The following is a 144,179-nucleotide window of genomic DNA, read 5'->3' as shown; positions in this document are numbered from 1 at the left end:
GAGACACCTCAGGTTCTAAGAATTTGAGTGCAGAGAGCAAGGGGAGTTCAACTTCCTAGGGCCTGTGTCCATGGAGGAGTTGTTGGCGAAAATTCATCCCAGTATGCACTTTCTATTTGTGTCACCTATAGAGGCTGGTCTAAAGAGGTTGAGTTCCACATATCACTGTCCCATCTGGGTCACCAATCATGTGGAATTTTTAAAATTGTCTAACCTACAATAAAATAAACTGAGGCAGAGCTTTGAACCAATGGAACTTTATTAAAGGGTCCATTATCTCTTCTAATGAAGTGGACCTCAGATTTTTCTTATAATCTGAGATGCCCCTGGCTCCCCAGACCTAGCTGCTGTTTTTATAGGGTTTGATGCTCAAGTATGCAAAAGAGGCTTGGTAAAATACAGAATCTCATTGATTGATAGACCTTGCTTTTGAGCAGATATTGACAGACTTATCTTATCCTTTCAGGAGATCCTGATGAGCACACCCTGGGCTTGTAGAAAGGCAAGGGTAAGACTGGTAACTAGGGCTACTTGTTCAAGTGCTCATGGTCATTTTCTCATATTGGACAATAGAGGGATGACGAGGGATGACAAGGGATGGAGGGGCAACAAAAATAACTGTGGTACTCTCTATATCATTGAGTCACCTCTGCCATGCTGGGCTTGGTTATCATACCAAGGAAAAACAAGGGTGGAAGGCCTCTAGTTAGCTTTCTATGATTAAAACAAGTGAGCTTACAATCTACAGTTCACAGCTCTGGGGCCTAATATACAGAACTTATAATCACTACCCCTATGGAATCATATCAAACTGACTAATACTGATTGGAATAGAGGAGAGGTCCAAATGAATCATTTCTCACAGGAAAGAGATGGATCTGAATATATTATCAGAATAGATAATGAAGCCCATAGAGCTGATGTGGACCGGTGCTAAGAGAAAAGAAGAGGGCCAGGTCAGAACCTTGGAGAGCAATTAGGGTTGGGGGTAGAACACTGTGTGAATCCATTTAAGAAAGGAGAGGAGTGGTCAGACAGGAAAATAAAGAGAGAACAATGTTACAAAAAGCTAGAGGGAAGAGAGTGTTAAAGATAAAGTGGTTTTTTTTTTTTTGACTACATCAAGAGAAAAAGGAGATTCAAAGAAAGGATAGAAGCTTTGCTTGTGGTGGATGGAACAATGATAAGACAACCAAAGGAAGGCAGAACTGCTTAATTCTAATTTCCTTTCACTTTTCCCAGTGTAAGGGTGGTGGTCAAAACTACCTCACTCACCCCATTTTACTTTGGATTCCTTTACTTGTTGAGTCATATGATCATGTCTGACCCTTCTTGAACCCTGTGGTGAGGTTTTCTTGGCAAAGATACTGGAGTGGTTTGCCACTTCCTTCTCCAGTTGTCTCCATTTTACAGTTGAGTAAACCGATGCAGAGGCTAAGTGATTTGACAGGAGTCAAACAGCTAGTAAGTATCTGAGGCTGGAGGTTTTCTAGACTTCAGGTCCAGCACTCAATCCACTGTCCCACCTAGCTGCTGGATACCTTGACTAGATGAGAACATATCTCAACCAATTGATTATAGGTCCTAAGACTAAGTATAAAAAGTCTTAGAAAGCCATTTGATAAAGTGAAGTGATGGTAGATAAGAGATCTGTTCCCATTGGCTGGGAGATTGTTATACCCTCTGGGTCCTGGATAAAAGTGTTAATTTAGAAAAGGGATTTCCCAGAAATTGGAGCAAATGTGGTTTTCCATTACATCCCTTTAACCACAGAAGGACCTTGTTAGCTTAGAGGGGTTTGGAGGATATGAGGCCAACTGTCTTCCTTTTAGTGTTATATCAGTTTCCTAAGATAAGGAGGTGGCAATGTCTGTGTTGGTAGCCAATGATAGATGGGCAGAGATTCATCTTGAAAAAAAGAAAAGAACTTCCAGCACTGAGGAGTTGTGAGCTACCCTTTGGTTACACATGCCTCTTAAACTTGTATCCACTTTCCTCTGGACTCTGTATGTTATTGTGGGAGAGTGTGCCACAGATACTGGGGTGGGGGGAATGTTTGGTATCATATTTAGTAATGTCCTTCGAAGCTACTTAAGGCCAACTGACTAAATTGTTGCTCCCCTGATAATCTCGGTGGGGTGATGGTGGTGGTAAAGGAGATGGGGGAAGTGAACCAGTGGCACCTTAAGTTGAAGGTATTAGAACAAGTGATTCTTAACCTGGGATCTATGAACTTGTTTTAAAAATACTTCAAAAATGGAATTTAATACAGTCTTCTTTATAATTTATGCATTTTATTTTCTGCATTAAAAGCATTCTGAGGAGTCCCTGACATAAAACCCTAACCCCAATTCCTCACTGTTGCTTGTCTTTAGCCCTCCAAGAGGACCATGACATCAGGAAGGTAATGCCATGACTTCAAGGTTGGCAAAACACTTTACAAATATAAACTCATTTCCTCTTCCCAACAACCCTGGGCATTAGGTGCTATTATGATCCCCATTTAATGGTTGAGGAAACTAAAGGAAACCAAGGCTTAGTGACTTGTTTGCCCAGGATCATACAGCTAGTAAGTATTTGAAGTAAGATTTGAATTTGGTTCTTCTTGTATCCTTGGAGAGTTGGTTTTTAGAAATGGAGGTGATGGGGCGTGGGTTATCAAATATTCCATTACAGAATTAGAGTCACATTTATTTTTTTTTTTGGTGGTCAGCTCTTCTTCTTTGTGTTGCTTCTTTTAAATTCTTTTCAAGCCTTATTTTTTCATTTCTTAAGAACTGAAAAATATATTAGCTCCACTTATTTGGACCCCACAGATATTTTCCAACCAACACCCAAGCAACCACCCCACCTCCAAAGTGTACCATTGGAAAACCCAGGGGCTGGGCTGGATCTTTGACTTATGGAGCCAGGACAGAAAATTGACTGTTGCCTCATCAGTCTGTCTGTCAGGCAGTCAGTCAAAAAGCACTTCCTAGGTTCCAGGCACAACATTCTTTGGATTACTTTATGCATATTGTTTTGGTCATTGCCCAATGATGACTAGTCCTCTGAATCCTGTCTTCTGGATGGGTGGCTTAAACCCCTTACATGGGAAGATGAAGATGGAGCAGGAACTTGGAGAATGATCACCTGCTGAGGGCAGCAGAGGCCAGGACATCTTTTCTGTCACTGTGCAGAATAGCCCATGGCTCAGTTTCTTCCCTCCACCACTTAGGGAGCAGGTCAGGGTGAAGACCCTGGCCTGGGCCTCCCAGGGTCTCCATTCATTGAGGGCCCATGGAGGAATGTTCATAGGGTTAGAGACATAGATCTGGAATGGACCCTGGAGGTGTTAGTGTTCAACCTCCTCTTGAGGAAATTGAGGTTCAGAGAGGGGAAGTGATTTTCTTAAGATCACACAGTGTAGTAAATGATGGGTCCAGGCTTTGCACCTGTCTTCCTGACTCTAAGTTTGGAGTTGTATCCATCATACCACGCTGCTTCTCTGTTCAGAGGCTTCAATGGGTCTCTTGCCACCTCCTGTCCTGCTCCCAGCAAGCCACTTGCCCTGATTCTGGATCTGCTAGGGGTTGTCCAAAGCTCTGGGACTGGGGCCTCATTTGTTCTTCTTGCCCCGGGGAACCAGAGTCTAAGTCACAGCACTCATTAAATATAGGTTTTAATGAGAAATATATATATAAAGCACTTTGGAAATCTTAAAGTGCTATAGAAATGCTAGCTCTCAGGACCTAGACACAAAGGGGAGGAGGGAAGGGCAACAGTATTTATTAAGCATCTACTGTATACCAGGCATTTTGCTAAGTACTTTACAAACATTATCTCTTTTGATCAGAGCTTGGTAGATGTCCAGAGAAAAGTCACTGAAGATCTGCTGGAGAAATTTGTTGTTCAGTTGTTTGTTTCAGTCATGGATGACTTTCTGCGACTTCATTTGGGGTTTCCTTGGCAAAGATACTGGAGTGGTTTGCCATTTCTTCAGCTCATTTTACAGATGAGGAACCTGAGGCACATAGGGTAAAGTGACTTGTCCAGGGTCACATGTTTTGTTAAGTGTCTGAGACCAGATTTGAACTCAGGAAGGTGAGTCTTCCTGATTCCAAGCTCAGTGTTCCACCCACTGTACCACCTAGTTGCCCTGCCTGCTGGAGAAAAGCTTTCAGTAGGTCTCAGGGGAAGAGGGTTAGTGACTTTTTGCCCCACTGGGATTCATGGCTGACTCATTGTTCTGGGAGGAATGGCCCTCAGGAATGAGGTTGCAAAAACTGATTACCTGAAGGCAGTTGTTTCCTCTAGCATAAGATGGATTATAGATTTAAGGTTAAAAAGAAATTTATAGGTCTCAGAGTCCACCCTCTCCCCCCTCATTTTATAGATGAAGGAACTGAGTCCTAGAGAGGGGCAGCATTTTAGAGGCTTACTTTTAGGTAGAGTCAGAGCTGTACTCCTTGGGAGTCCTGTGTCCTTTCCATCATATCAATGCAGTCATGTAGCTCATGCTACTCACTTTCCCAAGAAACATTTTTTTTTCTTGGCATCAGAATTTCAGAGTTGGCAAGGGTCTCAGGGGCATTTAGTCTAATGCACGCCCATAAATGAATTCTATCTGCAACATCTGAAAATCAGTGAACGGAGAATCCTACTTATTTAGTGCCTACACTGTGTCAGGCATTGTGCTAAGAGCTGGAGATATAAAGCCAGGCATAAAGAGTTTCCTCCTTTACTCTAGTCTGCTAAATAACTGTGACCCCTCTCACCAAGGTCACAAGGTACTCTTGATCTCCTTTCTTCTGCCAGACTGTGTCTGCAAACACCCCCTTTCTCCCTAATCCTTAATATTTTCCTGTATATTGGCTTCTTTTTCTACCTACTTATAAACATGTCCAAATTTCTCTCTTTCTTAGAAAACTTTCACTTGTAATCAGACTACTTGAAACTATGATAAAAAAAATCTTGATACAATAATACAAGAAAAAATTAAAGAAAATTGTCCTGAAGCATTAGAACAAGGGAGGAAAGTAGAAACAGAAAAAATCCATCTATCACCACTTGAAAGAGATACTATGAGGAAAACTCATAGGAATATTATAGTCAATGTCTGAAACCCCCAGCTCAAGGATAAAACATTAAGAACAATAAGAAAAAAATTTAAATATACTGGTGCCACAGTTAGAATCACACAAGGCCTAGCAGCACAGACACTAAAAGACTGCAGATCTTTGAACACTATATATCAAAGAATAAAAGAACTGGGGCTCCAACTGAAAATATCATGCCCAGCAAAGTTAAGCATAATCCTGAATGATAAAAAAAAAAGGACATTTCAACTGTCAGACTTTCAGGACTTTGTAAAAAAAAAAAAAAACAAACCCCACCTGAATAAAATAGAAGACTTGCTATACAAGAGCCAAGAGAAACATAAGGAACCAAAGAGTCACCACAAAGGATTCAATAAGGACAGACTGTTTACCTTTTATCTATGTAAAATGTCAAATGTATGTCTAAGATTGTTATTAGTAATTGGGTAGTTTGTAAGAAAAATTGGGATAGACCTGACTGTGATATGACTTTAAAAACTAAAACCATTTAAGAATAGCTAAATAGAGTAATTGTTTTATACAAATGATGTGGCACAGAGGAATTAGATGGAGGAAGAGGGTTGATTGTTCTGGAAGCCTACAGTCATCGGGAATGGGTTAAGAGGGAACAAAACACACACACACACACACACACACACACACACACATATGAATATAAATGTCTTCTAAATTCAGAAGAAATAAAATGGAAAGGGAATAGGGATGGGGTAGAGGATAAGGCAGGGATCTCTAGCGGGGAAGTGAGGGAATAGGTCAAAGGAGGTTATAGAAGGGTGTTTAGATTTATGGCAATGGGTGAAGGATCTTTGGAGGGGGGAGTAAGTCAAGTAATAGGAGGGCAAGGTAGCAGATAGAAGTAAAGTAGAGTAGTCAGGAGGGATAGAAATAGATATGCACAAATATAAAAACAAAGATCAGGAGTAGAATTTGTTAGGGAAAGTATATGTTTTTATATATGTGCATGTATGTATGTATGTGGTTGTATATATCTATGTACAACTATATCCACACTTAATTGTAGCCTTTGGGGGGGAAGGGAAGGAAGGGAGAAAACAGAACAAAGTAAAAAGTGTACAGCAGTGAACAAAAGAAAACTTACAAGAAAGCAAAGAAAAGATGGACAGCTCTTAACACAATGTGTAGTATTTATCATATGGACTTTCTTGACATTAAAATTTATTGTTATGTATTTTGAATCTTCTCTTATAAATTATATTGCCAAGGTAATATTCACAGCACTGGTGGTGACCGTGAATATGCCAGTATAGTTCTCAATCATAATATATAAAAGACTCTCCATATAGAAGGCAGAAGAAAAACAATTATTTAAACACCAGAAAGCCAAATTCCAGAACCAGAAAACAAAATCTGTCATGGTGGCCAAGAAGTTAATAAACATGATCACAGCAGGGGTCAAAGCCATTCTTAAGCCTCCCCTCCCTCAGCCAGGGCTTCTCGTTATCAACTGTCACAATGTATCAGTCTCAAGCCTCCCCTCCCTCAGCCAGGGCTTCTCATTATCAACTGTCACAATGTATCAGTCTCAAGCCTCCCCTCCCCCAGCCAGGGCCTTCTCACCATCAACTGTCACAATGTATCAGTCTCAAGCCTCCCCTCCCCCAGCCAGGGCCTTCTCACCATCAACTGTCACAATGTATCAGTCTCAAGCCTCCCCTCCCTCAGCCAGGGCCTTCTCACTATCAACTGTCACAATGTATCAGTCTCAAGCCTCCCCTCCCCCAGCCAGGGCCTTCTCACCATCAACTGTCACAATGTATCAGTCTCAAGCCTCCCCTCCCCCAGCCAGGGCCTTCTCACTATCAACTGTCACAATGTATCAGTCTCAAGCCTCCCCTCCCCCAGCCAGGGCTTCTCATTATCAACTGTCACAAAGTGTCAGTTGACCTGCGTTCTTTCCCCTCCAACCTGACCCACTCACTCACTTCCTCCCAGTTCTGCTCCACCCTTCCTGTTCTGCCTCTTCAGCAAGCTCCTCCCACCACATGTGACCCAGGCTTCCAAGTGGTCCAAGCAGATCATATGGGCCTATTAATTAATGAGAAAGATCTTTCCATTTAAATTACTGTTACATAAAAATCATGTGCTATGCACATGATGTTTTTTCCTTTTATTACTTTGTATTTAAGTTTCAATATTTGAGTTTATGATATATTTCTTTTTCATTTCTCTATTCTCTATTTGAGTTCTGGTGTTTGAGTCTAAAATAAAAAAAAAAACCAAACAAATCAAAAAAACCAAACCTTCACTTGTCCTTGCCATCCCCTCAAGCTATCATCCTCCACACCTCCTCCCATTTATGGCCAAATTCCTAGGAAAATGTCTATTTTTTTGCTTTCATTTATCTCCCCCACATCTCAATGCCTTACAATGGCTTCTGGTCACACTGCTCAGATGAACCTCCTCTTTCCAAAAGGACCAAAGATCTTTTTGTTGATAATTCTAATGGCTGTTTCTCAGTCCTCATCCTTCTTGACTTCTCTGTAACCTTTGACACTGTTGATCACTTTCTCGCTGACATTTGTAGTTTCTTAAAGCACAGTAATACATCCCATGTGAATGGGACAATTTGCTTGTTGCTACTGTTTAATCATTTCAGTTTTCTCTGACTCTTCATGACCTAATTTTATATACATATATATATGTTTATACACATATATATGTATATAAAATAAACTAAATTATAAATATATTTATATAATATAATATATTATAAATATATACATTTGCAAAGATACCAGAGTGTTTTGCTGTTTCCTTATCAGGCTCATTTTACAGATGAAGAGGCAAACAGAGTGAAGTGGTTTACTTAGAGCTACACAGCAAGTAGGTGTCTGAGACTGGATTTGAACTCAGGAAGATGAGTCTTCTTGACTCCAGTCTGGGCACTCTGTGTACTATGGAGCCACATAGCCACCCCTGACAACTTGCTTAGCTTCCGTCAATTGATGGGCATCACTTTGATTCCATTTCTTTGCTATCTGGGTATCCTACTTAATTTCCTTTTTGGCAAGGAGGGTCTGCTTGTCCTGCATGCTTAGCTCCACATATGGTTATGTCTCTTTGTCTTATAGTTTTACCTGCACAAGGTTCGAAAAACCTCTGTTTTTTTTGGCCGATTCTTTCTTTCTTTCTTTCTTTCTTTCTTTCTTTCTTTCTTTCTTTCTTTCTTTCTTTCTTTCTTTCTTTCTTTCTTTCTTTCTTTCTTTCTTTCTTTCTTTCTTTCTTCCTTCCTTCCTTCCTTCCTTCCTTCCTTCCTTCCTTCCTTCCTTCCTTCCTTCCTTCCTTCCTTTCTTTCTTTCTTTCTTTCTTTCACATTCATTTTAACAAAATTTTGGGTTCCAAATTTTCTCCCCTTTTGTCCCCTCCCCACCCCCCAAACACCCAGCATTCTAATTGCCTCTATGACCAATCTGCTCTCTCTTCTATCATCCCTCTCTGCCCTTGTCTCCATCTTCTCTTTTGTCCTGTAGGGCCAGATAACTTTCTATACCCCTTTACCTGTATTTCTTATTTCCTAGTGGCAAGAACATTACTTGACAGTTGTTCCTAACACTTTGAGTTGCAACTTCTTTACCTCCCTCCCTCCCTACCCCTTCCCTTTGGAAGGCAAGCAATTCAATATAGGCCAAATCTGTGTAGCTTTGCAAATGACTTCCATAATAGTTGTGTTGTATAAGACTAACTGTATTTCCCTCCATCCTATCCTGTCCCCCATTACTTCTATTCTCTTTTGATCCTGTCCCTCCCAATGAGTGTCGACCTCAAATTGCTCCCTCCTCCCCATGCCCTCCCTTCCATCATCCCCCCCACCCTGCTTATCCCTTTATCCCCCACTTTCCTGTATTGTAAGATAGGTTTTCATACCAAAATGAGTGTGCATTTTATTCTTTCCTTTAGTGGAATGTGATGAGAGTAAACTTCATGTTTTTCTCTCACCTCCCCTCTTTATCCCTCCACTAATAAGTCTTTTGCTTGCCTCTTTTATGAGATAACTTGCCCTATTCCATTTCTCCCTTTCTCCTCCCAATATATTTCTCTCTCACTGCTTGATTTCATTTTTTTAAGATATGATCCCATCCTCTTCAATTCACTCTGTGCACTCTGTCTCTATGTGTGTGTGTGTGTGTGTGTGTGTGCATGTGTGTGTGTAATCCCACCCAGCACCCAGATACTGAAAAGTTTCAAGAGTTACAAATGTTGTCTTTCCATGTAGGAATGTAAACAGTTCAACTTCTATAAGTCCCTTATGACTTCTCTTTGCTGTTTACCTTTTCATGCTTCTCTTCATTCTTGTGTTTGAAAGTCAAATTTTCTTTTCAGCTCTGGTCTTTTCATCAAGAATGCTTGAAAGTCCTCTATTTCATTGAAAGACCAATTTTTTCCCTGAAGTATTATACTCAGTTTTGCTGGGTAGGTGATTCTTGGTTTTAGTCCTAGTTCCTTTGACTTCTGGAATATCCTATTCCATGCCCTTCGATCCCTTAATGTAAAAGCTGCTAGATCTTGTGTTATCATGATTGTATTTCCACAATACTTGAATTGTTTCTTTCTAGCTGCTTGCAATATTTTCTCCTTGATCTGGGAACTCTGGAATTTGGCCACAATGTTCCTAGGAATTTCTCTTTTTGGATCTCTTTCAGGCAGTGTTCTGTGGATTCCTTGAATATTTATTTTGCCCTCTGGTTCTAGAATCTCAGGGCAGTTTCCTTGATAATTTCATGAAAGATGATGTCTAGGCTCTTTTTTTGATCATGGCTTTCAGGTAGTCCCATAATTTTTAAATTGTTTCTCCTGGATCTATTTTCCAGGTCAGTTGTTTTTCCAATGAGATATTTCACATTATCTTCCATTTTTTCATTCTTTTGGTTTTGTTTTGTGATTTCTTGGTTTCTCATAAAGTCATTAGCCTCCATCTGTTCCATTCTAATTTTGAAAGAACTATTTTCTTCAGTGAGCTTTTGAATCTCCTTTTCCATTTGGCTAATTCTGCTTTTGAAAGCATTCTTCTCCTCATTGGCTTTTTGAACCTCTTTTGCCAATTGAGTTAACCTATTTTTCAAGGTGTTATTTTCTTCAGCATTTTTTTGGGTCTCCTTTTGCAGGGTGCTGACCTGCTGTTCATGCTTTGACTGCATGTCTCTCATTTCTCTTCCCAGCTTTTCCTCCACCTCTCTAACTTGATTTTCAAAATTCTTTTTGAGCTCTTCCATGGCCTGAGCCCATTGAGTGGGCTGGGATACAGAAGCCTTGACTTCTGGGTCTTTGCCTGATGGTAAGCATTGTTCTTCCTCATCAAAAAGGAAGGGAGGAAATGCCTGTTCACCAAGAAAGTAACCTTCTGTAGTCTTATTTCTTTTCCCTTTTCTGGGCATTTTCCCAGCCAGTGACTTGACTTCTGAATATTCTCCTCACACCCACCTCGCCTCCTGATCCTCCCATCCAGAGCTTGGGGTCTGAGATTGAAATGCTCTTTCCCAGCCTCAGGGCTTTTGGCGGGGGCAGGGCTGCTATTCAGTGTGAGAATTAAGTTCAGCTGCTCAGGTGGGGGCAGGCCGCCTCTCAGGCTCAGTTCCCTCAGGGGGTTTATGCACAGACCTTCAACAGTGGATCCAGGCTCCTGCCTGCTTGGGGAGCCCTGGTTTGCCGCTGCCTCAGCTTCTGTCTCCCGAGGGGGCCTGAGTTATGGGGGCACCCCACTCCCCTCTTGACCCGCCAAAGAGACCCTCTCACCAACCCCCGTCACCTGTGGGTGGAGGGACCTGTGTGGCCGCTGGAGATCCCGTCCCTGAAGCCTGCTTGGATCTGCTCCTCTAGGTGCTGTGGCCGGGGCAGGGCTGGGCTGGGCTCCACGTCCACAGTGTGATGGACCTTTTGTGAGAGGTTTGCAGGTCCCTCTGGAACAGACATCTCCTTTGCTCCACTGTTCTGTGGCCTCTACTGCTCCAGAATTCGCTGTGAGTTACTTTATACAGATGTTCTATGGGTTGTGGGTTCGGAGCTATGTGTATGTGCATCTTTCTACTCTGCCATCTTGGCTCCGCCCCCCTGGCCCATTCTTTCTTTGTACAAAGTCTCTCTATTCTCCAGCCATGTCTCTACTCCTACCTGGTACCCTCTTGCCCTTTTCTGGAACCCCTTCCCATTCTGGGCTAAAACTTTCCAGGATCCTGGCTTATTGATGCTTTCCTACTTGTGAACTCATGAGTGGGAAGCTAATCTGAACAGGTCCCTTCTCTCCCTATAAAACACCTGAGATCCCCTGATTCCTGCCATGGTCTCCTAAAATGCCATGGCCTCAAGCTGAGTGATGTAGGAATGGTTCTAAAGTACAGGTCCCAAATCCTTCTTCCTGTCATGGTCTGAAGACCACTATGCCCAGAGTGCCATGGTTCCAAATAAACTGAAGCCCTTTAGGTCCAAGTCTGTTCAAGTCACTCTCATTGATTAAGTACATTCAAACTCCCACAATTGCCACTGTAGGTAAGGGCTCTGATTATAAGTAATTATAGTCATAAGTAATTATAAATCATTTTAAGAATATAGAGATAGGGGCTGGGTCTGTGAATTCATTGGTATAAGGAACCCTCAGATTAGGAAACTTTCTCTACTAATGTAGGTCAGCACTTTCTCTGCAACTTACAATCTTAGAAAAGTCTCTGGTGGGCACTGAGAGGGAAGTGAGAGAATTAGAATTCTAGTGGCTAGTGGTTAATTGGGTGATTTGAGTGAACCCCACTGACTCCATCTTGTGACTCAGTTCCGGATCTAGCTCAGCTCCCTTTCTACTCAATTATGGGTCTAGTCCATTCTCTGTCTTGTGAGAAAATTTGAGGAGGACTTTGTTGCATTATTTAAACCTAGCCCTGAATGACTGGGAAGCTGGATCACCTCTACTTACTGTTTAGAGACCCTTAAATAAGGGCCCCTATTATTCTGACCAGAAACCCAGTCAGATCCAAAGACTGAGGTCAAGAATTTTCTTACAGTTATACATCTCAAGCAACTTATACATTTTATCTGAAAATTGCCTTCGTGAGGGTTAATTACTTATTGTTTCTGTTGCAATTTAGATTCTGCCCACCCAAGGATGCCAAAAATTGTTGCAGTTTCATGTTGTGTTGTGGTGGAGCCATCTCAAAGAATTCACAGTCAGACCACCTCTAATGCAAGTATAGGCATTTATGGAGAATGAATCTTATGATTCTCATGAATTTCTTATGAATTGGGCTAAGTACCAAGAGGAACCAGCAACTTCAGAGAAAGCAAGATGGATTTTTATAGTGAAGAGATGCAATTACACCATAGAAATTATGAATATTAAAAAGGCAGGAAGGGCTTGTTAGGTAATAGGGTTAGGTAATAGGGGAAGTGTCCCAGGTACAATGGAACTGTGTATGTGATTACCCTCAATGCATACAGAAAAACCCATTTTGGGGGGGGGTATGTATATATGATAATGTTATTATAACAAGCCCCTCTATTTCATAAGTTCTTTACTATTACTGTGCAGGTGCCTACTTAGGGAAAATCTCTTCTATTGTTGTGAAGTCCACATCCTGCTTGAACATCTTGGTGGGGCTGCTTTCTGATTGACTGAGTATTGTACTTCCATCAGAGATTAGATGGATGTGGATGTGGTTGAGTGCATGGATAAACCTGCTGTTTCCATGGGAAACATGAGGAATACATCTGGGGGCAGTGGTTAGCTAGGATCAGTGACTGGGATCCCATTACATGGACATGTCTGCTGTTTCTGGGAGAAATATGAGTTCATGGACAAACTTGTTGTTCTAGTGAGCAGTGAGGCATATAGGAGGAAGTTAGGATATTGAGTCAGAGAAAAGGGTAATGGGCCTCTAAGGAAGTTAGAATATTGGGGCTGCGGGTAGCTTTATTAGGATTCAATCAGTTTCCATGTTACTTTGATGGAGTATAAACACTTGGGGCAAGGAGGATACCTCCTTTTTCTGATTTCAGGGACTTATATTTGTTTATTCTCCCCCTCCCAACTTGGAAAATCCTTGATCTTTCCTCCAATTAGAAATCAGATTGCCTAATTTTGCATTCTGGTTAGTTGTTTTCTTTTAATTAATTGGTCTTAGTTGATTGTTTTTAATGTATAAAAACCTGTCTCCCCCTGTACCTGAGGTCCAGCCCTAAGCTGAGGAGGTCTGGTCAGGATTTCTTATGCAATTGGCATTCATTGCTCAATAAATCAATATGCTCAAAAGCTTGAATCTTTGTTTTCTCAGTCATTACATCATTCACCTACCACAGTTTTTGTCTAAGTCAACCAGGTTAAGTCAGGACAACAGCTTCTAGGTTGTGGAAGACTACCCCCAGAGACTGGACTCATTTCTTCCAAATTCAGGTAAGGTTTAGGGTTTAGTTTTGGATTAAACTTCCTCCCCTGGATTGGGGTGGTTTAGTTTTAGATTATGTTTTCCCCCTGAATTGGGGTGGTTCAGGTTAGATTAATCCCCCCACCCCCCAGGAGAAGAGTGGTTTAGGATTAAATTTAAGTTTAGAAAACAGTATGAAATTGAATTGTGTGACATTTGACATAAATCTGTAAGAGATTCAGACGGTGATTTGTTTTGGTTCTAATTCAGCTTTTTCATTGTTGCAAACTGAAAAAATTAAAGCTGGCAAGTGTGTGTTTGTCTTATAATTTTGTTTACATCTTTGTTTCTTTGCCAACTGTAGGAAAATCTTTGTCTTGTATTGTGTTTAGTGTTGTTTGTACATTCTGCTCCCTTGAAAGATTTCTAAATAGGAAATGTAGCTTGCCAGGAAAAAAAATGCTAGAAAGATTCAGCCAAAGAATTTCTTATTCTGGGGAAGATTAATGAAGTTTCACACTTGGAACAGTTGTCCCAGTAATCAGAATTAACTTTCACTTTAGGCTTTCAGCAGGAGATTAGGTTAAAGAAAAGAAAGCAAGAAAAAATCTTGCAAGATACTTTTTTTTCCTGATCATTTCAGCTTTGCCCATGTTGGAAATGCAGAAATAAAGTTAGATAATCAAAAAAAGAAAAACTTTTTCATGGTTGTAGAACTGCTAACAGCATCTTAGTAGATTTTGAGATTAAAGAAATTAGAGATTAACTAGGAGTTTGGAGATAAATCATTTTAAGATTTTGGGGGAGAACTCTTGGGACTTTGGTTAATTCCAGGAACTCACTCTCTTCTCTCTGTCCTATCTGATAAAGAACCTAGCAGAGGCTTAACATATACTGAAATATCTTTGTGAGTTTTAGTGTACCACTCTGTAGAATTTGCTTTAAGAAAAATAATACTTAAATTCTGTGAAAGTTTTAGAGGATAAATAACATTTAAATCACTTTCTCCCTGAAGACTGATAGAGTTATTGTTTTAGTGTAATGAAGGAAGGCAGCTAGTTTGAAAGTAATCCCAGAGTGAAGAAAAAAAAATAGGTATATGGTTTGTAGTTTGCCTCTTATTAACCCTTCCTTGACCATGAAAAAAAGAAAAGGTTGTTTAAATTAAGGAGCAACTAAAAATGAGTAAAATTTAATTAAGGAATGTGGAAGGGATGACTTAAACTGAAGAGGGGTCCATGAGAAGGAAATTTATTGACTGCAATAAGCAAGTTATCTTATCTCTGCTATCTGATCTGTAAAGAGTAAGCTAAGAATGGTACCAACTTCCTAGGGTTATTGTGAGAATCACAATAATATAATAATTATTAAGTTCTTAACACAGTCATTAGCATATGGCAAGCACTATATACGTATTGATTATTGTTATTATTTTTAACTGAATATAATAACTCCATACTTAATAACCCTATGTGAGATTTTAGATGTGATTGCACAAAATGCCAAAGGTAATAAGATGAATGATTTTCTGTGTAAGACAAGTTGGAATGCATTCTGCTGAGTTGCAGTCATAAATTTAGTTTCATGTTTTAAACACATGATATTGTGTAAGTTATTGTATTGCTAAATTCTCTTATATTGTGAAATTTAGGAAGAAAACAACTTTAAAAAAGAATTGAGCTTTTAAAAGAATGTGATAAAATAGATATTTAAAAACTGAAATATTTAATGGGGTATATTTAGTTTTAAGACATAATAATCATGTTGAATATAATAGTGAGTTTTCATTTGAAAAATATTTCTTTGTGTATTTCTAGCTTTTAAATATTTCATTTCCCCTAATTTTATGTAAAAAACAATTTTATATTTTAGAAAAAATTTGAGTTCAAAATTCTCTCCCTGAGGCAGCAAGCATTTGATATAAATTGTACATATATAGTTGTGCAAGATATGTTTCCATTTTGGTTATGTCATAAAAGAAAACAGACAAAAAGCCATGAAAAAATAAAGTAAAAAAAAAAGTCTGCTTCAATATGCACTCAGACTCCATCAGTTCTTTCTCTGAAAGTGGAGAGCATTTTTTAAAAAAATTTATTTATTTATTTAACTTTTAACATTCATTTTCACAGAATTTTTGGGCTCCAAATTTTCTCCCCCCTTGTCCCCTCCCCCCACCCCAAAACACCGAGCATTCCAATTGCCCCCATCACCACTCCGCTCTCTCCTCCATCATTCCTCTCTGCCCTTGTCTCCATCCTCTCCTCTGTCCTGTTGGGCCAAATAACCCCTTTACCTGTATTTCTTATTTCCTAGTGGCAAGAGCAGTACTTGACAGTTATTCCTAAAACTTTGAGTTGCAACTTCTTTACCTTCCTCCCTCCCCACCCCCTCCCTTTGGAAGGCAAGCAATTCAATATAGGCCAAATCTGTGTAGTTTTGCAAACAACTTCCGTAATAGTCGTGTTGTATAAGACTAACTGTATTTCCCTCCATCCTATCCTGTCCCCCATTACTTCTATTCTCTTTTGATCCTGTCCCTCCCAATGAGTGTCGACCTCAAATTGCTCCCTCCTCCCCATGCCCTCCCTTCCATCATCCCCCCACCCTGTTTATCCCCTTATCCCCCACTTTCCTGTATTGTAAGATAGGTTTTCATACCAAAATGAGTGTGCATTTTATTCTTTCCTTTAGTGGAATGTGATGAGAGTAAACTTCATGTTTTTCTCTCACCTCCCCTCTTTATCCCTCCACTAATAAGTCTTTTGCTTGCCTCTTTTATGAGATAACTTGCCCTATTCCATTTCTCCCTTTCTCCTCCCAATATATTTCTCTCTCACTGCTTGATTTCATTTTTTTAAGATATGATCCCATCCTCTTCAATTCACTCTGTGCACTCTGTCTCTATGTGTGTGTGTGTGTGTGTGTGTGCATGTGTGTGTGTAATCCCACCCAGCACCCAGATACTGAAAAGTTTCAAGAGTTACAAATGTTGTCTTTCCATGTAGGAATGTAAACAGTTCAACTTCTATAAGTCCCTTATGACTTCTCTTTGCTGTTTACCTTTTCATGCTTCTCTTCATTCTTGTGTTTGAAAGTCAAATTTTCTTTTCAGCTCTGGTCTTTTCATCAAGAATGCTTGAAAGTCCTCTATTTCATTGAAAGACCAATTTTTTCCCTGAAGTATTATACTCAGTTTTGCTGGGTAGGTGATTCTTGGTTTTAGTCCTAGTTCCTTTGACTTCTGGAATATCCTATTCCATGCCCTTCGATCCCTTAATGTAAAAGCTGCTAGATCTTGTGTTATCATGATTGTATTTCCACAATACTTGAATTGTTTCTTTCTAGCTGCTTGCAATATTTTCTCCTTGATCTGGGAACTCTGGAATTTGGCCACAATGTTCCTAGGAATTTCTCTTTTTGGATCTCTTTCAGGCAGTGTTCTGTGGATTCCTTGAATATTTATTTTGCCCTCTGGTTCTAGAATCTCAGGGCAGTTTCCTTGATAATTTCATGAAAGATGATGTCTAGGCTCTTTTTTTGATCATGGCTTTCAGGTAGTCCCATAATTTTTAAATTGTCTCTCCTGGATCTATTTTCCAGGTCAGTTGTTTTTCCAATGAGATATTTCACATTATCTTCCATTTTTTCATTCTTTTGGTTTTGTTTTGTGATTTCTTGGTTTCTCATAAAGTCATTAGCCTCCATCTGTTCCATTCTAATTTTGAAAGAACTATTTTCTTCAGTGAGCTTTTGAACCTCCTTTTCCATTTGGCTAATTCTGCTTTTGAAAGCATTCTTCTCCTCATTGGCTTTTTGAACCTCCTTTGCCAATTGAGTTAGCCTATTTTTCAGGGTGTTATTTTCTTCAGCATTTTTTTGGGTCTCCTTTTGCAGGGTGCTGATCTGCTGTTCATACTTTGCTTGCAAGTCTTTTATTGCTCTTCCCAGTTTTTCCTCCACCTCTCTAACATAATTTTCAAAATTTTTTGAGCTCTTTTTGAGCTTTTCCCAGGTCTGATCCCATTGATTGGGCTGGGATACAGAAGTCCTGACTTCCGTGTCTTTCCTTGATGGTGAGCACCGCTCTTCCTCATCAGAAAGGAGAGGAGGAGAAACCTGCTCACCAAGAAAGTAACCCTCTATAGTCTTGGTTTTTTTCCCTTTTCTGGGTATTTTCCCAGCCAGTGACTTGACCTCTGAATATTCTCCTCACACCCACCTCACCTCCTGATCCTCCCAGCCAGCGCTCAGGGTCTGAGACTCAAATGCTGCTTCCCAGCCTCAGGGCTTTGGGCGAGGGCAGGGCTGCTATTCAGTGTGAGATCAAGTTCAGCTGCTCAGGTCGGGGCAGGGCCACCTCACGGGCTCAGTTCCCTCAGGGGGTTTATGCAGAGACCTTCAACAATGGATCCAGGCTCCTGCCTGCTTGGGGAGCCCTGGTCTGCTCCCACCTCCGCTGCTGCCTCCCAAGGGGGCCTGAGTCATGGGGGCTCCCCACTCCCCTCTTGACCCGCAGAAGAGACCCTCTCACTGACTCTTGTCACCTGTGGGTGGAGGGACCTGCGTGGCTGCTGGAGATTCTGTCCCTGAAGCCTGCTCGGACCTGCTCCTCTTGGCACTGGGCAGCCGTGGTAGGGCTGTGCTTGGCTCCCAGTCCACGGTGCAAAGAACCTTTTGTGAGAGGTTTTCAGGCTCTCTGGAACAGAAATCTTGTCTGCTCCGCTGTTATGTGGCTTCTCCTGCTCCCGAATTTATTGGCAGCTCTTTTCTACAGATATTTCATGGGCTGTGGGTTTGGAGCTAGCGTATTTGTGTGTTTCTACTCCGCCATCTTGGCTCCGCCCTACCGTGGAGAGCATTTTTTAGCAGAAGTTCTTGGAAACTGGACTGCAACTCTTTCTCACCTTTCCCCTCCTACTTACTGAAAGACTTTGTGTGTAGTAATGTCTACTAACCTTACACATTTGGATTAGATGAAGTTTGTTAACTAATAGCTTGTTAACCTTGCATTCCTGTCTGAATGTAGGTGACTGAAGCAGTTGTAGGGTACATATGAACTTTCTGATCTGTGGGCAGGTAAATCAGTCACTTCTGTCAGCGAGGGTAGAGCAATAGGCCAATAGTCCCCAAAGCAATATGGACTTGGTTTCCAGAGTATTCCCATTGTGATTTAGGGAGACCATATACATTGGAGTCTAGATGCATGATAAAGGGAGAGTCCTCCTGGTGTTTAAGACACATTTACAAGGATCAGGCAGTCTGTCCTCAGGATATACTGTTGGGAACAGAAGATTCTGCTGGGATATGGTTAAGCAAGTTTCAGGTTGGGGCTATTGGGGAAAGACCAAGTGTTGTCTGGTGGACTCTGCCCTTGGTGGGCTCTGGATTTTGGGGGCAATGAGGGGGTCTCAAGGATAATTCAATAGGTTCTGCCTAGCTCTTATGAGATAGTGTTTGTGAAGGGTGTGAGAGAATCTTCCTAAGAGGTGGGTCTGGAGGTCCTGGATCATGGAGAGAGGAACATCATTCATAAACAAGCCTTTTTTTCACATCTGAAAAACAAATAAAATGGCATACCACTCTACCACCTTGCTTGGCTGGGCAGCTAACCATAATAAAGTTACTTTAGATACACTATGAAAGGTCTGTATATCTCTGTGCAATTCTAGTCCACTTTGTGGTAGGATAAGGAAGCCATGACCACAGCATGAGATTGAAGGCTAATGGGATGGATATGGCTAGTCCTATTGTCAGAAGTATACCAGTTGAGCCATTCTTGGCATTGTGTAATGAAGATCTGATAGTAGTTGGAATGAGAGATGGGGAGCCTCACTTTACCCCACTCTCCTCTAACTAGTTAAGAGGGCCCCAATGAGTCATGTCAATCTGATTGATGGGGCAGCTTTATGGTGATCAACAGGGCAGGATTCCCTTTTAACAAATAGTGGTCCCCAAAAGTCATATTTTCTAGATTGAGGAGAGGACATTCTCTTTAAGAAATTACTAATAGCTAATAAAAGCACTTTACAATATGCCCCTCACAACAGCCCTGTGAGGTCAGTACTATTATTACCCTCATTTTACATATGAGGAAACTGAGGCTGGGAGAGATTATGTGATTTGCTTATGCTCACATAGCTGGTAAATATCTGAAGCAGGATATGAATTCAGGACTTCTTGATTCCAAGCCCACTGCTCTATCTACTATGACAAAAACTGACTCATTTCTTGGAAAACTTTGGGAACAGTGGTGTGAATGACACCTGCCTTTATTTTCAGATATGAAGGATATGGGAAGGGGAAAGAAGGTAAGATACTGCCTCTAATCCTCAGTGAGGGGAGTAAGAAGAAATTGAGGAGTAGGCAAGAAGGATCAGCATGGTGTGTTGAATTGAAAGGCAGTATGGTGTAGTGGAGAGGACTAGAGTCAGAAAGACCTGGGTTCAGATCCTACCTCAGTTATTTACTAACTGTGAGATCCTGAGCAAGTTGCTTCCTCTTTTTTAGTTTCAGGTTCCTCATCTATAAAATGAGGGAGTTGGACTAAGATTTTTCTAGTTCTATACCTAGGATCCTTAGGATGAAGATCTTGACTGGGATCATGTGACCTCACTAGGATAGAACCAGGGGGCAAGGCTTAATGATACAGAACACTTCTTGTCTCCTTTTTTTATTTTTGCAAATTTTCAAAATTTTAAAGTTAAATACAAAGTGAGAAAAGGAAAAAAAGCCTGTGCCATGTACACAGCAGACCATAAGAGATAAAATATAAAACAATAAATTTCCATTTCAAGAAAACCTACATGATAAATCCTATACATTGTTTGCAAAGCTTCCTATGTTTTCTTTGCTTCCTTGTTGGTTTTTTTTTTTGTTGTCTACTGTATTTTTACTTAACCTTTTCCCTTCTCTTCCCCCACCAACTTAAAGAAAGCTACAATTAAGCGTGGATATATATGTATATACATATACACAAATATACACTCATACACATATATGTGAGACCATACAATGCTTATTTCCACCTGTCATCTGTTTTTCTGAAGGTGGATAGCATCTTACTTCATAACCCCGAGTCTTTCCATGTTTTTCTAAATCTACTAGCTCATCAATTCCTACACCACAGCAATATTCCAACCTAATCACATCCTATCTGAGAGATTGTCCATGAAAGTCCCCCTGCCAACATTTTGCATTCCTCCTGTTCTTGACCACATAGATTTTATTTATACAACAATTTTAATTTAAAATAATCAGAATTTTTTTGTGCACATTAGCAATGCTTTCACCTTATTTTTACTTTACTGGCTAGATTTCTTTTTTTCCCCTTCCTTCCTTCCTTCCTTCCTTCCTTCCTTCCTTCCTTCCTTCCTTCCTTCCTTCCTTTCTTCCTCTCTCTTCCTTTCTTTTTTCTGTCACAAGACCTTAAATTCAATTCACTCTGAAGCTCATGTATCAGTACAGGATTCTTGTTCACTTACAGATTATAGTAAGTGGTTGCTGAGATTTTTTCTGACTCTGAAATTCTAGGATTTGCCTGTGGCATTTTACATTTTTGACTAGTCTTCCATTAAAAAATGATTCTTTTATGTTAGTTATTTCTATAAGTATCCCACCATTCCACTTCCCATAACTGAGCTCTTCTTTGTAAGAAAGAAAATATATTAAGCAAGGCCAGTCATGCAGGGACTGGAATTGGAGTATGCTTAAAAATTGGCAGCCATTGCCTCTCCCTTCTCAAATGAAATGTGGCTTTGGATCAGTTGCATTTCCACATGCATCTTATGGTATTGCTACTCAATAAGCAATGGCTTGTAACAATTTTTTTAAAAAAAAGAATACAAAAGGAAGTTTGATAAAACTAACCAATACATCAATTTCATGATATGTGTAATGTTCCACACCCATAGTTTCTCACCTTTCCAATTAAAGGAAGGAGGTACATTTTCTCATCACTTCTTTTGGGACAAGCTTGCTTATTATAACTACATAGAATTCAAAGTTTTTTTTTTTTTGCTATCATTCATTCCATTTACATTGCAGTCATATCGCTTATTACTTTCTGTATTCTAAACACTTTGCTTTGTGTCAATTCATAATGTCTTCTGACAGTTCTCTGAATTCTGAATATTTATGACTTACTAAGCAGAAATATTCCCTATATTCATGCCCTGCAACTTGTTTATCTGCTCCCAATCAATGGACATGTATTTTGTTTGGCAGTCCTTTGCTAACAAAAAAAGGTTTTGCTATGAATATTTTGGAATATATGAGACTTTCTCCACCTGCTTGGGGTATACTCCTAGCAGTGGGAGCTCTGGATCAGAGATACTTTTCTTCTTGACTTTTTTCTATAATTCTAAATTGTTTTCCATAGGTCTTGAACCCCTACTCTTTAATTTTGATTCTATTTAGATCTTTCTAAGTTAAATGTGTTTCTATTAAGTAGGTTTATCTTGGATTCTGTTTCCAAATATATTTGTCACTTACATTTTACTAGGGGAATTTAGCCCATTTGCATTTAGTGATAACATTTTTAGGATTTTTTTTTCCATTGGTCATTTTCTAAAAAGGGAGTATGTGCTTTCTTATTATTTTTAAAGTCCTTTCTATCAGTCCAAATGTAACATAACCATTTTAATCAAAGTTTCTCCACCTAATATTAATACCTTTGTTGGTTACTCCACATGGAGGTTCCCTCTTATTAAAGATAAGGACTTTCTTTTGGTATTGTCCTTTTCCCTCCTCTTTCCTCTTTAGTCTTTGTCTATTTCTCTGAAAGACACTCCTGAAACCCTGAGTGACTTGATTGGCACACCAGGCTTTGAGAGTTCTCCTAGGACAGTAGTGCGGTAGGGAAGGAGTTGATCAGGAGTCATGTAACCTTTTGTTTTTTTCAGCCCAGTGGATGAAATTATAAAAGGTAAGAAGCAAGAGAGTAAACAAGGTGGTATGGTCTTGATTGGTTGGTTATTGTCCTTCATTCTTGAAGAGGACCAAAATGACATCTCTATGCCAGAGTCAAGTTTCAGTGTGTGTGACTGTGACTTTTCAGACTAATATGAGCTTGGAATGCTCTGCCATAGGTTGGGCACAAATTGTCTGTGTGAATATTTAGGGTGGATACTCTAAATTTGCACATTCTGGGTTTTCTTTGAGCAATTCTGTTTTGCTCACAGAGCACAGCATCTTCCCTGATGTGGGCACGCCATGGTGAGTGGTCCTGTGTCAGTGTCTCCCATGTCACACAATCAATTCCAAAGTTCTTCAGCAAGACCTTCAGAGTGTCCTTCTATCACTTCTTCTAACCACAATGTGCATGCTTGCCTGTGTGAGTTCTCTATAAAACAGTCCTTTTGGCAAGCATACGTTTTGCATTCAAACAATGTGGCCAGACCATTGGAGTGTTTATGTTGGTGCTATAGTGGTGAGCATAGCTACCTTCCAAGCAGTTGTCCCAGGTTTGATTCCCAGCCAATGCAGCTTTATGGTCTTAATATAAAGTGCAAAGAAGCATGTTTACTTTGTTACCCTTTTAAGATATGAGTAATTTCTGCAGTTTAGTTTGATACAAGTGGAGGGCAGTGAGCCATTGGATGGTCAAAGAATTTGCCCAACCTTGGGAGGTCCTTTCAAAAGCAGTACACTTTGTCTAGTGAGTCAGTTGAGACAGGCGATATCTCTGAAGAGTATCAACTCTGAGAGCAGAGAAGAGAGCCAGCTATAGAAGAAGAAATGAGTCTTTGAGAAGGAATTGTTTTTCATTTCTTCAGAGGGTGGGAGAGTATTTCTCTCTCATCCTTCCACAAGTGGCTTGCATCTTGCAGTGAAGCAAACCTTCTGTTAGGAGATACTGCATCTAGTAGGGAATAGGCACAGGCCTTTGAGGTATGGTACCAGTGGAGCTTTGGCTAGCTCTGCTAGTAGAGATCCCACATCTAGAGGATCTTGTAGTGATGACACCACAAGAAAAAAAAGGATATCAGGGGCTTGTAATGCTGGAGGTGCTAGTTTCATTAGTTATGGGTGTTAGCTACCTGTACTCATATTTACTTGTTTACTTTATGTTTGTGTCCACTCTTCCCTTTAATTTTGTATACATTTTTGTAAGAGGATGTCCCCAGTTTAAGAGAATCTTTTGTAGCTACTTTTGCTATAATGCTGTCTCAAGAAGTGTCTTTGCTTTGAACTAATTTTGTCCACAGGCTGCCCACTAAAGTGCCTGGTCCCTCCTATGGCATTATATTAAGGCTTTTTCAGGTCATGTTATTTTTTGTTTTCAGTTGATTTTCTTTTTGCCTTTTAGAATATTGCATTCCAGTTCTTTCCCCTCTTTTTAGTAGTTGTAGTAGAGACTTATGTGAATCTGACTGTGATTCCTTTGTATTTGAACTTTTTCTTTCTGGTTGCTTGCAGTAATTTTTTTGTTTGTTTCTTTGACCTGGAAGTTTTGGGTTTTGACTATGACATTCCTGGGTATTTTATATTTGATAATTCCAGAGAAGACTGGCAGGTTTGTCCTATTTTCACCTGGCCTTCTGGTTCATATAGATCTGGGAAATTGAAGCTGAAGCTGCTTTATCTTTGACAAATAATTTCTGCTTGTAAAAGTTTGAGAGGGAGGAGTAGGGTGGGAGAGAGACAGAGAGAAATGTACAAACACATAGAGAATGATAGACAGAGACTGTTATAGGCAGCTTCTGTCTTCCTCTCCAACTCTCCCCCTTTTTTTCTTGCTCAGATCATCCTGTGATCAGTGGAGGTTGAGAAGACAGCAGGCATGGCTATACCCCAGGTACTGTTCTAATTTCTGGGTCTAGTTAGTACTTTCCAGATAACTTCATACATGGGATTGAAATGGACACTTTGGGACAGAGGGGTGAGGATGGAGATGAAGTGGTTGGAGATGTCAAATGGAACTGTGAGGGGATGGGCCTGTCAGGAGGAGGGGGTTCATGTCTCCTTCTATGTGGACCTTGATGAGGGTGAGAGGGGTGAGGAAGGGGAGTCAGTCTTACTAATGGACTTCCATAAAGGGCCTCTACCAGCCTCTGTCTCTTGCAGCAAGTTATCTGCAGTGCCAAGAGTCAACCTGGCACATGTGATGAAAGGTGAGAGGGGTGTCCCAGGCATATATGATACCTGACTTGATATGGGGGTGGTTTGGTAAAAAAGCACAGAAATCTTAGGGTCCGTGGGTGGCAGATTGAGAGCCAGGGTTAGAAGCTGAGATGAGGGGTTTCAGTCTGATGGTGGGAAGAGCTTCCTGGGGTGAATTCAACACTGGCCAGTCAACTCAGGGTGAAGGGGATGAGCCTAAGGAGCTGTCTATAACAAGCCTTTTATTCTGGGAAGTTCTGACATCAGGATCCATTTTGGAATCTCAGACAAAGAGAAGGCAGCAATGAAAAATCGAGGGAAGCATATCTCGAAAGCCCTGAAGAGCTTGGGCCTCAATGCCAGAAAGGTATGGAGCCATGGAGGTCCTGGTGTGGACAGAAGCCAGGAGCATCTGGATGCTCTGCAGAAGTTGCTCTGAAGTGGATACTTGGGACTTGCCTAACTCTTTATTGGACTCAATTCCAGTCTTTCCTTCCTTCCATTTCTTGCTTCATTGATTTCTGACCTACTGTCTTTCCAGGGTGTGGACCCTGGTGTCTTCTCTCCAGGTACCTTTATAGGTCCTCCTTTTCCCAAGAGTTAAGTCATTAACCCTTTCTCCCCTCCTTTCAATGCAGTTCCATAACCCTTTCTTCTCCCCCCCACCAGAATTACACCTAGAGTGTAATTTCCTCTATACCTTACCCAAATATGAAGGCTACCCACCATTCCTCTCCTCTGATGTAACATTTCCCTCTCTCACATCCCTTCCCAGGTGGGAACGCTGGTAAGATACTTTCACCTCTCTCTCTACTGTGCCTAGGTCCCTGTGGTTTCTGTGCTGGTCTCTGGTGGGGGCCTGAGAGCTGCCATAGCCTGCCAAGGTGTCCTTAGTGAACTGAGCCATGTGGGGCTCCTGGACATGGTCACATACATTGCAGGGGTGTCTGGCTCCACCTGGTAAGAACTTATCAGTGTGTGTCTGGGGAGGGAATCCACAGCTCCACTGGGCAAAAGGGGACCTGGGTTCACAGCCAGGCTCTATGTTCCACAAAATTCCACTCCACAAGTCCCCTGTTGTATCCTGATCACACTTGCTCCATAAGTAATTTTGAGCCTACCACCCAAATGATATTGAAAGAGTTCCTGTGAGGATAGAATGAATGACAAAGAATTTGGTGAAACTGTAAAGGGTTTGAGAGGAAGAATGGGCTGTGTAGATGACAAAGCTGAGTCATACTGTAAAGCACTTTGGAGACCAACCAACTGTGTAAATGGAGCATTGGGTTGAGAGTCAGTGAGTTTTCAGAGTGAAGGGCCATCCAGGCCTTTGTGAACTTCTAAGCACTTGGAAATCATGATAAAATGGAGGAAGGAAGCAAGAATTTCTTGGGCACCTATTGTGTGCCAGGCAGTGTGCTAAGCAATTTTACAAATACTATCTTATTGGATCCTCACAGCACCCCTGGGACGTGGGTACTATTATTCCTATTTCATAATTGAGGAAACTGAGGCAGGCAGAGGTGAAATCACTTCCCCAGAGTCCTATGACCATTCAGTATCTGAGGTCATATTTGGACTAGGGTCTTCTTGACTCTAGGGCTGGTGTTATGTGCACTAGATTGCCCCCTAGTGGCCTAATTGCTTTGTAACTGACCAGATCTTTCACTAGTTACACATAGAGATGCTTTTCCTTAGGTGCATGTCCTCCCTCTATAGCCAGAGTGATGGGTGGAAAGACCTGGAGAAGGCAGAAAATGAACTCAGGAGGCGGCTGAAGGAGGACTCCTGGGATTTATCTGTCTCTGAGGATAAGCTCTGTGAGGCTGCAGAGAGGGACGACTATTCCCTCACTGACTTCTGGTCCTATTCTGTTGTCTACTACCTTACAAAGGAAGTAAGCTCTACATCAGAACCTAGGGGAGCTGGGAGGAGGGTGAAGTTTCATCTGAGGGTAAAGGTGTTCCCATTCTGTCACCCTGTTTGGGTGGCTGCCCCAGCCCAGGCCTCCTGCTTACTAGTCAATCAGCTAGCATTTATTAAGCTCCTACTATGTACCAGATACTATGTAAAGTGCTAGGGCTCTCCTGGGTGATGCCATGTTAACTTATTGGTGGTGAGGCTGGACGGGTCCCTTCAAGCCTGACCTTCGTCAAAAGAGGTCAAATTTAGAGTCAGGAGACCTAGGTTCAAATCCTCTCTTCTGTTGATTCTCTGTGTGACCTTCGGCAGACACCTTTCTGTCCCTGGACCTCAATTTCCTTCACTGAAAAATGACAAGGTTGGAGTAACAATGATGGTCTACAGTCGTTCCAGCTGTAAACCCTCTGAATTGGTAACCTCTTGGCACCTCCTAGCTCCATGGGGGACACAACTCCCTGAATCCTTTTCCATTTCTCCATTTTGAATCTCTTCCTCTTAACTCTATTAGCTTCTAGATACCTGCCTGTCCTGTGCGAGTGAAGAGTCTGAGATGGGTACTGTGCCATATCCCATATTTGCCACCATCGACCATTACCTCAAGTTTGGTGGAAAGGAGAAGATTCTGAGTGAGCATGGCCCTGACATCTCCCCTGGAGGAGACTTAGGGTGGGGTGGCAAGATATTCGTCCAGAAGATCTATTTTGGGCAGTGATGTGAGGCAGTGTATGTCCAAGGTCACAACTCTGGGAAAGTCTCCATAGCCCATGGATCTTTTTGAGGAAAATTTTACTGAATCTTCACAGCATGTCAGAGTTGGAAGGGCTCTCAGTGACTGTCCAGTCCAACTTCTGCCAGAACAAGAATCCCCACTTCACCATTTCTACCAAATGGATACATTCTCCTGATTGACATGTAAAGCCCTTCACCACCTGGCTCCCTTGCTACTTCACCACTCTTCCACTTTTCTCCACATTCTCTACAGTACAGCAACACTAACCTATTTGCTGTTCCTTGAATAAAATGTTCCATCTTTCTACTCCTTGCTGCTACCAGTCCTTTGGCTTGGAACACTCTCTTTCATCTTTACAGCCTTCTTTCTCTGATTTCCTTCATTCAGCTCAATCCCTATGGAGAGCTTTCTCAGCACTCCTTAGCACAACAAAAACAGTACCTTTCCCTCTGAGATCACTTTCCATCTACTCTGTACCTATCTAATTATTTTCATATTGTTTCCACCAATGGGTACTTCATTAGGAAGAACTTACTATAGTCTTCATGAGAGGTAACAACAGCCTCCACTAGGGGGGTGGCTTTGTCAGTGGAGAGAAGCATGATACTAATGATGTCAAAGTAAAAATGAAAAGAATTCGTAGCATATTGATATGTGGGGTGAATTGGAATGAGGAATTGAGGATGGCAGTTTAAGGCTAAATGACTGGGAGGATGATAGTATATTTGACAGTAATAGGAAATTAAGTAAGATGGGAGGGCTTGGGGAGAGTGATAATGTGTTCTGTTTTAGAACTGTTGAGTTTGAGATACCTGTGGAATGTCCAGTTTGAGATTTCTACAAGTCAGTTGGTGTTACAGAACTCCAGCTCAGGGGAGAGATTATGGTTGGATGTAGGGATCTGCGAGTCAGCCATGTAGAGGTAATAGTTGTTCCCATGGGAGTTGATAAGATTACCAACCAAGATGGTATAGAGGTAAAAGAGAAGAGGGCTTGAAAAGAGCCTTGGGGAACATCCATGATGGACATGATCATTTTCCTGATGATCTAGCTAGGACTGGAGAAGAGTGGCTAGATGGGGAGGATGAGATGAATCAGTATCACAAAAATCTGTGGAGGAGAGATTGCCTAAGAGGTGATGGCAATCAACAGTGTCATAGGTCCCCATTGAGTAGTCTTTCTCAAATCTCAGACTCCTCAACTTCTTTAACCAATCCTCATGTGACATGGACTCAAATCTCTTTGCATCTTGGCTGCCATTCTCTGGATTCTGTAAAGATTATCACTGTAATTCCTATACTATGGACCTCAGAACTAAACACCAGCTTTCAGGTATTAACTGAAGCATGATACAGTGAGACTATCACTTTATTCCTGAAAGGTATACTCCTCAATGTCACTCCAGTAACATTAATTTTGGGAGTTGCAATATTACATGACAGATTCATATCGGGTTTGCTTCCACCTAAAACACTCTCATCCTTGTTAGACAAACTACTGTCCTACAAAGCATGCCTCCCACTCATCTTGCATTTGAGAACTTGCCTTTTGAATCTCTAGTATAGGATGTGGGATTTCTATTGAATTTCATCTTTTTAGATTTAGCCTAATACTTTAGTATTGTAGCCTGCTAAAAATGTCCGTGAATCTGACTTGGTTGTCTGTTTTGCCAACTGGCTATCCATCTCAGGTTTATGTTATCTGCAAATTAGATGAACAGGTCATCTATACCTTTATTCAAATAATTGATAGAAATGTCAAAATAGCACAGGGACTAGTACAGATCCCTGGCATAATTCCCTGGAGACCTCATTTTAAGATAACATTGAATTTACCCTTTGAATCTTTATCTTTCATACTTACCCTTTCATCTTTAGGTTCTCTGGCCAATCTCTGCTCATTCTGAGCTTTGACCCTATTCTTACAGACTGTTTCATGACCTTGTATTCATTTTCTGTTGCCTATCTCTGTTTCTATCTGATCTAAACAAATTTTTACAATAATAGGTACGTGAGTTCCTTGTGCATCAAGGGTGGTCTCTTCAGATAGTTTTTATTACTCCTCCTCATCAAAATTGTTTCCTCTTCTCTTCAGAATTTCACCCCTGAGTGTCTCTTGGGCTGCCATCCTCTGTAGTGTTTTAGTCTTTGCATCCTACCTATCTTTCCTCAGAACCTTCGGAGATCTGTTTTCCACAAATCTGGTGTTCTTGTCAGAGTGTGTCCACCTTGGCTCTCCTCTATCATAAACTCTAGAAAACAATGGCCACTTTTCAGCAAGGATCCCTTCATTTCTATGTCAAGAACTAGTTCCTCCTTGTTAGTGAGAATCATCTCCAGCATAGAACTTCCCGTTGTTGATTCCTCAACCTTTTGAAGGATGAAATGAGCCTAAAGTAAGTAAAGAGTTTGTGAACTCCTTTGCTTTTGGCGATAGAATTCCAGCAGTGATTTGTATAATCTATGTCCCCCATCATCACAGTTTCATTCCTTTGTGCCAGATTGGTGATCAATCTAGTCATTCCTATATTAATACATAGTCTAGAAATCCAAATTTCATTTTCAGATATCAACTTTGTTAGTTGTTCATTTCTCAGATCACCTTTTCTCTTTGGTACCTCTTTTCAGGAGACAAGGAGGAGAAAAATATGTGCCCCTGTATTCTTTCCCCCCCCCCCCCAGGACTTTGAAATCTTTGGTCATATCTTATTTATTTTTTTAAAATTTCTCCCATTATGTGTAAAATAATTTTTAACATTCATGTTTTGAAACTTTGAGTACCAAATTCTCTCCCTTCCTCCCTCTTAACCCCACATCATTGAGAAGGCAAGCAGTTCCATATAGGTTATATATGGGTAGTCATGCAAAACATATCCATAATAGTCATGTTGTGAAAGAAAACATAGTCAAAAAGAACTTCAAGAAAAATAAGGAAAGCAAATGAAAGTATGCTTCATATATATTCAGACACAATCATTCCTTCTTATGGTGATGGATAGGATTTTTTCATTCTAGGGCCTTCAGAATTGTCTTGGATTTTTTTTTATTGTGAGGATAGCTAAGTTATTCACAGCTGATCATCTTACAATATTGCTGTTACTTTGTACACAGTATATTTCACTTTGCATCAACCTATGCAAGTCATTCCAGATTTTTCTGAGAGCCTAGTGCTCACCATTTCTTATAGTACAATAGTATTCCATCATAATTACATGCTATAACTTGTTCAGCCACTCCCCAATAGATGGGCATTCCCTCAATTTCTAATTCTGCATCCTTAGAAAAGAGCAGCTATACATATTTTTGTACATCTATGTCCCTTTCTTTTTTGTTTTTTCTCTCTTTTGGGATACAGACCTAGTATTGGTATTGCTAGGCCAAAGGGTATGTATGATTTTATGACTGTAGTTTTTTAGATTTCACCTGGAAATAGTGTTTGTTCTTGGATTGCTGGAATTTGGTAGTGGTTATCCATTTTAACAAATCTTGGTCAGTTGTCTGTTATCCATCAGATATGTGCTCTAAGAAGACAACTGACTTCTCTATTTTCATGAGCTCAGCAAAGCTCTGATGGAGTAAGCCTCATTGGAGATGTATTGAATGCCTCTACTCCTTGGTATTACCCCTTAAATCATTACCGAGTGATCTCACCTGATAGACATTTCTTAATACTTCTCAGAAAACATATATCCACTTCCTCACCAAATGTATATTTAGCTCCATCTTCTTCTCAACTTTGCTTTCATGAATTCAGATGTGTAATGGCATCCCTTCCCTTCCTCATCTTTGGGACATTCTTCTATTCTCCATTTTTCTTACACAGGTCAAATTTGCTCTGTGATTCTTCACATTTTTCTTAAACTTTTGATTTTCACATTGAAGTCCTACTTCCACTTTTAAATGAATGACTTCATTTACTCTTCTAATGTGGAGCATGGAGATGAATTATTTGAACCTCTTTATCATGGCATCATGTTTCATTCTGGGTATCATGGAACATTGATGAGATGGAGAGTACCCAGAGGAGGGCAAGCAAGTTGGTAAAGGGTCTCAAATTCATCACATATATGGATGGCTGAGGACCTGGTAATGTTTAGCCTGAAGAAGTGAAGACTTGGCGGTTTATGACAGCTGTCTTCAGATATGTGGATTGTTGTCCTGTGGAAGGGGATTAGACCTGTTGTGCTTCATCTCAGATGGAAATGGGGAAATTTACGAAGAGGCTGATTTATCCTAGATGTCATGAAAAGTCCCCCATTATCTGAAGTGCTTAAAAGTAGTGTTGCCTCCCTCCTGTCATGGTGCCTTTCTTGGTGGCCTCCTTGCTGAGGAGGTACCTTCCTTAGTGGTCTCTCTTGGTGGCTTTCCTGTTGGGGTGGCATCTTCCATGGGGATGTCCATGTTGAGGTGGTACCTTCCTTCTCCTTAGAGCTATTCTAGGAGATGCTCAATAGCCACTTGCCATGTATGTGAGGGAATTAGGGTTAGTGTGAGTGGATCTTTGATTATATGGCTACTGAGCCATATAATCTAACTCTCACAATCGGTTTTGTTGTTATTCTTCTCTTCTGGGAAGGAGAGCAGCCTGAATTTTGAAATAGAAAATAGTCACTTAACTGGCACAAAGATAAACACCACATACTCATTGTAGATCATTACAAAAACTTTCCTGTTCTTCATGGTTGTTGAGATCCTCAGCCTCTTTTAAGACATTACATTTTGGTGTTTATAACTTGTCTCCAAAATACCTTATTAAGTGAATAATGAGGTAGTCCTGATTGACCAATCTTGTTTTCTCCCACTGAGCTGGGTCCAGTCTCCTTTCCTGATTAGGTCCAACTAGTTGGTGCCAGGTAGTCACTAGGAAGAGACTTGTATAGTGAATAGATCTCTCTGGGAGAAGTAGATGATAGGGAACATGTCTCAATGTGAATGTAGCTGGATATAAATCCCCAGGGTGGTGTGAGTCTATCTTTCAGGAAATTCCCAGTCCATGGTATGAATTTTTCTGGATGTGAATCTTATCCTTGTCCAGCCTAGAGGCCGAAGGGCTACCCGAGTCTTTCCTTACCTGTCGCAGGTCTTTGGCTGGCCAAACCGGATAAACGTGTGAGAGAAGAGACTTTCCAGAGTCGAACAAGGGTTAGGCTTTATTCAGGGTCTTCGTTACATGTGCAGGGTGAATTCTTCCTCAGGAGAGAGGAATCCTCCTCCTCCCAAGGAGGCAAAGATCTTACAGCAAGAGAATGGAAGCAGGAGAGGGGAGAGACCCTCTGCCCTCTAAAGGCCCTTCAGCGCAAAAAGTGCCTTCAGGCTTTCCTGACCCTACTTAAGCTCTCTCGCCACATAGTTTGCATGTGAATACCGGGCGTGCTCTCAGCCTTTAGCTAGTAAACAACAGGTGAGCTCAAACCCCGGGCCAATCTCAAGGATGGGATGCTCTCCCCAGCACATATCCCCATATCCCACGGAGAAGAGGCGGAGATGCACGAGATAGCCCGTGTCTCACTCCTCAATTCCCAGCTGTTCCCTGGGGGGCCTCATGAGAACTCTAAGGTTTAGAAGTCCTCACTTTTACCTGCCTGAGACTGTCCACATGGAACTGAGCTTACACCCCCAACATATCCTGTTGTGACTCTTACTCTCATGTAAAACCTGCTCACCAAAGCCACAGTTTTGTTTTCTTCCCAGATGCCTGGTTTGAATTCACTCCTGATTGGGCTGGCTACTCCACACTTGGCTCTTCAACTCCTGGTGCTTATGTCTCTACCACTCATTGTGGGAGCGAGTTTGAAGGAGGGAAGCTCATCAAACAAAAACCTGAAAGGGATTTCTCCTACCTGCGAGGTAAGGACTGAATCTATCCTCCAACAAGAGTCAGAGCCACAGGAGCCATGGGATTGTCCCTCATTCAATGTTACCCTCCCACCTTCTGGCATCCAGTTAGAGTCCTGATTCCCAGATGTTCCTCACTGTTGAAAAACCTCTTGAAAAGCCTCTGCAGAACTACGTGAGATTACTTCCTGTTGTGAACTCTAGTATGGAACCCTGTTACCTCCTCATGTAATTTGGGATGCCAGATGTGAGATACCCTTTACTTCAACATACCTACTGGTGTCTTGAGAATCTGGACTCTCTACTAATCTGAAGGAGCAGATGCAGGGACAATGGACAGAGGAATGTTCTTTTGGTACTTAGAGATACAAAAAGTCAAATGGGAACTCAGCCTGTAATTCCTTTCTGTGATATTCTCCTCCTCTTCTCTACAGGATTGTGTGGCAGTGCTCTGGCTGACATGAATACTAATCTCATAACCATCTGGGGTAGGTGTGAGAAACAGGTTTTCCTCAGGGTTCTGAGAAGGAGGGAAGGGGAACAAATTGGAATTTGGTACCAGGATGGGCCTTTTTCTTAAGCCCTAGTGAAAGAATCTCCATTCTCCTTGTAGATAACATCTGGAAATTTATCTTTGGTTCAGACACCCAGGAAAAAATGCCAATTACTGATCCTGAAGGTAAGGACCTGAACTTGGATCCTCTCATGTCTTGTGATGGGCTTGGCCTTGGGTATCAAGGATCAGTTTTTTTTTTTTGAGGGAATCAGGTTAAGTGACTTGCCCAGCATCACACAGATAGCAAGTGTCTTGAAGGCAGATTTGAACTCAGGTCTTTCTGAGTGCAGGTCTGGTGCTCTATCCACTGTGCCACCTAGTTGCCCCAAGGATCAGTTTTAAACAAGCCATATTGGGTGATTATGACCAAATAAATACACTCATCTTGCTTGAAACTTTCATGAGCTGGATTATGTGAACTGGGATCAGCACCTCTTAAATGATACCTGACAGCCCTACCTAGGTACTCAGTGGGAGCATTGCTCCCTATGTTCATTGTTTCCTGCCTTTGAGATTTGGCAGGTCAACTTGTGAACTGATCTTAGGGAAACCCAGGCAACTCCCCTTGGTTTGTGGAGAACAAGAGAGAAAAAGGCACCATTGAATACTAAACATGAAGCTTTTCCTAAATAATAAAGCAAAAAGAACCATAACATTTACTCAGTAATAGTCAAACACAGGAATAATGGAAAAGTTAGTGTACCCATGGACCTAGATCACCCTCCCACTAAAGCACACAGTGTCCCCAAGGGAAGAGAAACAGAAGACACACACTGAAGTCAAACAGTAAGTCACATAGAGAAACCCATGTGGGTGGGGCAACATATCACTCTGGAATTGTCTTCAGAATTGTTGATCTCTTCAGTATGTACCATGTATCACTTGACGAACTAAATCATTTTTTAGCTAGTTGTTCTCCTGTAGAGCAAAGCCACTTGGCTGCTCCTTTTGGGCTATCTTGGACTACTGAATCAGGGTCAAGTTCTTTTTAGCACATAGCTGCCTGTGATAAGGCATTCACAAAATGTTAGGTTCATTTACCAAAATATAACATGCTCTTTTGGGGAAAAGCAATTCCATTGATTCTGGAACCAGTGAAACTAATCAGGTCTGTTCTCTATGAGCTATGAGAAGCTTTCCTTTTTCAAACTACAAAGGGCCTATATTTTCACCCCTGAAATGTTTCCCATCTTACAAGTGGCACTAGCTGACAATGAGCCTCATAGCTTTTTCCTTAGATGGAGGATTCTGATGTACTCCAATCACCTTTCAGCACCTACAGAGCTCTTCTCTTCTAACAACTACTGACTTCAGCTGCCAAGCCCATCTGCCTGTCTTGCTCAGTCCCTATCAGTTTCTATATCTTATGTTATGTCAGGTGCTTCTCTCTGTGCCTTCTCTTCTCAGCCTCTGACTCCTTCTGTGCTTGGCTTCTCCTATCCTATTTTCTGTATCTTCTGATTTTCTCTATATAATTTATAATGCTTCAGATCAGGGCCTTTGAATAAATGGTGACACATTTCTATCCTATGATGTGAAACTAAAAAATTCCTGTAGTTCTTATTTAACTGTTCCCTGCATTCTAAACAGGTATTGTATGGAAGATTTCCGTTTAAATCTTCAAATTGTTTACATAATCATATGTATGATGAATTGACCATAACGCCCTGAAGTCTTCCCTCCAGGTCCTGTTGAAAAATTTCCATGACAGGCAGTTTTCTACCAACTCCAGAGTACATCTACATATCTCCTCAATTCTTTTTGGGAGGATTGAGTTACTTTTCAAGTTCAATTTGTCATTATCTTTTACATGAATACTCTTTTTCTGCTCCCTTAAGCAACTCAAAACATAACAAAGGGATCACACTCTACATATACAACACTTAGAGTAGTTCCTGGTTAAGACATTGAACTTGGGCTTATTGTTGGGGCACTACACTCTTGGAGAGCTAGAGATTCACAAGAATTTATGAGTCTTACCTAGTTGTTTCAAGACTCACAGTGACTGTGTCATTTAGGGGCCCATCATGCCTGAAATGTCTATGAACTGGATTATGTGGACAGGATTCAAAGGTTCTCAAATCATGCCTAATATCATGACACCTTGTGCTAGGTTGAAGCTGTACTCCTTAACTACGTTCCTCATTTCATCCCTTTAAGATTCAATGCATGAATTTGTGAATAGTTTTAAGATAATGCAGTCAGCCCCCTTTGGTGTACAGACAAGAAATACCAAGGCAAACACTGTTTGATGTTACTAGATAGGCTACCTCCTTTGCCTTTGAATTTGCACTGTCAGAAAACCATGCTGGTTTTTAGGATTATGACCCTGGGAATGGTGTTCTAGGCAACTCTCTAGAATTTTAAATTGCTGAGAAACTGACATTCTGCATTGGTGGAGGGAGTTTTCTTCTTCTGGGTATTGTCTTTATCAATAAAATTACATATTTAGTCCTTATCTTTATATTTATTCTGTATATCATTACATATGTGTTGGTGGTCTCTTTCAGGAGAATGTAAACTCTGTGACAATGAGAATTTCTTTAGTTTTTGTATTTATAACCCCAGTACCTGTCCAGCCTAACTGCCGTGGGCTGCCCGGGGTCATCTTACCTATCTCCAGGTCTTTGGTGGCCAGCTGGATAAATGTATCAAGAGAAGAGACTTCCAGAGTCTAACGGAGGTTGTAGGCTTTATTCTGGATACAAGCTACATACCAGCATGCAGGGCTAGTTCTTCCTGAGGAGAAAGGAACCACAACCCCCAGCATACAGGGCTCATGCTCCCTACAGGAGCCCCCTTCTCCTCCCGAGGAGCAAGGAAAAGAGAGGGACCCTCAGGCTTTCCTGTCCCCATTTAAGCTCTCCCCCTGCTAATTCGCTCGTGGACACCATGCGTGCTCTCAGCCCCTTAGCCAATTAACAACAGGTGTGCTTAGACCATGGACCAATCTCAAGGGTGGGATGCTCTCCCCAGGAAGTTTCCACTGAGAAGAGGTGGAAAAACAAGATAGCTCATGTTTCACTCCTCAATTTCCAGCTGTTCCCTGCCGGGCCTCGTGAGAGCTCTGCGGTTTAGAAGCCCTTACCTTTACCTGACCTGAGACTATTCACGTGAAAGCCGAGCTTATACCCCAACAAGTACCTAGCATATAACAGGCTCTTCATACAAGCTTGCTTGCTTGTATGGTTGATTTCAAATACATGGTGACAGCCATTCTTCCCTTCTGATATATTTCTTACTATTTGAGGAAAGCAAAGAGAATTGGGCTGTGACATAACATTTCACTCAGCAACCTTCACTATTAAAAATGTAATAACACCAACAATAATTATTACTTCTGAATTCATAGTACTTTAGGGTCTACAAATCACCATCCTCAATAGAACGTGGGAAAATAGATAATGCAAATGTCATCCCCCTCATTTTAGAGATGAAGAAACTGATGCAGATCAGAGAGGGAAGTGACATGACTTCTGTTACATAGTTAGGGAATGCCATAACTAGAATTCAATTTCAGTTCACTGTGTTTTTTTCCACAAAATTTGCTACTATCTAGGATGACTCTAAAGAAAATGTTGCTTGCAGGATCATCAATTTAGATGACCAAAGGATGTCATGGTTTTCATTTCTCTAAGGATCTTGGTGTTGGTACAGCTTCTGAGGATGGTTTAAGGGGTGGAATTATTGACTGCTCCAAGCACCTTCAATCTTGGACCAGTAGGCATCTACCTGTGAATAGAGAAAGTCTCTAGGCCTCCTACCTGAAGAGAAGGTTTTCCACTTTTCAGCCACCATTACTTGGCCCCTGAGGCCTTGCAGAGTCAGAAAGAAGGAATATTATTTATATTGTGACTTTTCTTATCAGGAGTTATGAAAGCCATCAAGGATCAACTATTCAACTTGATTTCCAGCTTTGTAATAAATGGACACTGTTCAGGAGACAGCCTGAAAAATCTTCAGTGCATAATGACAGGTAGGAAGGGATGGTGGTAGTTCCTGTAAGTCGTTCAGTACCATGGAGAGATCCTCTCCCTTGAGCAGAAACTCATAGGATCTGAAAACTATAATGACCCTTAGACTCAATTTGCGGAAAGCACACGTGGGATTTATTTTAGAACCAACGAGGAATTAGGGGCAGATTTGGGAGGCAAACCAGGGTCTTCTGATTTCAAATCTAGGCTTCTTGCTACTGCATGGTGAGGGCTTAATCCCATGTGTGGGGGTGTCCTTTACTTAGGTCTCATCTTTTATTAACCCTCAGGAAGCCTTTGATGTGATGAATAAGACAAGACATCAACTTTTGGGCAGCTCCTAGTTTAAAAGAGATGACAATTTTCACCTCTAAGAGTCTCTGGTGTGAGGTTTAGATACAATCCTGCCCTTGGGGGATCCCTTTAGTCTGAGGGAAGAGCCATACTTGTGCCACTGAGACAGTCCAGGCCTGACAATGTAGACTTTACTTCAGAGGACCCCCAGATTAAGGGAAGAGATTTGACCCCTGACTGAGATAGAAAACTCAGGTATGACATTATGGGCACAGAAGCAGAATAGGGAATAATTTTTCAGTTTTGTTTTCAAAACTCTTGAGAACTACCCAAACAGCCTCAGGTGATATGTCCTCCAAACATTTGATGAAATTTTCTGTGTGAAGATTGTTTGTGAGTCCCAAAGGGAGCTAGCCAAGGTATGACATAGCCAGTCAGGGCACATCAGGATGCATCTGACATCCAGAATGATGTTGTCACACTTTGCCTTCCACATTTCTTGTCCTGCCTTTTTCTAGACTAGTTGAATTCCTGGGCAAAAGGGTGTGCATATATGGAGCCCTCAGAAGGGGCAGAGAGTGATGCATTCTCTTTCCTTCCACAGGGAATAAACAGTTTTCTGATGCTGAAACTCTGACTGAACAGATGATGGGGCACTTGCATGAGGCCTCTCCACATCAACAGAGGCAGTTCATTTTGGACTTACTGGAAAAGACCTTCCAACCATATTTGGACAAAAAAAGTGAGTCCAATTTTAAAATTTTCCTGCAGCTGCATCTCAGGGATAACACCTGTCCTCTGTCTAATGTTAGATGACCAATGTATTCTCTGGAGGCAAGTGAGGACTGTAGGGAGTGAAATGCAATAATCCCAAATTCTACAGAGTATCATACCTCAAAGACCATTTGAGAATGCCTCTTCCAAATCCCTTTTCTTCATGATGATGAAAGCGAAGCTCAGAGAAGGGTAAACGTTGGTCCAAGGTACCATTCTTAAACTAGAATATCCTGGGAGCATAGGATTTAGAGCTATAAGGGATCTTAGAGTTGAGCTAGGCCAACCTCCTCATTTTATGGAGAAGATATTGAAATCTGGTGAATATAAATAGCTTGGACAACATCACATAGCTAGTAACTATCAGATCCAGTCCTCCAACTCAGTTTTCAGGGCTCTACTTTCTCTGCTTTTTCTACCCAGCTTATCTGGAGTTTTAGTCCTTGCTTTTCCCAACATTGGACTTCTTCATAGACATCGTTTATAGACATCTTCTGATACTGATTTCTCTTTCTCTAGGCAGCTCTTTCTCAAGTTTTGTCAAAAAGACCTGTCACTGTATCTTACACTGGAAGTGGGGAACAACAAATAACTTTCTGTATAAATATGGTAAGGACTTTTTTTTTTTTTTAGCATCACAGTATTTGATTAGGAAAGAACTGGAGTGGTCACCATTATCCAGTCTAGATCTGGGAAGCTGTATAGAATGTCTGGCAAGTGGTTGTCCCATTTCTGCTGAAAGATCTTCAGTGATAGGAATAACATCCTGAGATGGCCCATTCTGTTTTGGTGCAAATATTTTCTTGTCTGTGTCATATCAAAATGCATTTAGTAAGCATTTGTTCCATTCTAGTCACTGTGCTAAGCATTGGAGATACAAAGAAATGTAACCCTCCTTATTATTTACCTTCCAGGAGTTTGGAGTCTAATGGTGAAGACATGTAAACAATTATGTACAAAGAAGAGAGAGACAGGATAAATTAGGGGAAATCCAGAGAGGGAAGTCACTAATGTAAGGGGGACCAAGAAAGGTTTCTTTCAGAAAGTGTGACTTAGCTGGTACTTGAAGGAAATGAAGGAAACCAATAGGTGGAAGTAAGGAGGAACAGTGTTACAGGCATGAGGGACAAGCAATAAAAAAATGTCCAGAGTTAAGAGATGGAATGCCATGTTGGGAAGGTTTTCCTCATATCTAAGTGAAATTTACTGTTATAATGCTTTCCCTTCTCCACTGCTCCTAGTTCTGCTTTCTGGGGCTAGACAGAACAATTAAGACAATCTTTCCCATATCCAGCCTTCGCACATTTAAACACAAAGTATCTTCCTCTTCCCACCCTCCCCCTTTCTCACTCCATCAATGGTCATCAGTAGAGCCCCTTTGGCACGGGGGACCAGAAAAGAAGTCAGAAAGTAGAGAAAGAAAGCAGGGGTGGGAAGTGTGAAGGGGATTTTGAGGGGGCATCCATAGAACGATTTCTTATCAGTGAATGGAAGAGAATGTGTCTCTGGTTGATGGTGCGTGAGGCCACAGCTAGCCATAAGAATGGCTAGTAGACTCACCTCTCTGAGGTTTTGTTTCTTTCTGGCTATTGCTTATGTGATCCTGATTCAGGAATGGGTTGGACCAGCTCCAACTCTGAGATTCTGATTTTGTGAGTCTTTGGTCTTCCCCTTCCCCACCCCCACCCCAGGTGACAGTGGCGACAAGTTTCTTACAGACCAGAAAAATATGTATTTGATGGATGCTGGCTTGGCTATCAATTCTGCCTATCCCCTGGTCCTTCCCCCAGTTCGGAACACTGAGATCATCCTCTCCTTTGACTTCAGTGAAGGGGATCCATTTGAGGTAACAGGAAGGGCATTTTCCTCTTCCAAAGACCCTGGTCAGCAGCAATCAGGCAAAAAGGAACCTTTTTTTGGGATGTGAGACTTGGGTCCTAAACCCCAATTCATGGTATGACCTTCATTCAGTCCTATTCCCTCTCTTATTAGCCTCACTTTCCCTTTCCAGAAAGTGTACTTTTGGGAGGAGGGTTGAAAGTCTCTAGAGATCCTTCAGGTTCTGGAGCCTTCAGGTGGCAGCTACAGTGGGTCTGTATCTCCTCTCCTTAGACAATCAAGGCCACAGAAAAGTACTGCAAAGCCTGCTGTATCCCTTTCCCTCCAGTGGATGACTTTAAGCTTGACCAAGAAGCCAAGGCTCCCTCTGACTTCTACATCTTTGAAGGGGAGAATGCGCCTGTGGTCATGCACTTCCCACTTTTTAATAAAGTGAATTGTGGCAGTGAAGGTATGAATTTGGGCTGCAGAGCCACTGAGGTGCCTTGCACTGGGTTGGTGGAGGTGGGGTAAAGAGCATTGTGGTACTGGCTTCAAAGGGATTCCTGTCACCTGGATTGCTTTGGGGTTGCAAGCATGAGTTTTGGTGAAGTTTGCTTAACTCTTAAAAGAGAGATGTTACCCATCTCCTGGTAGCCTTAAGGTGTGATCCCTACTTCTTTGTAGTCTCCTTCACTGTCTGAAATGGCAGGTATTCTAAGATTTCAAGTTCCTGCTGTCTGAGTGGTTGTGGTGGTGAAGGGATTTGAGATTTATATAGATTCTCTTGGCAAAGTAGCTTGGCTGAAGGGATTGGACTGAGCTCTGTCTGGCCCAGGGGGTTTTTATCCTCTTGCAAACATGTGGCAATTATGAAGCATGTTCCCAGGGTTAGCATGGGGAAGTTTGCTTTGGCTTTTGGATTGTTTCTGATTCCATAACAGCCACAGGATGGCAATAGGATATTGCCAACCCAAGGTTGAGCAGAGTAAAGAGTTGTGGTGGGCCCCCCACACTTTCAGTTCTCAGTGGCAGTATGTTTTAGAAGCATTCACGCCTCTTTCATCACTTTCCTGATTTAACCAGGTTCTCCAAACTTTTCTGACATTGGCAGCTAGGTTTGCACCAGTGCCCATCTTAGAGATACTGGGCATCCTCCTTAAGGACCAGAAGAATTTAGTGTGAAATGGGTTCAAGGACACTCTTAGGATGTTAATGCTTCTGTCCTATTAGGTCCATATCTAAAAAGCAGCACCACAGTGCCTGGCCTAGTTTCTTTGAGTCCTGTTTGATCCTGGGTAAGGATGGGAAGAGCTAGTTCATAAACTGTCATTTCACACTATCCAAAGGATATAAGTCAAATCAAGTCAATGAGCGTTTATTAAGTGGGTACAATAATGAGGCCTGTGGTCAACTAGATGGGGGCAGCTCATTTCAGGGGAGGGAAGAAAATGGGGACTAAGTCAGGAAGGTTCTCTCCCAGTCTTGTTCACACTGGTTTCCCAAGATTGCCCATGGATCCCATTTAGCTATGCAGGTTGGAGTTAATATTCTGGCAAGCCCCTCAGTGCCCTGAGCAGCAGCCTGCACATCTCCTCCCCTTGTTTGGTGGTTTGATTTCTCAGAAATAACTGGCAGCATCAGTTCTGTTTTCTAATTTAGTGAACCTGCTACACTTTCAGTGCCTAATCCAGTATCCAACACTGTCATCCTATGAACTACAGTCTAGTGTTCTGTTCCCTCTACAGTGAGTTCTACTGCTTATAATCCTTGTAAGACATATCACAGGCTGTTTAAATATTCTGAAGTTGGTAACTGATTACAACATTATTAAATGCCCCACGACTTTGTAGTATTAACACAGTGTGTTACAATCTGTGGACTCTCTCCCCCTCTATGTTCAGTAAACTCTTGCTATACCTCTCCAAAACTTTCAGCTCTTTTTCTCTTATTACCTGCCCAGCTCAACCCCTTCTCCTTCCTAAATCTCACACCCCAGACTTGCATCACACTAAACCAAATATCATTGGGACAAATTTATAACAACAAAATTTCAAGCTTCCAAACATCCCAATTTTCATAGTTCAAGGATTTAGAACTGAGAGGGAACTCAGTTGCCATGTAGTTCTTATCTTACAAATGGGGAAACTGAGACTCTGAGAGTCTAAGTGACTCACTTAAAGATAATCAGATTGTAATTAGAAGAGACAGGGTCTGAACCCATACTTTATGACATTATGCATCCAGCACCCTTTCCACTATTGATTGCATGAATTTCTAATTTTCAATCATTATTCTGACTTGTTTTCAAATTGCCCATGATGTGTCACCTAGTAGGGCAATTCCAGTAGCCTTCTCCAAATTCGCATCAAGGATGATGATATTAAAGTTGAGAATTACTGGAAGCCTCCCAACTTCTCTGGTAGTGTTCATGTCAGAAGCATCATCTCTCGACTTTCACTTGCTGTCCCATGGACTCAGTCAACAGGAGGCTGACTCAGGCTTATCGATGTAGCAGCTGATATAACAATTACAGAAGTGGTGCTTTAATAATAATAGCTAGCACTTGTGTAGTACTTTAAGTTTGCAAAGCACTTTATATATGTAATCTCACTCAGTCTTCACCATAACACTGTGACATAGGGACTCTTATTATCCCAATTTTACAGATAAGGAAACTGAGTCAGATAGAGGTCAAGTAACTTGCCCAGGATCACACATCTAGTAAGTGTCTGAGGCAGGATTTGAACTCTGGTCTTCCTGACTCCAGTTATGACACTCTATCCACTGTGCCACCTTGTAAGTTAACAAGCATTTATTAAGTATCTACTCTATGCCAGGCACTGTGCTAAGCAGTTGGACTACAAAGAAAGAGAAAATACAGTTCTTGCTTTCAAGGAGCTCACAGTCTAGTGGGGGAGATATGTAAACAGCTATATACAAACAAGTTATAGAGAAGATAAATTGGAGATAATCAATAAAGGAAAGACCCTAGAATTAAGGTGAGTCAAGAAAAACTTCCTGTGGAAGTGGTTTTAGCTGAGACCTGAAGGAAACCAGGGAAACCAGGAGGCAGAGATGAGGAAGGAGAGAATTCCAGGAATGGGATTCATAGCCAGTGAAAATTGGGAGAGGAGTGTCCTGTGTGAGGGTCAGCAAAGAGGCTAATGTCACTGGAAGAATAGTGTGTGTGTGTGTGTGTGTGTGTGCGTGCGTGTGTGCATGCATGTGTGTTAAAGTGTAAGAAGACCAGAAAGGTGGGGAAGGTCATGAAGGGCTTTGAATGGCAGACAGAGGATTTTATCTTTGATCCTACAGGTGTTGGGGAGCCAGTGGAGTTTATTGAATGAGGTGAGATGAAGTGACAAGGTCAGAGCACTATTTCAGAAAAATCACTTTGGTGGCTAAATGGAAGATCAATTGGAGTGGGGAGGGACTTGAGGGAGGCAGAGCACCTGTGGGTTATTGCAGTAGTCCTCGTGCGATTTGATGTGGGCCTGATCCAAAGTGGTGGTAGTGTTAGAGGAGAGAAGGGAGCATATTTGAGAGATGTTACAAAGGTGAAATTGATAGACTTTGTCTACTACTGATTGGATACAGGGGATAAAGTGAAGAGTCAAGGATGACTCCGAGGTTGTGATTGGGAGGATGGTGGTTACAGTGGACAGTGACTGGATAGTGAGAAAGAAGCAGGAGTTTTGGAGAAAGGATAAGTTCAGTTTTGGACATGTTGAGTTAAAGATTTCTAATAAGCAGCTAGAGATGGAAGACTGGAGATCAGGAGAGTGGTTGGGACTGGATGAGTAGGTATGAAAATCATCAACGTAGAGATGACAATTAAATCCATGTTATTTCATCTATAAAGTGGTAGAATATTCAATGTCAACCATCAAGTAAAATAGTACAGAAGGAGAAAATGGGGCTCAGGATAGAGCCCTGTCAGACCCCAACAATTAGCAGTCATGACCTGGCTGAAGATCCAGCAAAGGATGCTGAGACTGAGCAGTCAGATAAGTAAGTACGAGGAGAGCCAGGAGAGAGTAGTATTCCCAAAGCCTGAAAACAAGAGAATAATTGATGTCATCAAAGACTACAGAGAGACCAACAAGTATAATTGAGAAAAGGCCATTAGATTAAGCAATGAAGAGATTGTTAGTAACTTTGAAGAGGGCTAAGCAATAAAAGGAAGAGAGAGGCAGGGGAGGAAAAGGGAAGGAGGGGACAAGGACTGGAAAAGTTTTGATGGTTCCTAAGATATATCTAGTTTCATGTCAGAAAGTAAGCAGTTTGGGGAGGTTCATGGAGGACAGGTCCTTTGAGGAATGGTTGAGGGAGTTAAGTATTTGTAAGTAAGAATACTCTGAAAGGCATCATCACTGTCCTTGAGTGTGTGTGAAGGATAGGAATTATTAAGGAACTATTTTCTTGTGTCACTGGGGGCCTTTGATTTGAGGCTTGATGATCTCTTCTTAAGGATATTAGAGGATAGAAATCTGTACAAGTACATGAAAAGAGAGTCCATCTGAAGTCCTTTCCTGCTCTGAGATTCTGTGACTGCCTGTTCTTAAAGCTGTTTTGATAACAAGACTCCAGAAGGAACTCTCTTCTAATGGCCAGGGCACAATCCAGAAAACCCTGTCTCTTTCTCTCTTAGAGGTCATTGAGCACAGACATAAGACATATTCAACATTCCACTTCAGAAACTATTCTGATACTGAGGTGAGTCAACTCCTGGAAGACTCGAAGGCAAATGTCAGAAACAACAAGGATCGTATCTTCATGAACATCTGTAAACTTGCAGAGGCAATCTCATAGGAAGCAGCCTCATGAACTTCTGCCCTCACAGAGTACACACATACTAAGACTGGTTTCCATTACATGGGAGCAGCTGCCATTCCTTTGGCTCTTTGGGAAAGACATTCACCTTCTCAGTTAAGTGCTTCAAGTGGCTGACTTGTTTTATGGCCTCAACATTTTGCCTTGTACCCTCATATTTCATGCATCTTACCCACATTGTACTTACCCTTTCCTAGGCCCAATAAAATATTGCTTTGGCTCCCAGCAGTCTCTTGTTCCATCCTTCTGCTTTACTCAGTACTATTTGCAGAAACTTAGTGTCGGTAGGAGGACTGCTGATCCCAGGGTCAGCTCACATGAGTTTTGAGTCTTGGTTCAGACACTGGATATATGACCCTAGGTCACTCAGGTGGTTTCTCTGAGTTTCTGTTATTTCATCTATAGAATGATAATATATTTAATGTCTAGGTCACATGTTTGTTAAATGAGGTTGGGAATATCATGTAATCAACAAGCACTTATTAAGTGCTTACTGTATGCTAGATACCAGACCAGGAACCAATATGACATTTGGCACAACACAAACTTAGTCATGAGGTAGAATAATGTAATAGGGGAAAACAAAAGATGTAGAAAAAGAATTATGTGAAACTTATTGGGAGATACCACTATTATCTGGAGCTTGGCAGAGAAGGCTTCATGTATGACATCGTTCCTTAAGATCAACATTCAAGGAATAGAGGGCTTTCAAGAAATAAGACTGGGGAGAGTTCATTCCAGGAATGTAGATATCATGGAGAGGGGAAAGGAAAGGAGGAGGACGAAGAAAGGGGAGTTGGAAGGAGGAGATAAGGCTATGAGAAAAATGAAAGTCCTGAGAAACAGTTTCAGAGTAATTAATAATCAATGTGTTAATTAGCATAATTGCTAATCAGTAAATTGATGGTAAGTGGCTTTTTTGGTTTGATGGGACCTCAATCCATTAAGGAAAATACCATGTCTTTCAAATTAACACAGTCCTTGAATTTTCCTATACATTTCAGTAGCCCAAATCATTGATACCTTTGACAAACCTGGCCCACTTAATTAGTTTAGTTGACAATCCTTTCACTGTGGCTCTAGGCCCACCCCAGATTAGTTACTATTCCTTTCACTATTGTATCTAGCCCACCCCAGACTTCTTACTTCTTAATCCCATCTAAGTCCTTTCACTGTCTCCTTTTGCATATAAATATCAGTCTCACCCCCATTAAGTTGCAGATTCACAAGGAATCTAGCCTACTCCTTTCATCTTTACAATAAAACTTGCCACTTTGACTGAAAGAAGGCTTGAGTGTTTGAATTCTTTCCATGTGGACTCCCCTGCATGCTTGCATTTCATGGTTCCCAGTGAGTGAGATGAGGAGATTGTGAAGACTTTTCATAATAAAAACTTGGGGAATATTGAACTTTCTAAATAAAATTTCTCTTCCATAAGGCCTCTGTCCTTGGATACCTGAGTTTCAGGTATCCAGGGCTTTGGACGGTCAGTTGGTTCCCTGACCCCCACTTACCAGCTACAAGCTTTCTTTGTGAAACTGCTGTGGGCTGTAGCCGAAACTTGGAAGTTACTCAAATCTCCCCATTGTTTGTTGCACTATTGCCACATCAGCAGTACCAGCTAGCTCCTGCTTTTCCCCCTCCCCTCTTTTCTAAAGCCACATCAGCAGTTAAGTTAGATATTAGATGAGGTAATTGTGTTGGGATAGGTGAAGATTTCCCGGGGTTTGTCTAGTACTTCGAGCTTAGATTGTGAGCCTACCTGTGTTAGGGTATAAAAATTGTGCTTCAGTTTCTGTAAGTTGCCTCCCTCCACCAGGTTCCCCAACCTGGTGGAAGGACATCCCTTTCTCGAGAATTGTAATAAATATTTTTCTTTCTGTTCTTAATGAGAAGCCTCTTCATTTATTTAAGATTTTGAGTAAGGGCCTTTTTATCCCAAATACCAGCACCCCAAACCACACCAGTTTCTCTTGGTAAACAGACACCTAGTGGAAATAGTGAATGACAATATACTTTTAGAAAAGGTGGTGCCTTGACAGGTGAAAAATCAACCTGAGTTGGTGAACAATTAATAAGGGGGTAGACTTTCAAATGAGAAGATGGGATGAAAGCCCTCAGTCCCTCCTGAGAATGTGACTTGATCATGAGATTCAGTCACCTCCAGCAATTTGGACAAGGAAATTCACCCAGAGCTGGATTCCCCTAAAGTCTAAATGGAAGGGATGGTTTGCCTTCAGGTGGATTTCACCTAGATTAGATTCTTTTTACACTCTAGACAAAAGTGAAGTCTTCTGATTGAGTAGGGTCATGCCTAAGTTTGAAGAGCATGTTCCATGAGAATTTGGGCAATCTTATCTGTCAGCAATGTCCTTCAGAGACTGACTGACCTACAGAGGCTGGTAAAACCTTAATCTGAATCAAACAGTCAATAATTAATTCCAGTATTTTATAAACTGTTTTTGAAAATAGAGGAAGAACAAATCTTACCAGACTCTTTCAATGAGACAATCATGGTCTTGATACTTAAACTAGGGAGAGAGAAAGTAGAGAAACAAAACTATAGACCACTATCTCTAATGGATATTAATGCAAAATTTTCGAACAAAATTTTAACAAAGGGAATATAACTACATATCTTACAGATTAGATACAATTACCAGGTTGGATTTACACCAGGAATGTGGATTTGGTCTACTATTAGGAAACTATAAATATCATAGACCATCTTAATAATAAAAACAATAAAATCACATGATTATTTAGGCATAGAAAATACTTTAAAAATACAATGCCCTTTTATATTAAGAACATTAAAAAACATGGCAATAAATCCACTCATATGCAAAGATTCACTAGTGGTGGCAATTGGTTGTTGTCCTTTGTACTGGAAGGTACAAAAATGATACAATTATGGTAGAGTCAAGTCATGCAGATTTATAACCTTGTCCTCTTTTTACATATTGGTGATAAGGGTCTCCAGATCTTCCTAAAATTTTTCTTTGACCTCATCATAGTTCATCATGGTGGGAGCATAGGCACTGATGATGGTGGCATAAAGTTTTTCTGCAAGTGGCAATCACATTTTCATGAGCCTGTCATTCACTCCTTTTGGTACACATACAAGCTTGTTGACTAGATTAGTTTTGATTGCAAAATCTACACCACTTTCAGGGTAATTTCTAAAAAATGTGTATCCAGCTTGAAATGGACAGATCGAGACAAGCACAGGCAAGAGTCAACTGAGAATTTGGGAACGTCTTTATTAGCTGGCGGCTGTCCACCAAGGAGGCAGCCCTGAACAAAGGTGTGTGTACCTTTTAAGCATCTTAGCACTTCCTGGTACAGCCTTGTGGTTCCAATAGCACACATTTTTCACAGAACAGTTTTGACAGGGGTTCCTAGGTACTGCTAGGCAAGGGGGCACAACAGAGAGGGGGGCCCAGGCAGCTGCTAGTCAAAGGGGTACAACAGAAAGTGTAGCCACTAACAGAAAGAGGCTACTAGGCCCAACCCTGCCTAGAAACTCAACAGACATTATCTCAACCCAGGGGCTCTGGGAGGGGAGGCAATAATGTCCACTTCACAGCTCCAACTTCATTAAGTGTAGTAAGTTGATCTCAACAATAAAGAAGCCTATTATATTCTTGGGGGTATGTATCTAAGATAATTTAGAGAATTTCCATTTATCAAAATGAATAACAAACATCCATTTTTGGTGATTCACATAGACAAAATTGACAGTAACAGAAGGAACCTAATAAATATTGTCAATTACGGGTTGCATTTTCCTCACTGTTGCCTATTAAGGAAAGGAATGCAGAAGAGAAAATTGAATTTGAGAAGTGGACAACTGAGTAAGAGTGGGGCATCTGAGATGGATTTCTGGATCACAGTTCATAATATAGGATTGACAGATTTCTGACTGATGGAGTACATCAAACCAAGGTTGATAAGAACGTATTGGCCAGATTGCAAATTAAATCAAAAGGCTTTAAACTAAAAAGAATGAGAGAGACTGCCTGTTTATATTCTCTCTGTTAGCTAACATGTGGAGTAACCTCAAAGAGGAAAGAAGAAAGGTAGCTGAGATACTCATTTCACAAAAGACTAAAGATGTGGCCTTATGTGCCTTTACACAGAAACCAGAGTTTAGAAAACAAACATGAGGAACTAGTAGGCCTAATTCCAGGAGGACGAATTTGACTTCAAACATAATGGAGGTGGTGGGAATAGACGTCTTCCTGGACCTTTGCTCAGAATGGCCATAATATTCAAAAGAAACAAGACAGGTAGAGTGGGGTAGCATTGCATATTAGGAAGGTACACTCATTTGAGGAAATCTAGGAACCAGAGGGTGAAGCATGATGCAGCGTATTTGGGAGAAGGTCAGAGGAGAGAAAGATAAAAGTGATTGTTATTGAAATATGCTACAGACCACCTATATGGAAAGAAAAACTAGATGATGACTTTGGGAAGCAGACTACAAGGCTGGAATAGAGGAATGGTGTAGTAGAGATGGGGTACATCAGTTATCCAAATATTTGCCTTGTATACTCTTCCTCCTTCTCTCTTTGTCTCTTCATCTGTTTCTCTCTCTCTCTCTGCCAACAGCAGAGTAGCTAATAACTTCTTCACTTGTCTTAGTGATGAATCTCTCCTTCAAAAGACAGCAAAGGGGAAATTTTCTTCTGGATCTGATTTTCACTATCTGGGAGGATTGGTTGTTGAGGGTAGAAGTGAACATTCCATCACAGTGTTTGTGAAAGGGGAGATGAAATCTGGGTGTGGTTTGATCTACACCCTTAATCTTATGAAAGCTGATTTCAATGAGTTCAAAGGAAAGGTAATTATGATCCTGTACAATAATGTGCCTCAGGGGAGATAAGCCCAAGAGAGATATGAGTTGCTCTAGAAATTCTCAAGAACCAAAGGGAATCAATTCTGCTGAGGAGAAAAAGTGGGATTTATCTGAAGAGACCAATGTATATGCAACAGCAAACTCAACAACCAATTTAGATAAAAAACAAACATGTACAGAAGATAGAAGTAAAGCCAGGTAGCCGAGTGTGAACACAGTATGCCACAAGTGTGGCACAGTCCTGTAAAACAGTGTCAGGAATACTAGGGCTTGGAATGAGTAAAGACTTTCAAGGGAAGTTAAGGGCAACAAAAAGTGTTTTTACAAAAGTTATATTTAAAGAAGCATCAAAGGAAGGATGGGATCTTTGGGTGGAATGGATTGGTCAATGACAACTCATAACAGACAAGGCAGAGATGGCTAATTCTACTTTGCTTTCTGTTAACTCTGCAAAGCAGAATGACATTCATTATAAATGATTGAATAAAGTGACTCACCGGGAATCATAAGTAAGGAGATCATAAGAGAGCATTTAGCCATCGTTGGTGAATTCTAATAACCTGGCCCAAATGAACTTTATCCTTGGGTCCTGAACCAAACAACTAGCAGATGTGGTTGCTAAACCAGTGTCTGACTGACATCTGAAACTTCAGTCATACATAAAGATGGTCTTTGATCTTGTCATCATTCACAAATGTACCTGCTACATGATAAAAGAATTCTAAAATCCCCTTATCTGACCACAGACTGGTGACATTTCAACTTTTTTTCCCCTCTTACCTTACAAAACCCTTCTCTTAGTCGACACTATGGCCTTCAATCACTTGACCCTTCAAATGCTTCCCAGGTCATCTGCCCTGCAATAGCTACTCTAGTGTTCTCCCCACTTTGACCTCTTGGTGACCCAATTCAACTCAACACTGTCCTCTTTTCTTGAATCTCTGGTGCTTACCATATTTCTGATAGTACCCAGTTAAGTCTCAACCTTGGATGATTCCTGTTATTTGCCACCTTTGCTCCTACACATGTGCTGCTGAATGAAGATGGAGAAAACCATACAACTGTTCTGACTGTGTTCACTACTGTTGGGATTGGAAGTTCAAATCCATGTGGACGGTCTCGGGCGGGTAAAAGTGGGACTTCTAAATCTTAGAGTCTTACGAGGCCCTCCATGAACAGCGGGGATTCGAGAAGGTCAGACTGAGCTAGCTCGGCTAGCTCGGGTATTTCCGCCTCTCCCTGGGAGATGCGTGATGGGTGGAGTCTCCCTGCCCTCGAGGTCGTCCCGGATCTGGGAACACTATTGTTACCTAACAGCACAGTATTCAGATGCAAACTATGCGGCTGAAGGTTAAGTAGCATTGAGGAAGCCTGAAAGCTCTCTTAGCACATGAGGAGCCAAGAGGACAGTAGGCTCCGCTTCTCTCTTTCCTCTCTCCCCTCCCCCTCTCTCCCCGCTTGTACTTCTACTTCCAATCCCTTAAGATCTTAGCCTCCTTAGGAAATCTCCCCCTCTTCCTCCTAAGGAAGACCCCCCTGCACTTGTAAGCGAAACCCTGAAATAAAGCTCAACCCTTATTTGACTCTGGAACGTCCTTTCTCTCATATGAGCATCCGGTTTTGGCCAACCGAAGACCTCGGAGGTGAGGTAAGAAGACTCGGGCAGCCCACACAGGCCTCTAGGCCTGGCAGTTGGCGCCCCAACAGGGACTGGGAGCGCAGATAATCCTGGGTGTTTTTGGGGAACACCCGGAAGGGGCTGTGAAAGAAGCGAGTCCCGAATCCTAGATTCGGAAGGAGAGAAAGAGTGAGAGAAGCTTCCCACACCCATGGGAAAAGGGCAGAGATGGGGAATCTATTGCCAGTAATAAAGCCAGAGGAACAGGAGGTCTGGGCTGAGAAACTTCACAGGGAAGGCAGGGAGGCGGGGGTCACAATAGAGTTAAACGACCTCCGAGAATTTTGTAAGGAAGGGCCGGAGAGGCCAGGGCGGGATTGGAAAGAGAGTGGAAGCGGAGAGAGGGGAGGGGAGGACCTTGGCGAGCAGAAAGTTAAGGAGTGTAGAGAAAAAATAGGTTCGGAGCTCCATCTAGCAGATGGGAAAGGCGAGGCAGGGGAGAATGTACCGTGTCTTCCCTCTGTGCCTCCTTATAGCACGCTCCATACTGGAGCGGATAGGACCTGCCTTAGCGGTCGCTCAGTACCCCGGCACTGGAAGCTCAAAGAAAGCCAAAGACCAGTGTGGGGAATAGGAGGGTGCCAAAATACCTTAGAGACAATGCACCCAGTAAAGTGGGAGGCAGAGGATCGCCAAGGGACCGTATGGCCGTTGGTGATTCCAGGACTTAGTTTTAACATCTGGGGCAGAGACATTATGAGCCACCTCGGGATGAGGTTATCAAATTTTTAGTAAGGGCCATTGCTGTTGTACTGGAGTCCCCACCCTTGAATTGGAAGTCAGACACCCCGATTTGGGTGGAGCAGTGGCCTCTGACTTCAGAAAAACTCCAGGCATTACAAATACTGGTTAAGGAGCAATCAGCACCCTGGAATGCTTCTGTGTTTGTTATAAAGAAAAAATCCGTAAAGTTCAGGTTCCTTACAGATGTTAATCAAGCATTTGTGAGCACCTGGCAGCAGCTATACCAAAACAAACAGCCACTATGCATTCTTATCAATTTTACCTTAAAGGCGATCCTCGCTAAACAAAGAAGGGGAAAAGGTCGCCTAATACAATCAGAGCTTGATACAGCTGTCTCAAAAGACTCACATAATACTCCAGCTATGAGACATTTTAAGATACTAATATGGGGTCGAGGGTATGTTTGTATCTCCGCAGGAAAAAGGAATGTGTGGATTCCCATTAGAAGGATCCGTAAGTGGGAACCGAGGTCGGAGGAGACGGAGACGCAGGAGGTGGAGACCCCGGAGAGCCCGGAGACCCCGGAGAAGGATCATACACCACCTGAGCCTGCTGCTGACAGCTTCCCATCTAGGCATCTCTTTCCACCGGCTGAAGGAGGACTTTGATATCACAAACCCAGGACATTGGAGGGGGGAAGAGGTGACCAATTTTCCACCTGTATAGATCCATTTGCAAGATTAAGGGGGGTGGTGATGTAAGGCACCAACACTAGCTGCTTCTCTTAGAATATGCTTTGGGATTAGTTGATTGCACTTCCCCAGTTGATTGCACTTCCCCTGTTGTAACTCAGCCATTTAGTTTCATCTTTGTTTTATTTGATGCCTCCCTTTGTCAGTTGTGCTAGCTGCAGATTTCTGTGTGAATGAAGTCTTGTTGTAGGGTACTCGTATGCTAAAGGCCTTCCTAATCCACTCAGCCTTCAGCCACTGTTTGCTCTAGAGCCAGGTGCTCTCCGCGCATAACAAAGAAGGGGAGATGTTGGGATTGGAAGTTCAAAATCCGTGTGGACGGTCTCGGGTGGGTAAAAGTGGGACTTCTAAATCTTAGAGTCTTACGAGGCCCTCCACGAACAGCGGGGATTCGAGAAGGTCAGACTGAGCTAGCTCGGCTAGCTCGGGTATTTCCGCCTCTCCCCGGGAGATACGTGATGGGTGGAGTCTCCCTGCCCTCGAGGTCATCCCGGATCTGGGAACACTATTGTTATCTAACAGCATGGTATTCAGATGCAAACTGTGCGGCTGAAGGTTAAGTAGGATTGAGGAAGCCTGCAAGCGCTCTTAGCACGTGAGGAGCCAAGAGGACAGTAGGCTCCGCTTCTCTCTTTCCTCTCTCCCCTCCCCCTCTCTCCCCGCTTGTACTTCTACTTCCAATCCCTTAAGATCTTAGCCTCCTTAGGAAATCTCCCCCTCTTCCTCCTAAGGAAGACCCCCCTGCACTTGTAAGCGAAACCCTGAAATAAAGCTCAACCCTTATTTGACTCTGGAACGTCCTTTCTCTCATATGAGCATCCGGTTTTGGCCAACCGAAGACCTCGGAGGTGAGGTAAGAAGACTCGGGTAGCCCACACAGGCCTCTAGGCCTGACACACTACAAATTTATTTGTTTTCAACCAAGCCATCATTGCTATTGGGCAGTTCTACTATACCTCCCTTACCAATATCTCACACAATGCAACAGCTCTTCCAAACCTTCCTTCCTTCCACCCTCTCAGCTGAGAACGTTGCCTTATACTTTTAAATTTTTCAAAAAGTGTATTTATATATTTCTAGCATTCTTTTCTTTTAAAATTTTGAATTCCAAATCCTCTCATCTTCCCCACTGTCAAGTGGACTGAACTGGGTTCTAACCTGTGGATGTCAGGAGCCAAAAAGAGCAGGCTAGAGAGGGGAGTCAGGAATCGAACAGAAGTTTGATTTCAAAGTGAAAGAAATGGTTTGCAAGGGAGGATGCATGTACCAGAGCCCTTTCCCTGGGAAGGTGGGGGGACTGGCTTTAATGTGCCTAAGCCTTGATTTTTATAACAACACTTATACATACATACATATGTGCATACATATATATATGTCATTATAAGTATATATATACATATACATACAAATATACTTATACACAATGATCTGTATCTCTGATAATGAGGGGTGACACAAGTTTGATTCATAGGATCAAGGAGAAAACAGAGGGAGGCCAAGAAGATAGAGGGCAAAAATGCCACCACACACTTGCCTTTGTTGGACACATACCAAAAAGGGAAGAGGAGAAAAAACTAGGACAGTAAATTCAGGCCTTGCCTGCAATCTTGGGACAGCTGTCTCATCTGGATGCCAGCTGCTTCTGGGCCCCTACTAGATGGATCTTGAGGGCCCTGGAGAGTTCTGTCATTCACTCAAGAGCAAGGCCTTTCTTCAGGTCATCCAGGAACCCACAGCCACAAGTCTGACAATTGTGGGAGTAGTCAGAAGGCTTTGATAGGTGCTCTTCGAAACAGTTATGTATGGCCAGTTTTCAGATAAGACCTATAGGTTGCTTGAGATGTACAATTGTGAGAAAACTCCTTGCATTAGTATTTGGATATGAGTTTCTGGTTAGCATGACATAGGCTCTTGGTTAAATGAAGATCTCTAAACTGAACACAGAGATGGTCCATTTTCCCAGCCACACAGGGCTAGGTTCAAACAGTGCAACCAAGTTTTCTCCTGATTCCCATAATTATATAAAGTCAGGTAGAGAACAAACTACCTAGAGAGCTCACGATAGACTAGTTCTGAGAAGGGAGATTTACATGACCCCAAGTAACCAAGAAAACTTAAACACAAACATCTTAAAACAAAATACCAAAGCTATACAATAGTCATCACCGATACTAATTAACATTAGGTCTCCTTGTGTCCTGGTGACCCATTCTCAATATCCATTTGGTCAACACATTTTGAGTCCCTGATGTCTCATGTACTTATGTGGTCCCTAGATACCTTTTCTTAGACAAGAAGCTTTATTCCCAGGACAGTCCTGAAGAAGGCTCTGCTTCTCTGGTTCCAAATCTAGAAGTTCTTAGATAATTCTGTGAGTAAGAAGACAATGCAATTTAGTAAATTTTGTTCTCCAATCCTAAAACTTCCGAGAATTTCAGTATATAAACCATTTACTATTTCTCTCCTTACCTAAATCCTGTACCTGACATAAGAATCTTATAAAAATTTGAGGGTCTAACGGTAATATGAACTTTCCTGCCTTTTAAAATAATTAGAGAGATAATTTAACATAATTTTACTTCTTTACCATTATCAATACAATTTATGTGTAAAAGCCCTAATCCAATTTTGAAAACTTATTACTAAAATCTATTTCAAACTTGAATTTATATCACAGATAAATCTGAAAACCAATAATACACATATGCATATAGTTCTTAGAGACAACAAATCCTGTTGCATTCTCAAAATTCTCTATTCCATTCATTTAGAAAACTTTTTACATTACATTTTTGGCTTATTACTTTGTCTAATCATTTTCCCCTTAGGAGGATATATCATTCTTATAATGTGACCACAAATACAGGTTAAAATTGTAAGATGTTCATATTTGCATCCTATTATAGTAACTCAGAAGTGTGGCAATATCAATCTATTAAGAAATTTGCTATAAAAGGAAAAAGTGGGACATGATTATCGTAATGGGGGGAATACTCCCTTAGTTCTGTTTGACTCCAGGCATGAATCATATCTGACAGCCAATCATGTAGTCACAGAGTGTTAAAAGCAAGACTCAAGATTAACTAGCTGGGGAAATTTCCAGAAAGGAAATAGAAAAATGGGCAAATACAGAGAGGAGGATCCTATCTAGGCTGTGCCAAGATTCCAAAGTTTTTCCCAGGCACAGACATCCACCCTTAGCAGTTCCCAGACTACAGTACATGCCATTTTCTGTTATTAACTACATGCTGATTCAGACAATTGTCCCTGTAATCAAAACTCAAGAAATAATAAATTATAGTCCCAGGAATTTTTACATTAAAGAGCATAATTTCACTAACCACAACCTAGGCTTGAATATCCTTCCTGATGTTTTCCTAACAATTAGCATTTCATTAATTCTTTCCTTATAAAGGAAAGCTACCCATATTCTGGGACTTCAGGAAGACAGCAAATACCTGAGAGTTGACTCATCACTGATATGTTGAAGCTACATCTTTAAAGCACCATATACGCTTTCATAACAACCAAGAATTTCAAGTGAAAATTTGCTGTTATCTTAAACCAATCTGTTTTATAACAAAATAGACCTCATTAACTGTTTAACAGTTTTCAAATATCTTCAGTTTTGTTCTCAGACTTCCTCAGTTTTCTCTCTGGAGATGGACAGCATTTCTTCATCATGAATTTTTTTGGAATTGTCTTGGATAATTATATTGATCTAAGTAGACAAGTCTTTCACAGCTGGTCATCATTAAAATATTGAGGTTACTGCCCACAGTGATCTCTCAAATTTTCTCACTTCACTTTGTATCATTTCATATCTGTATTTCCATATTTTTTTTCCGAGTCACCCCTTGTTATTTTTTTCACATTTCTAAAACCAGTTTTATTTAAAGAAGAGTTTAAATATATTGCATAACAGTTAAACTAGAAGAAAAAAAGAAACCCATATCAAACCAGTCTGTTATCTCACATGACATTGGGCAGCTGATGCTAGTAAACTGAAAACTCTGTAGTTACAACATGTACTGTTTTGCTACATTAATTCAAAATTTGTTCCCTTGTCAAAAGTTAAATTCAGGTAAAGTTAACCTCACCCTTTTCCCATGGCCATCATGGGGTATTACAATCCTAACTTCAATGGAACAAATTGACAAGAGTAAAAGGAGATTTCTCATATGTATTACCTCAGCTACATTCAGATTTGGAGACAGAAGCTTCCTAACTGCCCAGTCTCTTGCCCAGTCGGGGTCTTCCAGCAGCCTTCTCCAAATACACAACAGGTGGCCGGTATCTGTGAAATTAAGGTTGGTCTCATGTGGAAAGCATTATCTATTGACCATCAACTGTTGTTAGATGGACTCACTTCTGTAGGAGGCTGACTTAGATTTAAAAACACAGCTCCTGCTATAATCAGAATTCCAGAAATTGCCCTAGAGGAAAGGTAAGCAGAAAACCAAGCAGGTAAAAATGGACATTGTTATTATCTCATCCAGTTTCTATAATAATCCTATGATTTGGGCCCTACAATCTGCAGGTGAGGCAACTGAAGCCCAGAAGGCAAAGTAATCTGCTTAAGTTAATGCTAATAACAGCCTAGTTGGAAGAGACACCTATGAGGTAAGTATTACAGGTGAGGAAGCTGAGGCCCCAGGAGCCAAAGTATCTGCCTGGAGTTATATAGCTAACAGACATCACAGGCAGGGCCTGTACCTCCACCCCATCCCTCTTTAGTACAAGTCTGGTCTTTCTTTTACAAGTTTTTCTTTTTTAACTACATTCCCTCATTAGATTTCCCTTCAATCCCACCTGATATTTTATTTCCTCATTTTATTCCATCACAAGACACTTGGGAATCTAAGCCCACTCTGTTGGAAAACTAGGGAAGGCTAGTTGGCCAAATTCTCAAGACCAAAATCTCTTACTGAAATTCCTCTAGTTTTTTCCAGTTTTAGAGACTCAGTTTAAGAAGGCAGGGCTCTCTCCCGTAGCCAACCATTATTACCTGCAAATTTCAGGATGTCTTCAATTTTGATTTCACAGTTCTAACTTAAACTTTTCAGGTCAGCCTGTTCTGAGATGGGACAGAGCAGTAAATCAGGATACCACCACTAGTGAGAGAAAAAAAGGATGCTTTCTCAGGACTGCAGGTATTTCAGTGATTTGGAATCTCCATTCTGTTAATAATCTGTCATGGGGGCATCCAAAAAAACAGCCACCAAAGAGAAAATCATGGTCAAAATCTCCTATTATAAATTTCCCTAAGTCTAACAAATTCATGATCAAAAGCATCATACCTCACTTTCTTATTCCTTGTGTATATCCTGGTTTATAAATTTAATCTGCCCTTCAAAGGCACAATCTTGGACCAAGAAGTCACTTCTTCCCCACTCACCCCCCACTTTTTTATTGCTTGCTTGACTTGACCAGGCTTTTTGAAAAATCATCACTCAGCCCAAATCCAACTTGAAGGTCAACCAGGCTTTTCTGCTAAGTTTCTCACTGAAACTTTTCCTTCTCTTTTTTTCCTTCGGACTCCAATTATAGTAGGAGTCTATTTGCCCTTCTCAATGACACATACAAACAGACAATGAAAACAGTACAAGAAACACACATATGTCATGGTTCCCTTTTATACAAAGACATGGAGAACATTGGACCACTATGAGCTAACTCTTTACACGATGCCAGGTCTTTGACTTTCTCTGTTCTTTCCCCCATTTGTTGGGGAGACAGGACATGAGAAGAGTTGGGGTGCATAGTGACCCCCATCCAGAATATCTCTTTTCCATCCCCACTGGCCTGATCAAACAGGGGCCTCCTTTTCATCATTAGGTTAAGGCTTATTTGCCTCAATCTGTCACTGATATGATTATTTGCCCCACCCCTACTTTCCCATTTTCCTCAGTTTCAAAGTAGAAGTCTGACTACTGTCTCAAGTACTCACGTTTTCCTGTTCAAGTTGGATAAGAGTTTGCTTCCAACTTTTCAAGGAATAGGAGGCGGGGCATTCTGTCTGTCTGTCTGTCTATCTATCTATCTGTCTGTAGGTCTGTTTTTGCACTTGATAGTATTTTTTTCAGTTACCTGTAAAGATAGTTTTAAACATTCACTTCAGTAAGATTTTGAATTCCATGCTTTTCTCCCTCACTCCCTTCTCTACCTACTCCCCAAGCAATTTGATATAGGTTGTACTTGTACAATCATGTTAAGCATATTTCCACATATGTTGTGAAAGAAGAATGAGAAGAAAAGGGAAAAACTGCAAGAAAGAAAAAAGAAAAAAAGTGGAAATAGTGTGCTTCAATCTGCATTCAGACTCCATAGTTCTTTCTCTGGATGTGGATAGCATTTTCCATCATGAGTCTTTTGGAAGTCTTGGATCATTGTATTCCTGAGGAGAGCTAGGTCTATCATAGTAGATCATTGCATAATGTTACTGTTGCTGTGTGCAATTTTTCTTGGAGGTGGGGCATTCTTTCAGGTCTAGAGTACAAAGACAATTTGACCAAGTGATATGCCTTGGTGGCTTCCTGCCAGGGTACCATCCTGATCTTGTTTTAACCACCATGAGTTCACCTCATTCTCCTTCATGCTCTAAGGTATGAGGGCAAGAGGGCCTTCACCGCTCTAACTTGTTCCTTCTTTTTTACTTGCCAAGCCATTTGATAACCACAAGATAGACAAATGGAAAATTCCACTTTTTTTCAACAATTATCTTGATTTCAACAATTATCTATAGATTGCATTTCCATCCTCAAATCCTTGTCATATTGTCTAGGCTACGTGATATTTGGGCTCCAAGAAGCTATAAATACTCCTGCTTCGCATTTAATGCACAATAGATGGGAAAATCTCAAAACTAAAATTCTGAAGACCCAGATCATTCTAATGAGGAGAGCAAAAGGAATTGATTAAAGAGATTCATGTGTGTGCACAGGGAACTCTTCAGCCAATTTACACTTAAAAAAAACATATCCAGATGAAGGAAGCAAGGACAAGGACAGATAACAGAGGATAAAAGTATGGAATGACATGTAAGAAGAGTGTGAGGTGTGTTGAAGCCAATCAAGAGTTGAGATAGATGAGGCAACTTCAGAAAAACAGGAGGGGTTTTTCAAGGCTGGCTTATGGAAAAGAGAAAAATCAAGGAGGGAATTAGACCACAGCCTGGGAAGGACAGGATGATAACTGACAACAGTGAGAAGTCAGAGTTGCTCAATTCATTTTTACTGTTGTATTTTCTGCCAAGGAGAATGACCTTTGCACTGGAGAGGCTGGAACAAAAATGCATCACAGAGGTCTTCTCTCCAATGTAAGTAGCTAGAGAGTGCTCAGCAGCCACAGAGGAGCTCAGCTCACCTGGTTCAGGTGAACTCTGGCCTCAGGGTTCTAGCAGAGGGTATTGAAGAGCCCACTTCAATAACATTTGAAAGATCTCCATTCAATAAGGACTTGTTCAGCACCCAGTATGTACTAGACTCTGCTACTGCTGGAGATGCAGGTGCAAAGACTGAAGCAATCCCTACTCCCATGGAGCTTCCATTCCAATGGGGGAGACGAGAAGCAAATATAAAAATATATGCAGCCTCAATATGGGGTAAATTCGAATAGGCAGTTAAATGCTAGGTAGTTTGGAAGGGAGGACAGTAGCAACTTTCTGAGATCAAGCAGTTTGTGTCTGTTATAGGCCAGTAACTTTACTACAGGTGAATGACTTAAAGACAACAGTTGGGAAAAGAATCAAGTTTCTAAATCTGAGTTACTTCTCAAATTAGCCTAGGAAGGTCAAATGGAAGCAAGGAACAAGATGGAGTGGACACATAGACATTCAGCTTCTTCTTGGAGGAGTAGACATGGGGGAGAGAGTCACCATCTACTATTGCTTCTCTGTCAGCTTTGAATAGCAATACAGATTCAGTCCATCCTGTAGTTCTCACTCAGAACATCCCCATCATCTTTTCGCCCAGTTTATCGCTCTGCTTCTGCTGATCCAGGTACTAGTAAATCTAATGGCTTCACCTAAAGCCATGGTGATGACTCCTGATGTCTTACTCTTCTCACAAACCCATTCAAGTTCAGTTTTAGTGGCTAGTCTTAAGAATGTTGGATTAATTGCAAAGTTCTATGTCCCTATACCAGGTCTCTTAAGTCAATACTCTCTGTAGGCTGAATCAAAGCTGAGTTATGTTAGTGTTTATTGGAAACATGCTTATATATGCATATATTATGTTCCTGATATGATGAAGCTCCTTGAGGACAAGGGCTGTTTTCTATTTGTCTTGTATCCTTAGAGCCTAGTACAGTACTTAGCATATAGTAAATGCTTCATAAATGCTTGTTGATTGCTCAATTGACTAGGGAGATCATAGTCTGACTGTGAGATCACATGTGGTAGCACCGTGGCATAAGAAGGACATGAATCAGCTGGAGAGTGTTCTGAGGAGGGAAGTCAGGATGGGGAAGGGTCTCAAGTCCATGGCATATAAGGATCATGTGAAAGATATGGACATATTTTTTCATGGAAAAAGAAGACTGAAGTGGGCCAGGAGATCTGTCTTAGAGTATTTGAAGGACTGTCATATTGAAGAGTGATTAGATCTATTCTTCTTATGAACAGTGCTAGGTATGGAGAGTTAAATTCAGGTCTGAGATAAGGAAAACCTTCCTAACTATTAGAACTGACCAAGGTGGACCCTGTTTTCTCAGAAAATAATGTGCCTTCTCATTTTAGGTCTTTATTTCAAGACTGGATGATGAACCAGTCAATCTGTAAATGTTTATTAGGTACCTACTATGTATTCAACAGTGTGCTAAGGGCTGAGCACACAAAAAGAGACAAAAGACAATCACTGCCTCATAGAAGCTCCCAGTTCAGCAGGGGAGAAAACAGGCCAATGACTATGGACAAATAAGTGGATAAATAGAAATGAACAGAAGAAAAGCATTAGTTTTAAGAGGGATTTTATTTGGGAATTGAAGGAAGCTATCAGCCAAGAGGCAGATGATGAGGGAAAGCCTTTCTGGAATAGTGGCAGTTAAATAAAACTCCCAGAGCCAAGAAATGGAACGTCTTGTTCTTGGAACAGTCAGGTCAGTATCACTGGATTGAAGGGTATGGGGAATACTGTAAGGTATAGGAAGACTGGAAAACTGGAAGGCATTTGAATCCCAAACAGAACTTTATAATCAATCCTGGAGGCCATAAAGAGCCAGTGGAGTTTGAGTATTGGGGTAATGTGATTGCATCTGTGTATTAGGAAAATCACTGTAGTGGCTGAATGGAGGATAACTTGGAGTGAGGAGAGCCTGGGGGCAAGCAGACCCACTAGCAGACTATTGTAGTAGTCCAGGTGTGAGGTATTGATGATCTAGACCAGAGTGGTGGTAGTATCAGAGGAGACAAGGGAGGTATATTTGAGAGATTTTGCAAAGGTGAAAATGACAGTCCTTGGCAGCAGATTGGATATGTAAGGTGAGAGATAGTGAGAAGTTGAGGATGACTCCTAGGTTTCAAGGGGGACTGGGAGAATGGTGCTGTCCTTGGCAGTAATAGAGAAAGTAGGAGAGTGGACAGGATAAAGTGGAAGACAATGAGTTCCACTTTGGACATGTTGAGTTTGAGACACCTACTTAGTTTAAGATGTCTTACAGGTAGGTGGAGATGTGAGATTGGAGGTCAACAGAGACTGGGGAGAAAAGGTAGTTCTGGGAGCATCTGCTATGGTAATTAAATCCAATGGAGCTGATGAGCTCACCAGCCATAGGATAGAAGCCTGAGGGACACTTATAGTTAAAGGTCAGGATCTGGGAGAGGATCTAGCAAAGAAGAAGGAGCAGTGTGACAGGAGAAGAACCAAGAGAGAACAGTGTCTCCAAAACCTAGAATAAAGAGAATATTAAGAAGGAGAGGGTGATCAAAAGTGTCAAAGGCTGCAGAGAGGCCAAGGTGAGAAAACGATGAGAGAATGACCAAGTGTCAGATGTGTTGTAAACAGGATTCTTGCTCAGTTACGAGTAATAGTAGGTGGTTGCTGAGGTCTTTTCTCACTCTGAAATTCTAGGATTTGCCTGTAGCATTTTATATTTTTACCAGCCCTCCATTTAAGAAAATTGATCCCTTTATGTCAGTTATTTCCATAAATGTTCCACCATTCCACTTCCACATATGAGCCCTCCATGGTAACAAATAAAATGTTTTAAACAAAACCAGTCATACAGGCACTGGAACTGGAATGTACATAAAAATAAGCAGTCATTGTCTCTCCTCTCTCAATGAAAAGTGAAAATTATTTTTCCAATTCCTTTCAGGGCCAAGGGCAATCATTGTGAGCACTCAGTTTAGTCATTATTTTGGTATTCTTTTCATTCCCATTATTGTAATAATTGTATATATTCTTTTGGTTCCACTCCACTATGAATTAGGTTATAGAAGTCTTCTCATATTTTTCTGAATTCCTCACTTTGTCATTTTTTGATGAAATCTTATTCTATTTCATTGTGGCATATACCACAGTATAAATATCTAATTTCTTATTGTGAGTGTCTATATTTAACTGTTATTTACCCCTCTTTGTCTTTGGATCAGTTTTATTTGCAAGTATTTCTTATCCTACCTCTACTCATTAAACAATCCCTTGTAACACATTTTTTTTTTAAAGAGAAGAGGAAAAGGAAGTTTGATGAAGCTAATTAATACATCAACTGAGTTTGAAAGTGTATGTGATGTTCCACACCCACAGTTCCTCGTCTCCATTTAAAGGAGGGAGATGTGTTTTCTTGTCTCTTGTTTGGGTACAAGCTTGGTCATTATAACTACATAGAATTCTAGGGGTGTTTTTTGGTCACTATTCCTTCCATTTACATTGTAGTGACCTTGCATATTGCTTTCTGTATTCTAAATACTTTACTTTGCATCATTTCAACATATTTTCCTATGCTTTTATGAATTTTAATTTATGGTTTAATATGAATCTACAGTTTATTAAGCAGAAATATTCCCTACATGCATGTACTCTAACTTGTTTATCTGATCCCCAATCAACAGGAATCTATTTTGTTTCCAGTTTTTGCTAACAAGAAAAAGAGGTGTTTCTATGAATATTTTGTAATACAAGTGACTTTTCCAGCCTGCTTTGGGTGTACTTCTAGTGGTGGGAGCTCTGAATCAGAAACATATTTTAGTGACTTTTTCAATAATTCCAAATTGTTTTCCAGAAGTCTTAGACTTACAGTCTTTAATTTTGATTTTATTTAAAGCTTTCTAAATTAAATATGTTTCCATTAAATACATTTATCTTGGATTCTGTTTTCAAATGTATTTATCATTTTCCTCTATTTTGTTAGGGGAATTTAGGCCATTTGCCTTCAGTGATATCATTGTTAAGATTATTTGTTCCTTTAGTCATTTTTCCTAGATGGGAGTATGCATTTTCTTATTTCTTTTAAATCATTTCTATCAATCCAAATGTAACATAATCATTCTAATCAAAGTTTCTCCAGCTAATACTTATACCTTTGTTGGTTATTGTACATTGTGGTTCTCTTTTATCAAAGATAGGAACTTTTGCTAATCAGATCTGAAAGCTTTACTCACATTTGTGGTGTACTTTCAATAGGGAAATTAGATCTATGGGCAGGAAAATGACTCAGAAGTGAGCTTTAGGGAATAAAACTCATCTTAATATTGGAGACAACCAGAACCAAACATTCTTTTATGTGATGACTGATACCCAACTTATTTTAAGCCATCTTCTATATAATACAATTTGAAGACAATACAAGTTTTATAATATCTTTAAAGAAATTTGAATGGCATTTGACCCATTAGAGGAAGAGAAGAGAATAGAGGAAGGGATAAGCATTTATACAGTACCTACTATATGCCAGATGGTATGCTGAGTGATTTTCACTGATATTATCTCATTAGTATAACTTGAGTAGTGAGCAGGTGAGTTTCACCAAAAGGCTGCTCAAGTAACTTACAGACATTTCACAAATTACATACATCTCAGCTTACTAAAGACATCTCTGGGCTCTTTTGTTCTCTTCTTTGTGGCAACTATTCAACATCACTCCTCTGAGAAATAAGGATTGTTCTATATCCATGTCTTGACTTTTGTCCATTTCTCATTTTTCAGAGTCAACAATTTCTTTGTTTTATTGGATCTGTTGGAAAGGCAAATAGTATTTCATCTTTTTTTTTTTTAATTAATTTATTTGCTTTCAGTTTTCTACAATCATTTCCATAAGTCTTAGATTTTCTCTCCCTCCCTAACCCTCCCTCCCCGAGATCGCATGCAATCTTATATGGGTTCTATACATGCATTCTTATTAACCACATTTTCACATTAGTCATGTTGCATAGAAGAATTAAAATGAATGGGAGAAACCACAAGAAAAAACAAACCAAGACAAAACATAGCACAAGAGAAAATAATCTGCTTCATTTTGCATTCCAATTCCATAGTTCTTTCTCTGGATGTGAATGGCATTTTGCCTCAAGAGTCCTTTGGGGATGTTTTAGATCCTTGCATTGCTGTGAAGGGCTAGGTCTACCAGAAACAATTCTCACACACTATGGCTGTTACTGTGTACAATGTTCTCCTGGTTCTGCTGATTTCACTCAGCATCAGTTCATGTAACTCTTTCCAGGCCTCTCTGAAGTACTAGTGTTCATCATTTCTTATAGTACAATAGTATTCCATTACATTCATATGCCACAACTTGTTCAGCCATTCCCCAATTGATGGGCATCCCCTTGATTTCCATTTCTTGGCCATCACAAAGAGAGCTGCTATAAATATTTTTGTGCATGTGGGACCTTTTCCCATTTTTATGATCTCTTTGGGATATTGCTGGGTCAAAGGATATGCACATTTTTGTAGCCCTTTGGGTATAGTTCCAAATTGCTCTCTGGCATGGTTGGATTAGTGCACAACTCCACCAACAATGAATTAGTGTTCCAACTCTCCCACATCTTCTCCAACATTTATCATCTTCTTGTTTTTCATGTTAGCCAATCTGATAGGTGTGATGTGGTAGTGTCTAATCTTTGTTCTTGATTGTAATTGGGTTTGTCAGTGTGGGAAGTCTACTAAACCAATCATATATCAAGCAATCAATTCCACTGTAGAGGCTTGGTTCACTCAAATGCCCAATTCCAGATTATCTTGCTGATGTTATACAAGCCCCACAGGGAGTAACCAAATGTTTCTTCCACTAAACTAAAATATTTTCTGGTGCAGATGTTTTTTGCACTTAATGAAAAGACTTTGATTCAGTAGAAATATTCTTACCTGGTTAAGGTAATAAGGGATCATGGGTTGCTGTGACTGATTCATTGTTCCCCCTTCCCCACTCTTATAGATGTTAATTTTGTCTTTTGTTCTCACCAGTTTTTTTCTTATCTGTGAGATAGTTCCATTTTTATTTCCAGTGATGTTCAGCACTTCTCTTCCAACTGTCTTCTTGAAGGCAGTATTCATGATTTGCAATTATGAAACTTTTAATTCATATCATTCTCCACCAAAGTGTGTATGAATTCTCTTATTGCCAGGAGCTTTAAAATGATGATACTGAACCCAGTAATCTTATGCTTTCCAATTCTTACATTTGGCAGAGTTGTAGCTTAGTAATTTTCTGTCATGTCCAACTCTTTGTGACCCCATTTGAGGTTTTCTTGGCAAAGACATTGGAGCTTCCTTCTTCAGCTCATTTTATAGACATGCAACCAAAGCAAACAGGGTTAAGTGACTTGACCAGGGTCACATAGGAAGTGTCTGAGGCCAGATTTGAACTAAGGAAGATGAGTCTTCCTAAGACCAGACCCAGCACTCTATCCACTGTCTTTGTAAATGAGTTATTATACAGTAGATCAGCATGCTCACTGTGGAAGGAAAAGGAGAAAACCCACAAGTAAAACTTAAGTGTCCAAATGAGATTTATTAAGGAATAGTCTACGTAGTTTACTAAGGCCTCAGTAGAACTGGAGACATGAGGTAGGCATGATAAGGTCTCACCAGTCTGCATCCAGATTGGGGTGGAATAAATGGGACCTCTAAAGATGCCTGCTCAACTTATCACTTTTGTGTATGAAATGTCCCATACCTGACTTTTGTTAGGGATACTCTGTCAACTTTGGAGGGTTTGAGGGTAGTGAATGTTGGGGAAGCAAGGTATTATCTATTGCCTCTCTTTCCTGACCTACATTTTATGATTTTTGAGCATGCTAATGAGTTAATTGGACAAAGAAGGGAGGAGAAGCTTGGAAAGTCCAACTCATTCCGTGACTAATTTAGGGTGTGTCCTTCTTCAGATAAAATTTGACTCTTCTTCCACACCTTGAAGGATTTCTGATAAAGTCTCTTTTGCACAAGTTGTAATGAGACCATAAAAAGAATTAACATGTCAATCATGCCTGATGTTCTGATTTAATTCTTAACTCTCCCAAAGAAGCCTCTAGATTATAAAGTGAATTGGCTTACCTTCATAGACTCTCAGGATGCTATGATCATAGACTTTGGATTAGAAGTCATTTTGGAGGCTATTGCATAGATTTGCTTGATGAAGTAAATGATTCAGTGGAATGGAGTGACTGGACCAGTGTCATATAGTGAATATCTGGGGTTGTATTTGAATGCAAGTCTCCCAGATTGAAAATTTTGTGAACAAAGGACTCTTCTTGTTCTTGTTCTTCTTCTTCCTTCTTCTTCTTCATTTGTAACCGCATAGTTCAAAGTTTCTTTCCCACATTGCCTAATTCAGGAGGTTTGGAGGGGTGAAATTTCCACGTGAACAAACAACTCCCAGAATGTGGCTGAGCAGGAAGTAGGCACTCGGGATGTAAATATTTGTCTCTTTCAGATTTTGAGGAGCTGCATTTCCATAATATGTGGGGGAACAAACTCTTTCAGGTTTGGAGAGGCCAGGTTAATAGAGATGAAGATGATGTCCTCTGGGCTAACTTGGGCTTTTCTCCACCCACTAATTTATGCTTGCTTGGCAGGACAGACTTGGAGCTTAAAAACTGGGATACTTTAAACCTCAGAGTTATTTGGTAATCATGAAGCTAATAAGAACTACTTGGTTTATAGCCTACTCTGTTCAGAGATGAAAATTTAGGAAGTTTATTAGACAGTCACATTAGCTAGGTAGAGGTTTTTAAATTGAGGATAGAGGAGATCTGGCATTAAGTCAGAAAAGATTTCAAAAGAAAAGATGAAGCATTGGCCTAATGGAATGATTCCACATCATTCTAAGGAACTCAGGGCCCAGGGTTGCAAGTCTCCTCTCGGGAGGACTCTAAGGGAGCTGCTTTCCTAAGGTGTGCTTGCTTGCCTTTTTTAAAAATAAATTCTTGAGCTGGAGGCAGTGGGGAAGGCAGCATCTAGACCATTATTGGAATATTGCAATATAAGCCTGTCAGTAGTCCTGTATTTTCAGAAAGGTAAGGGTTCTCACAAAGGTAAGCTACTATGACCATACGTGTTCCCTATGTACCTCTCTGCTTGTGTCCTCAATGCCTGTGCCTTCTTTCTGTTGATTATCTCCACCTTATCCTGTCTGTGTCTTAGGTGAACATAGCTGTTTGTGTGTTTTGTTTCCCATTAGTCTGTGAAGGCAGGGACAGTCTTTTGCCTTTCTTTGTATCTCCAGTGCATGGTACATACTTAATAAATACTAGATGCCTATGTGCTCCCATTCTCTCTGCACTAACCCTTTATTTGGTTAATGGAGAGTACTCCAGGTTTACGTAGATGACATTTTTTTACTATGTCATTTCGTTAAATGTCTTTATTTTGAGGTAATTATCTCCTTTGGCTGACTATTAAATTTAAAAACGTGGGTGGGGCTTGTGAGCAGGCACTTTGATTGGATTGCAGAGTACCCAAAGGGGAGTAATGCATAATGACTATTAAGGGAGGTTGGATTCAGGTTGTGAATGAATTAAAAGAAAATTTAGTGATGCTTTCTGTTTCCTATATCACCATGATATTCCATGTATCTCTTCCTCTCCCTGAGAATCATCCCATACAACAAATATTTTTTTGGAAAAGTAAACGAAAGTCAGCACATCTGATAGATACATTAAAAAAGTCCAGAAAACTGTCATGTGTGACACTTGTGGATCTTCAACTTCCACAAAGGGCATATCTTCTCATACTCCATCTAGCCCTAAAATTTTTTCCAAGTAATGATTCCCACTCATTCTTCATTGTAAATATAGTGTGCTGTTCCTTCATTTACTATATATATAGAATTGGAAGGGAAGAGAGGAAGGGGACAGGGGTAGGTTGTCTAAGAAAGGATGTGTAACAGGCTAAAGGAAGGATCATCAGCCTTTCTCTCAAGGGCACTGAAAAAAGAGGTTCAGTTTTCCAGCACTGAAGTTGAGGGAGGGAGGTATCAAGTGCATTTCTGTGTTTTCCAATCCCTAGAAAGCATCTCATTATAAGGGTGAGGGGGCCCTCTAAATTCACACATGCTTGGCATGGCCATCTAAGGCATTGCTGTAGGAAAGGATGGAAAGAGATTAAACAGAGACAGAGACAAATACACAAACACAGACACAGAGAAAGAGAGACAGACCTTTGTAGGCAGCTCTTTTTCCTCTCTCTCCTTTCTTTTTTTCTGACATAGATATTACTGTGATCAGAGGAGGTTTCAAGGGTAACAGACATGGCCATACCTCAGGTACTGTCCTAATTTCTGGGTCTACTTTGAACTTTCCAGGGATTGAAGGGTCAACTTGGGGCAGAGGAGCGAGGATGGAGATGAAGTGGTTGAAGATGTCAAAGAGAACTCTGAGGGGACGGGCCTGTCAGGAGGAGGGGGTTCATGGCTCGTTCTATGTGGACATTGGTGAGGTTGAAGGAGGTGAGGGGGGGAGTCAGTTTTACTAATGGGCCTCTATCAAGGGCCCCTACCAGCCTCTGTCTTTTGCAGCAAGTTGCCTACAGTGCTGAGAGTTATCCTGGCCCACATGATGAAAGGTGAGAGGGGGGTCCCAGGCAGATATGATACCTGATTTGATATGGGGATGGTTTGGTAAAAAGCAGAGAAGTGTCAGGTGGGTCCATGGGTGGCAGATTGAGATCTAGGGTTAAAAGCTGATATGAGGCATTTCAGCCTGATGCTGGAAAGAAATTCCAGGGCAGAATTCAACACTGGCCAGTCAACTCAGGGTGAAGGGGTTGAGCTCAAGGATCTGTCTATAACAAGTGTCATTATTCTGGGCAGTTCTGACATCAGGATCCATTTTGAAATCTCAGAGGAAGAGAAGAAAGCAGTGAAAAATCGAGGGAAGCATGTCCTGAAAGCCCTGAAGAGCTTGGGCCTCAATGTCAAAAAGGTATGGGGCCATGGAGGCCTTTGTGTGGGTGGAAGCCAGGAGCATCTGGATGTTCTCTAGAAGTTTCCCTGAAGTAGATGCTTGGGACTTGCCTAACTCTCTACTGAACTCAGTTGAAGCCTTTTCTCTGATCCACTGTCTTTCCAGGGTGTGGACCCTGGTATTTTTCCTCCTGGTATCTTTATAGGGCCTCCTCTTTCCCAGAAGTAGGTCATTAACATTTCCCCCTCCTCCTTTCAATGGGAATTCCATTACCCTTTTTCCTCTTTTTTCCCCAGAGAGTGAATCTTCCTCCTCCTCCTCCCTCCTAGAGTGTAATTTCTTCTACATCTTACCCAAATGTGAAACCTACTACCATTCCTCTCCTCAGATGTAACATTTCCCTCTCTACCTTCCTTCTCAGGTATGAACCCTGCTAAGCTACTTTCACCTCTCTCTCTACTGTGCCTAGGTCCCTGTGGTTTCTGTGTTGGTCTCTGGTGGGGGCCTGAGGGCTGCCATAGCCTGCCAAGGTGTTCTTAGTGAGCTGAGCCATTTGGGGCTCCTGGACATGGTCACATACATTGCAGGGGTGTCTGGTTCCACCTGGTAAGAACCTGTCAGTGTGTGCTGTCTCTGGTGAGGGGGGTTGGAGAAGGAATCCACAGCTCCACTGGGAGGAAAGGGACCTGGGTTCACAGCCAGGCTCTCCAGACTCCACAAAATTCCACTCCACAAGTCCCTGCTGTCTCCTGATCACACTTGCTAAATACTGAGAGGGTTTCTGTGAGGACACAATGACAAGAACTTGGTGAAATTGTAAAGAGTTTGAGAGGAATAATTGGCTTTGTAGATGACAAAACAGAGTCATACTGTGAAGCACTTTGGAGACTAAGCAGCTGTGTAAATGGAGCATTGGGCTGATATCAGTGGGTTTTTAGAGTGAAGGGCCATCCAGGCCTTTGTGAACTTCTAAGCACTTGGAAACCATGATAGAAAGGAGGAAGGAAGCAAGCATTTCCTGAGCACCTATTGTGTACAGCCAGGCATTTTGCCAAGCAATTTTACAAATGCTATCTTCTTGGATCCTCACAGCAACCCTGGGAGGTAAGTACAATTATGCCCATTTTATAGCTGAGGAAACTGAGGCAGGTAGAGGCAAAGTCACTTGCTCAGAGTACCATGGTTATTCAGTGTCTGAGGTCATATTTGAACTGAGGTTTCTTGACTCCATGGCTGGTGTTATGTGCACTAGAGTGTCCCCTAGTGGCCTAATTGCTTTGTAACTGGCCAGATCTTTCACTAGTTACACATATAGATGTTTTTCTCATTCTTAGGTGCATGTCCTCCCTCTACAGCCAGAGTGATGGGTGGAAAGACCTGGAGAAGGCGGAAAATGAGCTCAGGAGGAGGCTGCAGGAGGACTCGTGGAATATCTCTATCGCCCTGGCTAGGCTCTGTGTGGCTGCAGAGAGAGATGACTATTCCCTCACTGACTTCTGGTCCTATTCTGTTGTTTACTACCTTACAAAGGAAGTAAGCTCTCCATCAGTATCCAGGGAATCTGGGAGCAGGGAGAAGTTTCATTTCAGGGTGAAGGTGTTTCTCATTCTATCCCCCTATCTGGGTGGCTGCCCTAGTCTGGGCCTCCTGCTTGTTGGTCAATCAATTAATTTATTGGCCACCTACTATATGCCAGATATTCTAAGTGCTAGAGAACTGTTGGGTGATATCATGTTAACTTATTGGTGGATGGGAAGGTCCCTTCTAGCCTGACCTTAGTCAGAAGAGGCCTAGATTTAGAGTCAGGAGAGCTGGGTTAAAATCTTTTCTTTTGGTGTTGATTCTCTGTGGGACTCTGGGAAAATATCTTCCTCTCTCTGTACCTTAGTTTCCTTATTTGAAAAATAAGGTTGGAATAGCAATGATGGTCGAGGGTCTTTCCTGCTGCAAACCTCTGAATTGGTTACCTCTTGGCACCTCCTAGCTCCATGGGGGCACAACTCTGTGAATCCTTTTCCATTTTTCCATTTTGAATCTCTTTCTTTTAACCCTATCAGCTTCTAGATACCTGTTTGTCCCATGTGAGACCTCAGTCTGAGATGGGGACTGTGCCATACCCCATATTTGCCACCATCGACGGTTACCTCAAGTCTGGTGAAAAGAAGACTCTGAGTGAGCATGACCCTGGTACCTCCCCTGGAGGAGGTTTAGGGTGGGGTGGCAAGCTATCTGTCCAGAAGATCTATTTTGGGCAGTGATGTGAGGCAGTGTATGTCCAAGGTCACAACCCTGGGAAGGTCTCCATAGCCCATGGAGCTGAGATCTTTTTGGGGAAAAGTTTGACAAATCTTCACAGAATTTCAAAGTGGAAAGGGATCTCAGTGACTATCCAGTCCAATCTGTACCAGAACAAGAATCCTCCATTTACCATTCCTACCCTGTGGGTACATTCCCATGATTAACATGGAAAGCCCTTCACCACCTGTCTCCCTTACTACTTTGCCAGTCTTCTCATACTTCTCTCCAAGTACTCTACAATCCAGCAAAACTTGTTCCTTGAACAAGATATTCCACCCTTCTACTCCTTTCTGATAGCTGTCGTTTGTGCTTGGAACACTTTCCTTTATCTTTACAGACTTGTTTCTCTGATTTCCTTCATTCAGCTCAATCCCCACTCTTTAATGGAGATCTTTCTCAGCCCTCCTTACCCCAACAAAGACAATACCTTTCCCTCTGAGATTACCTTCCATCTACTCTGTACTTATCTAATTATTTTCATATTGTTTTAACCAATGGGGCCATCATTAGGAGGACCTTTCTATGGTCTCCATGAAAGGTAACAAGAGCCTGAGTTAGGGTGGTCGCTTTGTCAGTGGAAAGAGGGGGACCTATACTAATGATATTGTGAAAATAGAAATGAAAAGAAATGAGGAACATTAGATATGTGAGGTGAATGATAATGAGGAATTGAGGATGGCAGTTAAGGCTGAATGACTGGAAGGATGATGGTGTATTGGACAGTAATACAAAGTATGTAAGATGGAAGGGTTTGGGGAAAGGGATAATAAGTTCTGTTTAAGTCCTGTTGAGTTAGCAATACCTACATAATGTCCAGTTTGAAATTTCTGTAAGTCAGTTGGTGATGCAGAACTCCAGCTCAGGAGAGAGATTATGGCTGAATGTAGTCTTGTAGTGGTCATAATTGGACCCATGGGAATTGATAAGATTAATGAGCAAGAGGTAAAAGAGAAGAGGGCTTAGGACAGAGCCTTGGGCACAACCCATGATGAACATGCCCATTTTTCCTGATGATCCAGCAAGTACTAGAGAGGAGTGGCTAAATAGGGAGCATGAGAGGAATCAGTATCACAAAAACCTGCAGAGGAGAGATTACCTAAGAGGTGATGGCAATCAACAGTGTCAAAGTTCAGCCTCCCCAACTTCTTTAACCAATTCTCAAATGACATGGACTCAAGTCTCTTTGCCATCTTGATTGCCCTTCTCTGTACTCTCTATAGATTATCACTTTAATTCCTAAACTAAGGGCCTCAGAACTAAACACCAACTTTCAGATGAGGTATGAACTGAGGCATGATACAGTGGGACTATCACTTTATTCCTGAATGTCCTGCTATATTACATGACACACTCATTGGGTTTGTTACCATCCAAAACACTCACATCTTTGTTAGACAAACTGCTATCCTACAAAGCATCATTCCTCCAGCTCATCAGCTTGAGAAGATGTCTTTTGAATCTCAAGTACAGGGTGTGGGGTCTCTATTGAATTTCACCTCACATGTAGCTCAATACTTTAATAGGTAGCCTGCTAAAAATTTCTGGGTTCCTGAGTTGGTTGTCTGTTGTGCTGACTGGCTATCCCCCCCAGATTTATCATATCTGCAAATCTGATGAGCAGTTCATCTGTGCCTTCATTCAAGTAATTGATAGAAATGTCAAAATACCACAGGGAGAAATACGGAACTGGGTGACTTCTCTGGGGACCTCATTTCAAGATAACATTGCACCATAAACTAACCTTTGAATCTGCTCATACACATAGTGCTAAATTCATCAACTATATTATTCCTTAGGGCACCTATTTCTGTCTTTTCCCCAAGAATACTTTGTGAAGTGATTTCATAAAGTCTAGGGAAATCTATTTACAACATTCCCATGATCTCCTGGTTTAATAACCCTGTTCAAAGGGATTGAGGTTAGTTTGGCATGACCCATTCTTGGTAAAGCTATCCCTCTTTGCCATCACTCCTTCCTTCTTTAGATCTATTAACCATAACTTTATTTTTATTGTTACCCTCCTCCTCCAACCATCTGTTTATTTATCCATCCTGACATTTTCCTCAGAACTCTGTGGCCTGTATGTAGTTCACAGCTTATTCTTTGCACTCCCCTTAAAAAACTGAGGTAACACTCCCCTTTCTCTAGTTCTGTGGTCCTTCTCTCATTCTCTGCAGTCCTTTAAGAGATCACTGATCTGATCATCAAATCCAGCAGTTCTTTCAGTGTTAAAAAATTTGGTTCAGCTGGGCCGGGGAACCAGAATTCATTAAGTGCAGAAAACTTTTCACTTTCTACCTCCTTACCTATGTTGCATATCAATACTTTGGTAGACGTTTTCATTTTCTCTTTCATAGTGCAAAAAATCTTTTTTCTTTGGGAGAGAAAATAGGAGGAAAATAAATGAGCATCTCTGCTTCCTTGCTCTTGTCAACTATCATTGTGCCATACACCCCTAGCCAGTAGCCCTGCCACTTCTTTGATTTTCCTTTTCCCCCAACATAGCTACCAGCTTCCTTTTTTTCATCTTTAGGTTCCCTTGCCAACCTCTGTTCATTCTGAGTTTTGACAGATGACACAATTCTTACAAGACTGTTCCATGACCTTGTATTCATCTTCTGTTGCACGTCTCTGCTTCTATCTACTGTAAATATATTTTACAAAACTAGGTACATTTGTGAGTTCCTTTTGCATCCATGGTGGTCTCTTCAGATGGTTTCTATTATTCCTCTTATCAAAACTATTTCCTTTTATCTTTAGAATTTCATCCCTGAGAATTCCCCTGGTCTCCTGTGCTGACTTCCCCTATAACATTTTAGTCTATATATTCTACCTATCTTTCCTTAGAACCTTTGGAAATCTGCTTTCCACAAATCAGGTGCACATGTGGGAGTATGTCTAGCTTGGCTCTCCTCTATCAGAAACTCTAGGAAAGAATGGTCACTTTTTTCAGCAAGGATCCCATCATTTCGATGTCAGCAGCTAGTTCTTCCTGGTAGTGAGAATCATCTCCAGCATAGAATTTCCCCTTGTAGGCTTCTTAATCTTTTGAAGGATGAAATGAACACTAATCTAAGTCAAGAGGTTATGAGCCCCTCTGCTTTTGGTAGAGGGGAATCTCCAGCAGTGATTTACATAATCAATGTTCTCCATCACCACAGTCCCTTACCTTTGTGACAGGTTGGTGATGTGTTCCTCTGTCTCCTCATCTATTTTTTCTTTCTGTTCAGGTGATAGGTAATATCCTGTGCCAACATTTCCTCTTTTTCTCTCTTCATTAAATTTTCTGTATCATACTGTTCTTTCTTCAGTTTTCTTGGGTTCTTTCAATGAACATATATTCTTAGTATATAATGTTGTTCCCCCCACTTTTAAAACAAATTAAAAAAATAAACATTATGTATAAACATTATATCCTTCTAGAACCATATTGCAGACAGGGATCTCATCTTGCCAAGTCTTAGCAACACCTGTGAGTTCAAATTTGCCTTCTTGCATAGCTATATGACTCTTGGCAAGTCACTTGATCTAATTTATTTATATCCAAATGCCCAAAGATAATTCACTCTTGACTTTTTTCTTGGATTTGTGCTTTCTTGGGACTTTTGGGTGTCTCAATCACTTTTCTTCATTATAGCTACACACTTGGGTACCTAGCTTGGAGCATTTATACACATATATATGTATGTATAGATAGATAGGTTTTTCATTCCCCCATCCTTTTCTGTTGAGAGCCTTTTTGATTTACAAGATACTGGAAAACACATCCTTTTAAGGATTTTTAGGTTTTGTTAAGTATATTTTATATATCTAGTAGCTGGTCATTCCTGTATTATTTTATGGTCCAGAAATCTAAATTTCATTCTCAGATATCAGTTTTGTCAGCTGTTCATTTCTCAGATCAGTTTTTCCTCATGGCATCTCTTTTCAATAGACAGGAGGGAGAAAAAATGTCCCATGTGACCCTGTGATCTTTAGTTTCCCTCCCCCCTCCAAGACTTTGCAATCTTTGGCTAAACTTTTAAAAATTTCATCTGGCAATAGTATTTGTATTTGTATTGCTGGAAGTTGGTAGTGATTATCCATTTTGACAAATCTTGGTAGGTTCTCTGTTATGCATCAGATACATGTTTTAAGAAGACAACTGACCTCTATTTTCATGAGCTCAACACACAGCTGATTGAGTATGTTTTAGTGGGGAGGTATTAAATGACTCTGCTCTTTGGCATTTCCTCTAATCATTACTATGTGATCTCACCTGATAGATATTGTGGACTTCCTTAATGTTTGTCAGAGAATATATAACTGCCTTCCCACCAAATGTATAGCTAGCTCCCTTCTCTTTTCAACTTTACTTTTGAAGTTTCAAATGTGTAATGGCAGCTCTTCCCTTTCTCATCTTTGTGACATTCTTCCACTCTCCAGCTTCCTTACACAGGTCACGTATGTTCCCATATTTCTTAAACTTTTGATTTTTACACTGAAGCCTCACTTCCATTTTTAAAAGAATAACTTAATTTCTCCTTATGATGTGAAGCATGGAGATGAATCTTTATCACTGCATCATATTTTGTTCTGTGTATACCATGGAACATTGATAAGATGAAGAGTACCCAGAGGAGAGCAGCTAGGTTGGTGAAGGGTCTCAAATTCATGACATGTAAGAATAGCTGAGAGACCTGGGAATGTTTAGCCTGGAGAAGTGAAGCCTTGGAGGTGCATGACAGCTGCCTTCAGATATGTGGATGGTTGCCCTGTGGAAGAGGGGTTAGATTTGTTTTGCTTCACCTCAGATAGCAATGGGTAGAATTTACAAAGAGGCTGATTTAGCCTTGAGGTCATGAAAACTTCCCCATCACTTTAACTGTTGAAAAGTAGAACTGCCTCCCTTCTGCTGTGACACCTTCCTTAGTGGTCTCTCTTGGTGGCCTCCCTGCTGAGGAGGCACCTTTCTTGCTGGTTTCCCTTGGTGGCACTCCTGTTGAGGTGGCATCTTCCTTGAGGATGTCCCTGCTAAGGTGGTGCCTTCCTTCTCCTTAGAGCTATTCCAGCAGATGCTCAGTGGCCACTAGGAAGCTATGTGAGGGAATTAGGGTTAGTGTGAGTGGATCTTGGATTATATGGCTGTTGAGAACTCTTCTAACTCTCACAGTTTGTCATGTTTCTCTCTCCTGGGAAGAAGAGTACTCTGCATTTTAAGTACAGAAAGCACTCATTTGATTGTGGCAGAAATATAAACATCACATACTCGTTTTAAGTCGTTACAAAAACTTCTCTGTTCTCCATGCTTTTTGAGATCCTCAGCCTCTTTTAAAATTTTTCTTTTTGGTGTTTCTAACTTGTCTCCTAAGTACTTATTAAGTGAACAATGGGACAGTCCTGACTTGACCAATCTGAGTTTTTTCTCGCTGTGTTTAGTGCTATCTTCTTTCCTGATTAGGTCCAACTAGTTGGTGCCAGGGAGTCACGAGGAAGAGACTCATTAGTAGCCTTCTGGGAAAATTAGATGATAAGGCACATGAAGTGAGAATGTATCTTAGTGTGAATGTAGCTGTATATAAAGCCTCAGGGTGGTGTGAGTCTATCCTTGTGGAAACCACAGACCATGGTGTGAATCTTACCCTACTGTGATGCCTACCCTCATGTAAATTCTGCTCACCAAAGACACAGTTTTGTTTTCTTCCCAGATGCCTGGTTTGAATTCACTCCTGATTGGGCTGGCTACTCCACACTTGGCTCTTCAACTCCTGGTGCTTATGTCTCTACCACTCATTGTGGGAGCGAGTTTGAAGGAGGGAAGCTCATCAAACAAAAACCTGAAAGGGATTTCTCCTACCTGCGAGGTAAGGACTGAATCTATCCTCCAACAACAGTCAGAGCCACAGGAGCCATGGGATTGTCCCTCGTTCAATGTTACCCTCCCACTGTTTGGCATCCAATTAGAGTCCTGGTTCCCAAAGGTTTTTCACCCTTGAAAAAGCCTCTTGAAACACCTCTGCGGAACTGTGTGAGATTACTTCCTGATGTGAACATCAGTATGAAACCTTGTTAACTCTTCATGTAATTTGGCATGCCACATGTGAGATACTCTTTACTTCAACATCCCTACTGGTGACTTGGGTATTTTTACTCTCTACTAATCTGAAGGGGCACAGACAGGGACAATGGACAGAGCAGTGAGAATCCAGCCTGTAATTCCTTTCTGTGATATTCTCCTCCTCTCTTCTTTACAGCGTTATGTGGCAGTGCTCTGGCTGACATGAATAGTATTCTTAAAAGCATCAAGGGTAGGTGAAAGAAGCAGCTTTTCATCAGAGTTCGTAGAAGGAGGGAAGGGGAACAAGGTGGGATTTGGGGACAGTATGGGCCTTTCTCTTAACCCCTAGTGAAGAAAAAATCTCCATTGTCCTTGCAGATTTCTTCTGGAAATTTACCCATGGTTCTAGCACCCAAGATAAAATGCCCATCACTGATCCTGAAGGTAAGGACCTTTGGATACTCTCATGCCTTGGGATGGTCTTGGTGTTGAGTATCAGGGATCAGTTTTTTTTTTTGAGGGAATAAGGGTTAAGTGACTTGCTCAGGGTCACACAGGTAGTAAATGTCTGAGGCCAGATTTTAACTCACGTGATCCTGAGTGCAGTGCTGGTGCTTGATCTTCTGTGACACCTAGCTGCCCCAAGGATCAATTTTAAATGAGTCATACTAAGTGATTATGAATACTCATCTTGCTTGGAACTTTCATGAACTGGATTATGTGGACTGAAGAGAGTGGCTCTTGAATGATCCCTGACAGCCCTATCCATGTATTCAGTGGGAGCCATGCTCCCTAACTATGTTCACTGTTTCATCTTTTTGAGAGTCAGCAGGTCAACTTGTGATTGATCTTAGGGAAACCCAGTTAAAAGCCTTAGGTTTACGGGGGACCAGAGAGAAAAAGGGACCACTGATTCTTAAACATGAAATAATTACTAAATAATAAGCAAAAGCAAAAGTAACCATAACATTTACTCAGTAGTCACAAAATACAGAAATAATGGAAAAGTTCCAGTTTACCCATGGACCTGGATCACACTCTCACTAATGCACACTGTGTCCCCAAGGGAGGGGAAACAGAGGACACTGTGTACTGACTTCAAGCAGTAAGTCAAGTAGAGAAACCCATGTGCCTGGGGCAACACATCACTCTGGAATTGTCTTCAGAATTTTTGATCTTTTCAGTATGCACCATGTGTCACTCAGTGAGCTAAATCATTTTTTTTTGACTAGTTGTTCTGTAGAGCCAAACAAATTGATGGTTCCTTTTTGGCTACTCAAGCAGTGTCATAACTGCCAGTGACAAGTCATCCACAAAGTGTTAGGCTCTTTTAACAAGATATAATATACTCTTTTGTGGAAATGCAGTTCCGTTGAGTCTGGAACCAGTGAAGCTAATGTGGTCTGTTCTCTATGATTGATGAAAAGTTGTCTCTTCTCAAGCTACAAAGGACAGTAAAGATTAACACAGGAACCCCTGAAAGGTTTCCCCTGTCATAAGTAGCCCTAGCTGACAATAAGCCTAACAACTCTTCCTATATCTCTAGGATTCTGATGTTCTCCAATCACCTTTCAGCACCTACCAAGCTCTTCTCCACTCTAACAGCTACTGACTTCTACTGCCAAACCCACTTGTCAGCCCTGCTCAGTCCCTATCAATTTCTATATCTTGTGTTATGTCTTGGTGCTTCTCTCTGTGCCTTCTCTTCTCAACCTCTGACTCCTCCTGTGCTCAGCTTCTCCTATATTATTTTCTGTATTTTCTGCTTTTCTCTATATAATTTATAATGCTTCAAATCAGAGTCTCCTCATAAATGGTGACAAATTTCTAGCTTATGATGTAAAACTAAAAAAATTCCACATTTCCAGCAAGAATGGCCCCCAGTAGTCTTCATATAATTGTTCCATGTATTATAAAAAGGTATTGGATTGATAATTTAATTAAATCAATAATTAGTCCATTATATTTTAATTATTAATTTTTATTAATTAACTAATTAGAGCTAATAATTGTTAATTAAATCCTTAAATTATTTATCTAATCACATGTAAATGGGCAGTTAGACCACAATGCCCTGAAGTCTTGTGTACCTCAATTGATCTGTCTTCCTTCAGACCCTGTTGACAAATTTATGTGAGAGGCAGTTTTCTCTCAACTCCACAGGACATCTGCATCTCTCCACAATCCTTTTCTGGGGTTGAATTTCTTTTCAGGGTCATTTTTCTCATTATCTTTCACATGACTACTTCTTCTGCTGTCTTAAGCAACCAGGAAGGTCACATAACAAAGGGATTGTACTTCATACATACAGCATTTAGAGTAGTTTCCTGTGAAAACATTGAACTTGGGCTTACTGTTGGGGCACTACCATACTGAGAGCTAAGGATTCACTAGAATTTATGAGTCTTGCCCAGTTGTCTCAAGACTTACAGTAAACATGCCATATAGGTGCCCATCTTCCCTGAAATGTTCATGAACTAGATTATGTGTACAGGATTCAATGGTTCTCAAATTATGCCTGACAGCATGACACCTTGTGCTCAGTGGTAGCCATACTCCTTCACTATGTTCCTTATTTCACTTCTTTGAAATTGAACACATCAATTTGTGAAATAGTTTTAGGACAACCTAGCCAACTGCCCTTGGTGTACAGACAAGAAATGCCAAGGCAAACATCATTTGCCATTACTAGATAGGCTAAACCCTTGCCTTTCCATTTGCATTGTCTGAAAACCATGCTGATCATGACCCCTGAGGTATGGTGTTCTAGACAACTCTCTAGGAATTTAAATTGCTGAGAAAATGACATTCTGCATTGGTTGAAGGAGTTTTCCTCTCCTGGGTGTCCTCTATATCAATAAAATTACACCGTTAGTCCTTATCCCTATATTTATTCTTTATATCATTATATATGTACTGTTGCTCTCCTCTGGGAGATTTAAGTTCCTTGACAGTAAGAATTTCTTTACAATATGTATTTATAACCCCAGTACCTAGCACATAGTAGGCTCTTAATTCATGCTTGCTAGCTTGTATGGTTGATTTCAAATACTTGATGACAGCCATCCTAACCATCCTTCCCTTCTGATGTATTTCTTACTATTTGAGGAAAGGAAAGAGAATTGGGTTGTGACACAGCATTTTCCTCAGCCATATTTATGATTTAAAAACAATAATAACAGTAAGAATTATTATTCCTGTATTCATAACACTTTAAGGTCTGCAAAGCACTCTCCCCAATAGAACTTGGGGAAATAGATCATGCAAATGTCATCCCCCTCATTTTAGAGATAAAGAAACTGAGACAAGTCAGAGAAGGAAGTAACTTGACTACTGTTGCACAAGTAGGAAATATCAGAGCAATAATTCAACTTCAGTTCATGGTGCTCCTTCCACTAAATTTACTGCTGTCCAGAAAGGGAGATTTAAGATAACTCTGAAGAAGAATTTGATTGTAGGATGATCAACATAGATGACCAAACAAATTCCTCCTCTTTAATGATTTTGGTGTTGGTACAGCTTCTGCAAATGATTTATAGGCTAGGGTTATTGATTCCTCCCAGGATCTTCAAGTTTGGACTCGTAGGCATCTACTTGTGAACAGATAAATTTCTCGAGGCCTCCTACCTGAAGAGAGGGTTATCCGCCTCTCAGCTACCTCTGCTCAGTCCTTGGGACCTGGGGGAGTCAGAAAGAAGGGATATTATTTATATTATGACTTTTCTTATCAGGAATTACTTTGAAAACCACTCTGGAAGAACTATTCAACTTGGTTTACATCTTCCTGACAGATGGAGATTGTCTGCCCATCTTGAAAAATCTACAGTGTATAATGACAGGTAGGAAGGGATGATGGTAGTTCCTGTAAGTTGTTCAGTACCTTGGAGAGAGCCCTTCCCTTGAGCAGAATCTCATAGGATGTCAAAACTAGAATGATCTTTAGACTAATTTTGCAGAAAAGGCATATGTGGGATTTATTTTAGATTCCACAAGGAGTTAGGGGAAGAGCTGGAAGGTGAACCTGAGTCTGCCTATTTCAAATCTAGGCTTCTTGCTACTGTACAATGAGGGCTTAATACCTTGTGTGTGTGTGTGTGTGTGTGTGTGTGTGTGTGCGCGCACGCGCATCTGCCCTTTACTTAGGTCTGTAATTTTTTATTAACTCTATGCTCAGGAAGCCCTTGATCTGATGAATAAGACAAGACATCAACTTTTTTTAGTTTAAAAGAAGAGACCATTTTCATCTCTGAGATCCTCCGTTGTGAGGTTTAGAGAATCCTGTAGTCTGAGGGAAGAGACATACCAGTGCCACTGAGAGAATCCTGGCCTGATAATGTAGACCTTACTTCAGAGAGTTCCAAATTTAAGGGAAGTGATTTGGTACCTGGCTGAGACAGAAAACTCAGCTCTGACTGCATCCCAGTGTAATGCTCTGGAGTGACACCTAGTCACTCTGTCTTACAACAGAGAGATGTGGTAGGGGAAGAGGGGAGTATGGGGAGGGGAAGAATTTCAGCAGGACTAAGGAGAGATGAGAGAGTGGCAATATAGGCACAGAAGCAGAAATAGGGAATAATTTTTCAGTTTTGTTCTCAAAACTCTTGAGGACTACCCAAAGAGTCTCATGTGCTATGTCTTCCAAAAACTTCTGACAAAAATTTCCTGGGTGGAGATCCTCTGTATGGGGCCTAGAATGAGCAGGCTAAGGTGTGGACATATCCAGTCAGGGCATATCACGATGCTTTTACACTTTGCTTTCCACACTTCTTGTCCTACCTTCCTCTATACTAGCTGAATTTCTGGGTAAAGAGTTATGACAGAGCCACTCAGTCAGCATATATAGAACCCTCAGAGGGGGTAGAGACTGATACTTCTTCCTTCTGGCCACAGGGAACAAACATTTTCCTGAGGCTGCAACTTTGACTAACCAGATGATTGAGTGCTTGCACCAGCCCTCTCGAGATCAACAGAGACAGCTCATTAAGGATTTACTGGAAAAGACCTTGAAGCAAGATTTGGTGGAAGAGAGTGAGTGAAATTTGAAAATTTCTCTGCAGCTGCAGTTGTACCATCTCAGGGGGATGTCTGGACTCTGTCTAATGTTAGATGGCCACCTGGAGGCAGGTGAGGACAATAGGGAGTGGGATGTAATCACTCAAAATTCAACAAAGTATGATTGCTCAAGGAGCATCTGAGAATGCTCTTCCAAATCCCTTTCCATCATGGTAATGAAACTGAGGCTCTGAGAGGGGCAAGGGGTGGCCCAAGATCCAGTTCTTAGACTAAAATGTCCCAAGATCATAGGATTTAGAGTTGTAAGGAATCTTAGAGTTGAACTACTCCAACGCCCTTCTTTTATGGAGAGAGATACTGAGGTCCAATGAATACAAATAACATTGTCAAGGTCACATAGCTAGTAAGCATCAGATCCAGGTCTCCAACTCAGGTCTCAGGGCTCCACTTTCTTTGATTTTCTGCACAACTTATCTGACTTTTTGGTTGTTGCTTTTCCCAACACTGAACTTCTTCATAGACATCTTTGATTCTCATTCTGATTTCTCTTCCTCTAGGCAGTGCCCCATCTTTCCTAAAATTTTCCCGGAAGACCATCGACTGTCTCTTATCATGGACATGGGGAACAACAAATAACTTTCTTTATAAGAATGGTAAATACTTCTTAGATCCCAGTATTTGAGTAGGCAAGGACTTGAGGGGTCACTGTTATCCAATGTAGATTTAACATCTCTGGCAAGTAGTTGTACCCTTTCTGCTTGAAGACCTTCAGTGATAGGGATAACATTCCAAGATGGCCCATTCTATGTTGGGACAGCTATCTTTGTTATGTGTGTCACATTAATATGCATTTATTAGGAATTTGTTATATGGAAAGCACTGTGCTAAACACTGGAGATACAACAAAAGGTAAAAAAAAAAAAACCTCCTGTCTTTACCTTCCAGGAGTTTGTAGTTTAATAGTGAAGACATGCAAACAATTATATACAAAGAAGAGAGAGACAGGAAAAATTGGGGGAAGTCAAGAGAGAGAAGTCACTAATATTAAGGGGGACCAGGAAAAGCTTCTCTCAGAAAGTGAAACAGCTGAGACTTGAAGGAAACAGAAGGCATCAGGTAGAGGTGGGGAGGAAGAGTGTTACAGGCATGGGAGACAATCAATAAAAATTCCCAGAGTCAAGAGATGGAGTGACATGTTGGGAAGTTTTTCCTCATATCTGGATGAAGTTTGCTGTCATACTGTTTTCTCCTTCTTCAGTGTTCCTAGTTCCGATTCCAGGGGCCAGAGAGAACAATTAAATCAGTCTTTCCCATACCCACCCTTCACATATTTGAAGACAGACTATCTCCCTCTACCCACCTCTCCCTTTCTCACCCCACCAATGGTTATCCATGAAGCCCTTTCAGGATGGGGGATCAGAAAAGAAGTCAGAAAGTATAGAAAGAAAGCAGGGGGGAAGTGTGAAGGGGATTTTGAGGGGGCATCCATAGAATGATTTCCTATCAGTGAATGGAAGAGAATGGTTGATGTTTCTGGTTGATGGTGGCTGAGGCCACAACTAGCCCTAAGGTTGAGTAGACTCACCTCTCTGAGGTTTTATTGCTTTCTTAGGCTATATAGATCATGTGATCTTGATTCAGAAATAGGTTGGGCCAGTTCCAGCTACGAGATCCTGTGATTCTGTAGGAGTCTTTGGTCTTTTTTCTCCCCAGGCAACACTGAGGACTCACTCCCTACAGACAAGAAAAATATGTATTTGATGGATGCTGCCTTGGCTATCAACTCTGCCTATCCTCTGGTCCTGCCTCCAGTGCGAAACACTGAGATTATCCTCTCCTTTGACTTCAGTGCAGGGGATCCATTTGAGGTGATGGGAAGGGCATTTTCTTCCCAAAGACTCTAGTTAGGAGCAATCAAACAATCTTGCTTGGTATATGAGACCTGAGTCGCAATCCCCAGCTCATGGTATGGTCTTCATCTAGTCCTTTTCTCTCTCTGATTAGCCTCACTTTCCCTCTCCAGAAAGTATAATTTTGGGAGGCTACTTGAAAGTCTCTAGAGACCCCTCAGGCTCTGGAGTGCACTGGTGGTAGCTACAATAGGTCTGTGTCCTCTCTTTTCAGACAATCAAGGCCACAGAAAAGTACTGCAAAGCCAACAATATCCCCTTCCCTCCTGTGAATGATGCTAAGATTGATCAAGAAGCCAAGACTCCCTCTGATTTCTACATCTTTGAAGGGGAGAAGGCACCTGTGGTCATGCACTTCCCACTTTTCAATAAAGTGAATTGTGGAAGTGAAGGTATGGGTTTGTGCTCTAGAGTCACTGAGGTGCCTTGCTCTGGGTTTGTGTAGGTGAGGCAAAGAGCATTGTGGTACCACTTTCAAAGGGTTTCCTGTTACCTGGAATGGTCACCATTGGGTTGCAAGCATGAGCTTTGGTGAAGGTTGCTTACCCAGGGAAAGAGAGATGTTACCAGTTTCCAGGTAGCCCTAAGGTGTGATCCCTATTTCTTTGTACTCCCCTCTACTTTAGTTCTGCCTGAAATGGGACAATGTAGCACTCAGGTATTTATCTTCTTCCAAACATGTGTTTGGAAACCAGGCATGTTCCCAGTGTTAGCATGGGGAAGCTTGCTTTGGCTTTTGGACTATACCTATCCCACAACAGCCTAGCCCTAACTGCTGAACAGAACACTGGAATCTCTAGAACTATACATGAAGTTTGGCTTTCTGAGACCTTTCAAAAGCTATTGTCAGTCATGGGCCAACCCTGTTGTCCTTGGTGTCTTAGCAATTCTGAGCCTAGTTGCTTCTAACATGGAGGGTGGACGATGAGGAGAAATGCTTTTTGTGCTTAGAGAAACAAAGGTAGAGGTAACACAAAGAGAATCAAGCCACAGGGTGGTAATGGGATATTGCCAACCAAAACTTGAGCACAGTAAAGAGTTGTGGTGGGGCCCCATAGCCACATTTTGAATTGTCAGGGGCAAGTATGTTTTAGAAACATTTATGACTCTTACATCTCTTTCCTGATTTAGCCAGGTTCTCCAACCTTTTCTGCCATTGCCATCTAGGTTTGCACCAGTGCCCATCTTAGAGATATTGGCCATCCTCTTTAAGGACCAGAAGAATTTAGTGTGAGATGCGGTAAAGGACACCCTGAGGATGCTAGTGCTTCTGTCCTATTAGGTCCATGTCTAAGAAGCAGCCCAGGTGTGCCTGGCCTAGTTTTGTTAAGTCCTATTTGATCTTGGATAAGCTTGAGAAGAACTAATTCATATGCTGTACTTTCACACTATCCAAAGGATATAAGTGAAATCAAGTCAAATATCTTTTATTAAGTGGGTACAATAATGAGGCTTGTGGTCAACTAGATTGGGTCTGCTCATTTCAGGGAGGGAAGAAAATGAGGACTAAGTCAGGAAGGTCCTGTTCCAGTCTTGTTCACGCTGGTTTCCCAGGTTTGCCCATGGATCCCATTTAGCTATGCAGGTTGGAGTTTATATTCTGACATGTCCCTCAGCACCCTCAGTGGCAGCCTGTATGTCTTTTCCCCTTGCTTGGTGGCTTGTTGATTTCTCAGAAATAACTGGCAGCATCAGTTCAATTTTCTAATTTAGTGAACCTGCTAAAGTTTCAGTGCCTAATCCAGTATCTAACAGTGTCACCAGCTAAAGGTCAGACTAACTGTAGTCCCAATGGACTGTTCCCTCCACAGTGAGTTCTACTTCTTTTAATCCTTGTAAGACATTTCATATCTATCTGTCTAAATGTTCTGAAGTTGGTAACTAATTACAATCTTTGTCAATACCACATGATTTTGCAGTATTAACACAAGGAGTTAGAATCTGAACTTTCTCCCCATTATATTCAGTAAACTCTTGCTATGTCTTTACAAAACTTTTAGTTGTTTTTCTCTTATTTACTGCCAAGCCCAACCCCATTCTCTCTCTTAAATGCCATGCCACAGACTTTCATCACACTAAACCAAACACCAATGGGACAAATTTATAACAACAAAATTTCAAGCTTCCAAACATCCCATTTTTCATAGTTCAAAGATTTAGAACTGAGAGGGACCTCAGTTCCCATGTAGTTCTTATCTTATAGATGGGGAAACTGAGACCCTGAGAATTTAAATGACTTTCTTAAGGACAACCAGATTGAAAGTAGGAGGGGCCAGGTCTGGACCTAGGTCCAGCACCTTTTCCCACTATGGATTGCATGAATTTGTTAATTTTTAATCAGAATTCTGACATGTTTTCCAATTACCCAAGATGTCTTGTCCACTAGGGCAATTCCAATAGCCTTCTCCAAATTCACACCAAGGAATTGACACCTATAATATTAAAGTTGAGAATTATGGGAAGCCTCTCCACTTCTCTGGTGGTGGTCTTGTTTCAGAGGCATCATCTCTTGACTTTGTTACTGTTCCATGGATTCAGTCAACAGGAAGCTGACTCAGGCTTATTAATGTAGCTGCTGATATAAAAATTACAGAAGTGGTGCTTTAATAACAATAGTCAGCAGTTATATAGTGTTTCAAAGTTTGCGAAGCACTAGTATATACATACATATATATACATATATATAAATTTTATTCAGTTTTCACAACAATACTGTGAAGTAGCAGTTCTTATTATTCCAATTTTGCTTCCAATGGAAGCAAATTTAGGTCAAGTATCTTGCCCAGGATCACACAGCTAGTAAGTGCCAGAGTCAGGATTTGAATTCAGGTCTTCCTGACTCCATGTAACACACTCTATCCACCATGCCACCTAGTAAGTTATCAAGCATTTATTAAGCATTCACTATATGCCAGGAATTGTGCTAAGTAGTTGAGATACTGAGAAAGGAAAAAAAACCAGTTCCTGCTTTCAAGGATCTCACAGTCTAGTGAGGGAGACAACAAGTAAACAGCTATATACAAACAAGATATTGTCAAGATCAATTGGAGTTAATCAATAGAGGGAAGCCACGAGAATTAAGGGGAATTAGGAAAAGCTTCCTGTAGATGTGATTTTAGCTGGGACTTGAGGCAAGCCAGAGAGACCAGAAGGCAGCGATGACGAAGGAGAAAATTCCAGGAATGGGATCATAGCCAGTGAAAATGCATGGAATAGGCAGATAGCGTGTCTTGTGGGAGGAATAGCAAAGAAGCCAGGTGAAGAGTGTGTGTGTGTGTGTGTGTGTGTGTGTGTGTGTGTGTGTGTGTGTAAGAAGACTGGAAAGGTGGGATGGTGAGGTTATGAATGGCTTTCAATTCAAGATAGAGGATTTTATGTCCAATTATATAGACACTAGGAAGCCACTGGAATTTATTCAGTGGGGTGGGATGGTGTGACAAGGTCAGAGTGTTGCTTTAGGAAAATAACTTTGGTGGCTGAATGGAGGATGAATTAACTTGGGGAGGGACTTGAGGGAGGTAGAATCACCTATGGACTATTGCTGTAGTCCTGGTGTGATTTGATGTGGGGCTGCACCTGAGTGGTGGTAGTGTTAGAGGACAGAAGGGCACATACTTGAGAGATGTTATAAACATAAAATTGATAGGCTTTGTCTACTGATTGGATATAGAGGATAAGAGAAGGGAAAGACTCAAGGCTGACTCCTAGGCTGTAATTGGAAGGATTGTGGTTACAAAGGAAAGTGACTGGAAAGTGAGTAAGAAGCAAGAGTTTAGGGGAAAGGATAAGTTCACTTTCGGACATCTTGAGTTCAATATGTCCAATAGACAGTTGGGTATAGAAGACTGGAGGTCAGGAGAGAGGTTAGGGCTGAATGAGTAGGTATGAGAATCATCAATATAGAGAAATGACAAAGTCATGGGAAATTAGCAAGTAAAATAGTACAGAAAGAGAAAACAAGAGAGTGAAAGACAGAACTCTCCAGGGCACTGACAATTAGCAGTCATGACCTGTCTGAAGATCCAGCAAAGGATACTGAGGATGAGCAGTCAGATGAGTAGGAGGAGAACTAGGAGAGGTTAGTATCACAAAACCTGAAGAGAAGAGAATATCAGGAGAAGAGGATGATTGATGGTACCAAAGGCTATGGAGAGATCAAGGACTATAATTGAGAAAAGGACATTAGATTAAGAAATTAATAGATTACTATTAACTTTGGATAGATCTAAGCAATAAAAGGGGGGGAAGGAGGAAGGGAGGGAGGGAGAGGGAGAGAGAGAGAATATATCAATGAATAAATGAGTGAAAGAGAGGGAGGGAGGCCTGGAAAAGTTGTAGTGGTTCCTAAAATATACCTAGTTCCATGTCAGAAGTGAAGCAGGATGAAGAGGTGTTTGGATTTCAGGTCCTTTGGGGAATGGTTGAAAGAGTTAAGTGTTTGTAATAAGATTTTGGGAGGTATCATTACTGTCATCAAGTGTGTGAATGGTTGGAAATATTTTTTTTAGTTTTATTTACTTTTAGGTTTTGACATTCATTTCCACAAAATTTTGAGTTCCAATTTTTCTCCCCATCTCTCCCCTCCCCCCACCCTGTAACACCTTGTATTCTGATTACCCCTTCCCTCAATGTGCCTTCCCTTCTATCATACCACACCCTTCCTTTATCCCCATCTTCTCTCTTTTCTTGAAGGGCTAGATAGATTTCTGTACCCTATTACCTGCATTTCTTATTTCCCAATTATATGCAATAGCAATTCTCAACATTCGTTTCTAATACTTTGAATTCCAACTTCTCTGCCTTCCTCCTTCCCCACCCATCCCCACTGAGAAGGCAAACAATTCAATGGAGGCCATATATGTGTTGTTTTGCAAAAGACTTTCATAATAATCATGTTGTGTAAGACTAACTATATTGCCCTCTATCCTACCCTGTCCCTCCCTTTTTTCTATTCTCTCATTTGACCTTGTCTCTTCCCAAAAGTGTTTACTTCTAATTACTCCCTTCTCCCATTTTCCCTCCCTCCTATCATTCCCCTCACCCCACTTGTCCTCTTCTCCCCTACTTTCCTGTAGTGTAAGATAGATTTTCATACCAAATTTAGTGAGCATGTTATTCCCTCCTTAAGCCATATGTGAAGGGAGTAAGTTTCACTTTCCCCCTCTCATCTCCTTTCTTTTCTCCTCCATTGAAAGAGATTTTTCTTATCTCTTTTATGAGTGATAGTCTGCCTTATTCTATTTCTCCCTTTCTTTTCCCAATATTTTCCTCTCTCACCCCTTAATTCTATTTTATTTTTTATGCATATCATCTCTTCTGATTCAACTCAACCTGTACTCACTCTCTCTCTCTCTCTTTCTGTGTGTGTGTGTGTGTGTGTGTGTGTGTATAATCCCTCCACCTACCCAAATACTGAGAAAAGTCTTAAGAGTTACAAATATTATCTTTCCATGTAGGAATGTAAACAGTTCAGCTTTAGAAATTCTTTTATGATTTCTCTTTCCTGTTTACCTTTTCATGCTTCTCTTGATTCTTGTGTTTGAAAATCAGATTTTTCTATTCAGTTCTCGTCTTTTCATCATGAATGCTTGGAAGTCCTCTATATCACTGAATGACCATTTTTTCCCCTTGAATTATTATACTCAGCTTTGCTGGGTAGGTGATTCTTGGTTTTAGTCCTAGTTCCTTTGACTTCTGGAATATCCTATTTCAAGCCCTTTGATCCCTTAATGTAGAAGCTGCCAGATCCTGTATTATCCTGATTGTATTTCCACAGTAGGGCTGAGGTTCAGATCAGCTGCTCAATTCCCCAAGGGGCTTTAGGCAGGAGTGGGGCCACCACTGAGGGCTGAGCTTCAGATCCCCTGCTCAATTCGCCCAGAGGCTTTAAGCTGAGCTGCCTGGACAATGGACCCAGGCTTCTGCTACTTCCCCCTTTGCTACTGCCTGGGGCCAGTGCCTGGGGGGACCCTGCTCCCCTCTTGCCCAGCTGGGAAAGCCCTCCCACACTGACCTTTGAAACTTTCTTTGTTTCTTGTGAGTTGAGGGATCTGGGACCCTTCCTGCTGGGGACAGAATCCCGGAGGCCTATTCGGTCCTGTTCCTCCCCATGCTGCACAGCCAGGGTTGGGCTCCACTCTGCTCAGCATCCCGTGGGATAGACCTTTCCTGTCGGCCTTCCAGGTTACCTTTGGCTGGAAATCTCTTTCACTCTGTCATTCTGTGACTTCTGCTGCTCTAGAATTTGTTGAGAGTCATTTTTTACAGGTATCTTGTGGACTATGGGGGAAGCACTTGAGTGTATATGTCTTTCTACTCCACCATCTTGGCTTCCAAGGGTTGGAAATATTAAGACATTCTTTTTCTTGTGTGACTGAAGGCCTTTGATTTGAGGTTGGATGATCACTTGTTAAAGATGTCAGAGGATAGAATTCTGTACAAGTATGTGAAAGGAGAGTCCCTCTGAGGAACTTTCCTGCTCGGAGATTCTGTGGTTGCTTGTTCTCAGAGTTGCTTTGATGACAAGACTCCAGAAGTAACTCTCTTCTAATGAGGAGGGCACAGTCCAGAAAGGACTGCTTGTTAATATCATGGTTTCTCTCTCTCAGAGGTCATTGAGAAGAGATGCAAGACCTATGAGACATTCCGCCTCACAAACTATTCTGATGAAGAGGTGTACCAACTCCTAAAAGATTCAAAAGCAAATGTCAGAAACAACAAGGGTCGTATCTTCATGAAGATCTGTGAACTGGCAAAGGGAACCTCATAGGAAGTAACCTCAGGAGCTTCTGCCCTCACAGAGTACACACATACCAAGACTGGCTTCTGTCACCTGGGAGAAGTTGCCATTCCTTTTGCCCTTTGGGAGAGGTAACCTTTCACCTGCACATTTAAGTGCTTCAAGTGATTGACTTTTGTTTTAGGACCCCAACATTTTGATTTGTATCCTCATGCTTCATGCAACTTATCCACATTCTATTTACCCTTTCCTGGGCCAAATGAAATATTACCTTGGTTCCCAGGAATCTCTTGTTCCATCTTCTTTAGATGGTGCTATTTATAGAAGCTTGGAGTTGGCAGGAGGAGTGCTTATCCTAGGGCCAGCTCATATGAGTTTGTGTCCTGGCTCAGACACTGGAAATAGGACCCTAGGTCACTCAGGCAGTTTCTCTGAGCTTCTTTATTTCATCTACAGAATGCAATGTCTAGGTCACATACTTAAGTGAGGTTGGGAATATCACATAATCAAGAGATACTTATTAAATGTTTACTATATGCTAGATACTGATATAGTATTAGGCATAACACAAACTACTTTGTCAGGAGGTGGAATAATATAATAGAGGATAAGCAAAGATGTAGATAAAGGGTTATGGGAAATTTTATGTGGAAATGCCACTCTTGTCTGGAGGATGGCAGACAAGGCTTCAGGTAGAACATTGTCACTTAAGATGGACCTTCAAGGAATGGAGGGCTTTCAAGAGATTATACTGGGGGGAGTTCATTCCAGGAAGGTAGATGTTATGAAGAAGAGGGAGGGAAGGAGGAGAACCAAGGAAGGGGAGTTGATAAGAGGAGATAAGGCTGTGAGACAAATGAAAAGCCTGAGAGACAGAATTTCTGAGTAATTAATCAATGTACTAATTAGCCTGTCTATTAATAAATTGATGGTTAGTAGTTTTTATGTGGTGATGGGACCTGGATTCCCTCTGAATTTTCCTATACATTTCAGTAGGCTAGATCACTGGTATCTCTGCTCAAATCATCTGGTGCACTTAATTAGCTTATCAACCACAGACTGCTTACCTCTCCTTAATCCCATCCAGGTCATTTCACTGTCCTTTTTTGTATGTAAGTACCAGTCTCCTCTTCCCCCCACCCCCCATTAAGTTTCAGATTTTCTGGGAATCTAGCCTGCTCCTATAGACCTTACAATAAACCTTGTCACCTTGACTGAAAGAAGGCTTGAATGCTTGAATTCTTTCCAGAGGGCCTCCCCTGTACCCTTACATTTTGTGTTTTCCAGGTTTCCAGAAAACCAAACTGCATCAGTTTCTCTTGGTAATCAGACAACTAGTGGGGATACTGAATGATTTACTACATTTTAAGAAAAGGTGGTACCTTGACAGGTGAAAAATCAAGCTGAATTTATGAACAATTAATGAGGGCGTAGACTTTCAAATGAGGAGGTGGACTGAAAGCCCTCAGTCCCTACTGCTGAGAATTTGACTTGATCATGAGATTCAGCCACATCCATTAATATGTTCAAAAGAATCCATCCCTAAATTCCAATACCCTAAATTCCAGTGTGTGTGTGGATAGTCTGCAGGGTCATTGGCTTGATGCTGTAGGGCTGGAATTCACCTAGATTAGGTTCTGCTTATACTCTAAAGAAAAGTGAGGTCTTCGAGTTTGGTGGGTCCCATCTAAAAATGAGGAGTATGTTCTCTGAGGATTTGGGCAATCTTATCTATCAGCAATAGCATTCAAGTACATTGACTGACCTACAGAGGCTGGTTCTTGAATGAGGAAATAAAGAAAAAAACCTTAATTTGAATTTAATAATTGGTTATTAAGATAATAGAAAATAGTTTCTCTCAGCTGGACATAAAAAAACCCCAAATCCCCAAAATTCCATGACCAGATGGATTTATAAGTGAATTCTATCAAACGATCACTAATTAATTCCAATATATTATAACTCTTTGTGAAAATAGAGAAAAAAGAGCTCTTTCCAAACCCTTTCTATGAGACAAACAGGGTCTTGATACTTAAACTAGGGAGAAAATGGAGAAAGGAAAGTATAGATCACAATCTCTAAAGGACATGATGCAAAATTATTGAGTATGATTTAGCAAAGAGGATAATAATTACATGTTCTTAAAATTTTTCTATTAATTTTTAGCTTTCAACAGTTACTTCCACAAGATTTTGAGTCCCATATTTTCTTCCCGTCAATCCATTCCCCCCACCCCAAGGCAGTGTGCATTCTGATTACCCTTTTCCAAAATCTGCCCTCCCTTCTATCACCCCCATTTTCTTATCCCTTCCCCTTCTACATTCCTGTAGGAGAAGATAGATTTCTATACCCCATTGCCTGCATCTCTTATTTTCCTGTTGCTTGTAAAAAGAATTTTTAACATTAGCTTTTAAAATTTTGAGTTTCACATCCTCTCTCTTTCTGCCTCCCCACCCAACCTCATTTAGAAGGCAAGTAATTCCATATAGGTTATACATGTGTCATCACACAAAACACTTCCATAACAGTTATGTAGTGAAAGACTAACTGTATTTCCCCCCATCCTATCCTGCCCCCTGCCTCCCACATATTCTATTCTCCTTTGACCCTGTTTCTCCTTAAATGTGTTTGCTTCTGATTACTTCCTCCTACCATTTGCCCTCCCTTCTATCATCCCCCCCACTCTTATCCCCTTCCCCCTACTTTCCATAACTACATATCTTTTTAAATTAAATTAATTTATTTTCATCTTTCAACAGTCACTTCTACAAGATTTTGAGTTCCAAATTTTCTTCCCATAAATCTACTCCTCCCACCCCAAGGTGGTGTGCATTCTGATTACCCATTCATTCTATTTTCTCCTTTGACCTATCCCTCCACAAAAGTGTTTACTTCTGATTACCCCTTCCCCCAATCTGCTGTCCCTTTCATTATCCCCCATCTCTTATCCCCTTCCCCCTGCTTTCTTGTAGGGTAAGATAGACTTCCATACCCAATTGAGTGTGTATGTTATTCCCTCCTGAAGTCAAATCTGATGAAAATAAGGCTCATTTATTCCCTCTCACCTTTCCCCTCTTCCCCTCCGTTTTAAAAGCTTTCTTGTCTCTTTTATGTGAGATAATTTACTACATTCTACCTCTCCCTTTCTCTTTCTCCCAGTACATTCCTCTCAACACTTAATTTTATTTTTTAGATATCAACCCTTCATAATCAGCTCACCCTGTGGCCTCTGATACAAACACACACATATACACATATATAAATATATATGTGCATATATGTACCCCCCCCAACATATTCCATTCAACTACCATAATACTGATAAAGGTCCAATGAGTTACAAATATCTTTCCATGTAGGAATGTAAACAGTTCAACTTTAATAAGTCCCTTATGGTTTCTCTTTCCTATTTACCTTTTCATTTTTCTCTTGATTCTTATATTTAAAAGTCAAATTTTCTTTTCAGCCCTGGTCTTTTCAACAAGAATGCTTGGAAGTCCTCTATTTCATTGAAATTCCATCCCCCCCCAACCCCCACAATATTATATTCAGTTTTGCTGGGTAAGCGATTCTTGGTTTTAATCCTACCTCCTTTGACCTCTGTAATATCATATTCTAAGCCCTCCAATCCCATAGTAAATAAGGTTCTAAATCTTCTGTTATCCTAATCATATTTCCACAATACATGAATTATCTTTTTCTGACTGCTTGTAATATTTTCCCTTGACCTGGAAACTCTGGAATTTGGCTATAATATTCCTAGGAATTTTCCTTTTGGGATCTCCTTCAGGAGGTGATTAGTGGATTCTTTCCATTTTTATTTTACTCCCTGGTTTTAGAATATCATGGCAGTTTTCCTTGATAATTTCTTGAAAGATGATGTCTAAGCTCTTTTTTTGATCATGGCTTTCAGGGAGTCCAATAATTTATAAATTATCTCTTCTAGATCTATTTTCCAGGTCAGTGGTTTTTCCAATGAGATATTGCACATTGTCTTTGATTTTATCATTTTTTGGTTTTGTTTTATAATTTCTTGATTTTTCATAAAATCATTAGCTTCCATCTGCTTCATTCTAAATTTTAAGGAATTATTTTCTTCAGTGAGCTTTTGGACCTCCCCTTCCATTTGGCCAACTCTGCTTTTTAAGGCATTCTTCTCCTCATTGACTTTTTGGACCTCTTTTGCCATTTGTGTTAGTCTATTTTTTTAAGGTTTTATTTTCTTCAGCATTTTTGGGTGTCCTTCAGCAAGATGTTGACTCATTTTTCATGATTTTCTTGCATCACTATCATTTCTCTTCTCAATTTTTCCTCCACTTCTTTTTCAAAATCCTTTCTGAGTTCTTCCATGACCTGAGACTAATTCATATTTTTATGGGAGGCTTTGGATGCAGGAGTTTTGGCTTTGTTTTCTTCTTCTGGTTGTATGTTTTGATTTTCCTTTTCACCAAGGACATAAGAAAATACCTATTTACAGATAAAGTAAGATTCTATAGTCTGATCCTCCCCCTGCTTATTTTCTCAGTCAATTACTTGACTTTTGAACTCTTGGTTAAGTACAGGGCTCCAGAAGCAGCAGTTGCTGCATCAGTGACCACTGTTGCCCTGGGGTTAAGGCTAGTGCTGGGGCTGGATCATGCTTCTCTCTCACCCAGGTGAGAGATCTTTACCATTGACCTTTGAAGCTGTCTTTGGCACTTGTGGGTTGAGAAGTCTGGAAATCACCATAACTGCTAGTGATTAAATCCCCTAAGGTCTGCTCCAGCCCAGTCTGTGCTGACATGGCCTGTGCAGGACAGTACTCTGCTGCAATAGACCCTTCTTGTCAACCTTTCAGATTGTCTTGGGCTAGAAATTTGCTTCAGTCTGTCATTTTGTGAATTCTGCTTCTCTAGAATTTGTTTAGAGTAATTTTTTACAGACTTTTTGAGGGTTTGGGGGGAAAGGTCAAGCAGGTGCCTGCTTCTACTCCACCATCTTGGCTCCATCCCCTATCTTTTTCTATAACTACATATTTCGAGAATTAGATACAACAACTAGGTTAGATTTATGCTGGGAATGTGGGATTGGTAAAATATTAGGAAACTATAAATAGATCATCTTAATAGTAAAAAATAAAATCATGCAATTATATAGGCACATGAAATACTTTTAAAAATACATTGTCCCTTTATATTAAGAACATTAAAAAGCATAGCAATAAATCCACGAAGATGCTTGGATCCACTGGTGGTGATGGCTAGTTGTTGTCCTTTGTACTTGAAGAGGACAAAAATGACATCATTATGTTACATTCAAGTTACAGTGTGTCCAGCTAATCAGACCAATATGAACTTGGAGTTCTAAGCTCTATCACTGATCAGGCACAAATAGTCAATGTGAGCATTTGGTGTGGATTCTCTAAAATTGCACATCGTGTGTTTCTTTTGAGCTACTTTAATTCTGCTTTATTTATGGAGCACAGTACCTTCTCTAATGAGGGCATGTCATGCTGAGTGGTCCTGTGATAGTATCTCCTGTGTCACACAATTTGATAGTTCTTAAGAGAGACCTTGAGAGTGTCCTTGTATTGCTTCTTCTGACCATCATGTGAGCCCTTGTCCTGTGTGAATTCTCCATGAAACAGTCTTTTGGGCAAGTGTATGTTTGGTATTCAATCAATGTGGCCAGCACTTTGGAGTCACACTCTCTGTAGCAGTTTGAATGTGTGGCAGTTTAGTTCAAGAAAGATGCCAGTGTCTGGCATCTTATCCTGCCAGGTGATCTTCAGAATCTTTTTAAGATAATTCCAATGGAAGAGTTTCCTTGCACAACACTGGTAGACTGTCCAGTTTTCACAGGCACACAGCACTGAGGTCAGCAGAACAACTCTGTAGACGTTTAGTTTGCTAGTCAGTCTAATACCTCTTATTTCCTACATTTTGCTTCAGAACCTTCCAAACACTGAGCTAGCTCTGACAATGTGTACACCAACCTCTTTATCAATGTGTACATCTCTGGAAAGTATACTGCCAAGGTAAGTGAACTTATCCACAGTATTCAAAACTTCTCTATTTGCTGTAATTTATGGTTCCACATATGAATGGCATGGTGTTGGCTGATGGAGCACCTGTGTTTCCTTAGTGTTAATTGTTAGGCCAAAATGAGCACAAGCAGCAGAGAATCAATTAGTACTTTGTTGCATCTCAGCATCAGAGGTTGCATTCAATCACAATCATTTGCGAATAGAAAATCATGCATCAACACTCCCTCCACTTTTGTCTTGGCTTACAGCCTTTTAAAGTTGAAGAATTTGCCATCAGTGTGGTAACTGACCTTGATGCCTCTTTAGTACTCATTGAAAGCTTTTGACAACATGACCAAAAACATCACAGTAAAAAGAATAGGAGCAAACATACAAGCCTTGTTTCACTGCATTGGTGATTGGAACAGAGCAAGAGCACCACCTATTGTCCAGAACCTGGGAAAGGATGAAATCATGAAATTGATGTATAATGCTGATGAACTTTTCTGGGCAACTAAATTTTGACATAATTTTCCAAAAGCCCTCAAAACTGACAGTATCAAAGGCCTTGTTCAGATCTACAAATGTTGTGTACAGACTTCTTTTCTGCTCCTGGCATTTCTCCTGAAGTTGTTGGGCAGCAAACACTATATCAACCATTCCTTGGCTCTCTCTGAAGCCACATTGGCTCTCAGGTAGATGACCATCTTCCAGGTGAAAGATCAACCCATTAAGGAGGATTCTGGCAAGAATCTTGCCAACAGTGACAGAGAGAGACTCCTCTGTGATTGTCATACACGTTGTACCTGAGTTGTTTTAATTTACATTTCTCTAAGCAATCGTGAGTTAGAGTATTTTTATATGACTATAGATACCTTTGATTCCTTCACCTGAAAACTGACTGTTCATAGCCTTTGACCATTTATAAGTCAGGGAATAAGTTACATTCTTAGGAATTTGACTCAGTTCTCTATATGTTTGAGAAATGAGATCTTTATCAGAGACACTGTAAAACTTGTTTCCTAGATTTCTGCTTTCCTGCTAATCATAGTTGTATTGATTTTGTTTGTGTAAAACCCTTTAAATTTAATATAATAAAAATTATCCATTTTTACATCTTGTAATGATTTCTATTTCTTGTTTCATCACAAATTCTTCATTTCCCTATTGATCTGGTGGGTAAACTGTTTCTTGCTCTCCTAATTTGCCTATAGTATGACCCTTTATGCCTACCTCATGTACCCATTTGACCTTATCTTCGAATATGGTGTAAGATGTTTGTCTATACTTAGTTTTTGCCACATTGTTTTTTAGTTTTTCCAGCAATTTGTCAAATAGTGAGTTCTTATCCCAGAAGCTGGTGGTGTCTTTGGGTTTATCAAACACTAGATTACCATGGTCATTTACAATTGTGTTTTGTGTACCTAATCTATTTTACTAATACACCACTCTGTTTCTTAGCCAGTACCAGGTAGTTTAGATGATTACCCCTTTATTTTATTTTTTACTGGCAGTTTTTCATTAATATTTTTCATTCTAAAGATTTGTACATTTACAGCATACATGACTTGACTGATGTAAGAATATATAAAACAGTAATTATAGATTTATAATATATTAATACTGCCCAAAAGAAATAAAAATATTTCAATGCACAAAGCTTGGTAAATAAAATTGTGCAGGGAAAACTGTTACATTACATAATATTTTTACATTTATTTTTGTTGTGTCCATCTTTTGTTTTCAAAGAGGACCATGACATCAGAGAAATGATGACATGACTTGCACTTGACTTTGTTTTGAATGAGTGAGGGCTGTGCAAGGTCATTGGCCTCACTTTCTCCTCCTGAGCCATCTGGATCCAGTGACCAGATATTCATCAGGATGACTGGAGATGGCCCAGGATGCCACTTTGACCAATATGGTATAGTGGAAAGAATTTTGAATTTGAAGTCAGAGGATCTGAGCTTAAATCCTGGCTCTACCAATTATGACCTATGTCAAGGGTGGAGAACCTTTGGCCTCGAGGCCACATGTGACTCTCTAGGTCCTCAAGTGTGGCCCAGCACTATTAATACTAATAATATACTAATAATATTTTTACATTTATTAATGTAAGAAAAGGCAACTGCTTTTAGAGAACACATATATAACACATCTGACAGCAATTTTATCCCTCAGTATGTTTCATGATATTAAAAAAAGGGTATTTGAAAAGAACATTAGATAGCACTCCCGTTTTACAAGACATTATAAAATAGGCTTCCTTGTGGGACTCAATAGTACTTCATAGGATGTTTCCTCTAGAGAGTTAAAAAAATTTTAATAACAAACTCTTGACTTCTATTGCTCATTATGACCACGAACCAAACCTGTAAACGTGCATGTAATGCTGTGATATATGTATAAACACCCCAGCTGAGCAAGAATCTTCTTCATAAAGAACAATGAAACCTGAATATTTCTGATTGCTAAACTTTGGAGGCTGAGGTCCCACCATTTCAACAGGTGAACTTTGAGCATGCCTGAAGAATTCAAGAAAACTATTCTGAAAAGGGAGTTAGGTACAAAATCTGTCATGGGTGGCAATTTATGTGAAATAGCACTATTAGAGACTTAAACGTTAAACATCTTCAGATGCAAAATTTTTTTTGAAATAATCCATACAAATTTCTTAATCCCACATATATGATTGAGGTATAAAACAAAAACCTGGCAAGAGAATGTAAGAATGAGAAGAGGGAAAAGGCTGAAGCTATACAATATGGATGTACACCTCCAAAATTGTCATGGGGTGCTATTGGGTCAAAAGTAAATTAGCCTTTCTGAAATGTCATTTATATTTGAATGTAGCTGAGCATGTAAATATGAAGAGAGTAGTTGGCAACAAAGATTTCCCTACAGCTGCATGCCTTACTGTGGGCATGGTATTACAGAAAGGATTGGGAGTAGTTTCTCTCCCTTTGTCTTTACCACTGTTGAAACCAACAGTTCTAAAAAGTATTTCTAAAGTATTTCTGGTACTCACTTCTTCAATACTGGTAGATGTCTTGAAACTACCCATCACTAGCAGGAGCCAAACAGCTCTGCCGGCTTTCAGTTCTGTAGATATAGATATGTGTGTTCACATGCATATATCTGAATAATTCTACTTCCTTTATTCATGTGTTTGTCCTTCGTTGCTGAAGAAGACCATGCCATCAGAGAAGTGATGACATGACTTGCACTTGATTTTGTTTTGAGTGAGGGAGGGTTGTGCAGGTCACCAGCCTCACTTTCTCCTCCTGAGTCATCTGGATCCAGTGACCAGATATTCCTCAGGATGACTGGAGATGACCCAGGAGGCACTGGGAGACCTTGGGCCTTTTAGGCCAAGGTCTTTAGAGGTAGTCACTTAGGATGAGGCAACACCCATTTGTTTAAGAAGTAGCCAGGGCATGGTCTCTTTAATGAGGCCATAGCAACAGCAACAGTTACTATTGATAATCACTCCAAAACTAGGAGGGTCCAGAAGAACCCTTAGGCAGGGGCCCGTTGGCATCCCAGCTTCAGAGTGCAATAGGTTTAAGGTTTTGGGAAAGGATAGGTCAGGGCAGGACAGGACAGGGGAAAGGGTAGGGTAGGGGAGAGGAGGGGAGGAGAGGAGCCAGTAAAACTCAAGTCAACTGGGAATCTTTTGGCCATCCAAATTTACCTTCTTTTGGAGAGAAGAGGCATAACAATCTTACACTGTAAGATGATGGAAGATTATAATCAGTATCACCTCCTACGATACTGAGAAAAAGGAAAAAACAAGTTACAGAAAGCATGGTAAGAGAAACCAATCATCCCAAGATTGGTTTAGAATGAAACTGGAGGAGAAAAACAAACAAGTTATGGAAAAGAAGTGCAAAAATTTCTAATACAACTACTTTCCATATCAGTAAAATGCAAATGCCAAATCTACATTCTGACATCATAATTTCTAATGTGACTATCTCTACTATCAATCTCACCTTTTCTCTATTCAGTTCTCTAAACTTTTAATCTTGGTTCCTTCCCTATTGCCTACAAAAAACACCCTAATTTCAACCATCCTTAAAAATCTGTCATTAAATTCTATTATCTTAAATGAGATCATCTTCCATCATCCTAAATTCCTTGAAAAATCATGATTATACTTAGTTCCACATCTTCCTTTGTTTTCTCCTTTTAGAAATTTTTTTACAATTCTAGTTCCTTAGATCTCCTTTGAAATTAGCCTACAGATGATCTTTTTGATCTATCAATTGAACTTCAAGGTGAGAATTATGAAGAAACCCTAGTATTGTCTTGCTTTCTGTAATTATTTAACAAACTTCCCTTCATCTTAAATCTATCCCTCTTCTACTTCTTCCATTAACTACTTCTTATTGAAACCTAACTTTTCTTTGATGGCATAACCTCGCTCTTCAGTCCTGGCTGTACCTTCCCATTGGTTCTTCCAGGTTTGTCCCTTTACTCTTTCATTCAGGAACCTTTCAGGAACCAGGTTCATACTATTAATATCTATCACCCAATCAAAATCTTGGTAACTGCTGTCTACAGACCCCCAGGTTACTCCCCTTCCTTTCTCAATGAATTCGATATCTAGCTTACAATTTTTTCTCTTCCCACTCTCCTACCCTCATTCTAGGGGACTTTATTGTACATACTGACTTTTCCTCAAATACCCTAACCACTCATTTCCTCTTCCTACTCACCTACCACCTCACCTCAGCCACTCTACAAAGGTGGTTGTACCCTTAATCTTAACTATCACCAATGTACCACCTTCACCTTCAAGAATTCTGAAATCCCTTTATTTAACCATAATCTGTTGTCTTTTTTTTACCTCTCTCTCTCCTTTTCTTACGTTACTCTACCTTTTGTCCTCATTTTAACTTCCAGTCCTTTGACCCTTCATTTCTGTTAGGCTATCTTCCCTGCAGTAGCCATTTCCTCCTCTTCTCCCTATCTTGACTCCTGGATGAACCAGTTCAGATCTATGCTGTCCTCCTCTCTTGAATCTATAAACCCCTTATCATTTCACTGATCCTTGTTTCAGCCTTGGATTACCTTCATCATTCATCACATCTATATATATGCTGCTGACAGCCTCCTCCAACAGATGGGCCCCATCTGTCAGCCCCACCCTTTGACCTGTTTTCTATCTTTCTCTTCTTCCTGGCTCATTTCCTCTGCCTTCAAACATGCTCATCCTGAAAAACAAAAACCCTTCCTTTTGGCTAAGAGTTGTCCTATTTCTCTTTTGCCCTTTGTAGTTAAATTCATCATAAAGACCATCTACAATAGGTGCCTTTACTTTCTATTTTTTCACTCTCTTATTAATCCCTTACAATTTGACTTCTGATCTTATCATTCCATGGAAACTGCTCTCTCCAAACTTACTAATGATCTTTTAGTTGCCAAATCCAGTGGCCCTTTCTTACTCTCAGTTCCCTCATCTGTAAAAAGGGGATAATAATAGTACCTATTTCCCTGAGTGGTTGTGAGGACCAAATGAGATAATATTAATGAAGTGCTTAGCACAGTGCCTGGACACGGTAGATCTATACTGTATAAAATCCAGCTATTATTATTAGCGCTATTAGTATTATTAGAATGTAATGTCTTTGAGGGTCTGGATTGTTTTATTTTTATCTTTATGAACTCAGTGCACAGTACCAGGTACATAATAGGCACTTAATAAATGTTTGCTGAATTTATTTGAATTAAGTTTACTGTAAAGATGTGTTCTAATCTAATATATTATTTGCAGAGTTTAACCGTTTCCATTCTTATTATCTTTCTTAAAATGTCCTTGATAAATATGTAAATTGGTCTAATAACATTTCTGTAGAGATTGGAAAGTAACATGACTAAGTAATTACTGAGGAAACTTAAAACACAGCCTTTGGGGACATCCACAGGGAGTTTATTTGGCATAGATGAAGATCTGGCAGAGGAAACTAAGATGACTCCCCACTCAAGTAGGAGAACAGATAGAGCAGTGTCACAAAATCCTGTAGAGTAGAGAGTAGGGGGAGAAAGTGGTCAACGGTTTGAAATGAAGCATAGAGGTGAAGAGGGATTAGGATTGTTAAAAGATAATTAAATTTGCTGAGTTTGGAGAGAGCAGTTTCAGTTGAATATTGCTGGCCAGAGAAGATTACAAAGAATTTATTCATGTAAATAAGCATACAGTACATATTAAACACAGTTATGTATTTTAAGGAGAATTTTCTGGAGAAAAGAATGGCAGAAGTAAATATGTTTTGTAAGATTTTAGACATGGGTAATTTCTTTTTTTAAGCTTTTTTTTAGTATTTTATTTCCCCTCCATTACATGTAAAAACAATTTTTAATATTAGTTATTAAAACTTTGAGTTCCAAATTCTCTCCCTTCTTCCCACCCCAACCTTACCCTCATTGAGAAGGCAATTCCATTTAGGTTATATATATATGTAGTCACGCAAAACATATTCATAACAGTTATGTTGTGAAAGAAAACATAGACAAGAACAAAAACTCAAGAAAAATAAAATAAAAAAAGTATGTGTCAATCTATATTTAGACATCAATAGTTCTTTTTCTGGAGATGGATAGCATTTTTCATCATAAGGCCTTTAGAGTTTAGACATGGGTAATTCCTTTTTTTTCCTTAATAATTAATTTGTTTTCAGTTTTCAACAATCACTTCTATAAGTTTTAAATTTTTCTTCCCCTCCCTCCCTCCCTTCTCCCTTTGCATGATGGCATACAATCTTATATGGGTTCTATACATGCATTCTTATTAAACCCATTTTCACATTAGTCATGTTGCATGGAAGAAATTAGAGAAACCATGAGAAAAACCAAACCAAACCAAAACATAACAAAATATGCTTCATTTTGCATTCTGACTCTATGATTCTTTCTCTGGATGCATTTTGCATTAAGAGTTCTTTGGAAATGTTTTAAGTCCTTGCATTGATGTGAAGGGCTAAGTCTATTAGAAACAGTCCTCACACACTGTGGCTGTTAGTGTGTATAATGTTCTCCTGGTTCTGCTCATTTCACTCAGCACTAGTTCATAGAAAACATTCCAGGTTTTTCTGAAGTCCCCCTGTTTGTCATTTCTTGTAGCACAGTAGTATTCCATTACATTCATGTACAGCAACTTGTTCAGCCATTCCCTAATTGATGGACATTCCCTCAATTTCCAGTTTTTGTCCACCACATAAAAAGCTGCTATAAATATTTTTTTCCCTGATTTTTATGATCTCTCGGATATAGCCCAGAAGCGGTATTGCTGGATATGCACATTTTTATATCCCTTTGGATATAGTCCCAAATTGCTCTCCAGAATGGTTGGATTACCTTACAATTGCATCAGCCACGAATTAATGTTCCAACTCTCTCACATCTTCTCCAATATTTATCATCTTCCTGTTTTGTCATGATAGTCAATGTGATAGGTGTGATGTGGTACCTCAGAGTTGTTTTAGTTTGCCTCTCCCTAATCAATAGTGATTTAGAACATTTCTTTATATGACTACATACAGCTTTAATTTCTTTCTCTGAAAACTGCCTGTTCATACCCTTTGACCATTTATCAATTGGGGAATGACTTGTATTCTTGTAAATTTGACTCCATATATTTTAGAAATGAGGCCTTTATCACAGACATTAGGTGTAAAAATTCCTTCCCAGTTTTCTGCTTCCCTCCTAATCTTTGTTGCATTGGGTTTGTTTGTGCAAAATCTTTTCAATTTAATGTATTCAAAATTATCTATTTTTCATTTCATAATGTTCTCTATCTCTTGTTTGGTCATAAATTTCTCCATTCTCCATAAGACTGACAAATGAGCTACTCTTGCTCATCTAATTTGTTTATATTATCAGTCTTTATACCAAAATTGTGTACCTATTTAGACTTTATTCTGGTGTATGGTATCAGGCATTGGTCTATGCCCAGTTTCTACCACACTATTTTCCAGTTTTCCCAGGAGTTTTTGTCAAACTGTGAGTTCTTGTCCCAGAAGCTGGGGTCCTTGGGTTTATCAAACAGTAGACTGCTATAATCATTGATTACTATTTCTCATGTCCCTAACCTATTCCACTGATCTACCCCTCTAGTCCTTAACCAGTACCAAGTGGTTTTGATGAGTGCTGCTTTATAAAACAATTTAAGATCTGGTACAGCTAGGTCACTTTCCCTAGCATTTCTTTTCATGAATTCCCTTGATATTCTGGACCTTTTGTTTTTCCAGGTGAATTTTGATATTCTTTTTCCTAGCTCTAGAAAATAATTTTTTGGTAGTTTGATTGGTATGGAACTGAATAAGTAAATTAATTTAGGTACAATGGCCATTTTTATTATATTATCTCAGTCTACCCATAAGCAACTGATGTTTTTCCAATTATTTAGATCTGACTTTATTTGTGCAAAAAGTCTTTTGTAATTTTGTTCATCTAGTCCCTGGGTTTGTTTTGGCAGGTAGGGTCCCAAATATTTTATAGTGTCTATTGTAACTTTAAATGGAATTTCTCTTTCTATCTCTTGCTGTTGGACTTTGTTCATAATTTATAGAAAAGCAGATGATTTATGTGGGTTTAGTTTGTATCCTGCAATTTTGCCAAAGATGTTTATTATTTCAAATAGTTTTTTTACTTGATTCTCTAGGATTCTTTAAGTATATCATCATGTCATCTATAAAGAGTGATAATTTAGTTTCTTCTTTTCTTATTCCAATTCCTTCAGTTTCTTTTTTTCCCTTATTGTTAAAGCTAACATTTCTAATACCATATTGAATAACAGTGGTGATAATGGACATCTTTGTTTCATCCCTCATCTTCCTGGAAATGCATCTAGCTTATCCCCATTACATACAGAGCTTATTGATTGTTTTAGGTAGAGGCTACTTTTTTTCATTCTTTAGATTTTGTTTGATTCTTCATGCCTCATAGAGTCATTAGCTTCTACTTACTCAATTCTAATTTTTAACAAATTGTTTTCTTCAGTTAGCTTTTGCACTTCCTTATCCATTTGGCCAGTTTTCCTTGTTAAGGAGCTGTTCTCTTCAGTGAATTCTTTTTTCATTTTGCCAATTGTATTTTTGGCCAATTTTTCTTCTACCTCTCTAATTTGGCTTTTAAAATCCTTCTTGAGAATTTTAATTCAAAAATGTTCTTTGGGCTTGAGACCAGTTTATATTCCCTTTTGAGATTTCAGATATGAGTACAGTGTCAATGCTCTCCCATTCTGAATTCCTATTTTGATCTTCTTTGTCCCCATAGTAAGATTCTATGGTCTTAACTTTTCTAGTTTCCTTCTTGCTCATGATGATTGCCTTTTTCCTGACTTTTAAAGTGGATCTTTGCTTCTAGGGCACAAGGGGCTCTGTCTCACATTACTTTTCCTGGAGTTTGGGGCCTGTCTTCTGGCTTTGTGTGTTGTGGCCTCTGTTTCTTTCAGTTAGAAGCTATATAATGCTACAGCTTACCTGGTGCTGAGGTGGCTGGTATGTGCCAAGGTTGAGGCCAGGCGAAGTCTTTCTGAGTTTCCCTGGGGGTTACACTGAAGCTCCTGATGTGAGGTGTGGGGGAGGGGTGGTCTGGCCATAGGAGGTCTCCTCCTTCCCTAGGCCTGTGCTAGAGCACAGGAAGGCTTAGCGACTGATGAACCCCATCTGCACTAGTGTCTGCTCAATTCCCTTGGCTGTGTGAAGGCATGCTTGGGGTCCTGGTGGTGGTGCTTACTGGTTCCACCCCATGGGACTCAGGCTTTTCTGCTGCTCTACTGAGATGGTGCTTGCTGGGATGCTTCTGGTCCTGCACTGGTTCCCTTCAGTCACAGCAAAAGGGACTCTTCCAGATGATCTCCCTAGCCTCCTGAGATAAAAGACTATTTACTTTTTCTGCTGGTTCCACTATTACAGGATTTTTTCTGGGGGCAATATTTTCTGGGTTTTTCTGAAGTCAACAAGGGAGAGCACTTACTGTTTACTCTGCCATCTTGGCTCCTGGAAGTTCAAGCTGGTGACTTTCAAACATTTATTCTGTGGCTGATAACGCCAGGAGTGGCTGTAGCTGCTGCCATGGGCTCTGTACTTCTGTATCACTCAGTTCTGCTGGACTCCTGCCCTGTACTGAGAGGCTTGGGATTCCATATTGCTGCTTCTCATTCAGTCCACCTGGGGCCATTTCCGCTCTGCTATTCATATGACTGAGTGTGCACTTGATGCAGCCTGAACTTTCTGGACTCTTCCAGCCCCATGCAACAGATTCTTCCCTTCAACCTTCCAGACTGTCCTGGGCTGGAAATCTGCCACACTTTGTCTCTTAGTGGATTCTCCCACTGTAAAATTTGTTCAGATTCACTTTTTAGACGTATCTGAAGGAGTTTGTGGAATAGTTCAGCTGAGTCCATGCTTTCACTCTGCCAACTTGGCTCTGCCCCGACATGGGTAATTTCAAATCAGTGACCTTTTCATGGGTTTTATTCTTTAGCTACATTAAAAAGTTTAAGTAAAATGTACATGTACATATTAGTATCCTTTTAAGCAACACAGAATTGTTTATACACACCAAAGTAATGTAAGAATAGACCAAAAGATTTATATAATTTTAAGAACAACATACCCAAGGAATGTCTTAACGACAACCATGATTAGCAGAACTGATGAAATACTTGCACACAAGCATTCCCCCCAAATAAAAACAATTCTGTGAAACTCTTGTCATAGTCATTATTTACTTACAGAAAATAGATGAGCAGGTCTTTAGCTTCTAATTTTCAACCTCCCTTGAAATATGAAGGAGGAAAAGTAAAGTCATATGCTTTTAAGAAGTCCTGAAATGTTTTGCTGTGATTAGGGAATAAATTGCAATTCCCAGGTTTTTGAGTGAACAGGAAACCAGTTTGAAGATTGGAAAGAGACAGAGCCAACTGGCTCAGCAGTTGCTGGTTACCTTACATAATAGAATAGGCAGAAGGGGAACATAAATTAGGAATTCCCATGAATTGGATGGCAAGGCATTTTAAAGACACTGAAATAGGATAATAGTTTATGCCTCAAGAAATGCAATAAATTAAGTAAAGAGGTGAAAGAATAATCAAATCTCTGAAGGTTAGCTCTAGGAATATTTAGATTTCCTTCATTCAAATATTGATAACACTTCATGAAACTGTAAGCATGCACTTCAGAATGTTGTGTAAAAATACCTCTTTTTGGCTGTGGATGCACAGAATTTCAGCTGTGTCCTAGGGGAACTTTGCGTATGCTTTGGAAGATAAAATCTAATCTTGTTAACAAGAAGCTTTAAAGCAATGAGTATAAGGATAAGGGGAAAGAGAACTATTTAATATATTTTGTTGTTATTGGTTGGTTTTTAACCTTCAAGACTAATTACAACAATGACTCACCAAGATACACAGCTGTTGAAAGAGACCACCAAATTCTAATAAAGCATGATGACATAAGAAATACATGGAAAAATCATCAGTGATTTTGAAACTTTCCAAGCTCTCATAATGACATATTGACTTCACATTTTATAGGTAGCATCATACAAAGGCCAAATCATCCTGACCACTTCCTTTTGCTCCATGGGTTGGCGTTAGGACTAATTTATTTAACTGAAATTAGAAGTTGATTTTGTCTGATTTCATCAGTGTGTATAGGGTTGCCTCAGTTCCAATAATTTTATCATTTACTGAGTTTCTAATTTTTAAAAAGTACAGTACTATGAAAAAACTGAACCTTAAATCAACTCCATAGAAAAGTTGCTATATGAAACAGTTACCTAAGTGGTCATTTATAAAAAGTCCATTGCATCCTGGATATACCTAGTTGTTGAATACAGGGAATGATTTCATGGCATTTGTGTAGCTCACATAGGAATGAGGGTTATTTAAAGGGGCAGTCATCACCACATAAACTACTGCATCCTAACATTCTTTCCTACTCATTCCAATGCAACAAGATAACATGATAATAGAATCTAGGGTGAAATGTTAAAAAAATTCTGGTCTTCATGAAGAACTCAACCAGAGTGTACCCATGTAACAGCTGTGTAACAGCTAATTAGAAGGCACATTATGTTTATGTTTCAATTTTTCTTGAAGTTCCTTCTGGAAACCTGTAATGCCTTGGGAAAGCCTTCAGCTACAGGGAATTAAATGCATCCTTGTGACATCCAACATTCTTCATTTCATTTTCTTGCCAACAACCCTTGCTCCTCATGTAACCCATACTTGGTGAAGACCTGGAGAACCATTCCATGTTTATGTCACTGGATCAGACTTTGCTCCAGGGTCACTGACATAGCTGTTCTGTTCTGGGCACTGTTTCAGCTGGTAAATTGGACTTCGTTGAGTTTTTAGCACCCCTCAGAAACTTGCAAGAGAACATCAACATTTTTATTCTTCCTGGAATGTAGACTCTGTTCCAGAAACCACAACAGCTCAGGTATGCACATTTGGCTATGAAGTTGAGGTAGACAATCACCAGGTAAAACTTCCTTGAATTGCTTAAAGTAAAAATTTAATTTCCCCAAACTCTTCACATGGATAATTTCTTGCAAAGATGTGTTTCCAGATCTCTCTGTCAAGTTTTTGTTGGATATGTTGCCATGTTGAAGGACAGGTTGAACTCTCCAAAGCACACCATTCTGAATCTCCTGGGGAAGCAATCAAATAGAGTGCCTGGTAATGGAATCCTCACATGAAATCCATCATGATTTACTGTAATTACAGGGAGCATTTCTGTTGATGAATTTGATGTGACCTGTTTTACTTTAAATGTCACATTCCTCAAGTTCATAATTCCCAGACTCATGTCTTCCAACTCCTTACCATAGGTGCTGAGGGTTTCAAGTTGGGCCAGTAAGTCAATAGTGTAGAGTTGCAGCAGGAAACCATCATCATGTAGACAGTTCCTTGGCTTGAGGATGAACCCACAAATGACAGAGTTTTGCAGAAGACAACATCCCTGAAATACTGAAGCTACAGGTATATAGCTATGGTGGGAGTGCAGTCCCGCATTAACAGGAAGACCATTGCTTTCTCAGCCTTGTCATTCATCATGGCTATGCAGTTTGTGAGTGTCATCAGCAAAGGATGCACTTTTCAGAAAGGGCCCTGCTGTCTTACTAGCCCCGCTGACATCACACTGGAAAATATCTTCACAGCTCTCACTGTGTAATTCCTCTTTCTGGAGGAGTTTGTCAACTCTCTGGATGATGTACTACAGGCTTTTGTTGACATCCAACCAAACTTTCTCCCATTTTGCTTCATGTCAAAGTGACTATTTCTTCCTGTGAACTTTGCCACAAGAGTGTCTTGATCATTCCTTAGCAGTACCTGTTCCTACTCAGTGGAGGTGGGAGATGCTTTGGAGGCAATGTAATCAAGTCTAGCAGCATTTAGTCCATATATTGAATTAGCCAACAATTTACAGTCACAAAAGGTAATCAGTTGTCTTATCTTATCTGCTAAGATGGTGAGTACCCTTTCAAAACCATTAGGTGATCCATCCTTGACTTCCCTTGATGGCCTTTCAGCATAGTAACTGATTTGAGATTTTAAGGTGTTTATCTGGGCAATAATCTCTTTCATTCTGATGATGTCATGTAGGATGGATATTGTTGATTGGCAGCTGGCTGAGGTACAACATTCCTCATAACTATGTTTCTTGGTTTCTTCAAATTTGTGCAGTTGCTTTGGAAGAACCCCTGTCTTAAAGCCATAGCAACTTGCTGTGGCTGCTCCTGTAGTCATGATGTCATAGTTCTGATCTGATGCTCCCTCATCTTGGACTCACATTCTCTGCATGTGCAAATCTGTGGGTACAAATTCCAACTTTTTATCAGCTTTCAAATTGCCTGCCTTACATGAGTAGCCTTTGTAATGATGTAAATTAGTTAAATTTTCCTGTTAAGTTAGTATTGTAGCTATTTGTTGATAAAGACTTTCTCAGCAAGGAGATTGCTCTCCTGATTTTTTTCAAAATCACAAGCCCTATCTACATCTTCTTCTAGAAGGAGTTTGAGAAACTGTCTAGGAACATGTAGAGAGAGAACACTTTCAGTCAACTCTCATTAACTGTATCAGGTGACCTTGTTGCAGAGGGCCACTGGTCTAATTTCTCTTCCATTTGTGATCCTGTTACAGTCATGTTACCTACAGGATCATTTTCAGCATACCTTAGTGGTCAAGGCAACCTATGGTAATTCTCCTGGAGCAGATATTTTACTATGAATGTCCCAGAGCCCGATAAAAACATTGTTCCCTAAGGTCTATCTTTGACATCATAAACAGATAGTTTGGTTTGCCTCATTTGATTGATAAAGGAGTCTTGAAAGAAGGTGATACTGCTTAGAAATATATGATTTTAAGTTCCCTCTATAATCTCTGTGCATGCTTTGTCCAGAATGCCTGAGGAGGTGTTGTTACATTCACTGCTACAAAAATATTTGGTTTTTGATCTAGTGATGGAATATGCAGCTTGCCACAAGTCAAGCTGAATTCTGATATGAGATCCTGGATGTTTCCTGCCAGAAACAGTTCCAGCATGCTAGATGCAACATCAATAGTTGAGGTCCAGTGCACTGAATGGGACTTGGAACCATGAAGTAGGCTGTGTTCTCTTGCTGTCATGGTTTTATGAGAAATGGTGGGCTTTTCCCTGCTGGTTCTGACCATGACCATTTCCAGGAATGTCCTGGCAGTGAGCCCCATTCACCTGGTATAGGAGCAGCCAGAAAGTTGGTTCTTTTTTCAGGAGAGGAGAGACAGGCTATAGAAGTAGATTCTATTTCACCACATAGCCTCAATTCTTGAGGTCACTCGCAGCTTCACCAAGGTTGAATAGCAACAGCTGGCAGGGAATACTGATGTTTCCTGGGTTCCTGGGACCCACTTCTCAAGTGAGCTCCCCATGTGGCAGGCCCTGGGGAAGCAGCACTGCCATCCCTGCTGCTATTGCATCTCCTTGCAGACTGAAAAACCTTCAGCCTTGCCACTACTTGCTCTAGGGCTGCCTTGTTGTGAAGTCATTGACTGGTGCCCCTCCTCCTCATCTTTTTCCTCCTCCTCTTCCTCCTTCTTCACCAGCAGAGCACCACTTTATCATATACTTTGAGATCTGGTGTAGCTAGGCCACCTTTCTTCACATTTTAATTCTTTAATTCCCTTGATATTCTGGACCTTTTGTTTTTCCAGAGGAATTTTGTTACTATTTTTTCTAGCTCTAAAACAAACATTTTTGGTAGTTTAATTGGTATGGCACTGAATAAGTAAATTAATTTTGGGAGAATGGTCAGGCTTAGCCTTCCCATGAGCAATTGATGTTTTTCCAGTTGTTTAGATCTGACTGTTTGCATGAAGAGTGCTTTGTAATTATGTTCATATAGTTCCTGGTTTGTCTTGGCAGGTAGATACCCACTTATTTTACATTATCTGCAGTTATTTTGAGTAGAATTTCCCTTTCTATGTCTTCTGTTGAGCTTTGTTGGTTATATATAGAAATGATGAAGATTTGCATGTATTCATTTATGTATTATATTTATCTGGTTTGCTGTGGTGTAGCCTGCTGCGGGCTTGCATGGACATTGCCTGTCTTGGACTGTGCTCCACTTTTACCTGAGTGAGACAGATATTTCCTGTCAACCTTGTAAATTGTCTTGGGCTGAAAAATTGTTTCATCCCATCTTTTTCTTGGTTCTGCTATTCCAGTATTCATTTTAAGGCATTATTTTATAGTTGTTTGGAGGTAATTTGGGGAGAGTTTAGGCTATTTTCTGACTTATTGTGCCATTTTGGATTCCAAAAGTCTCAACTATTTGGGAGAGGGACATCTTTATGATGGTTTTTATTCTGTCCTGCTAGGTCTAGGGTCTAAGAAGTCCAGTAGCTTTTATCAGCAGTGCTGGACCTGATTTCTTTCAGCCTTGTTATATTCTGGGTAAGGTAGATATAAGTCAATAGATGCACTCTACCTTCCTACTATCCAAATGTCAAGATATATTATAGTTAGACCTGTGGTCAACCAGGTAGGGGTTGCCCTTTTCAAGGGAGGGAAGAAAATGGAGTCTATGTCAGAAAGGTGTTTTCACCAATTTCATCATTGTGATGGTTTCCCCAGGTTTTTTTATGGATTATGTCATGCTGGACTGATAACATTGTGACTTGCTCCTCAGTGTCCTCATGTCAGAAGTCTTCAGGCCTTTTCCCTTTGTGAGTTTCTGATTCGTTAGAAATAACTGTCATTATCAATTCAATCTCCTATTTCAGGGAACCTGATGACATTTCAGTACCTAATCCAAGATCCAACAGGCTCACTGTCTAATAGTAGCAGCAATTAGCATCTCCATGATGATCCAGGTCTTTCTCTTTCCAAGTCTAGTGCCCTCTCTATCACCACTGTTCCTTTACCAACACATCAACTTAGTCTGACCATCTCTGCAGTGTTCCACACCCATAGTTCTTCACCTCTCTGAGAAAAGGAGGGAGATGCATTTTTTCATTTCTTTTCTTGAGAGTAGGTTTGATAGGGAGCTAAGAGGGAGTAGGCAGTAAATTGCTGTTGCTCTCCCACATTCACCTCAGAACAACCATAAAATAGTACCTCAAAACAAATCCTGGAACAGTGAAAATGGGGTAGAGCAGTGTTTTAGCTTGGGAAACTTAGTGGTGTGGCAAGAAAGGTCGGTCTCACTCAGGTGAAAGGGGAGGACATTCCAGGACAGGAAGTGGCCCAGCAAGCTAGCAGCAAGCCCCATTTCAGCAAACCAGTGGGACATCCTGAGCCCCAGGGTGGTGGAGAAGGTAAATGCCAAAAGCAAGACCCCCAACGTGCCTTAGCATACCCAGGGGAACTGACAGACTCCTGATCAAAGAGCTCCAAGTGCTTTAGTGCACCCCCACTGGGCATGTGTCCTCCATAAGCTGGATCTCCACATGCTTCAGTGCAGCCCAGGGCAAACAGGCATCCTCCAGGGGCCAAACCTTCTCATGCTTTAGTGTAACCCCAGGGAAATGCAGGAAAATCACACCTGGCTTCAGCACATGCCAGACACCACCACTAGAACCCCAGCTTAGCACCAGGTAAGCTGCCAGACCCCTACAGTCTCCAACTGCCAGCACCTTAAGCCCCATCTCACAAAGCCAGTCACCTTGGGCCAGTGACCTCTGTGCTTCAGCAGGAGAGCTCAACTTTAAAAGCCAGGAAATAGGCAAAAAGAGATGAACAAAAAGCAAAAATGAGCATCGGCCATAGAGAGCTACTATGGTGACAGGGAAGATCAAAATAAACTTAGAAGAGGACAACATTATCAATATATCTATATCTGAAGCTGCAAAGGGGAATGTGAGTTGGTCTCAAGCCCAAAAAGTCTTCTTGGAAGAACTCAAGAAGGGTTTTAAAAGTCAAATCAGAGAAGCAGAAGAAAAATTGGGAAAAGAAATGGGAGGTATATAGGAGAGAGTCAACAGCTTGGAAAAGGAAGGACAAACATTGACTTAAGAAAACCACTCCTTAAAAAGTAGATTTGGTCAAAAGGAAAAAGAGGTCCAAAAGATAACTGAAGAAAAGAATTCCTTAAAAATTAGAATTGGGCAAGTGGAAACTAATGACTCTATGAGACATCAAGAATCAGTCAAACAAAATCAAAAGATGAAAAATAGAGAGTAAGCCTGGTCATTCTAAACACATAGAAATCATTTTGTTTTGTTCTTTCAATTTAGGTTGTAGTACTGTGCATATTGCCTTCATGGAAAGAGAGGTGGATAGAGAGCATTGGACCTAGAGGCAGGAAGATATGAGGTGAAAGGTGACCTCAGACACGTCCAGCTTTGTGACTCTGGGCAAGTCACTTATTTTCTGTTTGCCTCAGTTTCTTCATCTATAAAATGAACTGGAGAAGGAAATGGCAAACCACTTCAGTATCGTTGCCAAGAAAACTCCAAATGGAGTTACAAAGAGTTAGCCATGACTGAAAAAGGACTGAACAAGAAAATAATTTCTTCTACTTCCCAGCATTCTTGTGAGGATCAAATGAAATATTTGTAAAATGCTCAGCAAACTGGTAGCTATTATGATTATTGTGCTGAGTTCTTTTTTCATCAGTTACATAAACTTTTCCATACTCCTTTGAATTCTTCATGTTAATCATTTTTTATGGCATTAGAATGTCCTGACAATTGTGGGGCAAAATTGGTTCGTCTCCTTCCTACTTAATGGGCATCTCCTTTAATTCCTCTTCCATCAAGTGCCTAGTTAGTTTAGAGTCTAAGAATATCATGTAGAACTCAAATGGAGTAGCACCCACAATTTGTACCCAACTGTGGAATTTGGCCACAATGCTCCTAGGAGTTTCTCTTTTTGGATCTCTTTCATGCGGTGTTCTGTGGATTCCTTGAATATTTATTTTGCCCTCTGGTTCTAGAATCTCAGGGCAGTTTTCCTTGATAATTTCATGGAAGATGATGTCTAGGCTCTTCTTTTGATCATGGTTTTCAGGTAGTCCCAAAATTTTTAAATTGTCTCTCCTGGATCTATTTTCCAGGTCAGTTGTTTTTCCAATGAGATATTTCACATTATCTTCCATTTTTTCATTCTTTTGGTTTTATTTTGTGATTTCTTGTTTTCTCATAAAGTCATTAGCCTCCAGCTGTTCCATTTTAATTTTTAAAGAACTATTTTCTTCAGTGAGCTTTTGAACCTCCTTTTCCATTTGGCTAATTCTGCTTTTTAAAGCATTCTTCTCCTCATTGGCTTTTTGAACCTCTTTTGTCAATTGAGTTAGCCTATTTTTGAAGGTGTTATTTTCTTCTGCATCTTTTTGGGTCTCCTTTAACAAGGTGTTGATCTGCTTTTCATGCTTTTCTTGCATCTCTCTCATTTCTCTTCCCAGTTTTTCCTCCACCTCTCTTACTTGATTTTCAAAATCCTTTTTGAGCTCTTCCATGGCCTGAGCCCACTGAATATTTATTTTGGATGTTTGGGATACAGAAGCCTTGCCTTTTATGTCTTTGCCTGATGGTAAGCATTGTTCTTCCTCATCTGAAAGGATGGGAGGAGATATCTGTTCATTTTCCCAACCAGTTACTTGACTTTTTGGTCCTTTGTCAAGAGTAGGGTATACTCTGGGGACCTGTAAGATATCAGTTCCTCCAAGGTGGCACCATCAGGCGTGTACAGGTCTGGGTGCAGGTAGGGATTTTTGTGCCCAGAATCTTAGCAGAATTTCCTCTCCACAGGCACCTGACCTCCAGTTCTGCCAAGCTAGCACTAGCGGGGTGCGATTCAGTTAAGCTGTTGGGGCAGGGCTACCATTCAGTGCGAGACAAAAATCAGCTCCCTCAATGCCCCCAGGGGTTTTTATGATCCAGCAATGGTCTCAGGCTGCTGTAGGGGCTGCCTTGAGAACTGCTGCCACTTGCCCAATGTGGCCTCTGCAGCTGCTGCCTGAAGCCAGAGCTATGGGAAGGCCCTTCTCCCTTCCTGGTCAGCTGAAAAAACCTGGTCACTGACCTTTGGCGCCTGTGGGTTGAGGGATCTGCGGATCCGCTGCTGCTGCGACTGGGGATTCCAAGACTGAAGATTCCACCCCCGAGGGCTGTTCATGCCCCTGTGGCCAAGTCTGGGTTGGGCTCCATGCTCCCCTCTGCAACCAGTGCAACTAACATTTCCCGTGGGCCTTTCAGGTCACTCTGGGCTGGAAATCTCCTCCACTCTGTTCTTCTCCACTTCTGCTGCTCCAAAATTTGTTGAGAGTCCCACTGTACAGGTATTTTATGGGCTGTGTGGGGAGATCCTACTTATGTGTGTCTTTCTACTCTGCCATCTTGACTTGCCCCCCCATCTTGTCTCTGCCTCCCTCAATTCTTAATGTTTATATGACTTATTAAGCAGAAATATGCCCTAAAGTTTACTCACAGCAACTTGAGAGTCTGTTCACCAGCCAACATATGCTTTGTTTCCAGTTAGTTCTTTGCTACCAAAAAGCTGCTGATGAAATATATTTATCATTTTCTTCCATTTTATTAGGAGAATTTAGCCTGTTTGAATTTAGGGGTATCATTGTTAGGATTGTTTTTCCCTTTGGTTTTTTTCTCAGATGGGAGTATGTATTTTATTATTCTTTTTACAATCATTTCTTATCTTGAGATCAGATGGTAGTCTTCAAGGCCTTGAAGAATTTCTGAGGAAGTCTCTCCTGTACAAATTATCATGAGATCATGAAAAAAAGCAAACATGTCAATGTTGCCTGTTTTTCTGATTTAACTCAACTTTCCAAAAGAAGTTTCCAGATTATAAAGTCAATTGATTTGCCTTCGTAGAATCTCTGAATGATGGGGTCATAAACTGAGAAGTAGAAGATAACTTAGAGGCCTTTGAATTTAACCCTTTCATGTGATGGATGAAGGAAATAATGCAGATGAATGAAGTGACTTGACCAATGTGATATAGTGAGTACCTGGAGTAGTCTTTGGATGCAAATCTTACAGACTGCAAAGGGAGAGAACAAAAGACTTTCTGTATTTTAAGAATACAGAGCAACATGACTTTCACAAGTTGCCTGAGTCAGTGTTTGAAGGGGGAAATTTCCATGTGAAGAAACAAACCTCTGAATATGTCAGAGCAGGAAAGAGATTCTTGGGCTGTCAGTGTTTGCCTCTTATGGATTTTCATTCTCTTCTTATATGGGGGAATGAACCCTTTCAGACTTTGCGATGACAGGTTGATAGAGAAAACGATCTTCAATTTATTTTCTTTTTCATTCTGGGTGTCCTAGACCATGGAAACATCTGAAGCTGCTTTATCTTTGACATATAATTTCTGCTTTTAAAAGTTTGACAGGTAAGAGCAGGGTGGGAAAGAGAAGCAGAGACAAAGAAATTCAGACACAAACCCAGATACAAAGCAAGACAGAGATAGAACCTTGTGGGCAGCTTCTGTTTTCCTCTCTATCCCAGCTCCCCCTTTTTTACTTAGATCATCCTGTAATCAGTGGAGGTCTTGAAAACAGCAGGCATGGCTACACCCCAGGTTCTGTCCTCATTTCTGGGTCTAGTTGGTAGCTTCCATGTAACATCACGTGTGGCATTGAAATATGCACTTTAAGGTAGAAGAGTGAGAGTAGAGATGAAGGAGTTGAAGATATCAAATAGAACTGTGAGGGGATTGGTCTGTTGAGAGGAGGGAGTTCATGGCTCCTTCTATGTTGACACTGGTGAGGTGGAGGGGGCATGAGGAATGGGAGTAAGTCTTACTAATTGGCCTCTATAAAGGGCCCCTACCAGTGTCTGTCTTTTGTAGCAAGTTGCCTGCAGTGTCAAGAGTCACCCTGACCCATATGATGAAAGGTGAGAAGTTTGTGGTAGACAGATGTGATACATGACTTGATATGGTGGTGGTTTAGTAAAAAACAGAGAAGTTTCATGTCAGGTGGGTCCATGAAGGACCGATTGAGAGCCAGAGCTAGAAATTTAGATGAGGGGTTTCAGCCTGCTGGTGTGAAGAAATGCCTGGAATGAATTCAACACTCTCCATTCAAATCAGGGGGAAGGGGTTGAGCCTAAGGAGGTGTCTATTACAAGCCTGTTATTATTCTGGGGAGTTCTGGCATCAGGATCCATTTTGGAATCTGAGACAAAGAGAAGGCAGCAGTGAAAAACTGAGGGGAGCATGTCTTGAAAGCGCTGTAGAGCTTGTGCCTCAATGCCAAAAAGGTATGGGACCATGGAAGCCTTGGTCTGGGTGGAACCCAGGAGCATGTAGATGCTGCAGAAGTTTCCCTGAAGTAGATACTTGGGACTTGCCTAACTCTCTTTTGGACTGAATTCCAGTCTTTCTTTGCTTCCATTTTTTTCTTCGTTGATCTCTGACCTACTGTCTTTCCGAGATGTGGACAATGAATATCTTCCCTCCAGGTATCTTACCGGTCCTCCTCTTTCCCAGGAGTAAATCATTACCCCTTTTCCTTCCTCCTGTCAATGGAAATTCCATCTCACTTTATTCTTTTTTCCCCAGGGTGTGAATCCTCACCCTGTTCCTACCTCTTAGAGTATAACTTCTTCTATTCCTTTTTTTAAAACATTTTTTGTTAAAAAAGTTAAAAATATGTAATTTAGTTATTTTTCAGTTTTCAGTATTCACTTCCACAAGAATTTGAATTCAAAAATTTCTCCACACCTCTCCCCACCCCTCACCCCAGGACAGTATACATCCATCCCATTCCTCCAATCTGTCTTCCTTTGTGTTATCCCACTTCCTTCTTCCCTCATCCTCCCTATTATTTTCCTGTAAGGTTAATAGATTTATATACCCCATTGCCAGTACATGTTATTTTTAATTGCATTTAAAAACAATTTTTAATATTCATTATCAAAGGTTTTTATTCCCTCTCTTTCTCCCTCCCCACCCACCCTCACTCAGAAAGCAATTCACTATAGGTCATATATGTGTAGTCATGCCAAACATTTCCATAAGAGTTATGTGGTGAAAAACTAACCACTTTTCCCTATGTCCTATCCTGCCCTCCATTTATTCATTCCTCTCCCTTGATCTGTCCTCCCGCAATAGAGTTTGCTTCTGATTATCCCTTTAACCAATTTGATGTCTCTTCTATTATCTTCCCTCTACTATTGCCTTCTCCTCTGCCTTCCTACAGGGTAAAATAGATTTCCATATCCAACTGAGTGTGTGTTATTCTTTCCTTAAGGCAAATCCCAAGAGAGTAAGGCTCACTTATTCCTTTTCATTTCCAGCTTCTTCCCCTACACTGTAAAAACTCTTTCTTCTGTTTTTTGTTTGTGAGATGATTTGTTACATTTTATCTCTCTGTTTCTCTTATTCCTAGGACATTGGACTCAGCAATTAATTTTATTTTTTAGGTACTCTTCTTTCAAAATCAGCTCACCTTGTGCCCTTGATCTATGTGTCCATACATACATACATATAATATATACACACACAGCCATGTACATAAACATTCTTACACATGTATAATACACACACAGATATATACTTATATGTACATACACATATATATGTATGTATGTGTGCATACATATATATGTAACTCCCCTAATACTGAAAAAGATCCCATGAATTACATATATCATCTTTTCATGTAGGAATGTAAACAGTTCAACTTTAAGATGCTTCTTATGGATTCTTTTTCCTGTTAACTTTTTCATATTTGTCCTGATTCCTGCATTTGAAAGTCAAATTTTCTGTTCAGCTCTGGTCTTTTCAACAAGAATACTTGGAAATCCTCCATTTCATTGAAATTCCATTTTTTTTTTCCTGAAGTATTATACTCTTGATTCTTTGGTTTTCATTCTATCTGTAAGGGGTGCTGACCGCCACACCATCTGGGACGCCACACTGACGGACATCAGGTAAACTAAGTCTGGTGCAGGGAAGGGTGAACATCATTAGGATGTGATCCCTTAGGATTGTACACTCTGCATGGCATCAGTGGCTGGAAAGGAATGCATGCTGTGCATGATTTTACAATCTTTCGGGCCTCTTTCTTAGTAAGTTTATATAAATGTCTTAATGATTTTGCTGATATATGAAACTTATTGTGAGCCTGCTGAGCTTCCTCAGTGGTTTCTAGGTATACACCTCCTGACACTACTCTATCCACAATGTCATTTCCTTATGCTAGAGGCCCTGGTAGATTGGAGTGTGATCTTATATGTAAAATGTGGAATGGGAACATACGTCCTCTTATGGTGTTTTGGACTTCCGCTAGCAACTGTCCAATATCTAATTGAGTTGATATGCAGGCTGTCTCTAGGTCTGGTATAAGTGTGGCTACATATCTACTGTCAGTAATGACATTGATCTTTCTCAAATCAGTCAACATTCTGTATTTTCCAGATTTCTTTTTTATGACAAATACAGGAAAGTTCCAAGGACTAAAGGATTCCTCAATGTGTCCTAACTCTAACTGTTCTTGTACTAGGTCTTTCAGAGCCATAAGACTTTCATATTTTAGGGTCCATTGATCCACCCAGATGGGCTCATCCGAGACCCATCGTATTTTTGTTGGTGGAATTCTCACGGCGCTGTCATCAATGGACCCATTCAAAAATTTGTTGTTAATCTTACCCCAAATTGTGTAAGCAGGTCTCTTCCCCATAGTATTATGGGAAGCCCTTCCAATACTTGTGGCATATCCTTTCAGATACTGATTTAATGCAGACAACTATACCCAAATTCAAACTTAAACAAAATTATTTATGGTCCCAAATGTTTTACCTCAAACAGCAAATTTCACTAATCCCAACTTAAAGCCAAATACAGTTATTTGTATTCCCATGGAGTTGAAATAAGCATACAAGCCAAACAATTTTCTTAGGACTGATGACCGTGTCCACATGAAAGGAGCCTTGGTAGTTTTACAGAATAAAAGGAACTGGCATGGATCCCATGTCTGCCAACCCCAAACATATAGGAGGACTGTTCTGAATGGGCAGAACCAGTCCAAATAAATTATTACTCCATTCATTTCTTTCCACACATAGTAATCCATTAACAATTTTTGGTTTAGCATTAAAACAGCAGCTTTTTAGCTGTAACTTTTTTAACAGGCAAAGGTGAAAATACCTGGTTTTCTAAATAACATAACTTTTCCAACATCTTTTAGTTTCAACAAAATTCAGATTACAAATTGCTTTCTCTAACACCATTTCTGGATTATAGAGTAAAATAAAAATCTTGATGGTTCTAACTTTTACTCAAGAAAATCTCCCATCTGTGGCCACTCCTTAAAAATGTTTTTGAAACAAAAAGTTGTGAAACTGCAAGTGGAAGTGAGGGAGACTCTGGAACAAAGTCCAGCGGCACCTAGTCTCCTCCTTTTCACCTGGGAGTTTCAAAGCCTTGTGTCTGAAGTGTCTTTTCTCTTTCTTCAGTAGGTTTCTCAGGTTATCAGTTAGCTCTTTAACACTGTCCTGCAAATTCTGCACCATCTGTCTGTTCTTCCATCTCTCTTCTAAGTTTAGATATATGGGTGCTGGCTGCCTTTCTGGGCTATTGTCCCTTGTACTACTCTCTGACTCTGATGGGGCTGTCTGTGAGGATGTGATGAATGTTCTCATTTGTACTGCCTTGCCACCGTCTTCTATGAACACATTCTTCAGCATGCTATATAGAAAGAATGTGTACTGACCCTGACTCAACTTTTGTGAGCTTTGCCCCATTTCAATCTTACTCACGGTTACACCTTGTCTCACTCGAGCTGAATGTATGCGTCTTCTCCTGTGTCTGCTTCTTGGATCCGCTTTCCGGAGGAACTTGGTGAGGCAGACAGGCTACCATTTCTTGTCGCGCTCAGGTATCGGCTTTTGACCCTGTCCTGATAGCTTCTATACACTGTCTAGGCTTCTGGATAGCCTGACTCACTCGGGGGGGTTACTGAGGGACCTGATTCCCTCAGCTGGGGTTCCTGAGGGACTTGACTTCCCTTGGCTGAGTTTCTTAAGGGACCTGACTTCTATTGGCTGAGCTTCCTGCTCCTTCCCCCTGCTTGTGGCCCCAGTTTGGGCGTCAAGTTGCTATTGCCCCACGTTGGTGGGCGCCAAGTTGCTATGGTGACGGCATAGCTTACCGAGAGGAGCAAGTCTTATGCCTGACCAGCAGGCTGCTTGTCCTCCTGTGGAGCTCGTGAGTAAAAGAATGAGGCGGGAGAGCAGGTCATGAAGCAACTCCGATTTATTCAAGCAAGCACTCTGATTATATAGTCTTTGCCAGCTAGCCCAGTGAACCATGGTAACACACACAAACAAACCCGAAGCTATAGTAATGAACACAAGCTGGAACTGGAGTGACAAAAGCAAACCAGGGGTGGGGCCATCCCTTCCAGCACCATCTTGTTCACCCTTCCCTGCACCGGACTCAGTTTACCTGATGTCTGTCAGTGTGGCGTCCCAGATGGTGTGGTGGTCAGCACCCCTTACACTATTTCCTTTGACCTCTGGAATATCATGTTCCAAGTCCTTTGATTCCTTAGTGCAGAAGCTGCTAAATCCTGAGTTTTTCTGATTGTATTTCCACAGTACTTGAATTGTTTCTTTCTAGCTCCTTGTAATATTTTGCCCTTGACCTGGGAACTCTGGAATTTGACTACAATATTCCTAGGAGTTTTCCTTTTGGGGTCTCTTTCAATGGGCAGTTGGTGAATTCTTTCCCTTTCTATTTTACCATCTGGTTCTGGAATATAAAAGTAATTTTCTTGATAAGTTCTTGGAAGTTTTTGTCTAGGTTCTATTTGATCAAATTTTTCAGGCAGACCAATAATTTTAAGAGTATCTCTCCTGCTTGTATTTTTCAAGTCAGTTATTTTTTCAACGAGATATTACACATTGTCTTCTATTTTTTCATTCTTTTGGCTTTGTTTTATAATTTCTCAATTTCTTATGAAGTCATTAGCTTCCATCTCCTCCACTTCTCTTTCCAATTTTTCCTCCACCTCTTTTATTTGATTTTCAAAATCCTTTCTGCTGTTCCACGGACTGAGACCATTGCATATTTTTTGATGTTTTCGATGTTACTGTCTCTGGCAAGGGAATCCAGAGCTCCATTGTGAGGAAGGGGACCTGGGTTCACAGCCAGGCTCTATACTCCACAACATTCCATTCCACATCCCTTGCTGTCTCCTCATCATACTTGTTCCATGCATAATGTGGAGCCCCAGTTGATATTGAGAGTTCCTGTGAGGACACAATGAGTGACAAAGAATGGCAAAACTGTAAAGGATTTGGGAGGAATAATGAGCTTTATAGATGACAAAGCAGAGTTATACCCTAAAGCACTTTTGAGACCTATCAGCTGTGTAAATATAGCATTGGGCTGATAGGCAGTGTGTTTTCAGAGTGTATGATTTGAGGTAAATAAAAGTTTTACAATTCCTTTAAAAAAAGTTTGAATGGAATTTGACCCATCATGTGAAAGAAATGGAATAAGGGCAGGAATTTGAATTTATGTACTATCTACTACATGCTAGGCATTTTATTCAGAGATTTTCACAAATATTTTCTCCCTAGTATCTCATTCTCCAAGTAGCATAACATTAATAGTGAGCAGGTGAATTATGCTAAAAGGCTACTCAAACAACACATACATTTCAGAAATGTGATTCATCTCAAATAACCAGTTGTCATTGGGCTCTCTTGGTCTCCTCTTTGTGGCAAGTATTCCACCTCATTTCTATAAGAAATAGTAATCATCACAGCCATGTCCTGACTTTTGTCATTTCTCATTTTTCAGAGTAAACAACTTTTTTATTTTACTGAATCTCTTGGAAAGACAAATAGTGCTTTCTTCTCTTTGGACTTTGTTCTCATTGGGTGTGTAAGTGTGGCAGGTCTACCAAATCAACCAAAGATCAAGCAATTAATTCCACAATGGAGGCATGGCTGGACTCAAATGCCCTATTCCAACCTCTTGCTAGTATATAGAAGCCCCATGGGGAGTGACCAATGTCTCTTCAGTCAATCTGAGATATATTTCTGGTGCAGAGTTTTTGCACTTAGTTTAAAGACTTTGTTTTTTATTTTTACCTGGTTAAGGTAATAAGGTATCAGTGAGTTGGTGTGACTGGTCCATTTTTCCCCTCCCCCACCTTTAATAGGCATTAATTTTGTCTTTTGTTTACACCAGTTTTTTTCTTATCTGTGAGACAGTTTCGTGTTTCTTTGTGATGTCCAGTACTTGCCTTCCATCTGTCTCCTTAAAGGCAGTGTTCATGACTTACAGAAATGAAACTCTGAATCCAGGTCATTCTCTGCAAAAGTTTGAATGACTCCTCTTTGATTTCTAGGATCTTGAAAGGAGGCAGCTGAATCCAGTTTTCTTACACACTCCTAGTTTCACTTCTGGGAATATGGTTGTTCATCATGTCCAAGTCTCTGTAACCTCATTTGGGGTTTTCTTGGCAATGATATTGAAGGGACTTGCCAGTTGGTTCTCCAACTCATTTTACAGTTGAAGAACTGAGGTAAAAAAGATTAAGATACTTGTCCATGGTCAAACAAGTAATAAGGGTCTGAGGCCAGATTTGAATTGAGGAAGATGAGTCTTCTTGACTCTGGGCCCAATAGGCTATCCACTGTGCTACCTAGCTGCCTTTGGCAAAGTGGGCCTCTCCAAATGAGTGGTTATGGAGTATATCAGCATGCTCACTGGGGAAGGGAAAAGGAGAAAATCCACACATAAGAATTCAGTGTCCAAATGCGATTTACTCAGGCATGGTCTAAAAAGCTTACCAAGGCTTCAGCAGGACTGGAGAAATCAGGCCAGGCTGATAGGGTCCTGCAAGCCTGCATCCAGAAAGAGGTGGAATAAATGAGACCTCTGAGGATGCCTGCCCAACTTGTCACTTTTGTGTGTGAAATGTCTCATATCTGACATTTTTTTAGGAATGCTGTGTCACCTTTGGAGGGTTTCTTGTCCGTGATTCATGGGGAAAAAAGGTTTTATCTGTCTCCTCTCTTTGTAGACCTCTAATTTATAATTTTTGAGCATGGTATTGAGTTGATGGGACAAAGAAGGGAGAAGGAGAAGCTGGGAAAGTGTCTGACTCGTTTCTTGACTAATTTACCTTGTGTCCTTATCTTGAGATAAGATATGGCTTTTCCAGGCCTTGAAGTATTTGTGAGGAAATCTGTCCTGGAAAAATTGTCAGATCATAAAAAGAACAAACATGTCAGTCAGCCCCAATTTTCTGATTAAACTCAACCCTCCCAGAGAAGTTTTCAGATTATAAAGTGAATTGGTTTGCTTTCCTAGATGCAGCTTGTTAGGATCATAAACTGAGAAAGAGAAGATAACTTAGAGGTCTTTGCATCTCATTTGATGGATGAAGAAAATAATGCAAAGGAATGAAATGACTTGATCAGTATCATATAGTGAGTATCTGGGGTAGTATTTGGGTTCAAATCTCCCAGACTGCAACATCAGAGAACAAAGGAGTTTCTGTTTTATATTTGTAAGAGTATAGAACAACATGTCCTTCACACACGGTCTGGTTCAGTGTTTGATGGGTGAAATTTCCACTTGAGAAAACAAAGCTCAGAGTATGTCTGAACAAGAAAGAGATGGTTGGGATGTGTTTACTTCTTGTGGATTTTCACTCTTTGCATATATGGCAGAATAAACTCTTTCAGATTTTGGGAGGGAAGGTTGATAGAGGAAATGACCTTCCGTTTATCTTGTTTTTAATTCTGGGTTTCCTAGACCATGGATAAAACTGAAGCTGATTTATATTTGGTATGTAATTTCTGCTTCTAAAAGTTTGAGAGGTAGGAGGGGAATGGGAAATGAGAAGCAGAGACAGAAAGAAATGCAGACACAGATACAGAATCAGACAGAGATAGATTTTGTGGACAGCTTCTGTTTTCCTCTCCAACCCTGACCCCCTTTCTTCTCACTGAAGTCATCCTGTGATCCATGGAGGTTGTAAGGCCAGCAGGCGTGGCTCTACCCCAGGGACTGTCCTAACTTCTGGGTCTACTTCATGTCTTTCAGTTAACTTCATGTGTGGGATTGAAATGAGAGCTTTGGGGAGAGGAGTGAGAATTGAGCTGAAGTGATTGGAGATGTGAAATAGAGCTGTGAGGAGATTGGCCTGTCATGAAGAGTGTTTTCATGGCTTCTTCTGTGTGGACATTGGTGAGGTTGAGGGGTGTGGGGAATGAGAGTCATTCTCACTAAATGGCCTCTATAAAGGGACTCTACCAGCCTCTGTCCTTGGAAGCAAGTTGCCTGCAGTGCCAAGAGTCACCCTAGCCCATGTGATGAAAGGTGAGAGGAGCATCTCAGGCATATGTGATACCTGACTTGATATGGAGGTGGTTTGGTAAAAAGCAGAGATGGTTTAAGGTCAAGTAAGTCTGTGGGTTGCAGATTGAGAGCCAGGGCTAAAAACCGAGATTAGGGGTTTCATCCTGATGGTGGGAAGAAATTCCTGGGATGAATTCAAGAGACACCCATCAACTCAGGGTGACAAGTTTGAGAGTTGTCTGTAACAAGCTTCTTATTACTCTGGGCAGTTCTGACATCAAGATCGATTTTGGAATCTCAAGACAAGGAAAAGCCAGAAGTGAAAATTTGAGGGCGTCAGATCTTGAAAGCTCTGAAGAACTTGGACCTCAATGCCAAAAAGTATGGGGCCATGAAGGCCCAGGTCTGGGCAGAAGCCAGGAGCATCTGGATGCTCTGCAGAGATTTCCCTGAAGTGGAGGCTTGGGACTTGCCTGACTTTGTTGGATTCATTTTCAGTCTTGCCTTCCTTCCATTTCTTGCTTTACTGATCTCTGACCCACTGTCATTCCAGGGTGTGGACCCTGGTATCTTCCTGCCTGGCAGCTTTATAGGTCCTCCTCTTTCACAGGAGTAAGTCATTAACCCTTTCCCCCCTCCTTTAAATGGGAATTCCATCCCTCTTTCTTCTTTTTTTCCCTCAGGGTATGAATCCTCAACCTCTTCATATATCCTTGTGTGTAAATTCCTCTCTACCTTACCCAAATGTGAAGCGTACCTACCTTTGCTTTCCCCTGATGTAACATTTCCCTCTCTCGCCTCCCTCCTCAGCTTTGAACCCTAGGAAGCTACTTTCACCTCTTTTTCTCCTGTGCCTAGGTCACTGTGGTTTCTGTGTTGGTCTCTGGTGGGGGTCTGGGGACTATCACAGACTCCAAAGGTGTTCTTAGTGAACTGAGCCTTGTGGGGCTCCTGGACCTAGTCACATATATTGCAGGGGTGTCTGACTCCACCTGGTAAGAATCTGTCAGTGTGTATGTTGTCTGTGGGCAGGGAATTCACAGCTCCACTGGGAGGAAGGGGACCTGGATTCACAGCCAGGCTCTATACTCCACAACATTCCATTCTACATCCCTTGCTGTCTCCTCATCACACTTGTTCCATGCATAATGCTGAGCCTACCACCCAGGTGATGTTGAGAGTTCCTGTGAGGACACAATGAATGAGAAAGAACGGTGAAACTGAAGAATTTGGGAGGAATAATGAGCTTTGTAGATGACAAAGCAGAGTTATACTCTAAAGCACTTTTGAGACCAATCAGCTGTGTAAATATAGCATTGGGCTGATAGTCAGTGGGTTTTCAAAGTGCATAATTTGAAATCAATAAAAGTTTTACCATTTCTTTAAAAAAGTTTGAATGGAATTTGACCAATCATGTGAAAGAAAAGAAATAGGGGCAGGAATCTGAATTTATATACTCCCTACTATGTGCCAGGCATTTCATTCAGTGATTTTCACAAATATTGTCTCCCTAGTATCTCATTCTCCAAGTAGTGTAACATTAATAGTGAGCAGGTGAGTTCTGCTGAAAGGCTACTCAAATAACACATCCATTTCAGAAACAGATTCATCTCAAGTAACCAGTTATCACTGGGCTCTCTTGGTCTCCTCTTTGTGGCAAATATTCCACCTCATTTCTCTGAGAAATAGTGATCATCACAGGCATGTCCTGACTCTTGCCATTTCTCATTTTTCAGAGTAAACAACTTCTTTATTTTATTGAATCTCTTGGAGAGACAAGTAATGCTTTCTTCTCTTTGGACTTTGTTCTCATTGGGTGTGTAAGTGTGGCAGGTCTACTAAATCAAGCATAGATCAAGCAATTAATTCCACGATGGAGGCATGGCTGGACCCAAATGCCCTATTTCAAACTCTTGCTAGTATATACAAGCCCCACGGGGAGTGACCAATGTCTCTTCAATCAATCTGAGATATGTTTCTGGTGCAGACTTTTTGCACTTGGTTTAAGGACTTTGATTCTTTATTTTTACTTGGTTAAGGTAGTAAGGGATCAGTGAGTTGGTGTGACTGGTCCATTGTTTCCCCTCCCCCACCCTTAATAGGCATTAATGTTGTCTTTTGTTTACACCAGTCTTTTTCTTCTCTGTCAGACAGTTTCATGTTTCTTTGTGATGTCCAGTACTTGCCTTCCATCTGTCACCTTAAAGGCAGTGTACATAACTTACAGAAATGAAACTCTGAATCCAGATCATTCTCCACAAAAGTTTCAATGAATCCTCTCTGATTTCTGTGACATTGAAAGGCGGTCACTAAATCCAGTTGCGTGCAGTGTCAAGAGTCACCCTAGCCCATGTGATGAAAGGTGAGTGGGGCATGCCAGGCATATGTGATACCTGAGTTGATATGTGGGTGGTTTGATAAAAAGGAGAGATGCTTTGGGGTCAGCTAAGTCTGTGGGTGGAAGATTGAGAGCCAGGGCCAAAAGCTGAGGTTAGGGGTTTCTTCCTAATGGTGGGAAGAATTCAACAATGGCCAGTCAACTCAGGGTGATGGGTTTGAGCCAAAGGAACTGTCTGTAACAATCTTCTTATTATTCTGGGCAGTTGTGACATTAGGATCCATTTTAGAATCTCAAGATGAGGAGAATGCAGAAATGAAAATTTGAGGGGGGAGGTCTTGATAATCCTGAAGAACGTGGGCCTCAGTGCCAAAAAGTATGGTGCCATGGAGGCCAAGCCAGGAGCATGTGGATGCTGCGCAGAAATTTCCCTGAAGTGGATGCTTGGGAGTTGCCTGAGTCTTTAGCGGACTCAATTCCAGTCTTTCCTTCCTTCTTTTTCTTGCTTTACTGATCTCTGACCCACTGTCATTTCAGGGTGTGGTCCCTGGTATCTTCCTGCCTGGCACCTTTATAAGTCCTCCTCTTTCACAGGAGTAAGTCATTAACCCTTTCCCCCTTTAAGGGAATTGCCAACCCTCAGCTCTCTTGGATGGCATACACCAATCACGGCTCAGGTAATCTGAGGGGAGATTGGTAAAGCATGAACAAGATGGTGCTGGGAGGAAGGGTTCCGCCCCTGTTCACCACCAGATACTTCCTGAAACGTGGCTGGAAAGTAGTAGCAAAACTTGCTTAAACTAGTTTAATCTTGCTTGTGCTGTTTATGTAACTAAGGCGTACATGATACTATATAAGTGCCTGAGCTAGTTTGAATAAACGGAGTTGCCTTACATCTTTGCCTCCTGCGTCATCTGTTACTCACGGCGAGCTCCTTCAGGGTTGACAGGCCCTGCTGGTCACATAAACCTGTCGGCTGAATGGCCCTGATAAATCCCGTTCATCTCCCCTCCTTTCAATGGGAATTCCACCCCTCTTTCTTCTTGTTTCCCCTCACAGTGTGAATCCTTGATCTCTTCATACATCTTAGAGTATAAATTTTTCTATACCTCACCCAAATGTGAAGCCTACCTATCTTTGCTTTCCCCTGATGCAACATTTCCCTCTCTTACATCCCTTCTCACATATGAACCCTGGTAAACTACTTTCACCCCTCTTTCTCCTGTGCCTAGGTCCCTGTGGTTTCTGTGCTGGTCTCTGGTGGGGGTCCGAGGGCTGCCACAAGTAGCCAAGGTGTTCTTAGTGAACTGAACCTTGTGGGGCTCCTGGTCATGGTCCCATACGTTGCAGGGGTGTCTGACTCCACCTGGGGACAACCTGTTATTGTGTATGTTGTCTGTGGGCAGGGAATTCAGAGGTCCAGAGGAAGAAGGGGAACTGAGCTCACAACCAGACTCCATACTCCACAAACTCCCACTCCACAAGTCCCCTGCTGTCTCCTGATCTCACTTGCTCCATGCATAATTTTGAGTGTACTTTTCAGCTGATATTGAAAAAGTTCTTTTTAGGACAGAGTGAATGACAAAGAACTTGGTGAAATTGGAAGGGGATTTCAGAGGAAGAAAGGGCTTTGTTAGAAGACAAAGCAGAGTTATACTGTATAGCACTTTGGAGTTCAACCATTTGTGCAAATGGAACATTGGTCTGATAGTCAATTGTTTTTCAGAATGAAATGCCATCCAGGACTTGGTGAACTTCTAAGCACTTGCAAACCATGATAGAGAGGAGGAAGGAAGCAAGCATTTCTCGAGCAGCTACTGTGTGCCAGGCAGTGCACTAAATCATTTGTGCTGAGCAACACAAACTGTCTTCTTGGATCCTCACAGCAGCCCTGGGACATAGGTACTATTATTCCCATTTTATTGTAGAAGAAACTGAGGCAGGCAGAGGTGAAATTACTTGTCCAAGTTCCCATGACCATTAATTATCTGAGGTCATATTTGTACTGGAATCATCTTGACTCCATGGCTGGTCTTCCCCACACACCCAGAGTGATGGTTGGACAGACCTGGACAAGGTAGAAACGGAACTCAGCAGGTGGCTGAAGGAGGACTCCTGGGATTTCTCTGTTGTTCTGAATGAGCTCTGTTTGGCATGCAGAGAGGGATGAGTATTCTCTCGCTGACCTCTGGTCCTATGCCATTGTGTTCCCATTCTATCCCCTGTTTGGGTGGCTCCCCCAGACTAAGCTTCCAGCTTCCTAGTCAATCAGCTAACATCCATTAAGTCCCTACTCAGATTCTATGCCAAGTGCTAAGGATCTACTGGGTGACATCATTTTAACTTTTTGGTATTGAGGCAGGGAGCATCTCTTCAAATCTGACCTTAGTCAATAGAGGCCTAGATTTACAGTCAGGAAACGTGGGTTCAAATCCTTTATTGATTCTCTGTGTGACCCTCCTGCCCAGGTTAGTAAAACTTTTGAACAGGTAATTCTGAAGGCCCAGACCATTCCAATGAGGAGAGAAAAAGGGAGTTGAATAAAGAGACCAATGTAGATGCGGAGGGAACCCTTGAGTGAAGTTAGACTTTGAAAAACCATATCCAGATGATAGGAGGAAAGAAAAGGACAGATAATAGAATGAATGTAAAAGAGTAGAGTGACCAATAAGAGGAGTTTAAGGTGTGCTGAAGCCAATGAAGAGGGGAGATCCATGGGAACTTCAGGACAACAGAAAATGCTTTTCAAGTTGTGCTTTTGTCCCAAGGCATAGGGTCCTTTCTCACTGGAAGTGGGACTCAGCAGCCCTCTGGATATCTGAGCAGCCTTTTAAGGATTGCACTGCTTACCTCCTGGAGTGAGGAAGGGGCCAGAAAAGGTGCCCTAATAATTGTCTGCTTACCCAGCCCTTGCCTGATTACCCCAACAAGTAGGGAATCCCACTATGTGGTTCAAACACTCAAAAAATGTACAAAATATACAAAAACATCTGCATAGATGATTCCACTCACCATTGGTACATGGAATGTGCACACACTTATAGAAAACCCAAAAGCCAGTAGACCTGAAAGATGAGCTGTTCTCATTGCAAGAGAACTTAAGAGGTATTGCATCCAAATAGTAGCTGAGGGAAACAAGACTGCAAATGAAGGCCATCTTACTGAAGTTGAAACTGGATGCACGTTTTTCTGGAGTAGTCGCAGTGAAGGGGAGTGCTGACAAGGTGGTGTAAGTATGGCAATTAAAGCTAATCTAGTCAGCAAGTTGGTATGCCTGCCAAAAGGAGTGAATGACAGGCTCATGATAATGGAATTGCCAGTTGGAGGAAAACCCTATGCTACCATCATGATGAATCCTGAGGAGGTCAAAGAAAATTTTATGAAGACCTAGAGACATTTATCATCAATGTCCCAAAAGAGGACAAGCTTATAATTCTGGGAGAACTTAATGCTGGAGAAGTCTCAGAGTACCAGACTGGGCAGGGAGTCCTGGAAAGGAATGGAGTTGGAAATAGCAACAGCAATGGCCATTTACTGCTGAAGACTTATGCATCACATGACCTCATCACCAACACGGTTTTTCATTTACATAAATGTAATAAAACTTCATGGATGCACCATCATAGTAAATATTGGCATATAATAGACTATGTGATTGCAAGGAGAAGTGACAGAAAAGATGTGAGAATGGCAAAGGCAGTGTGTGGTACATAGTGCTGGACTGATCATAGACTTATCCTTTCCAAGCTAAATACTCACATTCACCAAAAGTGCCACCCTCAAGGCAAAATGACTGCCACAAAAATTAATGTCAAGCAATTAGAGCTGTTCTCTGAGCATGAACATTTTGTTGCTGACTTGGAAGGAAAGTTGAGCCAACACACAGGTGGCAACAGTAGAGCACAAAAGGAGTGTGCAGCTTCCAGAGATTTGGTGTACAGCACTGCATTTGCTCATCTGGGTCAGAACACTCACAAACACCAAGACTGGTTTGATGAAAATGATGGGGAAATTCAGAAGCTGCTAAATGAAAAACTAGAACTCCACAGGATTTACCAGCAGGATAGTTCATCCACCTGTAAGAAGGCAGCATTTAATTCCATCAAAAGCAAAGTACAAGCAAGTACAAGATGCAGGATTCCAGGCTCAGCAAGAAGGCAGATGAAATTCAGTTTTATGCTGATAGTAACAATGCCAAGTGCTTTTATGATTCCCTGGAGGTTTTATGGACCACAAACCTGTGGTACATCACAACTACTCAGTTGTGATGGAGCCACATTAATTAGTGATAAAGACATGATCCTAGAGAGATGGACTGAACACTTCCATAGTGTTCTCAACAGACCATCATCAATCAATGCTGAGGCCATTAGTCATTTACCTCAGGTTGAAGTCAATCCCTACTTAGGTGAATTTCCAAGTGAAGAAGACGTTTTGAGGGCCATTAGACTCCTTTCATGTGGCAAAGCACGTAGTACTGATTCTGTGCCAGCTGACACTTACAAGGTAGGGGGCCCATTGTTCATACAAAAATCTAACTCAGATAGGCTCATCGTGTTGTTTGAATTCAAAATGTATGACTGTCAAAAAGACTTTTTTATGGATAACTCACATGCGGCAGGGTATCACCTGATGGTCTGAAGAAGTGATACAAGGACACTCTCAAGTTCTCTGTCCAGAACTTTGGATTTGACTGTGTGGCATGGGAGACACTGGCACAGGACTGCTCAGCATGGGGTGCCCACATGAGAAAGCATGCTGTGCTCTATGAGCAAAGCAGAATTGAGAAAGCACAAAGGAAACGTAGAATGCACAAATTTGTAGTAACCACCCCAAATGTTCACATGGACTATCTGTGCCCAATCTGTGCTAGACAATTCTGAGCTCCTCTTGGTCTGATCAGCCACAGTTGGACACACTGAAACTTCACTTTATCATGGTGATGTCATTTAGGTCCTCTTCTAGAACCAAGGACAACAACCAACCAACCAATCTGCAGATAAGAAGAAAATCCAATTGGAGATTATGATGGACAGGATTGTAACTGACAATAGGGAGAAGGCAGAGCTGGTCAGTTGTACTTTTGTTCCTGTTCTTTCTTTCAAGGAGAATCACCTTTGCCCATGAGAGGATAGAACAAAAATGGTTCCCAGAGATCTGTTCCCCAAGGGAAGTAAGGAACTAGAGAATGCTCAGTAGCTAGTGTGGATGACAGCACAGCAGGCTGAGAGGATCCCTGGCCTCAGGGTTCAATTGGCAGATTGGATTGAAGAGCCTGCATCATTGCCAAAACACCTGCCTCGTGTGCAGTCATGTGCTCAGTGACACTGAGAGATGAACAGAGTTTGGATATGATCGCTGCCCTCCTGTAGCTCATGGACAAGGGGGAGGATGGCTGACAGATGGGTAAGGGACTCAGCATTATGGTTCATGTCAAAGATGAGAATCTAGTATTCCTGGAAACAAGAAGACTGAAGAAGTTCATGCGATCTCTCAGAGTATTTGAAGAATTGTCCCCTAGAAGAGTGATTAGACCTATCCTTCTTGTGATCAGGGGAAAATATGAAGAGCTAAATTCAGGTTTGAGATAAGGAAATACTTTCTACAAATTAAAGCTTACCCAAAGTGGACCCCATTTTCTCAGAAAAAAGTGAGCTTTCCCATTTGAGGTCTTTATTTAAAGACTGAATGATAAATCAAGCTAATGAGCTCACCGATGGTATAGACAGAGAAGAGGAGAGTGCCCAGGACAGAAACGTAAAGGACATTGCAGTTAAAGGTCATGATCTAGAAGAGTATCCATTAAGGAGAAGAAGGAACTGTGTGAAAGGAGGAGAACTAAGAGAGAGTTGTGTCGCCATAACCTAGAATAAAGAGAATATCAAGGAAGGGAGAGCAATCAATAGTGTCCAAGGCTGCAGAGAAGCCAAGATGAGAACATGATGAGAGAATAACCATCTGTCAGATGTGCTGTAAACAGGTTTCTTGTTCACTTACAGATTAGAGTAGATGGTTGCTGAGGTCTTTTCTGACTCTGAAATTCTAGGATTGGCCTGTAGCATTATATATTTTTATCAGCTCTCCATTTATCAAAAATTTATCCTTTTATGCCAGTTACATCTAGAAAAGTTCCACCCTTCTACTTCCATGAATGAGCCTTCCCTTGTAACAAAGAAAAGATGTTATATAAAACCAGTCATGAAGGAACTACAACTGGCAATGTAAATAAAAATTGGCAGCTATTATCTCTCCTCTCTCATATGAATGGTGAGAATTCTTTGTTTTTATTCCTTTCTAGGTCCAGGAGGAATCCTTTTGGATATCATTTTGGTAATCTACTTATTTCCATTATTGTAATAATTGTATATATTGTCCTTTTGATTTGACTCCACTCTGAATTTGTTCATAGAAGTCTTCTCATGTTTTTATGAATTCCTCACTTTGTCATTTTTGTAATTCAGTGTTATACCTTTTCACTGTTGCATTTGCCATAGTTTCAATAGCTATTCCCTAACTGTAGATGTCTCATTTTTCTTTAACTTTTATTTTTTCACCCTGTCTCTGGATCAACTTCATTCCCAAGTGTACCTTACTCTATCCCAACTCATTAATCCATCCCATCCAGCACTATTTTGAAAGAGAAGAAAAAGGAAGTTTGATAAAACTAACCAATACATCAAGAGTTTGACAATATATTTATGGTTCCACAACTTATATCTCCCGTAAAAGGGAGCAGGTAGATTGTCTCATCTCTTCATTTGGAACAAGCTTGATAATTAATTATAGCTACACAGAATACAAAGGTTTTTTTTGGCCATCATTTCTTCCATTTATATTACAGCCATTTTGCTTATTGCTTTCTGTATTCCAAACCCTTCACTTTGTGTTGATTAAAGATGTCTTCATATGCTTTTCTCAATTCTTAATGATTATATGACTTATTAAGCAGAAATATGCCCTAAAATTAATTCACAGCAACTTGATATTCTGTTCACCAGTCAACCAACATTTACTTTGTTTTCAGTTAGTTCTTTGCTACCCAAAACCTGCTGATATGAATATTTTTGGAATATATGAGACTATTCCAACCTGTCTGGGGTATATTCGTAGCAGTAGGAACTCTGCATCAGAGGGACATTTTAGTGACTTTTCCTATAATTCCAAATTTTTTTCTAGAAATTTTGTACTTCCCACTCTTTAATTTTAATTGTATTTAGAACTTTCTCATGAAATGTGCTTCTATTATGTAGTTTTATCTTAGATACTGTTATCAAATCTATTTACCATTTTCTTCCATTTTATTAGGAGAATTTAACCTGTTTGAATTTAGAGGTATCATTGTTAGGATAGTTTTTCCCTTTGGCATTTTTCTCAGATGGGAGTATGTATTTTATTATTCTTTATACAATCATTTCTTGTCTTGAGATAAGATGGTATTCTTCAATGCCTTGAAGAACTTCTAAGGATATCTCTCCTGTACAATTTGCCATGGGATCATGTAAAGAAGAAACATGTCAATGGTGCCTGTTTTCCTGATTTAACTCCTAACTCTCCAAAAGAGGTTTCCAAATTATAAAGTCAATTGGTTTGCCTTCCTAGAGTCTCTCAATGCTAGGATCAGAAACTGAGAAGTAGAAGATAACTTAGAGGCCTTTGCATTTAACCCTTTCATGTGATGGATAAAGGAAATAATGCAGATGAATGAAGCGACTTGACCAATGTGATATAGTGAGTACCTGGAGTAGTCTTTGGATGCAAATCTCACAGACTGCAAAGGGAGAGAACAAAAGACTTTCTGTATTTTTAAGAATATAGAGCAACATGTCTTTCATAAATTGCCTGATTCAGTGTTTGATGAGTGAAATTTCCACGTGAAGAAACAAACCTCTGAATATGTCAGAGCAGGAAAGAGATTCTTGGGCTGTCAGTGTTTGCCTCTTATGGATTTTCATTCTCTTCTTATATTGGAACCCTTTCAGACTTTGAGATGACAGGTTGATAGAGAAAACGACCTTAAATTTACCTTCTTTTTCATTCCTGGTGTCCTAGACCATGGAAGCATCTGAAGCTGCTTTATCTTTGTCATATAATTTCTGCTCTTAAAAGTTTGACAGGTAAGAGCATGGTGGGAAAGAGAAGCAGAGACAGAAAGGAATTCAGACACAAATCCAGATTTAGAGCAAGACAGAGACAGAACCTTGTGGGCAGCTTCCGTTTTCCTCTCTATCCCTGATCCTCCTTTTTACTTAGATCATCCTGTAATCAGTGGAGGTCATGAAAACAGCAGGCATGGCTACACCCCAGGTACTGTCCTAATTTCTGGGTGTATTTGTTAGCTTCCAGGCAATGTCATTTTTGGCATTGAAATTTGCACTTTAGGGCAGAAGAGTGAGGATAGAAATGAAGGAGTTGAAGATGTAAAATAGAACTGTGAGGCAATGGGCCTGTTGAGAGGAGGGGGTTCATGGCTCCTTCTATGTTGACACTGGTGAGGTGGAGGGGGCATGAGGAGTGGGCGTAAGTCTTACTAGTTGGCCTCTGTAAAGGGCCTCTACCAGTGTCTGTCTTTTGCAGCAAGTTGCCTGCAGTGATGAAAGGTGAGAGGTTTGTCCTAGAGAGATATGATATGTGACTTGATATGGTGGTGGTTTGGTTAAAAACAGAGAAAGTTTAGGGTCAGATGGGTTCATGAGGGACTGATTGAGAGCCAGAAGCAGAAACTTAGATGATGGGTTTCATCCTGATAGTGGGAAGAAATTCCTGGGATGAATTCAACACTCTCCAGTCAAATCAGGGTGAATAGATTGAGCTTAAGGAGGTATCTCTAACAAGTCTGTTATTATTCTGGGCAGTTCTGACATCAGGATCCATTTTGAAATCTCAGACGAAGAGAAGACAGCAATGAGAAATCGAGGGGAGCATGTCTTGAAAGCACTGCAGGGCTTGTGCCTCAATGCCAGAAATGTATAGGGCCTTGGAAGCCTTGGTCTTGGCAGAAGCCAGGAACATGTGGATACTCTGCAGAAGTTTCCCTGAAGTGGATGGTTGGAACTTGCCTAACTCTTTATTGGACTCAATTCCAGTCTTTCTTTGCTTCCATTTTTTTTCTTCATTGATCTCCAACGCACTATCTTTCCAAGATGTGGAGAATGAATATCTCCCCCCCAGGTATCTTACAGGTCTTCCTCTTTCCCAGGAGTAAGTCATTACCCCTTTCCCCTCCTCCTGTCAATGGAAATTCCATCACACTTTATTCTTTTTTTCCCCAGTGTGTTTATCTTCACCCTGTTTCTACCCCTTACAGTATAACTTCTTCTATTCCTTTTCTTAGAACACTTTTTAAATAAAAAAGTCAAAAATATGTAATTTATTAATTTTTCAGTTTTCAGCATTCTCTTCCACAAGAATTTGAATTCAAAAATTTCTGCACACCTGTCCACATCCTTCACCCCAGGACAGTATGCACCCCATGCATCCATTCCTCCAATCTGTCCTCCTTTCTATTACCCTACTACCTTCTTCCCTCACCCTCCCCTTTATTTTCCTGTAGGGCTAAATAGATTTATATTCCCCATTTCTGGTACACATTATTTCTCAATTGCATTTAAAAACAATTTTTAATATTCATTATTAAAGCTTTGAGTTCCAAATTCGCTCTCTTTTTCCCTCCTCATTGAGAATGCAATTCACTATAGGTCATATATGTGTAGCCATGCCAAACATTTCCATAATTCTTATGTTCTGAAAAACTAACCACTTTTTCTTATGTCCTATCCTGCCCTCCATTTGTTCAGTTCTCTCCCTTGATCTGTCCTCCCCCAATAGTGTCTGCTTCTGATCATCCCTTTCCCTAATTTGATGTGTCTTCTATTATCTTCCCTCTGGTATTGCCTTCCCCTTTGCCTTCCTACAGGGTAAAATAGATTTCCATATCCAGTTGAGTGTGTGTTATTCCTTCCTTAAGCCAAATTCCACGAGAGTAAGGCTCACTTATTCTCTTTCATCGCCTGCCTCTTCCCCAACACCATCAAAAGTCTTTCTTGCCCCTTTTATGTGAGATGTTTTGTTACATTCTATTTCTCTGTTTCTCTTACTCCTAGTACATTCCACTCAACAATTAATTTTCTTTTTTAGGTATTCTTTCAAAATCAGCTCACCTTGTGCCCTTGATCTATGTGTACATACATACATACATACATATATAGTATACACACATACTCATGTACATATACATTTTTACACATATATAATACACACAGATATATACTTATATGCACACACATATATATGTATGTGTATATATATATATATACACATACATATATATGTAACTGTCCTAATACTGAAAAAAATCTCATGAGTTACAAATATCATCTTTTCATGTAGGAATGTAGACAGTTCAAGGAACTGTTATGGAACTCCTTATGGCTTCTCTTTCCTGTTTACCTTTTCATGTTTCTCTTGATTCTTGTATTTGAAAGTCAAATTTTCTATTCAGCTCTGGTCTTTTCAACAAGAATACTTGGAAATCCTCCATTTCATTGAAATTCCATTTTTTTTCCTGAAGTATTATACTCTTGATTCTTTGGTTTTCATTCTATCTCCTTTGACCTCTGGAATATCATGTTCCAAGTCCTTTGATTCCTTAGTTTAGAAGCTGCTAAATCCTGTGTTATCCTGATTATATTTCCCAGTACTTGAATTGTTTCTTTCTAGCTCCTTGTAATATTCTGCCTTTGACCAGGGAACTCTGGAATTTGACTACAATATTCCTAGGAGTTTTCTTTTTGGGGTCCCTTTCAGGAGATAATCGGTGATTTTTTTCCCTTTCTATTTTACCATCTGGTTCTAGAATATCAGGGTAGTTTTTCTTGATAATTTCTTGGAAGATTATGTTTAGCTTCCACTTTGCTCAAAGTTTTCAGGTAGACAAATAATTTTAATATTATCTCTCCTGCTTCTATTTTTCAAGGCAGTTGTTTTTCCAGTGAGTTGTTACACATTGTCTTCTATTTTTTCATTCGTTTGGTTTTGTTTTACAATTTCTTGATTTCCTATGGAGTCATTAGCTTCCATCTGTTCCATTTTAATGATTAAAGAATTATTTTCTTCAGTGAGGTTTTGGACCTTCTTCTCCATTTGGGTAATTCTCTTTTGAAGGCATTCTTCTTCTCATGGACTTTTGGATTGCTTTTTCCATTTAGATTAGTCTATTTTCGAAGCTGTTTTTTTGGTCTCCTTTATCAATCCCTTGATTCTTTTTCATGATTTCCTCGCAGCACTCTCAATTCTCTTTCCAATTTTTCCTTCACCTCTTTTACTTGATTTTCAAAATTATTTTTGCTGTTCCACGGACTGAGACCATTGAATATTTTTTGATGTTTTCGATGTTGCTGTCTTTGGCAAGGGAATCCAGAGCTCCATTGGGAGGAAGGGGACCTGGGTTCACAGCCAGGCTCTGTAATTCACAAAGTCCCACAACACATCCCTTGCTGTCTCCTCATCATACTTGTTCCATGCATAATGTTGAGCATACCATCCAGCTGCTATTGACAGCTCATTTGAGGGCACCATAAATGACATAGAATGGTGAAACTGTAAAGGATCTGGGAGAAATAATGAGCTTAGTAGATGAGAAAGCAGAGTTACACTCTAAAGCACTTTGCAGACCAATAAGCTGGGTAAACAGGTCATTAGACTGATAGTCAGTGGGTTTTCAGAGTGTATAATGTGAAGTCAGTAAAAGTTTCACAAGTACTTTAAAAAAAGTTTGAATGGAATTTGACCCATCATGTGAAAGAAATGGAATAAGGGCAGGAATTTGAATTTATATACTCCCTACTATGTGCCAGGCATTTCATTCAGTGATTTTCACAAATATTGTCTCCCTAGTATCTCATTCTCCAAGTAGTGTAACATTAATAGTGAGCAGGTAAGTTCTGCTAAAAGGCTACTCAAATAACACATCCATTTCAGAAATTGATTCATCTCAAGTAACCAGTTATCACTGGGCTCTTTTGGTCTCCTCTTTGTGGCAAGTATTCCACCTCATTTCTCTGAGAAATAGTGATCAGCGCAGCCATGTCCTGACTTTTGCCATTTCTCATTTTTCAGAGTAAACAACTTCTTTATTTTATTGAATCTCTTGGAGAGACAAATAGTGCTTTCTTCTCCTTGGACTTTGTTCTCATTGGGTGTGTAAGTGTGGCAAGTCTACTAAATCAACCATAGATCAAGCAATTAATTCCACGGTAGAGTCATGACTGGACTCAAATGCCCAATTCCAACCTCTTGCTAGTATATAGAAGCCCCATGGAGAGTGACCAATGTCTCTTCAGTCAATCTGAGATATATTTCTGGTGCAGAGTTTTTGCACTTAGTATAAAGACTTTGTTTTTTATTTTTACCTGGTTAAGGTAATAAGATATCAGTGAATTGGTGTGACTGGTCCATTGTTTCCCCTCCCCCACCTGTAATAGGCATTAATTTTGTCGTTTGTTTACACCAGTTTTTTTCTTCTCTGTGAGACAGTTTCGTGTTTCCTTGTGATGTCCAGTACTTGCCTTTCATCTGTCTCCTTAAAGGCAGTGTTCATGACTTATAGAAATGAAACTCTGAATCCAGGTCATTCTCTGCAAAAGTTTGAATGAATCCTCTCTGATTTCTAGGAGCTTGAAAGGAGGTCACTGAATCCAGTTTTCTTACACATTCCTAGTTTCACATCTGGGAATATTGTTGTTCAGTGATGTCCAAGTCTCTGTTACCTCATTTGGGGATTTCTTGGCAATGATATTGAAGGGACTTGCCAGTTGGTTCTCCAACTCATTTTACAGTTGAAGAACTGAGGTAAAAAAGATTAAGATACTTGTCCATGGTCAAACAAGTAGTAAGGGTCTGAGGCCAGATTTGAATTGAGGAAGATGAGTCTTCTTGACTCTGGGCCCAATAGTCTATCCACTGTGCTACCTAGCTGCCTTTGGCAAAGTGGGCCTCTCCAAATGAGTGGTTATGGAGTATATCAGCATGCTCACTGGGGAAGGGAAAAGGAGAAAATCCACACATAAGAATTCAGTGTCCAAATGCGATTTACTCAGGCATGGTCTAAAAAGCTTACCAAGGCTTCAGCAGGACTGGAGAAATCAGGCCAGGCTGATAGGGTCCTGCAAGCCTGCATCCAGAAAGAGGTGGAATAAATGAGACCTCTGAGGATGCCTGCCCAACTTGTCACTTTTGTGTGTGAAATGTCTCATATCTGACATTTTTTTAGGAATGCTGTGTCACCTTTGGAGGGTTTCTTGTCCGTGATTCATGGGGAAAAAAGGTTTTATCTGTCTCCTCTCTTTGTAGACCTCTAATTTATAATTTTTGAGCATGGTATTGAGTTGATGGGACAAAGAAGGGAGAAGGAGAAGCTGGGAAAGTGTCTGACTCGTTTCTTGACTA

At 40.7% G+C, this 144,179-nt stretch overlaps 2 protein-coding genes, 2 long non-coding RNA genes and 1 pseudogene across 21 annotated transcripts in view; 2 read left to right on the top strand and 3 right to left on the bottom strand.

The window, feature by feature from the left end:
- LOC140503348 (cytosolic phospholipase A2 gamma-like) overlaps positions 1-45,529 on the top strand; it is a 60,795-nt gene extending 15,266 nt beyond the window's left edge. The window contains exons 1-17 of one of the 12 annotated variants that reach the window (XM_072607237.1): positions 10,971-11,074; positions 12,191-13,491; positions 24,204-24,257; positions 24,527-24,573; positions 24,818-24,929; positions 25,386-25,522; positions 26,261-26,459; positions 26,994-27,111; positions 32,906-33,061; positions 33,484-33,537; positions 33,663-33,728; positions 37,474-37,581; positions 38,478-38,615; positions 39,167-39,256; positions 40,339-40,493; positions 40,760-40,937; positions 45,120-45,529. In XM_072607237.1, the coding sequence (XP_072463338.1) occupies positions 24,243-24,257; positions 24,527-24,573; positions 24,818-24,929; positions 25,386-25,522; positions 26,261-26,459; positions 26,994-27,111; positions 32,906-33,061; positions 33,484-33,537; positions 33,663-33,728; positions 37,474-37,581; positions 38,478-38,615; positions 39,167-39,256; positions 40,339-40,493; positions 40,760-40,937; positions 45,120-45,280 (1,734 nt within the window). In that variant the 5' untranslated portion in view covers positions 10,971-11,074; positions 12,191-13,491; positions 24,204-24,242 and the 3' untranslated portion in view covers positions 45,281-45,529. Of the gene's footprint in view, positions 1-10,970; positions 11,075-11,863; positions 13,492-23,152; positions 23,351-24,203; positions 24,258-24,498; positions 25,132-25,385; positions 25,523-26,260; positions 26,460-26,993; positions 27,112-32,905; positions 33,062-33,483; positions 33,538-33,662; positions 33,729-37,473; positions 37,582-38,477; positions 38,616-39,166; positions 39,257-40,338; positions 40,494-40,759; positions 40,938-43,783; positions 43,817-45,119 lie in introns of those variants that run through there. The other 11 variants (XM_072607242.1, XM_072607241.1, XM_072607238.1 and 8 more) reach the window with 11 other exon arrangements.
- An 8,643-nt stretch (positions 45,530-54,172) lies between these two features.
- LOC140503354 (uncharacterized) lies at positions 54,173-57,766 on the bottom strand. Its single transcript, XR_011966779.1, has 2 exons — positions 57,467-57,766; positions 54,173-55,645 (listed from the first exon to the last, which is right to left on the bottom strand). It is a non-coding gene; the product is annotated as an uncharacterized lncRNA (long non-coding RNA).
- A 2-nt stretch (positions 57,767-57,768) lies between these two features.
- LOC140503351 (cytosolic phospholipase A2 gamma-like) lies at positions 57,769-100,229 on the top strand. Of its 6 annotated transcripts, XM_072607246.1 has the most exons (17): positions 57,769-57,899; positions 58,343-58,429; positions 69,921-69,974; positions 70,227-70,273; positions 70,521-70,632; positions 71,084-71,220; positions 71,949-72,147; positions 72,672-72,786; positions 78,600-78,755; positions 79,146-79,199; positions 79,328-79,393; positions 82,681-82,788; positions 83,840-83,977; positions 84,520-84,615; positions 85,676-85,830; positions 86,087-86,264; positions 92,481-93,831. In XM_072607246.1, the coding sequence occupies exons 3-17, from the start codon at positions 69,960-69,962 to the stop codon at positions 92,639-92,641; spliced, it is 1,737 nt and encodes a 578-aa protein (XP_072463347.1). In that variant the 5' UTR covers positions 57,769-57,899; positions 58,343-58,429; positions 69,921-69,959; the 3' UTR covers positions 92,642-93,831. The 6 variants fall into 6 exon arrangements, 5 of the variants coding, with proteins under 5 accessions (XP_072463347.1, XP_072463348.1, XP_072463349.1 ...); XM_072607247.1 differs by lacking the exons at positions 57,769-57,899; positions 58,343-58,429 and adding an exon at positions 67,992-68,727; XR_011966778.1 differs by lacking the exons at positions 57,769-57,899; positions 58,343-58,429; positions 69,921-69,974; positions 92,481-93,831 and adding exons at positions 70,026-70,142; positions 98,542-98,627; positions 98,885-100,224.
- Positions 79,361-92,487, bottom strand: LOC140503355 (uncharacterized). 2 transcript variants are annotated; one of them, XR_011966781.1, is made up of 4 exons: positions 91,886-92,487; positions 88,238-88,447; positions 85,548-85,696; positions 79,361-82,627 (listed from the first exon to the last, which is right to left on the bottom strand). It is a non-coding gene; the product is annotated as an uncharacterized lncRNA (long non-coding RNA). The 2 variants fall into 2 exon arrangements; XR_011966780.1 differs by having other exon boundaries at positions 79,361-85,696.
- Positions 100,230-105,364: 5,135 nt separating the features above from the next.
- Positions 105,365-120,994, bottom strand: LOC140503345 (inositol polyphosphate-4-phosphatase type I A pseudogene; annotated as a pseudogene).
- Positions 120,995-144,179: the final 23,185 nt, after the last annotated feature.

Source organism: Notamacropus eugenii, chromosome 5, assembly GCF_028372415.1.
Source record: "Notamacropus eugenii isolate mMacEug1 chromosome 5, mMacEug1.pri_v2, whole genome shotgun sequence".
In the NCBI taxonomy this organism is placed as follows: domain Eukaryota; kingdom Metazoa; phylum Chordata; class Mammalia; order Diprotodontia; family Macropodidae; genus Notamacropus; species Notamacropus eugenii.
Note: the sequence above shows the minus strand (reverse complement) of the source record. Positions and strands in the feature narration are given on the sequence as shown.

Excerpts from the sequence above, each read along its gene's own strand:
- LOC140503351 (XM_072607245.1), top strand. The coding sequence starts at position 70,119 with ATGGCTCGTTCTATGTGGACATTG. Across the intron at positions 72,787-78,599 it reads TGGTGAAAAGAAGACTCTGA|ATGCCTGGTTTGAATTCACT; the intron begins GTGAGCATGACC and ends TTTTCTTCCCAG. Across the intron at positions 83,978-84,519 it reads GCAAGATTTGGTGGAAGAGA|GCAGTGCCCCATCTTTCCTA; the intron begins GTGAGTGAAATT and ends CTCTTCCTCTAG.